This window comes from Onychomys torridus, chromosome 15, assembly GCF_903995425.1.
Source record: "Onychomys torridus chromosome 15, mOncTor1.1, whole genome shotgun sequence".
Taxonomy (NCBI): domain Eukaryota; kingdom Metazoa; phylum Chordata; class Mammalia; order Rodentia; family Cricetidae; genus Onychomys; species Onychomys torridus.
In genome coordinates, this window is record NC_050457.1 from 17200481 (window position 1) to 17314510 (window position 114030).

Genomic DNA, 114030 nt, shown 5'->3' on the forward strand with positions numbered 1-114030 from the left:
CTTTTTGGTCCAGCTTCCTGGGCGGCCCGGGGGCATCGCAGTTCAGATTTTCACCTGGCATTGTGGATCATCAGACTGCCTCAGGCGCAGTGCAGCGGTCAGCCTGTGATCCATATGCATGGTACCCCAGTGAGAAAGTGCGGGGAGCCGGCAACCATTTTAAACCTGTCTCTGTTACTTGATAGAAATTCGTTCCCCTAATATTCACTCTTTTGACACAAATTATTTCCAACAATCGATTTTATAGAGAACGCACCCTCTTTTGTGCAGGAGTATCACTTCTCTATAAATATAACCTCAATACAACCATCTACTAGGCAAACATCACAAGACAACCAAGTGTGATGGCCCCGCTTCCTTGCTCTTGGCACACCAGTGTTTAAGTCCCTCCAACCATGTCATCACAGCACAGCAGGAAAACTCTCCAACCTGTGGAACAATGGCGAACATTATCTTTGGTGCTATATTTAGGAAACTCTCTATAGTAGCAGATAAAAAACTGATAAAAGTTTAACATAGCGGTATACCTTGTATCCATTCATACCCCTTCAGTTTCCGCCACCCACTGCATCCACAAGCACTTTTTAAAAACGCTGCTATACTTCTTTCTTCTACACTTGAATACCCTGACGCGCATCATTTCCAGACCACTTCAGAAAATGCGCACCACGAAAAGGCGAACGCTAGAGAGTGATGTAGTCCAGGGGACATAGCGAGAGCCTTCATCGCTGATATTTTCTCTAGAATATAAACACTGCTCCCACCTAACCTACAACCCCATACAATATCAGGAGCTAGAAGAATGAGACATACATTAATGTCGTCTTTTGCCGTGCCCAGATCTTCCACCGATAATGTCCTGGAGACTCTAGGTAGGTAATCACAGTTAATGCCCTCACTGGCTTTAGCGGTAACAGCCAGTATTGGTGAAGAGCTCTGTGGCCTCAGGGAAACTGCTGGGCTTTTTTGCATCAGGCACTAGAGGGCTCTATCAGGATTCTGCCTGTCAATAAAGTCAACATTCTCACCTTTACAGCTCATCCAGACTCAGCAAAACTGTGTGGGTTTTAAAACTAGTAGCTTTGCACTGGAGAGATGGCCCAATGGTTAAGAGCACTGGCTGCTCTTTCATAGGACTCGGATTCAATTCCCAGAACCCACATGGCAGCTCACAACTGTAACTCCAGTTCCAGGGGATCTGATACCCTCAAACAGACATACATGCAGGCAAAACATGGATGCACAAAAAATAAAAAACTAGTAGCTTTAAATTGAAAAGAAACCTTGAAGTTTTAATAAATAATATAGATACACAACATCTTTTTTTTAAAGATTGTCCTAGCTGCTGCTGTAAATTCAAGTCCTTGCTCTGGAGATAACCATCTTTAAAAAAATAGATTTATTTTTATTATCCTAAATTATGCATATGTGGTTGTGTCTGTGTGTGCACACAAGTGCAGGTGACCGTGAAGACTCGAGGTATCAGATCCCCTGGAGCTAAAGCTCCAAGTAGGCAGTTTGTGCATCTGGATGCGGGATGCTGAGGACCAAACTCAGGTCCCCTGGAAGAGCAGGAAGTGCTCTGATCTGCTGAGCCACCTTTCCCAGCCTAGGAAGTCCACTATCTTCCTAGGGGAATGCTATGCTCATTTCAGTATAAGCATGCATATTAAAAATCATGGGGTTGGGGATTTAGCTCAGTGGTAGACCGCTTGCCTAAGAAGCGCAAGGCCCTGGGTTCGATCCTCAGCTGCAAAAAAAAAAAAAAAAATCGTATCTGGAGACTTTTAGCTTTTTGAATGCTAACTAACTCCTACTTCCCACACGTGATTTATAGGCAGGTTTTGCAATATTTTTATCTTTCCCTGGCCTATCAGTTTAGTGTCCTAACTTTCCCTCTACTCCTAAACTGGATGTATTAAAATACCACCCACTTGTTATTTCCATGTTAGATACTAAAGCCCACACTGAGTGCTACTGTGCCCAAGCATCAGTTGTACCATCTCCAGGTGGTTATTTACACCTCACAGCTCGATGCAGTGACAGAGCTACTACTCGGTGCTCAGGCATCCTGAGACAGGCAGGCAGGGAATACCCTTAAAACTCAGCAGATCTCTAATTCCTGTGCCCGGATACCACAGGGCTAAGTCTGCTGGAAGACCTACAGCCAAAGTCCTGACCTAGTGCAAAGTGTTCAAGGTTAAAAATAAATCCCAAAGGGCAAGAGGAGGGTTAGAGCAGGAAATCCACCCCCAGAGTTTCATAACCTCAAAAGAGAGGTTACTGTTCTGCCTTCGGAGTATGCATTGCCTCACGCAGAACCACACACACCTCCTCCTCCGTGTTCCTCCAATGAGGACAGACAATAGCTCTCCTAAGTGATAATGTCCTTTTTATCGATATGTAGATGGGAAATGTCAGGGCTTTTCATCTTTTATTCAGTTGGGACTTCCTTTGAAATGGAGTCGGGCTGAGGTGTAGCTCAGTGCTACAGTGCTAGTCTTGCATGCACAGAGCCATGGCTTTGACCCCCTGGCACCTCTCGGACAAATAAAGGAATGATTGAATAAATAAAACAATTAAAGATGAAACTGACTTTCCTCAGTTTTTTTTAATTATCATTAAAGAAAATGAACCACTGAATTTTAAAGGACTGAAAAGTCTTTGCATTTTAACCCCAGGTTTAACAATGTTTTGACACCTGTATAGAGAGAGCTCTTTGCAAACTGGTGACATGGAAGTGTAGCCAATATCCATTTTTCCTTTGGCAAAGCCAGTGTTTATTAAACAGGGAAATGTAAATTCCTTTGTGCAGGGCATTTGCCCCTTCCTGTGTGTTCTCCACACCATGCCCAGTGTGTGCATACTTCTCAGCCTCTGCTGAAGGTGTGTGTGTGTGTGTGTGTGTGTGTGTGTGTGTGTGTGTGTGTGGAGATGAGAGACAGAGACAGAGACAGAGACTGAGAGAGACACAGAAAGACACAGAGACAGAGAGAGACTCACTGTGTAGCCTAGCCTGGCTTAGAACTCCTTACATAGCCCAGGCTAGCCTTTAACTCGTGATTTTTCTACCTCAGCCGCTCCCCAGGGCTGGTATCACAGCTGTGAGCACCACACACACTCAGAAGATAGATTTAGATCATTAAACGCCTGTTTCCCCAAGTAGTCCCCCAATGGCTGTTGCACTTGTCTTCAGTGTTCGCAGATCGCTAGCCTCAGCCAGCTTTTGTCACCCTCCCAGGTTCATCAAGAAATGATGTTTGGACCTGGGGCATCTGCGGGGACACTTTGCTCAGCCTGGAAGGAGGGGACTGGACCTGCCTGGACTGAATCCACCAGGCTGAGCTGAATCCCCAGGGGAGTCTTTGCCCTGGAGGAGATGGGAATGGAGGGGAGGGGATGGGGGAAAGGAGGGGAGGGGGGAGGACAGGGGAACCCATGGCTGATATGTAAAATTAAAACACAATATAATAATTTTTTTTAAAAAAAAGAAGAAATGATGGAGGAGGCTGTTTCTTTGGAACCTCTCTCCACTAGACTTGTATGCTTTCCTCACCCCATCTCTCTGGTAGCCACACTCCACACTAGTGATGCCAACCCACCAGGCATCTCAAACCCTATCACACAAGGACTCCTTGGGCAAAGGCCTTCATTTCTTTCGCAAGGAAGATGGGAAGCTGGAAGTGGTGAGTTCTCAGATTTGCTTGCAATCAGCTTGGCACAGACTCAGAGCCCAGAACAGCTCTTCCCCTGGGTGCCTCTGTCTGTGTGTCCTGTTTGGGATGGAAAGACCTCTCTTATCTGTCCTTCCTCTTCAAGCCAGGGCCTTGCTGTAGTGCCCTGCCTCAACCCATCCAGTAGCTGGGACAGACACTGTCTCTGTACCTGACCGTGAACTCGTCCTTAGCCTGGCTCTAAGAGTGTGTCGGGCTCCTGTACTGCCTCCAACGTCTTCCCTTGGTTGAGCCAAGACTTTTGATTCCCCAGTTCCTGGAGAAACAACTGAGGTTTCTGTATTTGCTGGACTTTGGCGGGGGTGAGACAGGAGGTCTTTCTGCCACAGGTGAAAATGTGCATGTGCCCATTGGCCAGCTGTCCTGTTCTCCCATAGAGGAAGCCGCCAGCCTCTGTTCTTATTCCGTTTGCACACCCCTCGCTTTCTAGAATGATTCTTCCAGTATGGTAGATGCATTCCAAATTCTCCTTCCAGCTGGTTCCCACTCCTGCAGCATTTCCTTTGTTGATGTCTAGCTCACAGGATTTCAGCTTGTCACATGACATGTTGCTGCTTTTCTTTTCAAAGTCATGGGACTAGAATGTCACAAGCACTTGCTCATGCTGGGTGCCTCTTAGACACCACATAACCCTCAGGCTAACCCCACAAAGGAGCGGCCTTGCCATCCCCACTAGGTGGATGACAATACTAAGGCATACAAGGCTTGAGAGGAAATTCTCCCAAGATCTCATCAAGAAGACAGAGCTGAGGCAAGGCTGTGCGTGTGTGTGTGTGTGTGTGTGTGTGTGTGTGTGTGTATGTGTGTGGTGTGTTGAGTGTAGTTTGTTTTTGTTCTTTTGGGGGGCCTACCACCCAGCCCCCAAATAAATCACACACAGAGGCTTATTCTTAATTATGAATGCCCCACCTTAGCTTGGCTTGTTTCTTGCCAGTTTTTCTTAAATTATCCCATCTACCTTTTGCCTGTGGGCTTTCCTGTTCTCTTACTTCTATACATCTTTCTCCTACTCTATGGCTGGCTGTGTAGCTGGTTCCTGATGTCCTCCTTCTTCCTCTCTCATTCCTTGATCTTTCTCTCCCATATTTCTCCTTCTATTTATTCTTTCTGCCTGCCAGCCCCATCTATCCTTTCTCCTGCCTCACTATTGGCCGTTCAGCTCCTTATTAGATCATGAGATGCTTTAGACAGGCACAGTAACACAGCTTCACAGAGTTAAACAAATGCAACATAAACAAAAGTAACACACCTTAAAATAATATTCCCCAGCAGGTGTATGTGTGTGTCCATGTGTGCACAGGTTCACATGCTGCACAGAGAGGTGTGAAGGCCGGAGATCAGCCTTGGGCGCCATTCCTCAGGAACTGTCCACCTTGGTTTCTGGGACAAGATCTCTCACTGGGATATGGGGTTTGGTGATTGGACTAGGCTGGTTTGTAAGAAACATACAGGGACCCACCTGTCTCCACCTCCCATCCCTGTGCTGGGATTATAAGCTCATGTGGTCTTGCTTGGCTTTTTACCTGGTTGCTGGGGACCAAGCAAAGTCTTCATGTTTGTACAGCAAGTGTTTTACCAACTGGACTCTCACACGGGCCCCCACATATAGGGATGATTTTTTTGAGGCCAAAGATTATACTCTTAGAGCTCTCTATTTTCTTTCAGCAATTTGGTTTTCTGAAAAACTTCCCAGACTCTTTATAACCCATCCAACTCACCTGGCCCCACAGAGAAGCCCATTCTCTCCAATTGGCAGAGGTTCAGAGTCATGCACACACCATCAGTTACTAGCAGACGGCAGTATGGATGAGGGCTATCACTCACCAAATGCACCATGATTCTTGGATAGTGTGCAGCCCCGTGTTACCCACAGCCACTGAAATGTGATTGTTTATGACAGGCATCAGAAAAGAAAAGTGCCTAGTTCCCAGAACTGTTGTATAAGTCTGTGTCTCCATCTTCATGTTGAAGATGAACTAGACCTCTCTCTCTTTTTCTCTCCTCCTCTAGCCCTCCTCTTTGCTATGTTGCCTGGGCTAGTCCTGAGCTACTGAGCTCAACCTTTCTGCCTTAGTCTATTATCTTGGGGGGGGGGTGTAAGGAGGTGGGCAGGTTGTAATGGAGTCTAAAGTCCTCCTGTTTCACAAGATTGGCACTGAAGTCTATGAGGTCCAGCAGCCTGCATGTTCAGCTCCAGATTTAGAAACTCCAGGGAAAAGCCCACAACTTGCTCTCAACCTCACAGGGAAGTTTGAAATCAGTGCTTCCCCTCCCTTTCACACACGTGCTCACACACATGTGCACACACACGTGTACACACACACACACACACACACACAGACCGCTCTCTAATTTCTATTTCCTAGTCCACTGCATCTATAGAGGAATGGGGAGGGCTTCTAAATGAGTGCCGACAAGAGAAAGTAGTGTCTAGGTAAAGAATTGCTCTTGGGTAGAGTGGTATATACCTTTAGTCAGCTTTAAGATCATTGCTAGGAATGCAGCCCTCTGCTGAGTTACAAAAGTAGTGATATGTTCTCAAGTGTCAATACCTCAAAACTACAGGAAGGAAAACACACACTTGTAATCTCAGCACTTGGGAGACTGAGGCAGGAGAGTTGCAAATTTGAGACCAAGCTAGACTACAGAGTGGGTTCTCCCTTCCAACAAACAAACAAGCTAAATCAACCAACCTAAAAAGAACATAGGTGTTGCTGGATTCTAACAGCTCCCTCAGGGGAAGGAGTGAGAAGGCATGACGTCACAGTAGATATGGGAGTCAGTTGAAGGCAAACTACAAATTTGTTTATTCAATAATGGGGAAGGCCTTATATAACCTCCTTCCAGCACCCAGTCTGTGTCCCAGTCTGGTGGCATTGCATGGTCATCCCTCATTGGCTGGGCATGTGCAGGAACTCTGACAGCTCCTATTGATAAGCCCTCAGGCAGACTCCAGATTGGCTCATAGAAAGTATGTTACATGCATGCCTTGGCAACTGGTCTGGGCCAATTTCCTCCACCCTATGGGCCTGTCCTACTACACATAGGGAAATATATTAGTTAGGACAAGTGTATGAGAGTCCTGACTAGTAAAAAAAAGGAGGACTAAAAACTAAACTTATACTTTCCTAGTTTCACCCTTTCCATGTTTATAACCTGCCCAACATAAGACAGGGTCTTGGTCTCACTATGTAGACTTGGCTGTCCTGGAACTCACTATGTAGAGCTGGCTGGCCTCAGACTCATAGAGATTCACCTGCCTCTGCCTCTTGAGTGTTGAGATTACAAGTATGTGCCAGCCACCACACTTATCTAGAAGTTAGTACTTCCATTATAGACATACTGAGCCATATTACTAGGCCCTAGCCATTCTGGTTTTGATGGATGTTTGGGTAGTTAATGGATTGATCCATTTATCAGTGAGCTACTGTAGGCATCCTATAAACATTCTTATATGTGTCTTGTGAGGGAATTCTTATACATTTCTCCACAAAGGAGTGGAACTGCTTGGTGTACCTATAGCCACTGTGTTCTTGACTCTTGGGGCTTGGTTTAGGGTTTTATTTGTCTCGATTTGCACCTGCTGTGGGATGTTCTGTATGTCAAATGTGTTGCTCTGGTTGGTTAGTAAATAAAACACTGATTGGCCAGTAGCCAGGCAGGAAGTATAGGCGGGACAAGCAGAGAAGAGAATTGGGGGAAGTGGAAGGCTGAGCGGAGAGACCCGCCTGCCGCCACCATAACGAGCGAGATGTAAGGTACTGGTAGACCACGAGCCACATGGCAACTCATAAATTAATAGAAATGGGTTAATTGAAGATAGAAAAAGTAGACAACAAGAAGCCTGCCGCAGCCATACAGTTTATAAGTAATATAAGTGTCTGAATGATTATTTTATAAATGGACTGTGGGACTTCAGGGGCTTGGTGGGAGCTGGAGAGAAAAACTCCAGCTACATGCACCTACTTCAGAAAGTTTCCAGACGCCGATGAGGGGAGAAACTGGTTTACCCACTAAATAAGATATTAATATTAAAGAACCAAGGATATGGAATTTCTAATACATTTATTTTTGTGCTTATTTTCCATTTATTGATTATTAATCTAGCCTAGCACCATTCTCTAGATATAAGCAAATAATAGAAAACACAGCCCCATGTCTGGCCATCAATAAGGCATACTGAATGATTCAAATGCAATTAGGCAGGAAGTGCTTGGCACAGGATTGGGCACTCACTGAGGGCGCAGGGGCACTTCTCCACACCTCACATAATGCCATTTCCACTCTTCTCCTTCAAGAACCTCCTTTCCTCCTTCCCCTGCCCTGACACCCATCACTGTGTTCTAGAAAAGCTCCAGAGAGCTTTTCTAGTTAAATGTCCATCTAGAAGATTTCACCCAGCCAGCCTTATTTCCTCCTGATATAATACAAAGACTATACATCTTGCTTTCTGTATTGAGTTTCCCATACCTGCCTTTACACCTCAGGATGTGACAGGAGAGCTAAAGACCCCACCCTGCTCTTAAAAGTCCCCAGTGTTGGGTTATAATAGTAGCTGTGTGCTCACATCACACTCTACAATGTTGGGCGAGAAGCTGAAACTATTCTGTAGGTGGAAGTTTCTGTCCCACAAACTGCTCCCAAGTAACCACACAGAGGCTTAGTATTAACTATAAATGCTCGTCAGTAGCTCAGGCTTGTTACTAAATCTTACATTTTCCATTAACCCATATGTTTATCTATGCTTTGCCATGTGGCTTGGTGCCTTTTCTCAGTATGGCATGTCCATCTTGCTTCTTTCTGTGTCTGCTTGCCATTTTTGTCTCTGTCTTTCTGTCTCTGACTCTGCCATTTTCCTCAGCATTCTCTGCTTGGATCTCCACCTAACCTTATCCTGTCCAGCTATTCGCCAGTCAGCTTCTTTATTAAACTAATCACAGTGACATATACTCACACAGTGTAAAGGGACATTCCACACTATTCTGCTCTGTACTTCTTCCTCACGGACCCAGCCCTTGTCCTGCTTTCTTGTTCACCCCTTAAAAATCAGTCCAGTGATTTCCCCTATACACGCTGATCCATCCACCCTGTCTTACTTCACCACGTAGGAACTCTCTGCTGGGTTAGGGATTTGGCCATCTTCCATTGTGGTCTTGTGTGCCCCCTAATCTTACAGGTTGAAATCTTAGTCTCCAAGGTGGTGATGTTAGAAGGTGAGACTTTGTGGGGGAGACTGGGGACCCAGGTTGGGGCCCTGGTGAATGAGATTAATACCTGCTGTGATTTGGGTCCATTGTGTGAAAGTCTTGGTCACTTGCTGAGAGGCAGTGGTCTAGTATGCCTCTTTAGATCATGAACGGGTGCCCCTGGAGGGATTATGGGAGGCCAGACTTCCTGTTTGGCGAAGTGATCTTTTCCACATACACAGGAAAAAGAGGTAAATTTTTACATTATGGCCTCTGTGGCAATTGGTCTTATTTTACTCCTTTTTCATGTCCAAGGCTTCAACATACCCAGAGGGAGCAGAAATAAATCTTTCCAGAACATAGCAAGCCAAAGTAGCCTTTCTAGATGGATGCTGAAGAGAGAAAGGCTTGGACTCATTTGAGCCAAGCATCCTGCCTGCTGGCTACATTGGGGAGGCTTGGGAAAAGGATTCTTGGACAAACAGGGAATGACTAGGTCTTCCAACAGTGACCTTGTGTAGAGAGCTGCGCACAGCTGCACCCATAAGATGGCGCCGGCTTCCGCCCCCACCTTCCCGATGGTGAGTGCTCTCGGGAGTAAACAACTCCATATTTGGCTTAGTCCTAGGATCTGGCCTGCTTCCGTGAACCTGGACCTATCCGCAGTGCCCACGTGGCAGGCTGGGGTTGGCCACCCAGGGGGTATTTAGGTCGTGGGCAGCTTTCCCCCCCGGGGTCAGATTGTTCAAGGTTCCTGAGTAAACTGCTGAAAGAAGAGCTTGGTGTTGCGTCTTCCTTGCTGGTCGAGGCGGTCGTGACAACCTTGGGTGAATCAGTGAAAACTGTTTTCTCATATCAACATTAATAGAGTTGAACCAGCAAAGAGATCCCCACTGGGTTTTTGTTTTGTTTTGTTTTGTTTTGTTTTGTTTTCAAGACAGGGTTTCTCTGTGTTGTTTTTGGTGCCTGTCCTAGAACTCACTCTGTAGACCAGGCTGGCCTCGAACTCACAGAGATCTGCCTGACTCTGCCTCCTGAGTGCCAGGAATAAAGGGGTACACAGCACTGCCGCCCAGCTGCCCATTGGGCTGTATATCTATATTAGTATTCAATCTGAAAGAAAATCTAGAAAAAAATTGAGCAGGTCTAATAATTGGATGTATATACTCTATTTTAAATCAGGGTCTATAGTCCTGGACATTTCTGAGAAACTTCATGGATTTTTCTCCTGTTTTTGTTTGTTTGTTTGTTTTATTTTGTTTTTTAAATTGTAGTCATTAGCTCTAAATTGTATCTTAGCTTGTAATCTTAACTCTGTATTAAATATGATATATCTCATGACTGATAAGAGGCTAATGTAATAATATCATGGAGATGTTTTCAGTTAATTGAAAAGAAAAATTTGAGACCGTTTCTCTAATCTGAAACCCACATTGGCCTGATATTTGCGAGTCTCCTGCCTCAGCTTCCAACTTGCTGAGATTACAAAAATGTACCACCATTTCTGGCTTGAACTTTTTTGGTGGGTAGGGGATAGAGTCTCATAGATCCCAGAATGGCCTCAAACTCCTTGACTCCTTGTATAGCTGAATTCCTGAGCCTGCAGCTTCTGCCTCCTAAGAGCTATTCGTGTGTGTCACACATTCGGCTTTAGCTTGAATATTTTATTTCTGTATTTTCATGTGGTCATGATGTCTGTCAGATTTTGTCTCTGGGGGCAGTTGTAGGAGCTCTACCTTTCTGAGGCCACAAACACACTTTCACAGATTTGCTAACATCTGGGCCATGTCAGGCCTTTGACTTAGGAACCAGTAACCAGAGGCACAAATTTGAGACCAAGTGAGAAGCAAGCCATGGGATGAAGAGAAGGTGGAGGACCCTGGTTGGATGGGAGTTGATGAAGACATGGGGATGGACTCACGTACAGTGTTTGAGGAAGTGATGACACGCAGCATCAGCAGCTATATGCTTCCAAATAACTTCAATAAATGCTTTTCTGGCCTAAACCAGTTATGGTGAATTCTGTTGCCAGCAACGGAGAGCACTGAGATAGAGTGTGTTTCCCAAGAAACCTTCTTTTCATCCAGACTCTCAATCGTTACTTTCTAAGGCAAAAACAAACAAACAAAAAAATCTTCTGGTTGTTTGTCTTTAACTGAAAACCTTTTCTACTCCATAAAATACTAGGGAGAATGCTTTCGCAAACAGTCACTTATTCACTCAACGAACCTTATGCTCAGATCTGAAAATGACCCTATACTTCATAAGGCACAACTGTGTCTCCAAGAGTCCAAACTGCTTTAACTCTGGACAGTGGCTCTGGGAAGATGTCTTGAGTAGTTATGCCTATATAAATAAGGACTCCCCCTGTCCTAGGCAAATGTTTTACCCCATGGAATCCCTATGTCCCCAGGAGTCAGTGCGGTTTTTATTCCTAAAGATGAGAGATAAGCAGCTTGCCAAAACTAGGGCCCTTGTCTGGAGCACCTTGTTGGAGGTTGTAGAGCTGGGGGCAGAGGTGGTCTGGCCCCTGCAGAGGCACCCACTTGGAATCCTTAGCTCCTTCATGGCAGGCCTTCCTAGTCACTGAGAACCTCATTTCTGTTCTTCATGCTCTTCGCTCTGGTTGTGAAGCTGGATGCCAGTGACACCTGTAAGGATGCCAGGGCCCTCTTGCTCTTTAAAGACACAAAACTGAGACCACAGTTTTCCCTCCATTTCTTTGGTGAGGTTTGAAGGGGGCCAGAACTTTCAGAAGGATTGCTTGGGATGCTTAGCAACAGCCCCCCCACCACACCCCTACCCCCACTCACAACTGTCACACAACTGTGTGTGGTGGGGGAGACATTGTCAAGCTCAGAGCTTGGCTAGATGGCAGTACAAGGGGCTGATCCTCAGACTGAAAAAGAGGAGGAGAGGGAGAAGGGGAAGGGGGAAGAGGGGAGGGAAGGAGACAGAGAGAGAGAGAGAGAACGAGAACAAGGTCTTTTAAATTGGTCTTATAATAATTTTAAATGGTCTTATAATAAAAACCCAGAGCCAGATATTGGGGTAAATGCTGAAAGATCAGAGAGACAAAGGAACAAGCCACTTCTCGCCTCAGCAACTCCACGATTCTCTGACTGAATGCCTGCCTCTGAGTCCTCAGCCAAAAATCCTGTTCCTGTCTCCTCCTGCCTTACATGCCTTTCTCTGCCCAGCAATATCACTTCCTGTCTCCACCTTCTTAGTACTGGGATTAATGGCCTGCGTGCTTCCTAAATACTGGTATTAAAGGTGTGTGCCACCACTGCCTGGCTCTGTTTTTCTTTCAGACTGGATTAATCTTGTGTAGTCCAGTGTGGCCTTGAACTCACAGAGATCCAGATCTGCCTCTGCCTCCTGAGTGCTAGGATTAAAGGTGTGTGCCACCACTGCCTGGCCCCTATGTTTAATCTAGTGGCTGGCTCTGTCCTCTGATCTTCAGGCAAATTTTATTAGAGTACAACAAATTATCGCCACACCACTGTTCTATTATGGTCCAGAAAAGGATCCAAAAAGAAGCAAAGAAAAGAAAGTCACAGTGCTTTGGCTCCAGGGTGAGCACTCTGGCCCAAGTGGAGGGTATAAAGCAGGACTGTGAGAGACCTGGGGCCATCAGCAGCAGGCCCACATGTCTCCTAATAGCCTTAAATGTGTGTTAACTAGGAAGAACAATAGGCAGAAAGGAAGAAACACACTAGAGAGGAGTGCCGGTGGTTGCTTTCTGCCCCTAAAATCATGGTAGCTGCATGGACGGCTTCCTAGGCACGGAAAACACCCGGCTGTCATGGCTGGAGATCAACTTTCCTTCATCTCCCACTCAGCACGTTATGGTCTACCAGTCTTGCTGTTACTGTACTTGTTTGGTGGCCCACATTCATCTTTTAGGAGAAGGGTTAGAAAGGCCATGTTGGCTTTTCTTTTTAAAGACTTAAAAATAGTTCCTGGTGGTGAGGGGGCCAGATTGGAGAAGGGCTGGGCTATGACTAAAGCTCATTATCTACATGTATGAAAATATCATGGTATGTACTCACTCATAAGTGGTTACTAGATACAAAGCAAAGAACAATCAGACTGCAACCCACAGAACCATGGAGGCTACATAGAAGGGGGGACCCTAGGATGACTGTGGCTTATAATAAGCTTTGGTTTTACTCAATCACTGGGTAAGCCTCAGTGAAACATTTCACTATTAGGTTAAGAATTTGTACTGTAACAAGCTGATAATAGAAAAATAAATAAACAAACAAATAACTAAATAAATGAATGAATAAAAATAAATAAACAAATAAATAAATAGATAGATAGATAGATAGATAGATAGATAAAAATGGGGAAAAAATATACATTCCTATCCCACTGCCCCAACTAAAATCTTTACACTACAACCTATAAATTCACACTTCTAAAAATATTCCCCAAGTCTTCAAATATTTTTTTTCTCACTAATTCTCACTTTAAGCCTTGGGAAGAACCATAAGCTAATGTTTATGTTCTTACACACTGCTAAGGACTTCTTTTGAGAAAGGGCTGCTAAAAGTCAACTTACTCTGAACTAGGCCTTCACCTACACAACACCCGAGACAAGACAACAGTTGGCTTCTACAGTTCCTAACCACCTAGAAGTTCCAAGTTGTCCTTGACTTGAGACTTATCACGTAGTATCAGGATCTCCAGCCTAATTGTAGTTTACCTCCAGGTGCTCTCTGAAGCGAAGTATTCAGGAATTCTCAGTGCAATTATAAAATTGTTGTTGTGCTTTGTTTGAAAAAAACATTTAAAAAAATAAAAATTAAAAAAAGAAAATATCACAGTGAGACTCACTACTTTGTACAATTAACACTCTCTAATCAAATGTTATCAACAGTACAAATGGCATGTTAGAAAAATACACCACAAGTTTATGTCTTCTTATTTACTTTATGTTTTGTTAAAGATACCTTACATACTTGTTCAGTTGGAACCTCCAGCTCGCCCTTGCATGATCCAGAAAGCCCCATTGCTGTCTCTCCAAACCCCACCCACTCAGAGATTATCCAAACAAAGGGAATGTTTTTTAAAACTCTTTACTCTTTTGGGGAGGCCTGCTACCCAGCTCCCAAATAAATCACATGGAATCTTATTCTTACTTATAAATGCCCGGCCTTAGCTTGGCTTGTTTCTAGTCAGCTTTTCTTAAATTATCCCATCTACCTTTTGCCTTTGGGCTTTCATCCTTCTCTGTTATATACACCTTCCTATACTTCCTACTCCATGGCCTGCTGTGTAGCTGGGCGGCTGACCCTTATGTCCTTTCTTCTTCTCTTCTTACTCCTCCATCCATTTTCTTTCCCAGACTTCTCCTCCTGTTTATTCCCTCTGCCTGCCAGCCCTGCCTATTTCTCTCTCCTACCCAGCTATTGACAGATGTAGGCCCTCCCTGGGTGATCAGCTTATGGCTTTTCCTGGGTCTGGGAGTTGCCTGCCAATAAGCCTGTCACAGAAGCTGTGTCTGGGCCTCTAAGCCTGTCGTGGCAGCTGTGTGGTCAAGCTGTTTTGGGGCTCCTCCACAATTACACGCCTGTAATCCCAGCACTTGGGAAACAGAGGCAGAAGTATTGACACAAGCAAGTTGGGGCTAGCATGCTCTACATATGGAGAGCTATTGGAACAAAAACAAATGAACAAAAACACCAAGGGGCTGATGATATGGCTCCAATCAGGAAAGAACATATCACATAAGTATGAGGACCTGATTTTGGATCCCAGCACACATGTCAAAGCATGGTACAATGGCATGTGTCTGTAACTCCAGTGCTGGAGGGGTGGGCATGTGACAGTGTGTGTGTGTGTGTGTGTGTGTGTGTGTGTGTGTGTGTGTGTGTGAAGTGTGGAGACAGATCTATCCCTGGTGCCTTATTGGCCAGCCATTTTTATTGAATTATCAAGGCCCTGTCTTCTAGTAGAGGAAGACATCTCTGCCTTGCACACATGCATTTCCACAAACCCACAGGAACACATGCATGGACCACATGTGGGTGCCTGCACACACATGCACAAAACCAGCCAACCAAACACGCAAACAAACAAAAATAGTCGTCCCTACATTTTAGGCCATATTTTAAATATTAATGTTGCATCTTTAAGGGGCCTGTTTTCCATTGCTCATCTTAAGTCCTAGCTCTTCCCTCTAACACTTTCCCATCTGCTCTGGTCTGGGCCGTCTTTCCACCTGATCCATCCACTTGTCCAGCCTGCCATTCCTGATGCCCTCCACCCTGTCAACTATCACTTGAGGAACTTGCCTGGCTCCATTTGAAGACAGGAGCTATTATGCTCTACTGTTAAATATAAGTTTGTGTTCACTGTAAGATCTGAGTTGCTGGTTTTAAATTTGTTTCCTGGAGCCTGACCTGTCCCAACTCATGACCTTGATTTGTTTTTGAGAATGCCCTGACCCTCCCTAGCCGGCCCCCTCAATCACCCTCCCTAGTCACATGGCAACCACAAGGTATTTTGTGAGATTTTTCTAAACTTCCTTAATTGCTCCATTGTCTCGATTTTGCAAACCTACTTTGCAACCACTTGTGATTTTTACTCCTTAAAAGGGGTCCAAGAAATGCATTCTGGGCTGCTCTCTTTAACCCCACTTAGGAGGCAGCTGCTGGCCAGGTCTTGGGTGTCCCCCAAAACAAATCAAGCTTGCTTCAACTTTGCTCAAAATGTGGTAGTGGTCTTACTCTTGAACTGTGGGATTAACACTGTATTCTCAATGCCAGTGTCACTTAAGCCACCCAGTATGGTGCTGGTCTGTCATGTGTCCCAAGCTACCCATCCCTCTGTAGTACCCAAATGGCAGAGCCAGGAGGCCTAAACCGTGATGGCCAGAATTCTGCAGTCAGCCATCCCTGACCTCTCTAAGCCACTAGTAAAAAGCCCAAGGTCAGGCAGACGTGTGTTCTTCTAAAACTCTTCCCTGCCTTTTCATTATTGATTAGACAAAGCATGTGCCTGTCTTCAAGGTCGCTGACTGTACAGCCAAAACTGGGTTGCCTAACCTTTCCTGTGATTTTGCATAAGGTGTCAGACCATGGCTGTGGCCACTGAAAAGCAGGAATTGTTTTTCCAGCTGACCTTCACCTCTAGCTCCCGGCTTCCACCCCTCCCAGCTTCCACCCCTAGCTTCCCCTCATCTCTTCGATCCTTGGTTTCTACACCAGCTATTTGCTGGCTTGCATTTGTGATTCTCCCCACAGCAGGGTTTATCAGAGGGCCATCTGCTCTTCTTGATAACTCCAGGACAGCAAATATCTACCGTGGAACTGGGAAGAGCTGGTTCAAACCAGTTTTTCTTAGTTCACTGATCATCAGTCTTGTGGGGGGTTGCAGTTAACAATTACCTCCCTGTTGATTTTGTCCTACCAAACCAGAGTCTGTGGAAATCTTGCCTTTGAAAAAAAATCCCCTCACTTTTTGTACTAAAATATTTAAGGTAAATTATAAAGAATAATTTAACATTTAGTGTTCATTTTTAATTTTTTTCTCCAAAAAGTTAAGAACATGTTTCTGCATTACTAGAATGAATTCTGAGTCCTTATTATCTGGGTCATGTGCTAATTCCTCCTCCTGTTCCCACAGGACCGTTTCATAGACATCATTTCCCAAGCAGATACCCGTCTGCAACCAGACGGTGCATCAGTTAGTTATGAGTTGTCTCTTGGGGATGCTCAACTCCTTCTTATGAGATGTCGTAGGACCATCACATGACCTACAGATTTCCTCCCATGACCATCAAATTCCTCTAATAACAAACACAGCACAGTGTGTGCCCCTAACTACTACACCGCACTGTTAACAATGGAATTGCTGCACATGTTAAGTACAGGTGCAATCCCTGCCCCAGTCTGTGAATCTGCACTGCTTGCATCTACAGGTATGAAAACTCACAAGAACGTAGGACTGACTCTCTAGATGAACACCATGACATTGACACATAAAAGAAACTAGCTTCCTAGAAAACACGATTTACCTGATTACTTCCTTTGGTGGTATTTATCTTGTTCCTATGCCTCTATACTTCCCTTTGAATGTCTTCTTTAAAACTCATGTTGAGACAGTCTCCAAAGTCACATGTAATGCATTCAGAGAGAAGTCCTTTGTGATCCAGAATGTAGGAGGTCATAAAGGTGAGCCCCTCAAAATAGCATTAGTGGATTTAATAGAAGACAACTCCCAACTAACACCCTAGCTCTACCTCACATCTAATGCCCTCCACTATGCTCAGACACAACAAGACAGCCCTCACCATGTGTGGCCACCATGCCCTGGGACTTCCCAACCCCTGGAACCATTATTCTTTAGAAACACTCTCAGTCATAGTATTCATAGTATCCAGTTACAGCAAAGGAAAGTGGATAGGAACTTCCTATGTATTTTAAGTTGGCTTGAAAAGATTTCACTCTGGCATTCTTGGTTGCTATACATCATTGGCGGTGTGGACTTCCTGTTCTGTGCTATTACAGGAACTCATGCTATCTTGTTACCCCCCTCACATTCAGAAATTTTTATTTAACTTGTCAAACTAATTTATTTCCTGGAGAAGGTAATGCCTATCCATATAAACACATCCAGACTAAAATAGGGTGTGGGCGAAAAGGAACTCCTTGTCTGTCATTAGACTTTCAATCACCAATCTTTCTTCTAAGGAAGGGAAACGTTCCTTCCAGACATGTTCGATACTCACAGAGGGGTGCAGGCTTTCACATAACACATTTGGAATGTCCTTCTATTTCACAGCGTGCTGATCTAACATGTTCCCATCTGTGTCGGTGTGTGTGTGTGTGTGTGTGTGTGTGTGTGTGTGTGTGTATGTGAGTGTGTGTATGTGTGTGTTTACATGCATTCTTCTATCATCTTGAGGGCCCTAGGGATATCAAACTCAGGTCATCAGGCATGGTGACAAGTACCTTTACCTGCTGCTGAGCCATCTATCCAGCCTTAATGTATCCTTTTCAGTGACTCTATACTTTAATGTATGTAAATGTCTGAGAACTCACTAACTTACTGTTAGGTATTTAGGTGGTTTTCAGACATGCACCTTTGGACACACATGAAAATACATGCTACACCCTAGTAAGGAAATAACTCATACAAGGATGTGTAACTTGAAACTTTGGTAGATACAGGCAAACTGTTTTCCAAATAGTTTGCAGTATTTTTACATTCCTACATAATGTGTGTGTGTAGGGGTGCCAGTCACCTGCATCCTCATCAATATAAAGCATCATTAACTTCTTGGTCTTGTCAACACTGGTGGGAAAAAGGCACCTCACTGCTTTGCTGTGCGTTTCCCTCATCTCGAATGTGTTGCTTATCTTTTCTTGTGTTTAGTGGATTAAGGTAATCTGTTCTTTAATTTGTAAATCCAGGAAAGTCTCCAGTAGTCTAGTAAACATATGCAAATATTTGCAGCAGGAGTGTTAGCGCTTGGATTCTTCTGCCTATACACACACTATTCGCCATCTGCTGTCTCTCTGGCACCAGAAAGACATAAAGTAAGCCCTTGTTCACTCCTCCAATGAGGGCATGTCTGAGGGAGAGATGATTTCATCATTGCTTTTGATGGAATAGCCATTGAAATAATGCATCAAGAGGCATTGGTTTTGTTTTGTTTGAAAACCTTTAATGGTTCTGACCATTGAGTCTCAGGTCATGTGGGATACAAGTGGAGAAGCTGATCGAAGGGAGAGAGCCTGCTACCTGGGAAGGGAAGTCATGTTGGGCTTCCCAGGCTCTGTTAGGGACTGTGTGTGACTCCTCAGAAACGGCCCTGTGTGCTGGGCCAACGATTGCCAATCAAGCTCCCAGCCTGGAGCACCATCTCTTCCCTGTGTGCTGTGCTCCCCAAGCATCGGGTGACAGTGTCCTCTGCTGTACCTGGAGCAGTGGCCATCAAGCAGGCCCAGTGACACTATGGGTGCTGACCTAAGAGCTTTGTCTGGGTCCCAGCTGCGTATAGCTCCCTCTAATATCACCTTATTAAGACAAATAAAACAGAGTGGGGGGGGTCCTGAATATTGCTGCACCTCTCTTGTAATGTGTATATGAGCGGGTGGAGGGGGGGGGGGGAGGTTGGGCTAAAGTACTTCAGGATACCCTTCCTGGAGGAGTGCTTACTGATGCCCAATGCATTCCTCTCTACCCACTTACCTTTACCACCCCTAACCAGGGGATTTGTGTGTGTACACACAGTTAAACATTTTATGTAACAGTCTGGTTTTTTTCTTTTGTGGCTTTTTGTTCATGGAATTTTGGTCAAAACTTTGGTCAGCTTTAAATTGAGAGGGGGAGGGGAGAGAGAGAGAGAGAGAGAGAGAGAGAGAGAGCACTGGATGGTTGGTCAGTGGTCCCCACTTTTAACTATCGCTGATTTGAAATGCCCCTCTATGGTGCACTGCCCTCCACCATGCTTTTTTTTTTTTTTTTAAGATTTATTTATTATGTATACATAAGAGGGCACCAGATCTCATTACAGATGGTTATGAGCCACCAAGTGGGTGCTGGGGATTGAACTCAGGTCCTCTGGAAGAGCAGCCAGTGCTCCTAACCTCTGAGCCATCTCTCCAGCCTGTGCTGCTTTTTAATACAGATAGCCTGTGTATTTTTAATTTGATTTTATTCTTTTTATTTTACATGTATGCATGTTTTATGTGCACGCAAGTCTATGCCTGGCGCTCAAAGAGGCCAGAAGAGGGCATCAGATCCCCTGGAAATGGACTTACAGATGATTGTGGACCTCCATGTGGGTGCCAGGAATTGAACCCAAGGTCCTCTGGAAGAGTGACAGGTGCTCTTAACTACTGAGCCATCTCCTCAGGCCCACAGCCCCTGGCTTTCATTTTTCTGTTATTATTATTAGTGTTATTATTAGGCAGTGGTTGTTTGGCAATGCCACTATGCCTAGCCACCTTTCTTTTCTCTAATTTTACCTTGAGCTCTATAGCTTTGTCCCACACACCCACAAGAGTTTGCATGCCTCTTTCTCCTCAGTTCTGGTGGTATTTTTCCCTGAGGTCCTATGCCAGTGGTTCATCAGTTCAGAGCAACTGGACACCTTCCTTTGAGCAGGTGCATGCATTAATGGAAGCCTTCCTCTGCATCACACAGCAGCATCCCCCTTCAATAGTTTTGCATAGTTCATGTCAATTTTGTTCCTAGATAGTTCATTGTTTTGCTTAAATTTGAAATAAATAAACAAAAGAGTTCTCAAGTATATATAGAAAAGCAATGACCTTTGTGTATAGAAATTTAATAGTCATTGCTGGATTCTCTTATGGCCTGTAGTAGCCTTTTAGATAGTCACAAAGACTATCCAAAAGGATCAGGAAGTGCAGCCATTTCTTCTACCTGAACAACGTTTTCAGCTTTGCTTTTCTGATAGTTTAAATGATCAAATGTGTTGTCTAGTGCTGCCAGAACACAGCGAATAAGACAGGAAGTGCTGTGGTAAGTTCCAGGCTGTGTTTAGGGGGATAGTTTTTGGGTTTGTTTTTAATGGGGTTGAAATTCTGTCTCTTAATATGTCCTATTGTTATTTAAACTGTGATCCAATCACTATATATGCTTTTCAGTCTTTCCACATAGGAAATCAATCCTTTAGAAATGTTTGCAGCCAGGTGTGCTCCCATATATTTGGAATCTCAGTATTTATAAAGTTGAAGCAGAAGAATCAGTAATTCAAAGCTGGCCTGGACCACACAATGAGGCTCTGTCTCAAAACATTTTTTTTTAATCACTTTAATTTGTGGCTTGGAGGTGTAGCTCAGTGGTAGGGTGCCTGGTTAGCATGTGCAAAGCCGTGTGTTCAATCTGGAGCACATGGGTCCTAATGGTGTACCTGTTTGTCTCCTGGGAGCTTTATGAACGTTAGTGACACCAACATCTTAGGCAAGGCCACTGAACCTCTACACCCGAAGTGAGACCTTCCTGTTTAATGACACGAGATGACTTTTGTCCCATCAATAATGTTCCAACTACACATCACCAAAGCAAAACAACACACACAACCAGGTTATCCAACAGTCTTCTTGACCCAATTTCTACTGGCTGTGTACTGTTTCGTTAAGGGAGCACACAGCATGGGTTGCTCAGATCAGTCTCTGGGCCTCCCTCCTCATGTCTTGTCACTTCTGAACATCTTCAACTCCTGGTCCTCAGGACTGTTCCTATTCACGTCCTTCAAGCTGTGGCATTCCTGCGCTCACATTCTGGACAATACACTTCACTTCCATTTTTGCAACTGTCAATCTGCAAAGCTGATCCACAGCTTACGCTTTCTTCAGGTCTAAATGAGCTAGTCTTTGTTAATTTGAGTCTCTGCTGATTTTCCTTTTTTACAGGTTGATGGATCTAGATTTAAAAATGCGTCTTTACCATCTACCCTATGTTACTTGTTTTTGTAAATTTGTTATGTTATTTCTGTACTGAATGCCACAGAACTAGATGAAAGGGCTGTGGAGACCCAGAAGGGACAGCCCCGCCCCCCCATACCCCCCCCCCCAGTGTGGCCTCTCCACTCTCCACTCTCGCTCTTCTGGAAGTACCACACACTTCCCTCTTCACATGACTTCAGTATAACCAGGGAGGGGCTACAGGGTGGGAAGTCCATGCTGGAGTGTAGGTTCAATCTCAGTCGCCAACACAGGAGAAGCTTTGGTCCAGGGTGAGCCAGCAGGAGGATGAGGAGACTGCAAACCTGCTCACGCGGCCACTGTATAATGGGCAATGCGTGCCTAGCACATGGCAGTCACTGTTTTAAGTACCGTATTATCTCATTTAGTCCTCATAGCACCTCAGTGAAGATGCTTCCATTGTCCCCTTCATGTCACAGAAGAGGATATTGACAGAAAAGTTAAGTGACTATCACACAGACGGGACAGGACAAATGATGTCTTGAAAGCTCTTGGTTTAAAGAATCTGAGGAAAAGGAGGCCCAGGGAAACCTAACAGCTATCTTTAAAAAATTATTGAGAAAGGGGATCTATCTATCTATCTATCTATCTATCTATCTATCTATCTATCTATCATCTATCCATCTATCAATCATCTATCTATCTATCTACCATCTTTCTATCCATCATCTATTTAGCGCATGTGTGTGAGCCTGAGTGAGTTTTTGTATACCATTTGTGTGCAAGAGCCTGCAGAATCAAGAAGAGAGCATAAGATCCCCTGAAACTGGATCAACAGGCAATTGTGAGCCTCCACATGGGCACTGGGAACCGAACTTAGGTCTTCTGTAAAGGTAGTGCCTACTTTCAACCCCTGAGCCATCTTTTCAGGCCTCCTGAAGCTATCTTTACCTTGGAAGAATTAGCAAGTGAAAAAAGACAGTTGTTCTAGGGAAACTCAAAGCCTGGTGTTTGGACCAAGTGAAGGTCGTAGTGAGCAGACTTCTTGTTATGGTGGAGGCTCTTCCTAAGAATGAGACCTATCCTAAGAAGTAGGTGACCTTGAGAAGTGTCGAGGCTCCAGTGAACGGGTGCTGGCTGGAGAGGTTTGCAAAGAGAGTTGGTTGGGCATTTCATCACTTAGATGGGTCACCCTCAAAGACTCCAAAGGCCTGGATGGGATTAGAGATAAATCACTCTCTAACTGCATCAGATGGCATTCTGCTAAGTGATAATGGTGAATGAATCCCAGGTTGTTAGCATCACAGAAACAACCACATCTGGGCTGAAGGGTTGATTCAGTTGTAAGAAAGTGGATAAAAATGACCTTAAACTCCAGGCTTTACCTTTTGTGAGGCACTGAAAGAGAGAGATTTGAAGACTTCAAACACAAAGACATGTTAAAGATATAAGGAAGTGGAAGCCTCAATTCAAGCATTACAAAAAATAAAAGCAACAGCTGTGTGCATGCAGAGGTAGTTGAGGGTTCCATATCTACAGCACGTGGGCTCAAATGTCACGTCACTCCCACATGTGTGACCTTGGCAAGTACAGTGGCCTCACAGGACTGTTTCCTTGCCTGTAAACTGCTGAGCTAACAATGAGACTTACCCCAGTTTTAACCCTGAGACTGTGTAGCCACAAGAGTAGCGGACAAAGCTAGAAGGTGTAACGGATACTTGATATCTTCATTCCAAAGAGGGCCTATGAAGTTTAAGACACTCAAATTCTAGCCAAGGAAAATAATTTGTGATTTTACTAATTGTCACACATTGCTACATTGTTGTGGAAAAAGAGAAAAGTGGACACACTGTCAGTGTACAACACAACTGTGAATCAAGAAAGTATTACAACAAGATGGACTTGAACTCTGACTTCTGAAAAGGTTTTGCGGGGTTCAGCTGTTTGACTTTAATCAACAAGCATTTCATTGAGCATTGGTGATGATGTTATGCACGATGCTAAATAAAGAGGAATGTAAGCAGCATGTGATATGGTTCTGAGCTCCAGTAGCTTATAAGCTGGCTGTGTTTCCTCTTTGAAAGCAAAGCACCAAGATTTTAATAATCTTGCCGTCACTCACAACAGTTTTGACATGTCTTCTACTGAGACGTGTTTGTAGTTACAATAGAAATCACTTGAGAAAAGCATGCCAATTGCTAGTTCAGAGCCCTGCTTCCTCTTCCTCAAGCATCTAGCCCAGACATCTGAATTATTCACTAAGATAGCTTCTTGCTGGCTTCTGATGATTTAAGAATGTCAGATCCACCCCGAGAGCCAACTCTGGCCATGCCTGATGACCTTCACATGGATGCACTGCGGCATTACTAGTCAGAGTGTACTTGAGGAGGGGGGACAGGTCCCGGTGCCTCCACATCCCCACAGCATCTGGAGAGCATGCTCAGGAGGGACGTGTTGCTTGAACTGAAGGGACAGTAGCTCACCGATGCTCAGCAGCTGGAAGAACAGGTCAGGCTGAGGACAGCAGCAGGAAGACAGGGCTTGAGGCCATTTTTTTCTGTTCTGCCATTTAAGAGTTTTCTTTCCTTGCTTCTTATGCATCTGGCTTTGACAGCGAAGGACAGAAAGGTCTGCCTGAAGCTGGCAGCAGATTCTCCCAGTATTCCCGTCTAGCCCTGGGTTTGGAAGATATGCACCGTTAAGGAAAAGATCCATACTCACTTTATAAATTCTGTATGGTGTGTGTGTGTGTGTGTGTGTGTGTGTGTGTGTGTGTGTGTTAGAGAGGGGGATGAAGAGGGGGAGGAAGGGAGGGAAGAAGAGAGAGAGACAGAGAGAGAGCTAAAACAAAACTTTTGTTTTAACATACAGTCAGAAGAATTCTCTATATTCACACCAGTGGCTTTCTCACAATTTTTAAGTGTAGTATATATGTGTGTGGTAATATTTTATTTGTGCTGAAATGTGGTGATATTTTATTTGTGGGTTAATAAATAAAGCTTGCCTGGAGATCAGGGGGGAAAGGCCAACCATTTTAAGTAAACAAAGAAGTCAGGTAGGACATGCCCTTAATCCCTTAGAAGGCAGGATCTGTGAGTGTTCAAGGCCACACTAGGGAACAAGAGCCAAGCATGGTGACACACGCCTTTATCCCAGTACCAGCCATAGAGACCTGGAGGTCTATATAGACAGACAGTGACAGAGCTGTGTAGGAAGAGGAAGTGAGGTAGCTGTGCTAAGAGCCAATGGAGAGGGCAGAAAAGCCTGTGTAGACAGGAAGTCGCTCTCCTTGGAAGCTGTGAGTTAGTTAGGTGAGGTTAGCTGGTGACTTTCCATATTTCCCTGCTCTCTCTAAAGATTTAGTCCAAATTTCTGGCTCTGTGTTTTTTATTTAACAAAACCATTTAGAAATTCATCTACACATGTGTGTATTTGTGCTCACATGCACATGTGTGTGTGTACACACAGAGGTCAGCTGTCTCCCTCAGTTGCCCTGTGCCTTATCTTTGGAGACGAGTCTCTGGTTAAATGTGAAGCTTAGGAGTTTGACTAATTTAGCTGGCCATGAGCTTCAGGGATCCACCTTTCTCCCCAGCACTGGGACTGCAGATGTGCACTGCTGTGCTTGCCTTTACATTTGTGTTCTGGGGATGCGAACTCAGGCCCTCACCACTTTCATGGCTCAGTTACTGACTGAGCCATCTCTCCAGGCTGGTTTCCACACTAATCCTCTTACTCATCACTAGGCTTCAAGGCCTCCTTCCAGAACAACGTATTTCAGTTACAGGACTTTTTGTTACTACTTACATTTCATCCTGAAACGTCCCGTAGAATCCTCCTAACTCAACTCAGTATTTTAGTGAACTGAGGAGGTTGTGGAAATAGTTTTAAATGTAACAAGAATAAAGAATAATTCTTCAACAAAAGTAACCAAGAACAGAGTACAAATGACCTTGTGAGGCTTTGTTCCTTGTTTTTGTGTATAGGATTCCTGGTCACAGACTTCAGTGTTAAATATATTCTTACAGCTTCCCTCACTTGACTTAAAACATGAAAAGGGTTAATATTTTTAGATGATATAACGTCAGAACACTTGGTTTATAATGACCTGTGAATCACAACTTTCTACAAACATTAGTAGGTTTGGAAGTTCAGGGTGCAAAGGGTACTTTAGTCTCTAGACTGATGTTTCAATCTTGTTGGCTTACTACTTTGAAGGATGCACAGGGGATGGCAGCTAAAATAAACTATTTTCACTTATTTAACCTTGCAATCATCACCACACTGTCCTTCCTTTGTCTTTGAATTACATTTAGTCCGTTTTTATGAATTACACCTGTGGAAACCATCTTCTCTGACAGACACCCACAGAAAGGTCTGGCAATGATTCCCTGCCTTCAGATCTCACCAAGTTGGACAAAGAAGATGTATTCACTACATAACATCAGTGAGTAAACAGGACACCAGGAGAAGGTGACTCAAGTCATGACCAGCCTCTAGGAAATGTAAAGGAGATGGCATTGCATTGATACAGCAAGAAAGAATATACAGACACGTAGGAAGACAGAACAAGGTTCATGGGGCCCTGAGTGAAATTGTAACATATAGTATAATTTAGAATCAGGAAGAACTCAGAGAAGATGGAGGCCTGTGATTTTTCTTTCAACAATGAAAGAGGAAGTTAATTAGAAATTGACTAGAAACCAGATGTTACACAAAGAATGCCAGTCCAATCATGAAGCCAATTTACATCTGGTGAGAATCTGGATGATTGATGAAATGTAAGAGGGGAGAATCCACCAGACCCTGATGCGTGGAGCATTCCCCTTCAAGTGGTTCAAAGTTTGCAAAGTGGGACCATTGCTTTTCCCTGTGGTTCCAGCAGAGCACTGTGTTCTGAGGAGACTGTCGCACAGTTGAACATTGAAATGGAAGTGTGAAGGCACCAAGAGATGAGACATGACAGGTGTCAAAGGGGAGCCTTCCCATGGTCACTCCCCGGAAGTCTCAAAGGATGGCTAAGAACTTGTCACACCCACAAGACACCACACTGGAAAATGAGTCACCAAAGAACAAAGGGTCAACATCTGCTCAGGAGCTAAGAAGGTCAGGCCACCACACACTGTGCATGAGAGCCAGAGCATGGGCCTGGCCCCAGAACCACCAGAAGGACAATGGGACCCCAAACAGGGCATCTCCAGGGTGACCTGCTGGGAAAGCAGGAAGCTGGGTGGAGGAAGTAGCAGTCCAAGAGAATGCCAGACCAGAGTTTGCAAGGAAGACTGAAGAATCTGTCCCATGCTTGTGGAGATCTGCCAGGCTCAAGAGGGCTGCCTCTAGGGGAATAATCCAGTAATGAGAAGATTTCCTTTCCGTCCTCTGTCTGTTTTCTTTTTACTCCATATATAATACATGTATATGAGTGCTCTGTTTTTAATGTACACCAGAAGAGGGCATCAGATCCCATTGCAGATGGTTGTAAACCACCATGTGGGTGCTGGGAATTGAACTCGGGACCTTTGAAAGAGCAGCCAGTGCCCTTAACCGCTGAGCCATCTCTCTGTCCGCTCCCTCCTTTAGAAGGCTTTGGCAGACAAAAGAAGTTTTAAGTTTGAAACGTGTTTTGAGTCTTGATTCTGTGTGGGGCTGAACTCTTAATTGCTAAATTGAGACTGTTCCCTAAGAACGCAGTCTTGGGGCATGTCAGTGTGTTCACTTTGTACCTTCAAAGAAAGGAATTTACTCACCGAGTAGGTTTAAGAGATAGGACAGAAAACATGTGATGATATGTCATGAGTCCTGCTGCTTGAACGACAACTGTAACAATATTGTAAATGCCATTCTCTGGCTTCATATTTTAGAAGCAACCCGTAGATAAAGCCTGGAAGACTTAATTATGATTACAGAATAGGACACAGTGGTTAAAAATGTTAATAGTGTAACTTGAAGCAGCTGAAGGATGGGGCCAGGGAAATCACTCAGTCAGAAAAGTGTTTGCCAGGCAAGGATAAGGACAGACCCGAGTTCAAGTCTTAGCACCCACACAAAAAGCCAGGTCTAGTGGTGTGCATTTGTAATCTTGGTGCTGGGAGGCAGAGACAGGTGGGGCCCATGAACCAGCCAGCCTAATCTAATTGGCAAACTCCAGGCGCTAGTGAGAAACACTGTCAAAAACCAAGGTGGATAGCACCTGAGGTTGTTCAGAATAATTCTTACACCACACACACACACACACACACACACACACACACACACACACACACACGATGCAGGGAGATAGACCAAAAAGTAGAAGAGAGAAGGACAGTAGAGAGAAATAGGAGAGAATCAATTCTTACTTTATAGAGTTACTTCATACTGATGGATTAAGACATAGATAACTACATAGTAGGGAGAATACAGAGAACACTACTGTAATACATATATATATATATCCCAAAGGAGCTAGAAGGAAGGGGTTTGAATGTTTTTACCACAAAGAAATGGTAACTACTGGAGGAGATAAGCATTTTTTTTTTACCCTCACTTGGACATTATCCAGTGTGTACATGTGAAGAAACATCATGTGGCACCCATAAATATGTGTAATTTTTGTATCCATTAAAAATGTATTTTGAAACCTAATCCATATAATCACAAGAGTTGGGTCTTTGTGGGGTGTATAACTGAGTTACAAGGGTGGAGCCCTAGTTAATTCAATTAGTGGCCTTATCAAAGATAGTCCAGAGAGCTTGCCTTGACCCTTGTATTATGAAAGCCCTGTTGTGGGATATTTGTACGCTATATGAAAATGTGTGTTGGTTTAATAAAGAGCTGAATGGCCAATAGCTAGGTAAGAGGTACAGGTGAGACTTCCAGGCAGAGAAAGGAAGTAGAAGATGAATCTAAGCATGCAGGGAGATGTCAACGAGAGGGACATGGAAGAAATCTGACATACAGAATGAAAGAAAGGTAAAAAGCCACAAGGCAAAACATAGATTAATATAAATGGGTTAATTTAAGCCATAAGAGCTAGTGGGACAAGCCTAAGCTAAGGCCGAGCTTTCACAATTTATTGTAACTCTCTGTGTCATTATTTGGGAGCTGGCCGGCAGGACAGAGAAAGACTCATTACAGAGCCCCCAGCAAAATGCCACTATCCTTGAGAAAGTGGACCTTCACCAAACACTGCATCTACCGGCAGCTTGATTCTGGACTTCTGAACTGGATGAGAAACACATTTCTGTTTTGTTTGTTTGTTTGTTTGTTTGTTTGTTTGAGATAGGGTCTCATTCTGTAGCTGTGGCTGGCCTGGATCTTGCTATGTAAAGGCCAGGCTGGCCTTGCACTCACAGGAAATCTGCATGCCTTTGTGTTGTGAGTGCTTTGGTTGAGCTACAGGACACCACTCCTACATTTCTGTTGTTTATAAGCCAGGCAGTTGATGCTGTTTTGTTACAGCAGCCTGAGTAGAGCAGGAGTCCCTGGGAATGGGGCAGGGGCGGCTTGCACTGTGTGAGTTCCTTTGGCTTGTACACGCATCATGTTTACAGCAATACATAGAAGAGGTTAGGGGAATTAAGAGTGCCATTAAAGGCAACCCCACCTTGCTCTGATCCAGGGTTTGGTGTGCATGTCCAAACCACTGCCCCAGCTGCCATGTTTCTCTGAAGCCAGAGGCAAAAACCCCCTTTCCGGGGCCAGCTCCTCAGCAATCGCCCTGATGTGGTAGGGCTCAAATCCGCAGCAGCCGCCAATGTACCTGACCCCCAGGTTGTAGGCCTCTCTGGCATATTTTTGAATATCCCATCGGGTCGCAACTCTGGGTTCCAGGCCTGTAATACAATAGTTTCTGTTATCACTCTGCTGTGGGTAAACTGAGAAATGTGCCCCACGGGCGCATCTGTTTGAATACTTGATCCCCAGCTGTGGACTATTTGGAAATGTGCAGCTTTCATTGGAGGCAGGCCTTGAGGTTTGATTGGCACCTTGGCGTCCTGTCTTCATTCAGTTTCTTGACTGTGGAGGTCACGTGATCATCTACCGCATGCTCCTGCGGCCATGCCTTCCCACCTCGCTGGACTGCCTGCCCTGGACTCTGAGCTTCCCCGAAATTCCTTCTCAACAGGTATTTGGTGAAAAACAACCCGACAAGTGACCAATGCAGCTCATTTTCAAATGACAGATTCCCGGCTGGTTGGCCTTATTCTGCCAGCACCCCACCCGCACCCCAGTTTAAAAAAATATAGTGCTAGAAAGATTGTGCATCCTTTAGGTGACTTCTGTTTAGTTAGCACTAAAGGATTTTCTTTTTCTTATATGGCCTTATATTATAAAACTGTATCAATTTAGTCACAGTAAGAAACATAAGGTGGTGGTGACACACGACTTTAATCCCAGCGTTCGAGAGGCAGAGGCAGGCAGTTCTCTATGAGTTCAAGGCCAGCCTGAGCTACAGAGCGAGTTCCAGGACAGCCAAGGCTACACAGAGAAACCCTGTCTTTTTAAAAACCAAACCAAACCATAGGGACTTTACATGCACCTGAACTTACCAAAGGGATATTCTGGGAGGTCCACAAACCCTCCCTTGCCACAGTCAGGTGTGTGGAAGCCCAGGCATTGCACCATTAAATGAGCTTGCTGCCCAGAATCCCTGAGGCCCTCCTTCATGAGCTTCATGGTCTGCAGGCTGGTCCAGGGTCCGAATCGGCAGTTGACCCCAAGGATGTCTGCCCCTGTGCAAGGCAATAAAGAATAATTACAATTCATTTGTCTGTTCATTCTTTTTATAACAGAAGCTGAGCTGGCTGGGGTGCATGCCTGTCATTACAGCGTCTGAGAGAGCAGGAGGGTCACAAATTCAACACTGGCCTGGGCCACATTGATTAGAAATGGTTCGATCTCATTTCAAATCTGCCAACCAATCAACCAATCAACCAACCAATCAACCTTAGAAGCTAGTTTAGAGATTAGCTACCCTAGGATTTGTAGACAAGACCATTTCCTTCTTGTTCTGTTATTTCTCTGACAATATTAAGCAAATGCATTTCACAAGCAGCCAGTGCACCGCCCACCCATCTCATCATGGGCCACTTTACCTGCCTGTGCCAGCTTGACTGCACATTCTCCAGGGGTTACGTCATGCATGTCCCCCTCCGGCCCGATGCACATGGTCACAGCCACAGGTTTGCCCACTTCCCTCATGACTTCCACAGCCCACACAGCTTCTTCCACATGCTCAAAATACTAGGAGACAGCACTTTTTAAAGTTGGCCTCAAATAACAGTAGACTTTTGAATGGAAAAGCCCAAGTGTTGGGGAACTGTTATAAAAATGACCAGATCTATAATATGTGATACAGCCTGCTGAGGAATGAGTCTCTGACAGATTATGTGAAGAGCAGCTTTCTGAGTAAACATTTGAGTTCTGTACATGTTTTATTTAGGGATCAGTATATAGTGACATTGTGACTGTTAGTAAAACAAAAATCAAACAATTTAAAGGTTGTTTAAATATGTATATATGTGTTGAAACAGGCAATAGTGGCACATGCCTTTAATCCCAGCATTCAGGAAGCAGAGGCAGGAGGATCTCTGTGAGTTCGAGACCAGCCTGGTCTACAGAGCAAGTACCAGGACAGCCAGCGCTACACAGAGAAACCCTGTCTCTAAAAACAAAACAAAACAACAAAACAAAAACAAAACTTATCTATATATTTAACATAAAAATCTTGAAGGAACACACATTTTTTTGTCACCATTAGTCCAGTGTGCTATCCTTGTACCACCAAGCCACCTAGGAACAAACATTTTACTTATTGATTTGAGGATCATATTTTATGGAACTGGGGTTAGCTCTGAAAAATAATATTTTGTCATGCATTATTCTTCACAATGATGCCGTATCATTTCTGGTTAGGTATCCCAGTCGCTCCATGAAGCTGGAAGGGGAAAGTAGGAAGGTGTTCCTAGAAGCTTAGAGTGAGGCACAGAACAAGAGATGGAGCTACTGGGTGTCCTTGCTGATGGTGGCCAGGGTGTCCTTGCAGGGATGCTTCCCAGAATTCCCCTTTGGTACCACAATTAAAAGGGTGACCTAAACTAACTTGACAGGAGCCAATAGCAATCTCCCTGTTTCTTGTTTCCTTGCTCTTTTTCATTTTTTAAAAAAGATTTATTTATTTATTATGTATACAATATTCTGTCTGCATATATCCCTGCCAACCAGAAGAGAGCACCAGATCTCATTTCAGGTGGTTGTCAGCCACCACATGGTTGCTGGGAATTGAACTCAGGACCTTTGGAAGAATAGACGGTGCTCTTAACCACTGAGCCATCTCTCCAGCCCCCTTTTAAATTTTCAAGACAGGGTTTTTCTATGTAGCCTTGGCTGTCCTGGAACTCGCTGGCCTCGAACTCGGAGACGTGTCTGCCTCTGCCTCCTGAGTGCTGGGAATAAAGGTGTCTGCCACCAGGCATGGTTTCTTTCTTCACTATTGAAGGAAATTCTACAGAAGTCCGTTGAGGAATGAAAAGATAATGAAGGGAAGCTCGGAAAACAATAGCTTGTGTTCCTGCTCAGCTGGAGAACACTTAGGACAGTATTCCTGCAATCTGCATAGAGGAGTAGACTGCCCTGGGCCTTGAGCTGGTTTGTACCAGCAGACATAGTGATGAGGAGAAGACCTGGGTTGAGGGCTTGATCCCAGGCAGGAACAATGGGGAAGGGAAGGGAGAGAGTGTCCCTCATTGTCAGGGACCAATTGTTTGGCTTAGATATGAAATGTCCCTCAATAGGGTCATGTGGCTTGGCACTTAGCTGGTGGAGCCAGGCATTGAGCAGGCTTGGACTATGAGGGCTCTGACTTCATCAGTCAGATGTGGATGGATTCATAGCATCTTTGGAAATAGAACAAGGTGGGGTCTGGTAAGAGGAAGTAGGTCCTGGAGGTGTCCCTTTGAAGGCCATCTTGTCTCTGGCTCCTTCCTGCTGCCTCCTTCTTTTCCTGGTTGTCATGTCCCTCTCTGCCATGCCCTGTCCATCATGACTCCTGACCTAGAACAGAACCAGGTGACCAGAGCCTGCTGGCCAAGGCCCCCCAAAACTGTGAGCCCAAATGGTTTCTTCTTGAGTTGATCTTCTCAGGTATATGGCCCAGCAACAACAATAACAAAAATCTGACTCAATATATCAATCCTTTCTTTAAATGCCATGTACATGTGATAAGCTGAGGAGTAACAGAGAGGCAGTGAGAAAGGCCAGGATGGAGAAGACAGTTTCTCAGTGCTGAGTCTTGGTAGCAAGGTCCAGGTGAATCGGGGAAGCCATCTGCCTGCTAGGCTTTGCTCTCCCACTGGCTCCAATCTCCCCCTGCCCCCAGCACTTTGCAGCCTGGCCTCTCCTTTGGGAGGGGACGTGTCCCAAGCCACTGCCTCTTTTTCTTTTCTCACTGTCCTCCAAGTCAGCTACTATCATCACGTAAACCTCAGAAAGCAAAACCCGTACTGAGGCATGCCATGGGAAAACCCAGCGTGAAGATGGCAGAGTCTTGCCTGGAGTGCAGTGTATCAACCTAAACCTCCGACCATCCGTCCACAGGGAAGAAATGAGGACATAAAGCAGCCCTGTCCAGTCCCTCTCAGGCCAGCCTTACCTCTGCAATCAAGAAGTCCACCTTTTTCCTGACAAAAACGTCTAGCTGTAGTCGAAAAAGGTTTTTAATTCTGGTTTCATCCTTGTGGTATTTGTACAGCGATGTCTGGCAGAGGCAGCCTGCCACCAAAGCGTCCCCTCCGTCAGCCACTTCCCTGGCGAGGTCACAGGCAGCTGCATTTACGTCTTCCCACTGAGAGCAAGAGCAGAAACATGGGCCTGGTGTTTGAAACGCAAAATAAAGCAAGTCATGGAAGGAGCAACGAGCAAATCAGCCCTGCAAACTGTAGTTCAAGAAGACTTGACCATAATCTCCGTTGTTACCAGTGACTCCTGTGTGAGCCAGAGGCACGTGGGTAGGGGTGGGTGGGGGTGGGTGGGGGTGGGTGGGGGTGGGTGGGGTTACATGTTATTTTTTGACACGGGGTCTTTCACTGAGTCTGATTCTCACGGATTTAGCTAGATTGTCTGGCCAAAGAGCTCCGGGGAATTTGCCTGCCTCTGCCCCGTCCACCCCCAAACCTGGTGATGGGGTTACAAATATGCACCAATGTACCTGGCTTTTACGCGGGTTCTGGGAATCCAAGAACTCAGGTTTTGTGCTTTGACAGCAAGTGCTTTATTAACAGAGCCTTCTTCCCAGCCCCACCAGTGACGTTATACTTCCATTATTGTTACTATGCACACTGAATCTTTCAAACATAAATTTAGACTAATTGTGAAGTATAGTGCATTCCTTTATGATGATGATGATGATGTGTATAGGTATTTTACCTGCATGTATGTCTGTGTACCATGTGTGTCTCTGCCCTTGGAGGCCAGAAGAGAGCATCAGATCTCCACGGGTTAGAGCTACAAACAGTTGTGAGTTGCCATATGGGTACTGGGAATTGAACCCAGGTCCTCTGGAAGAACAAGTGCTCTTACCTGCTGAGCCATTTTTCAGTTCAACCACATTGGATTTTAATAACTTCATTTGTTCCCCTCTCATAAAGACCATTAGCTTCTTCAGAAGAGGGTCTAAGCCTCTTGTAGCAGTTTGAATATAAGTGGCTCCCATAAGCTCATAGGCAGTGGCACTATTGGGAGGTGTGGCCTTGTTGAAGTGGGTGTGGCCTTGTTGGAGGAAGTGTGTCACTGTGGGGGCGGGCTTTGAGGTCTTTTTTTACTTAAGCTTTTGCTCAGTGAGACAGTTGACTTCCTGTTGCCTTCTGATCAAGATGTAGCAAGCATCATGTCTGCCTGCACACTGCCATGATGTCCACCATGATGATAACAGACTAAACCTCTGAAACTGTAAGCCACCACCTCAGTTAAATGTTTGCTTTATAAAAGTTGCTGGGATCATGGTGTCTCTTCACAGCAATAGAAACCCTAACTAAGACACCTCTTTCTTACACCACCTTTCTATTGAGCAAAGAGAACACCATAATGAGAGTCCATGGATGTAACCATAAACATAGCACATATTGGTTCTCATTAAATGTGGGTTTCTCCAATGAACATGACCATCCATAACTGTCATTAACAGTTGGCTTTGCAAATGTTCCCCCGTTCTCCATCTCATCTGCTCCTCCTGGCAGATCTGAGCACAGCACTGATTATCATGTTTTTCCAGAGCTAAAGCCAATGTGCCATGCAGGAATTGTCTTACATGAGGTCGTAGGCAGTAGACAGAAAAGTTGAGGAGCAAGCCTGATTTTTGTCATCGGTAAGGCAGACAGTTCTAAGTTCCTCAGGTTGGTTAAGCGGCGGCACTCATGGCTGGCCACCACCCGAGGCAGCCATGCAGATGGATGTTGTGGTGGCGGGAGAATCCCGAGCCATGGTTACCTTTCTAGAGCTTTATTGGGAGAGAGAGGGAGAGAGGGAGAGAGGGAGAGAGGGAGAGAGACAGAGAGACAGAGAGACAGAGACAGAGAGAGAGACAGAGACAGAGAGAGAGAGAGACAGAGAGACAGAATACGGAAAGAGAGGACACAGAGAGAGCACACCTGCTTTTCAGGCTGGGATGCCGTTGCAGGCTGGTGATGAAATTAAGGACATAATCCTCACACCAGGGCCTCCCTGTCTCCAGGGATAAAAGAATACAGAATGAGGGGATAAAAAATGATCCAGCCACATGTTCTTTCTCCACCAAACACCTCTGAAGGGATGCCTCACCCTTCCCAAAGCCTGTTCTGTCTGGTCTTATCAGCTTCCACCTAAACTGACATTGTTCTGTGTGGTGGTTTGAAAGAAAATGGCCCCCAAAGGGGTGCTATTAGGAGGTGAGGGCTTGCCTGGAGGAAGTGTGTCACTGTGGGGGCGGGCTCTGAGGTCTCTTTGGCTCAAGCTTCCCTTGGTGTGACTGTTGATTGACTTCCTGTTGCCTCCAAGATAGAACACTCTCAGCTCCAGCACCACATCTGCCTACACACCACCATGTTCTCCATCATGATGATAATGGACTGAACCCCTGAAACCGTAAGAGAGCCGCCCCAAATAAATGTTTACTTTATGAGTTGCCAAGGTGTCTCTTCACAGCAATGAAAACCCTGACTAAGACATTCTGTTTCACACATGTGTGTGTGGAGTAGTGAGTTCACGTCTGGCAGCAAAGTGCAGAAACACAGGAGCCCAGTTCCACCCCCTCCCACGGGAAGGCTCTGTCCTTTGTAGCTGCTCCCTACCTGCACCCCAGTTACCTTGCTTTCCATGTTGTCCTCAGAGGCAGAAAAGGTGAACGTCTGCAAGACATCAGCTCCTGCTCTCAAGAATTCTGTGTGGAGCTGACGAACTGCCGAGCAATTGAAATTGCAATGATAAAATCAAACTCCAGATGCCTACATTCTCAGTAGCAGCCCCCCCCCCCCCCCCGGCGCTTTCTCCCCTCCCCACCAGACCCAATTTCAAACCCAGAACTGATAAAGCTACAGATTAAAGTCAGTAGTGTGACAAGACAACATGCACCATGGATCACCGCACAGAGTCCTGCTGACTGGCCTCCAGAGGGTTGCCCGCAGAGAATGAAGTCCGGCTAGCTCTGTGTCCCCTCAACCCTTGTCTAGAGTTTATCCACACAGCAATGTGTGAAGGGTGCCACTGGCCTTTTATCGCCAACATGGGAAGGGTAAAGCAGCTCACACACAGGGCTCTGCAGGCCTGTGTATGACACCCACAGCAGGCTGATTCAAGGGCGGCAAGTGTGAAGGACCCATGTGATAAGCAGCCCCAGCTGCCCCTAGCCTCTCAGAAAGTCAGCTCCCTGGGGATGGGCATGTAGCTTAGTTGGCAGAATGCTTCCTTAGCGAGAAAAAAGTCCTGGGTTTGATCTCCAGCATCCTGCAAGGCAGGTGTGATAGCTCACACCTGTAATCTCAGCACTCAGGTGGAGGCAGGGGGATCAGACCTTTGAGGTGATCCTTAGCTACAGAGCTAGCTTGAGGCCAGCCTAGGATGTCTGAGACCCTGTCTAGAAAAATAAAAAAGGAAGAAAAGAAACTCCTCCTCCACTACTTCTCTTCCCCCACCATCCCCCCCCCCACAGCTAATTTAATACATTCAGTTTAGCTGAAAGATCTTCCAAAAGTAAGAAAAAAATAAACAATTCCCAAGAGGCACCAGAGAAGCAAAGCTATTCTGTCCTCCAAAGAAAGCAGGTGTATGGGCAACCTGGGGAAATAACACTAATGGCCTCAGGGCTCTAAGGATGCCTGGGCAGCTCATGGGGGTAAACTGTCCTCACAGCTGGCCTATGTCCTGCCCCATGTGACAAACAAAGAAACAGATTCTCAAGAAGGTCAAGGGACTTGTCTAAGGTCACACAGCTGGTCTGGGGAAGAACCACTTAAGGACCCCAACTTTGTCTCGTACATTATATAAGCCTGAATGAAATCAGGTAGATTCAAGCCACACTTCCAGCGTGGGCCTGATCTCCCTTTTTATCTTTGGCCTTACGCCTCCCTTCCCAACACACACACACACACACACACACACACACACACACACACACACTCTAGGAAAGCAAGGGAAATCAATAAAGCCAAGCAGGTATAGTTAAAGCACCATTGTGATGTCACCAACCAATTGCAATGGTTTCTACTTCCAACTCTTTTATTTATATCTCCCCCCCAAGTCAGGAAGATGAAGGGGTGTTATTCCTTTCTCTGCACTCTGGTCCCCACAGTCTGGCTGTCTGCTCCATTAAGCTGGTGATGGCCATCAGCCATTATCACCATGGCCATGGGTGTTATCTACGTGCACAAGCTTCAGCAGGATGAATCCAAAGCAATTAACGGTTTTTGCTAACTTAAGAAAACTCTTGAATAGCCATAAGGAAAATTTCCAAGGAATAAACAGTGAAAAAAATATATTAACAATGCTTGTTCAAGAAAATATGAGTGCAGAGAGCAAGAGAGGAAGGGAGGGGTGGAGGGAGAGAGGGAGAAAGAGACAGAGACAGAGACAGACAGAAAGGAGGAGGAAAGAGAGGGAGACAGAAAGATAATTATCTCTGTGCTTCAGTCCACACACTGCCATGGCCTCCACCTCTTGGTAATTTTGCAAGGGAAACAGTTCTTAGGAAATGCTTGTTGTTACTCCTTGATTTTCTCTCGACGGTGTTGAAGCTAACTGTTACCTGCATACAGACTTCTGGATGATGTGGGCACTCACCTGCACTTGGATGCTCCACCACTGCTTCTGGAGTCCACAGCCCTGCCTTCACAAACCCTCTCTTCTCCAGAGCGAAGAGAAAGCCGCCGTCCCCAACCACAAGCTCCCCGCTGTCCAGACGGTCCAAAATGCCCTGGGGAAGAGACCAGAGACACTGGACTCTCTACACACCCGCTTTGCCTTTTAAAGCCATTTCCAATTTTAGGAATGTTGGTCTTGTGTTCTTCAGGCAGCAAATTCTGCTAAAATTATGTCTAAGAGTGTTTCAGAAGACATTGCAGCATGATTCCTGGCCAACCCAAGTACCTATTTTGTGCAGTTAAGGAGCTATGGATAGGTAGGTACTTTTTTTTTTCTCAATTGACACTTTCTGGGTCTAACTATACATGGTGCTGGAACTGAGTTCAGGTCCTCTGGAAGAGCAGCAAGGGCTCTTGACTTCTGGACCACCTCCCTGCCCAACATTTTAAATTCTCTATTTTTCTTCATCATCATTATAAAATGACTAGTTTATGGAACTCTGAACCTGGAGCAGCCTGTAGCCCATCCCTCCTTGTTGTCTCCACCACCTCACTTAATTCTAGTGCCAGCTTAGATGCAAAGGACCGGGAGAGTCAAACGCAGGGGACATGAACTCAGCAGGGGACATGAACTCAGCAATCCTGCCTGCTCGTTCACGCTCCTTTATTGGCAGTGCCCCTGCTGATCTGATGGTGAGGGCCTGGGGTGCCTTTACATTCCTTTTTTGAAGATATCAGCCCTGAAGCCTCTGGATTTACCCTCGGGGCTCAGGATGAGACTGTAGATCCTCAGAGGAGGCCATTTGCCCCATTGCAAGTGGGACACAGCTGTTAATGTCTGACTAACAACTTAGCAAGCGATTGAACCTGGACTGTGAACCTGGCACCGGTCACCGCTGTTCCCAGTTTCTTAGCATTTCCTACGACTACTGCCCCCAAGACTCTGAACTGCGTCTAGGTGGGCTGTTGGGGGTGGGTGGGTCCTGGGAGGCCCCTCCTCCAAGTTCATCATGCCTTTCTGGTTGGTTGGGATCCCCCAATGCTGTGGGAATGAAGCCAGTATCTGGTCGCCATGGGAGAAGGGCTAGCTATGGAACTGCCTTCTGAAGGCAGCAGAGGGGACTCCCACACCCACCCCTGTGACCTGCAAGGTGTCCTTGCTTCACCCAGGACTGGTTGATGCGCTTACAAAACATAAGAGAAACTGATAGGAACTCGTGTGTGAACCTCAGGAGCTATTGGTGCGCTCCCTTGAGCAAGAACAATGAGAGCCCCTGAGTCCAAAATCTTGACCTCAGGTCCCTCCTCTGCCCTGAACACGATCACGGACTCTGGGTACAGTCGCCTGACTTTGGGGCCTCAGTCCCTCCCGCCGCGCCGCCGTCCATACTGGGAATACCAGTAAATGCAGATACTCTGGGCTGGGTAAGGGCTCCATGAATGCTAATCCACTCGCGATCCGGTAAACTGAGGCTCTGGGCCGCCCAGCCGCGGTGGCGTAGGGGTTTGGCTGAAGCGGGATTCGAACTCCCCAGGAAAGGAAGAAGGCCTGGGCGACACTCACCTTCTTGGCCCGCGGGCCTCCGGCTGGTGCCATGTCTCCGCGACTGTGCAGGCGCGGGTCCTGGTGGCACCGGTCCCGGAGGAGCCGCGGTGCCCGAGCCCGCCCCTGGGTGGGAAGACCTCTCCCGCCCTCTGCCTCCTCCCCCTCTCCTCCCGCCCTCCCGCCTTAGGCCGCCGTCTGTGCTCGTCCATCCGTGCTCGGCCTCCCCTCCACCATGCTCCGCCCGGGCGCGCTGCGGCTGCGGGGTCTCCTGAAGTGGGGCTCCCCAGGGCGCCCGAGCTCCACCGGCTGCCGGGAAGGGTGAGTGCCCGCCGCCTGCAGGTGGGGAAGAGGGGCCTCCCAGGAACGGGCTGGGGTCCTCCTGGGATTCCCTACAACTACCAGGGGAAACTATCAGTCTCTCTGGCCCCAACCCCTGACCGGTCAGCAGTGGGCAGTTGTGAGGATGTCTGCATGAGCCTGTCTCCTGTGCTCAAACAGCTGGATGCTGTTTCTGCAATGTGGTGGTTGTTATCATCACTGTTTTGTTTTCAATGATTAATATGTCTTCAAGCTTATTCTATTCCAGGGCGTATTGGTTTGCCTTATTCTTTTTAATGGCTGCATAGTTTTTCATTTGATCAATATTCTATAACATATTTAAGCAGCAGCGTACTCATGAACAATTAGACTGCTTCGGGTTTGTAGAGCAGAGAACGTGAACCTGACTCTTTTTTGTTTGTTTGTTTTGTTTGTTTTGTTTTGTTTTTCTTTTCTTTTGTTTTTCGAGACAGGGTTTCTCTGTAGCTTTGGAGTCTGTCCTGGAATTCACTCTGTAGCCAGGGCTGGTCTCGAACTCACAGAGACCCACCTGCCTCTGCCTCCCGAGTGCTGGGATTAAAGGCGTGCGCCACCGCCTAGCAAACCTGACATTTTTAATGCACTTGTGGTTTTGGCAAATACGACGGTCTGTTTTGTTTTTTTAAAATCATTTTTTTTTAAGGAAAAAAAAAAGTTAGGTCATTGAAAGCTCGAAAGACAGCATCAAACTTGCCCAAAGACAGCTATTCGGATAAGAACCGGATGCTCCTCGGGTGGTGGCTTGTTTCCCGTGTCTTCCTTGGCTCCCAGAGTAGGGTTGTGAAACTGCAGAAGTGAGATGGCGTTTTCCTGTAGTATCTGTGTGCATGTACAAGAGCAGGACAGCATCTTTGACTTTCCTGTCCTGACGTCATTCCTGACGTCACCCACGGTGGCAAGGTGAGGTCTCTACCCACAGAGTCACTCAACAAACATTATTAGGAACTGACTCCGCTCGTATTTTACCCCCATGGTGTGCTAGGGCTGCTTTTGAGTCGCATCTAGCCTTCCTTTATTGGCAGATTTTGACATGGCGCCTGTGGTGTGCAGGCTTGCTCCCGGTTCTGGGAATACAAGGCCCACAGAATGGCAGTTCGGGCAGACACAGCAGCTGCTGGCTGAGCACAGGTTCCTCATCAGCAAAGACAGGATGCTAATCCTGCTCTGCCTGGCTTACAAGGGCGCTGCAAACCCCAAGGGAAGGAACGCACAAGAGAGACTGGTGAGCTGCAAAGGCATCACAATTGGGAGACTGCGCCCAACACGGAAGGAGATAGAATGTTGTTGACCTTGGGTTAAGTTGTTTAAAACTGATTAGACAAATACAGTGTAACATTAAAGGCTTTTTAAAATGTGTGTGGGAGTGCTTATATTCATATGGCATATGCATCTATTCTGAAAGGTTGAGTTATCACAATTGACATTCCTCTTCTAAGAACTGTAAGGCAGACTGACTGGCAGTGGTGGCAAAAGCCGGAAGTCCCAGCACTCAGGAGGCTGAGGCAGGATGTCAACCTCAAAGCCATCGCAGGCTGTAGAAGTGAGACCTTGTCTCAAAAACCAACCCGGAACAACAACCGCAAAAGAGAGTTCTATGAATTCCTTCTACAAGCTTAACAACTTTTCTGTCAGTCTGAAATTGTGTGTCTGAATACAAAGTCACACCCCATGTCGTCAAACCTGTGTGGAAAATGTGAGTTTTATCTGACAAACTCTGAGGGCAGATTAGAATTTAGACAAGATGCTCAACAATTTAATATTCATCAGATAAGCATATCATCTTTTCCCAAATAAGGTGTGATTAGACAAGCACAGCAGTTACTATCATGTCGGTCCGAGGGAAGGTTCCAGACTGCTTTTTTCTCACTTTGAAACTTATCCTTACACTGGTGGTGGTGGCACACCCCTTTATTCCCAGCACTCAGGCAGCAGAGGCAGGCAGATCTTTAAATTCGAGGCTAGCCTGGTCTACAGAGCAAGTTCCAGGACAGCTGAGGGCTACACAGAGAAACCCTGCTTGAAACAAAACAAAACAACAACAAAACCTTATCCTTAAAATGACAACTTTTGGTTTGGTATCACCAAATATACCATGGAGAATCTTCCCAGAGTTCTTATTAATTCATTGTGACTTCTATGTTAGACTCTAATGTAATAAAGAGACTGGTGACCAGGAAAGAATTAAGGAATTAGTACATCACATTCTTTGGTCCTGCTTCTCAGGACCGACTGAGTGTATCTTGTGTTAGGGGAGCCAGATGCATCCTTGAGGCCCCTCCATGTGCAGCCTCAGTGGCCTTTCAGTGCCCAGCCCTTCCCTGTGCTGACTGCCCACAGCTGCCTCTGCAGCCTGGGAGCTTTCATGCCCCGCCCCTTTATCCTTCCTCATCCAGCCCCATCATGCCTTCCTGTTGATGGCTGCTCCTGCAACCCGTACCTTCCCTCAAAGAGTGCTTCGTAGCTCTAATGTCCACAGTTCTAGTTCACTTGCTTGACCTCCTGGCTCTGCTGTGAGCGTCAGAGCTCAGAGGCTCTGTGTGTCCAGTCCGAGAAATGCAGGAAGCATGTGATAAATAAAAGAGGAAATTTACTGAAGGAAATGAGGTGATGACCAACAAGCCCCTCTACCCTAAGAGCAATGGCAATGCCAGAACGCCATCCTTTAGGGACCTGTGTAGGAAAGTCATGCCAGGAGAGGGCTGGGAATAAGTCATGGAAGTTATCAGATGTGTTCACTGGACATACATATGGGATGTGGGCACTGGGAGGGAGCTGAGACCAGTGACGAATATGATACTGTCCCTGCCTTCAAAAAGCTCACAGGGCAGCCAGGAAAAACATTCTGCAAACCGATGACTAGAGAAGCCAGAAGAGGAGGATACTTCTCCATCCATCTCCCTTCAGCTTGGGGAGCCCTAGAGAGAAGAGGAGGAAGACTAGGGATTTTATAAGACTAACATCAATAGGCATGTGTGGGGGTGCGGGCATGTGCAGCCCAGAGGTTGGGTGCCTTCATCAGCTGCTCTCCAAACTGTTTTTTTGAGACAGAGTCTCTCACTGATTAGACCAGGAAGACTGGCCAGCAAGACACAGGGATCCTCTTGTCTTTGCTTCACCAGAGCTGAGATTTCAGGTGGGGGCCACATGCCCAACTTGGTTTGCATGGATCCTGAGGATTGAACTTGGGCCCTCATGCTTGAAAAGCAAGCACTTTACCAGCTGAGCCCCAGCCCCAGAATGTGGGTGGTATTTTTTTTTTTGGTGGGTGGGTGGGGCCTTTTTGTTTGTTGAGACAGGGTTTCTCTGTTTAATCCTGGCTGTCCTGGAACTCACTCTGTAGACCAGGCTGGCCTCGAACTCACAGAGATCCACCTGCCTCTGCCTCCCGAGTGTCGGGATTAAAGGCGTGCACCACCACCCCCCTGCCAGAATGTGTTTTTTAATGAGAAAAAAGATACCTAGATTGAGAATGGAGCATCCACTGCCACCGGCTACTGCTCATTTCCTGAGCCACATTCAGTGCAGGTTGCCTAGTCAGGGTTCAGATGCCCCAGGTTTCTTCGTGCGATTTGCAGCCTGTAGGTGTGAAGTTCTCGAGACAGGCAAGCAAGGGAATCGGACAGACGCAAACAGGACCTGCTATCTGCTAGCGAGTCACCACTGTTAAAAACACTGTCTTCCAGACAGGAAGTCCCACCCTCCCCCCAAGAATGGAAGGACACGGCAGAGACGGTGATCATTGGAGGCGGCTGTGTGGGCGTGAGTCTGGCTTATCATCTGGCCAAGGCAGGGATGAAAGATGTGGTCCTGCTGGAGAAATCGGAGCTCACAGCCGGCTCTACCTGGCACGCAGTAAGGAACACCCCCAACTGTACACCAGTTCCGCCCATTCACAACTCTCTTCAGAGTATGGGATCCCCTCACCTCACCAGAAAGTGTCTTGTTACCTGACTGGTGCACTTCCAGGAAGTGGGAAATGGTTATTTAGATATCCTTTATGTTGGACATGTGGATTCTGGATTCTGATCCCGGCTTTGCCATTTTCCACCCTGGTAACTTCCAGAAAGTTCCTCCAGTTCCCATTTTCTGATGCATTCTATTTTCTGAGTTGGTTTTGTTTTGTATTTTTGTGACAGAGTCTCACCCTGTAGTCAGCATAAGTCATTGTTCTAGTGAAGCAGGATGCCTGGGCTGAACTGGAGAATGACCTAGGTAAAGGCCCTGGATTGACATGGTTTTCATATCACCAGGAGCTACTCCTGAGTCAGTGAGGGATAGGAAAGGAAGATTCTAAGATATGATTGTCAATGTGCTATCTATCTATCTATCTATCTATCTATCTATCTATCTATCCATCCATCCATCCCCCTCCCTCCCTCCCTTCTTTCCTTCCTTCCTTCCTTCCTTCCTTCCTTCTTTCTTTCTTTTTTCTTTCTTTTTTTCTTTCTTTCTTTCTTTCTTTCTTTCTTTCTTTCTTTCTTTCTTTCCATCCATATTTGGAGAACTTGGTCTCATTGGCCATCTTTTTCTGTAATCAGTTTTCCTGTGTTGAGGAGAGGAAAGAGGAACTCTCTCCTAAGGCCTCTTCATGCTCAGCACACACTCAAAGCTCGGGCCAGGTGTCTAGATAAGAATGGTTGTCAAAGCTGCGTGCTGGTGGACAGTGCCACCCAGATTCAAGCTCAGTTGGCTACAGTCTCTAATTCCACTGGTCAGCCAGTGCTCCCAGAAAAATAGCATCAAGTCTAGCTCCTCTTCCTCCAACCCCTCATCCTCAGTGTATATGCAGGGGGATGGGCATTCCATCACTTCCCTATAGCAGTCTTCCCAGCACAGGCGTCTCCTTTCACTGGTTCCCACTGCCGTCCTCACGCCTGCAGAAGCTCTGGCACTCTAGGCTTGTCTCACATCTCTAAACTAGATTTTCTGTGTAGACGTCATGTTGTCCTTCTAAAAGCAAGTCTACCACCTCTAATTTTTCCTTAGTGTGAGCCTTAGGGTCACTATTGATGTGATGAGACACCATGTTTAAAAGCAACTTGGGGAGGAAAGAGTTTATTTCACTCACAGTTTCATGTAACAGTTCATCATCAAATGCAGTTGGGCAGGAACTCAAGCAGAGCAGGAACCTCAAGGCAGGAGCTGATGCAGCGGCCTTGGAGGGATGCTGCTTATTGGCTTGCTCCTCATGGCTTGCTCAGCCTGCTTTCTTATAGAACCCAAGGCCAAGGATGGCACCATCCACAAGGGGCTGGGCCCTCTCCTGTCAATCACTAGCTAAGAAATTGCCCTATAGTCTTGCCTACAGCCCTGTCTTGTGGAGACATTTTCTCAATCGATGTTCCCTCCTCTATAGCCTGTGTCAAATTGAAAGAAAACTAGCCAGCACAGTATACATTTTGTCATCACTCAAGACAGAAGGATTATGTTAGGGCACCATGGTCAGTCCAAGAAGTGAGGACACAAGAGTCCTTTCCTCCTGGATCTAGTCTCGGGTACAGAGAACACTCAGAGAGGGACCTGAGACTTAAAGAAAAGAGAAGCTAGAAGTCCAGAATGCAGAAGGAGCAGCTAGGCAGACAGCTACAGAAGAGACACCAAACAGCGTAGAAAACAGGGCACAGGGGGCTTAGAGGTCAACCAGGCAAGAATCTTTAGACAGAGGCAAATGGTACTTCCACTGCCTCACACTCCTGACTGCTAAGTGCAGCAGGCAGACACACACTGAAGTGGAATGGCTTATTTGTTCCCTGACAGCGATTTGGTATGGCTTACATTTCAGAGTAGAGTATAGGATTGCCCGAGATTTCACTAGCTGTCCCACTAAATACAAGGTCCACACTTTGGCCTGAAGTCTGTAAGACAAGCAGGTGAAGATTTGAAGATGAAGATGATAGTCCCTTATGTGAAGTTAACTGTGTGAAATATTTTTTCCCTAAGAGATAGCAAAATAGTGGGGAAAGTACCCCCCTACCTGGTCCCCTAGACAAGGCAGTGAGCAGAGCCAAACAGGGAATGATTGTGTACTCGGGGTGGAGTCAGACAGCAGCAGCTAGGTGATTTGTGCCCCTTGGAATAAGGGACAGGGCAGGACCTGTCCTAGGATCTGGTTCTGGGAGCTTTTACAAGTCCACGAGCCTTCTCTGTAAGGAATGACATCAGGAAGTTCCACATGCCAAGAATGTTCAGCCCAGACATATCTGGGAACAGATTGGGAGTGTGCAAAGTTGGAGCACCAGCTAAATGGACTTCTGAGAATGAAGGCGGCATCCCTGGAGATCCCTGGGATCCATATGTTTTCAGTGATGTAAGTGTCCGTAAGGAACAGGAAGTGAGGGCTGGAGGTCAGCACAGCCTGAGACCGAATGTTCAAAGTGCAGTCAAGTCTGCAGATCCTGAGGTCTTGCTCACTCACTTTCATCAGTATACAAGAAGTAGCATCAGAGGTGGTTTTGGAGAGTAGGGTCCTCCACTTCCCCAAGAATGATATCACAGCACAATCTTTAAGAGATCCCAGGCTGGAAGACCTAAGATAGAAGATAATCTAGAACTTTCCACTTATTTACATACATAAGAAAGAAATTACACTTTACTAATACAAGTAGCATCTGATGTGATTGACATATTGTTTTTTGGTTTTTTTTTTTTACCCCGAGAGAGAATTTTTCTCTGTGTAGTTTTGGTGCCTGTCCTGGATCTTGCTCTGTAGACCGGTCTGGCCTTGAACTCACAGAGATCCGCCTGGCTCTGCCTCCCGAGTGCTGAGATCAAAGGCATGTGCCATCTCTGCACAGCATGACATATTGCTTAAGACCTCAAGATTCTCTGGGGGCAGGTTGGCCTGCATGATGGGCTCACCTTGGCTCTTTCTTTGATTGCTATGTGAGGCCATCACTGTGACTAGCTTTGCTGAGACTTTAGTATAGTTTGTGAGGAGGAGAAGAGGACTTGTTTGAGGTCGAGAGCATCACACTCTGGAAAGATTTGTTACCTGGCAATGATGAAAAGAGGTGGTGAATTTTAAACACGTATTTCTTTTACAAATAGGCAAGTGTTCTGAATATGTTGATCTTTAGGAATCCAGCGGATGTGGGTGGTTTCTCTGTAGCAGTTACATGGGTTTTAAAAGCTATGTCTGGGGGTGTGGATTAGGTAGAGGGCTTGCCTAGGAGTAAGTGCAAAGCTCCAGACTTGATCCCTAGCACTAGAAAAAAATAGGTGAGCTTTAAAAAAGGTGATGCTTTAAAGAGGGCGGTAGCTGGCTTGCAAGGCAGCCCTGTTGGGAAGAGAGCATGCTCAAAAGGGATAGTTAGAAATGTAGATATTATTGTTAGATTTTCTAGACTAAATGATATCCCTGGGGGTGGGGTGGTGTCTCTCCTCTGTGAGAAATACAGTTTTTAACCTGTTAAAAAAAATTTTTTTTTGATAAAGAATTCCAGTAGGATTTGTTCCCATGCATTTAAAATACAAAGAGCATGATACTTTCCAGGTTGTAGCAAGAACAGAGAGACAAGAACATGGTAGTCAGCAGTCACCAGCAACCTTTGTATAGGTGGGTGCAGTCACAGGTGCTTGAAATGGAAGAGGAGATTTAAAACACAGAGAACACTGCTTCCATTTGGGTCCGTGCAGGACTGAGAGGCATCTGTTGCTGTCTTAGCCTCTGAAGTCAGTCTCAAGCACAGGAGGCCTAGGAAGAATGCTAATCCTATGTGTCAAGTTGACAGACTGGAGAATCACCTGGAAGACAAACATCTGGGCACATCTGTGAGGGCGTGGCTAGATTGTGTTAATCGAGGTGGGAAGCCCCACCTGACTGTGGGGAGCATCATGCCATGGGCCAGGGTCCCCAGCTGAAAGGAAAGGAGAAGGAGCACTCAGACCCAGCATTCACCCCTCAGAGAGCTGCTTCCTGAGGGCAGATGCAGCTGCTGCCTTCACTCCCCTCCCCCCTTCCCCCACCCCTGCTTCTGTGCCTTCCACACCATGATGGACTGTAATCCTCATACTGGAAGGCAAAATAGACCTTTTCTTCCTCAAGTGGCTTCCCGTTTGGTATTTGCTCCCAACAACAAGAAACTAATGCACAGGGAGATTGAGAGTCTAATGCCAACCTGGGCTACCCAAGAAGACTGCTTCAAACAAAAAGGAATTAAAACAAGCAAACAAATAAACCATTCTGGATGCAAAGCAAGCCTAGAATCTGGCTGTACTTAATCCAGTGTGTACAGAGCTCAATAATGAAGTGTGTTAATCACAACACTCTATCAAAAAACGTGATTCATGATCTTAATATCCAAAACCTTTCTAGCACAATAAGTAAGACAAAATTTATTTAAAATACTCCACTCACCCCAAGCTTATTTAGTGTGCTTTACGATCTCTATTAATACAGTAACCTATATTTACATGTTATGTGTAAATAAAAGCATAAGGATATTTTTAGTGGTTATGTGCAAACATTCTGAGCATAAGTGTATGAATAAAAGATTTGGGCCACTGGGATTATGGTTTAGGCCAATGGCTGAGTTTCTGAGGCAGCAGAGGTCCCTGATAGACAGGAAAACACCACAAGTTAGCCTCCGACACATTCCCCACTACGTAGCACCCTTCCATGATTCTCTTACTTGGTAATTGTCATTGCACTCTAGGGAAGAGTGTTCCTTTCTTGTTATTTTAAATTTATGTCAACAAGAATTTGCAAATTCTAAATTTACTCAAAGATGTGTGTGTGCGCGCGCGCATGCGCACATACAGAGTCAGTCTCATGTAGCCCAGGCTGGCCTTGAACTCACTATGTAGCCAAGGATGACCTTGAACTCCTGATCCTCCTGCTTTCTGCTTCCCTAGTAGTGGGACTGCAGCCTGTGCCACACCCTGCTTCAAAGGGCTATGCTTCCTCAGGAAGGATTCTGTCCTGCCTTTCCCTTTACCTTATCTACCAACTGGTATTGTTTTCTTTTTCTTCAAGTCATTCAAGTCCAAGGGTCTCTTGCTGTGAAGACTTCTCTGGCCTTACCCATGTCTGGGAGTCTTAACTAATGAGCCATCTCTTCATCCCCTTTACTTCTGATGTCCCCTGCTCTGTGGCCTGGCATTTAACCATGTGCCTGGAGGCTAAGACGAGTATTTTTTCCTTTTTCAAACTTTTCATTTACTATATCCAGGTTGAAGTCACAGAAGAGAAAAACACTGTGTACTCCACATGTCCAAATGTCACAAAGCAGGTGTTTAATTAACAGTAGACAGTATGCAAGAATATTCAAATGATCTGAATGCAGTAGAAGCATAGATTTTCAACACAGATGAAAAAAACAAAAGCCAACATAAGAAACTGCTAACTAGTTATTACAGCTAAGAAAATCCCACTCCTTACTCCTGACTGTCCCAGCAAATAGAGAGATGCATGGACTGCTCCTAGACGGATATTCTCTTTCAGTAAGGGATTTAACTTCTTCTTGACTAAGCATTTCCAAAAGAATTTGTTCCCTAAACAAACTACACAGGGCTAAATGTCTTTAATGAATCCATGTAGTTCTTTCAAATCAAAATTCATTAGCCCCTGGTTTCTGGGGTAGGGGAACAGAGGATACAGTATAGATGGATGCAGATAATGGAACTTTCTGGTGGTCTGGTGTGGTGGTTTGAATAGGAATTGCCACCTATTCAAGCTCATATATTTGAATACTTGGTCATTAAGGAGGGGTGCTACTTGAGAGGGATTAGGAGGTGTGGCCTTGTTGGAGGAAGTGTGTCACTAGGGGTGAGCTTTGGGTTTCAAAAGCTCAAGTCAGGCCCAGTCTCTGTCTCTGTCTCTGTCTCTGTGTCTCTCTGTGTCTCTCTGTCTATCTCTCTGTCTCTGTCTCTGTCTCTCTCTCTCTCTCTCTCTCTCTCTCTCTCTCTCTCTCTTTCTCTCTCTCCTGCCTGTGGACCCAGATGTAAAACTCTCAGCTACCATGTCTGCCCGTGTGCCACCATGCTCCCTGCCATGATGACAATGGACTAAATCTCTGAAGCTGTAAGCAAATGACAATTGCATGTTTTCCTTTATAAGAGATGCAGTGGTCATGGTGCCTCTTCACAGCAACAGAACACTGACTAAGACCCTTGGATTTCACCCAGGGATGTGGCTTACAGGATCTCCAGGATCAGCACTTTAACCAGTACTCACGAACATTCATTTTCTCAATTGATGGGTAGCAGATGCACTGAAGACAGAATTATGGTCAGTGGCAGATACCTGAAAGCGAATGAGGGAAGTTCATATACACACTGAATTGAAGCATGATCTTAATTAGTCTTATCAAACCATAAAAACCAAGAGTTAAATAATGGGGTAATAGCCTGAAAGATTGGAGACGCAGAACAGCAGTTACTAGAGACTTCTTACCTCTACGAGTCCTCAGATGGAAAAGAGGGCCAAGATCTTGTCTCCCTCCACCTGCCTTATATTCCTGTTTCCACCTCCCGGTTGTGATGGGATTAAAGGCGTGAACCTTCCAAGTGCTGGGATAAAAGGCAGGTACCACCACCACCTGACCTTTAGGGTTAACTAATGGCTAGCTCCACTCTCTGATCTCCAGGCAAGCTTTATTTGTCGGAACACAAACAAAATATCACACAACACCAAATATCAAATGTGTGAAAAGAAAAGAGTTGTTTGGCCATGTTACCAGTAGTGAAACATTTTTCTGCTCTTACCAGAACCACGTTACCAGATCCTGGCTTAGGAACTGGGGTGGAAGTCTTGTCAGAAGCATCACTTGTGTATGTGTACGTTAGATGCTTCAACAAGTTTAGACAGAATCATTGAACGTCTTGGTTTCTAAACGGTGGTTGACCAACTTTAATGGGAATAGTTTTAGTTTCAGAGAACCAGATTCCCATAGGAGAAAGTTATAAATATTTCTAAATGGATTTGAGTTTGAACAGATGTGTTCTGATGAGCTCCCCAAGATACATTAGCTGAAAAATGAGACCCCAGATACTTAATTAAGAAAACTCTTGCTTCGTGTAATTGCCTGGAATTCTTGGTCTGGATGCTACATTGCATCTCTCAGAGTTGATGGAAGGAGCTACAACATTTCTAATATTAATCAATCTTTCCCAAAGAATAATTAATCCGTACTTATTCAACAAGAGTTATTAGGAACACTGTATAATATAAAGTGTATATAAAGTATCTAGAAAACAGATTTCTTTTTTATATCGACCTGGGTCCTCATAACAAGGCATTATTGTGTATATGCAAGTACCCAAAATTTAAAAACTCAAAAATCTATAATTTTGTTTTTAATTACATTTAATTAATTAATTAATTAATTAATTAATGGTTTTAGTCTTTCTAGACAGAATTTCTCTGTGTAGTCTCAGCTTTCCTAGAACTCCTTTCATAGACCAGACTGACCTTAAACTCAGAGATCTACTTGCCTGTGCCTCCCAAGCACTGGAATGAAAGGTGTGCGCCACCACTGCCCAGGAATTATTAATTAATTTGTGTGTGTGTGTGTGTGTGTGTGTGTGTGTGTGTGTGTATGCACTTGTTCACTCACACGTGCCATGAATATTCTAGAACAATGTGCAGGAGTTGGTCCTCTCTTATTACTCAGTGGTCTCTGAGGATCCTGCAGATGGAGCTCCTCAGGTTTGCTGGCAGGTACCTTTACCCATGGAGCCATCTTGATGGGCCCCAAATTCAAAGTCAAAACCTTCTGGTCCCATACATTTCAGATAAAAACAAAAAAACAACAGCATATATTCTAAACCTCCCACCTACCCTTTCCCTAGTAGTTTTTAGGCTCTTTGTGGACACGTTTGTGGGCTGGCTCTCAGTCCACTTGAATAGTTGAAGTTGCTTCATATACCCTGTGATGAGCCATCTGCTCTGGGGTCTCCAACCAATGTGTTCTTTCTTGCATCTCCGCTATATGCCTACATGTCTCAGCAGCATTACATGGCTGCTTAGCAGAGAAGTTATCAGCATTTTGACTTATTCCAGCCTTTTCTCCCCTCTCTCTGTTTAAGGCAGGTTTAACGACTTACTTTCACCCCGGGATAAACTTGAAGAAGATACACTATGACAGCATCAAACTTTACGAGAAGCTAGAAGAAGAAACTGGGCAGGTAAACACACTTAGTTTGAAGCTGTCTGTGCGGTTGGCCACTTAGACGCAGATGCATGTGCCGTGCTTGCTGTGGTAGAGAGGAAGGTCCAGAGAAGAACAGGGCTCAATGTTCACATCACTTCATTTTCTTCAAGTGTATTATCCATGTAATTAACTAGTCTTCATTTGTTTGAGAGGGAAGAGACAATAAATAGTGACTTTTCAAACTTTGTTTAGCCGGTTCCCATATCTAGAAAATACGAAGTCAGAGCACCTCAGCAAGGGGATTGCGCACGGTCTGACTGTGCTGACTGTCATGTGACTTTAGAAACAGCGCACTAAGCCCCCTCCTTGTCTTATTTTTGTCCCTTCTCATATTGACTGTACTCACAAACTAAAAAGTTTCCATGAGCTAAGACCAAGGCTTCTTAGTGTTTCCATGCATTTATTCTTGCTGACGGCCACTAAAAGCTCCCAGAGTCTTCAGGATCAAGACCAAAGGCTTTGCAGGGTCTGGGACTCCCAGCCTTTGTCACCTGACTTTCTAACATCCTCTCTTGTCTCTATTTCCTTTGTTCCTGTGCTTTAATTGTTCTCAACAGCGTATACTTCTGGAATATTCTAAGTGCTCTCACACCTCCGCTTTCTAAATTTGTGTTGTTTTCTTCTTTCCTGTTCTGACTGGAACCACTTTCCCCGGACCCTACATAGACAACCAACCCCTCATGCTTCTAAGACACATTTGTGCACATTGTTCTAACACACAGTGTGTGTACACTGTTCTAACACACAGCATGTATGTACACTGTTCTAACCCATGGAGTGTTTGCACACTTCTTATACACAGCGTGTGTGAACACTCTTCTAACACACTGTCCCACTGTCTTCGTTACTTACTATTGATCTTCCCTGCAGAGTGTGAGCAACTTGAAGAGCAGGACTGCCTTCGTGTTCTGTCACCCAGGGCTTCACCGAGACTTTTCTAATGGAAAGACTAAGAAATGCCAAATGAGCGTGAACTTACAATGGCTCTCACTGTAGCAGCGGGTCGGCTCTCTAGAGTCCTTCCTTAAACCCTCTGGCTTTCTCCTTCTCATGGACTGCTCCTTCACTCTGCATTTGAACCCTCAGTCCATGCATCTGTATGCTCTTAACCACCCTGCCTTTACCCAGCACCTCAGGCTTACAGTACTGCCTGGCGTAAATCACTGCTGAATGAATATCTTTTCATAAGCTACAAATACCCTACGTAATTAATACGTTTGCCCCATAGTGAATTGCTCTTTTACTCACTTGAGTTTTCGTTGTGTTGGAGAACTGTGTTGGAGTGCCAGAGGATAGTTTATTGACATGCTTTTATTGGAATTATCGTCATAGGTGGTGGGATTCCATCAGCCAGGTAGTATCAGACTTGCCACAACACCTGTAAGGGTAGATGAATTTAAATATCAAATGACGCGGACCAACTGGCATGCCACAGAACAGTATATTATTGAGCCTGAAAAAATCCAAGAGATGTTCCCTCTGCTCAACATGAACAAGGTATTTTATTTGTTTGGTTGGTTGTTTTTTGGTTTTTTTGTTGTTGTTGTTTTGTTTTTGTTTTTGTTTTTTGTTTTTTGTTATTGAGACAGGTTTTCTCTATGTAACAGCCCTGGCTGTTCTAGAACTCTCTATGTGGATCAGGCTGGCCTTGAACTCACAGAGATCTACTTGCCTCTGCCTCCCAAGTGCTGGGATTAAAGATGTGCACCACCACTGCCCTGCTTGAACAAGATGTTTATTTGAAGGGCAATTTCACTTTGTCAACTTGAACTAAAATTATTTTAAAACTGTATTTTAACGAGTTCAATGAATTTATGAGTTTAATAAGTTAAATGTAGAAATAATTCATGCATACATTTAGAAAGGCGATGATTGATCCTGGAATGTGGGCAAATCACAAGGTGAGCTGTTACTAAGTAATGTATGCAAGGGTGACAAAACCCTTCTGTGATAACTAAAGAAACATTTCAAAGCCTTTCTAGGACCGGATCCCTCAGAATGAAGTCCTTCCACACATCAGCTGTCTGTTGGGGACTTCAAAGAGAATGACATCCTGCTATCAGGAGTCTAGAAAGGGGTTACTGAATTTTTAAAACCCAGCAATGCCCTGTGCCGTCCTCATACACTTCCCGGCTCCTGGCTGCTCTTCCCTTTCAGACTGTGCCAGGCACAGATTTAGAACAACTCTGAATTTCCTTAAGAGAATCCACTTGAAAGGAAATGTAATGTGTTTCCCTCCTGGGTGACCATCCCTTTAGCATAATGATCACAGCATTACCATCTACTAGAGTAGTATTTATGCAACGGAGACCATGGTAAGCCCCTCCTATGAAAAATCTGGCTATTATGGCCCAGAAAGCAGAGTCTTAAGTAGTTTACACAGTGGGATGAGTTTGTTCAGTTCAGAATCGCTGGAGGAAAGATTTGAACCCAGGCCCTCTGACTTGTGCTGTGCAGACGTCCTGGGTATGGGTAGCCAGCGGGTTGTTTAGGGAAGCAGACAGCTATTACCCTGATAGTGGCTGTGTCGTAGTTCCTGTCTCTGAGTGTTTGTGTAAGGGTGCTGTGCCCCTGTGAGTCTGTACAGGCCATGGGAACTCCTTGTCGATGGGGTGGTGTGAGAGCAGGGTCTTTGTTGAAATCCACCTCCACTACACTACTAAGAATCCATTTATGTCTCTTTATATGTCAACCCTGCAACACTTCCCTAGAAGCTCTCATCATTGCAGCTTTTTCTCAAAGGTATTAGGCAATGGAAACACATAGGCCAGGGGCAGAGTGCCAAACCAAACAGACATGGGATCACTACAAGGACATGGTCGTTACAAAACACCAGTGTGACATTTGCAAGTTGTCAGGAGTGTGAATTCCATTACAACCCTAAGTCTTTTGCACTGGACCCATAAGTACAAAGACTAAATTATAGTAAGAAAAAAACTCAGACAAAGGTGAGCCTTGGCCAGGTGGTATTAATACCAATCCTTCACAAAGTCTCCTAAAATTAGAATCTAATACTTCCCAATACAACCTATAAAGCTAGTATGTCTCTGACATAAAAACAAGACAAAAAACATCAGAAGAAAAGACAGACTATAGTCCTATATGAATATAGATGTGAAAGTCTTTTTTTTTTTTTAAGTTTATTTATTATGTATAGAGTGTTTTGCCTGCATGTGTTCCTGCATGCCAGAAGAGGGCACCAGATCTCATTATAGATGGTTGGAAGCCACCATGTGGTTGCTAGGAACTGAACTCATGACCTCTGGAAGAGCAGCCAATGTTCTTAAACTCTGAGCCATCTCTCCAGCCCAATATGAAAGTCTTTTAAAAAAGTACAGTAAATTGTATCAAGGATGCTACAAAATGGTCAAATAGAGTGTGTCCCATGAATGCAAGATTGATTTAAAAACTAAATGTCAGTCAGTGTAATGTAGTAACATCACATTAACAAAGGGCAAAGAGCACAATATAGTTTAAACAGATGCAGGAAAAACTATTTGTCAAGACTCCATTTTCATAGTTGATGGCAAATTCTTGTGCAGTAGATGAGATCTCATTATAACATGTCTCTGCCAATTCATTTCCCCTTGCTCATCCTTATATTAGTTCTCTCACAAGACCTAAGCTGAAGTCTTTACACAGAGCAGGTATGCAAGAAGTCCTTGTTGATTTATGAACAGAGTATGCATTTTTGTGAAGCATATATGTGTGTGTGTGTGTGTGTGTGTGTGTGTGTGTGTGTGTGCACATGGACACAGAGGAGATGGAAAACTAGTGCTTTCCTTTGCTAGGCTACCACTCTAGTACTGAACTACCCTCCTAGCCCATTGATTGCTTTTTATTTTGACACAAGGTCTCCTCAAACTGCCCAAGCTGGCATTGAACTCACTCTATTCCCGGAGGGTATTGAACTTGGATTGCTTGCCTTAGCCTTCCTAGTAGCTAGGATTACAGACCAGCATAACCAGATCCAGTTGATATCAGATATGCATTAACATGCAAATTTATTTATAGTATTGAATAATTAAATATGATATAACTGATATGTCAACTAGAATTAGATCTGGCTTTAAACATGAGAAACTGAAAAAAACGATGCTTAAGCAAGTCTATTTCCCTTTCATTCAAGCATTTGTCCTGGCCACTTTTAGGTCAACTTGAGGCAAACTAAAGTCATCTGAGAGGAGGGACCTTAATGAGGAAAATGCCTCCACAAGACCAGGCTATAGGCAAGCTTGTAGGACATTTTCTTAATTAGTGGTTGATGGGGAGGGCCCAGCCCATTGTGGGTGGTGCCATCCCTGGGCTGGTGGTCCTGGGTTCTATAAGAAGGCAGACTGAGCAAGCCATGAGGAGCAAGCCAGTAAGCAGCTCCCCTCCACGGCCTCTGCATCAGCTCCTGCCTCCAGGTTCCTGCCCTGCTTTAGTTCCTGTCCTGACTTCCTTTGATGATGATCTGTTATTTAGAAGTCTAAGCTGAATAAGTCCTTTCTTCCCCAAGTTGATTCTGGTCACGGTGTTTCATCACAGCAATAGGAACCCCAACTAAGAACATATTGAATAGTTAGTTATGAAGTCATCAAGATCTCAAGGATCAGGTCACCTTCTGGATCACTGCTTTGTCATTCCTGGGGTGTGACTCTTGTGTTATTATTCTACAATGGCAGTTAGAGCCCAGCCATCACATCTGAATTCCAGACCCCAGGGCAGAGAAAGGAACAAAGACAGACATACACTAGTTGTCCTTTTGGAGTGGCTCACGGAAGCTGCCATGTAACTCTTCCCTTTGCATTTCCATTGACTAGAACCTAATGTTAGCTTCAGCCACTGCTGGAGAGACTAGCTGCCGGAAGATTGGAAACTATACTCTTTGTTGTTACGAGCATGTGTCCAGCTATTGGAGACCACTGCAAGGTGTTATCATGTGGCTTGTCATTGTGACCAGTCACTCAACTCTCATTGTGAATCTTGTTCAAGTCTGAGTAGGACTTAAAATTAAAAAAAAAAAAAAAAAGCATGCCACTGCTTTCAAGATGCTTTCCTCCATGCTGGAATCAAAACTCAGGGGCTTGTGCATGTCCGGCCAGCCCTCTGCCACACAGCTGTGTACACCTCTAGCCACCGGTGCACTTTTAAAGTCTAGTCTTATTAAACATCTGTCCAGCAGGCTATATTTGCATTGAGTAATAAATTTCTTTGAATACTGACTTTCTTATGTTTGGTTTAGATTTTAGCTGGACTGTATAATCCAGGAGATGGTCACATTGATCCTTATTCAATGACAATGGCCCTGGCTGCTGGGGCTAGGAAATATGGGGCCCTTCTAAAGTATCCTGCACCGGTGACATCTCTGAAGCCCAGGCCAGATGGGACATGGGATGTGGAAACTCCACAAGGGTCTGTGAGAGCAAATAGAATTGTGAATGCTGCCGGTAAGCCACCAGCCCTCTCTCTGCCACTCTGCCTCAGTTTACCCTCCATCCTCACCTATGTAGTCCCTTCTAGCCTAGATTATGTCTCACCAACTTAGGCTTCTTCTTTCAGATTTTACCTTTATCCTTTACTGGTTACGCTCATGATCAAATTCCAGGGACTAAGGATGTAGCTCAGTCTGTAGAGTGCTTGCCTAGCATGCATGAAGCCCTTGGACCAGAAGTTCAAGGCCTTTCTTGGCTACATAGGGAGTTTGAGTCTAGCCTGGGATACTTGAGACCCTGCCTCAAAACAAATAACCAAGCAAGCAAACAAACCTAAATTCCACTGTTCCAGTTTCTTACCAAGTAACTTGTTCTTAGTTTACCTTTAGAGGCAGATTTGATCATTTGTGCTCTCATTCTCTCTTAGCCAAAGATTACTTTGACTAGTGAAAAACTTTTAACCCCTTACCTTTCAAAACATTGTTAAACACATTATAAAACTTGTCTAAAAAGTAGAAGCAATTGAATCTGGCCTTAAACTTCCCTTGATTCTCCGTCTGTCACTCCTCTGCACCATGGTCCTTGGGAACCTCTAGTCCAAGTCAGCTTAGAAGGTGGTGGCGCATGCCTTTAATCCCAGCACTCAGCAGGCAGAGCCAGGTGGATCTCTGTGAGTTCCAGCCAGCCTGGTCTACAAAGCTAGTTCCTGGACAGGTACCAAAACTACCCAGAGAAACCCTGTCTTCTCCAAAACAAAACAAAACAAAACAAAAACGAAGACTAGACTTCGAAATCATTCATCCCATCAACACCACCAAATAACAAAGGTTCTTTGTAAGTTTGTAACATTTTATGGTCTCCTAAATTTACTCCTAAAACATTTGGCTACTTTCACAGTAATAGCAAGTACTGAGACCTCCACATCCAGTTCCTGTGGCAGACATTACTAATCAACACTTGCACTTACTTTAGGCAAGCTTGCACAGAGGCCCACTGTGTTTTATTTCAACACAATGCTTCAGGAACTCATGAAGGCATAATGCATATTTTGAGAAATCACTCTCAATTTAACACCTTTACCCATTGCTTTTCTAAAACGGATAAAACTACTTACGTAATAGGGCACCATGGCAACATTTCCTTTTAACTGCATGATATGACATCCAAGGCATTTCTGAAGAGCTAAGTGAGAATTGTTCCAAAGAGATCTGACCTAAGCCCAGGAACTGGGCATCAGGTGGCATTTCTAGGCAGCAGTGAAATTCTGAGGGCTTGGGAAAGCAGTGCAGATAGCCCTGGGAAAAGGCTGTCTGAGCCGCCGGCGAAGACATGTCCAAGGGTGCTGATTCTAATGATGGCCCTGCGTGGGGTGGCTGACCTTCCCTTCATGCCTTGCTCCTCACAGCTGCCCAACTATCTGTACTCCTTCTCCATGGTGCTCTAGGAAGCTCCTTGCTGAAAGCTGTGTGAGCTTTCCTGTCTCAGCTCTATCCATTCACACCAAATCTTCAACTATCCATAATTTATCTTTCCCATTTTCTCTTCCTTTTCTTCCATGGGGCAGAAGTCATGGATTACATATTAGTAGGCCCTGGGAAGTAAGGTGTGTGTGTGTGTGTGTGTGTGTGTGTGTGTGTGTCTGTGTCTGTGTGTCTGTGTGTGTATTTCTATCTGTGTTTTCTGAAGGCTGGAGGCATTCTATAAGGTAAGCTTTGGCCTTGGTAATTGGCAGAGATCCAGATATGCCCCTTTTGCAGCACGGATGCTGTTTTAATAAGATCAATTTTCTGGAAAAAAAAAAAAAGCAAGCATCATGTTAATGGTTTTGGAGTGTGGCAGCTGGAACATTTCCCAGAGTTACTCAGTGAGACCAAGATGCCACACACCTTCGGGGCAAAGTCCTGAGGGTAGCTCTGGAATCCAATTAAAGGAGCCAAGATGCAGACTCAGAGACACAGTCACACTGTGAGAAACTTGAAGGCTGCTGAGTCTTTGGGATACCCATAAGGAGTGGGTGAGAACAAAGATTTGGGCATTTGTTGCTGTGTTTCTAGTTTTGTCCACAGCACTGAGGCACTCTGGTCAGAAACACAAGCTTTGCTAAGCCTGTGCTTGAGGCAAGCCAGCAATTTATAAAAGATAATAATACATTCTCAAAAAGTTATTGTTGACAGCAAAATGTAAAATACCCAGGACAGGGTCTATGTGGAAAACAGTAAAAACATTAGTGATAACGATAATAATTAGGACTGTAATGCCTATGTCCTTGAGAGTTTTCGCCTTTGTCTGGGGGAACATTAGCATCATGTTATCGTGGCTTCTTGGTGCTAATCATTAGATTATTCCTTTCTTTTGCCCAAAACCATCTAGTAAACATTCACTAGGAAATGACTTCCCAAGGAACGTGCTGATCAAGTAAGTAGGGTACCTGGGAATCACCTTGGAATGTTTCCCAGGCTTCAGAACGATTTTAATTTAGGCAGCCTAGCTGGGGGCTTTGCAAGGTGTGTTTATTGTGTGTGTTTTGTTTTCATATGCTGGGGATTGGGCCCAGGACCTTGCATAAGCTTGGCCAGTTATCTTAGTGAGGGTCTCTCTTGCTGTAAAAAAACACCATGACCAAAAGCAAATTGGGGAGCAAAGGGTTTATTTTATTTTGTACTTCCCCCTCATAGTCCATCACCATGGGAAGTTGGGGCAGGAACCCAGAGGCAGGAACTGAAGCAGAAGCCACAGAAGAGCGCAGCTTACTTACAAGGCTTGCTCAGTTTGTTTTCTTATACACCCCAGGCAGGACTGCTAGCTTAGGGACAGCACCACCCACGTGGATGGGTCCTCCCACATCCGCCACTCATTTAAAAATGCTCCACAGGCTTGTCTCCAGCCAATCTTACAGAAACATTTCCCCAGTTGTGGTTCCCTCTTCCAAATGGCTCTGGCTTAGGTCAAGTTGACCTAAACCTAGCCAGGATGCTGGTGTCCTAGCTCTGAGCTACATCTCTGGTGGAGACGCTGCGTTTTAAACTGTACCACCAGTACTGTTTAAAACAGCATTTCAAAACAAAACACAGGACACAGGACATCTAGTACAAGATAATTTTTCAAGACCTTTTCTTTGGCTGTGGTAGGGGCGGGGTTGAGGGCTGTTGCTGAGGACTGAACCCAGGGCCTCATTCACGCTAAGTACCATGCCACTGAGCTACAGCCTGAACATTCAATCATCTATTTTTAATCCCTCCCCTGCCCTTCCCTTCTCTTCCTTTCCTCCCACTCCCTTCCCCTCTTTTCTTGTTTTCTTTCTCGTGTGACCATAGTTGTGAGCACGCAGGCCTGAGGAAGGACTCTCAGTGTCCTACATCTTAGTGTGCAGCAGGTTAGCTGCTGTTTTCTAACCACAGCTTTATAAATGAGCTGGATTCTACTTTATTCCACACCTTGCTTGGGCACAGGGACACAGGACACAGGACACAGGACACAGGGACACAGGGACACAGGACACAGGACATAGGGTACAGGGCACAGGACACAGGACATAGGGACACAGGACACAGGGACACAGGGCACAGGGCACAGGACACTGGGACAGAGGGACACAGGGACACAGGGACAGAGGACACAGGACACAGAGCATAGGACACAGGACACAGGGACACAGGACACTGGGACACAGGGACACAGGACACAGGACACAGGGACACAGGGCACAGGGACACAGGGACACAGGACACAGGGCACAGGGACACAGGACACAGGACACAGGACACAGGGACACAGGGACACAGGACACAGGACATAGGGTACAGGGCACAGGACACAGGACATAGGGACACAGGACACAGGGACACAGGGCACAGGGCACAGGACACAGGGACACAGGGACACAGGGACACAGGGACATAGGACACAGGACACAGGGCACAGGACACAGGACACAGGGACACAGGACACTGGGACACAGGGACACAGGACACAGGACACAGGGACACAGGGACACAGGGACACAGGGACATAGGACACAGGACACAGGGCATAGGACACAGGGACACAGGACACAGGGCACAGAGACACAGGACACAGGGACACAGGGACACAGGACACAGGGCACAGGGACACAGGACACAGGGCACAGGGACACAGGACACAGGGACACAGGACACAGGGACACAGGGACACAGGGACATAGGACACAGGACACAGGGCATAGGACACAGGGACACAGGACACAGGACACAGGGACACAGGACACAGGACCCAGGGCACAGGGACACAGGACACAGGACACAGGGACACAGGGACACAGGGACACAGGGACATAGGACACAGGACACAGGGCATAGGACACAGGGACACAGGACACAGGGCACAGGGACACAGGACACAGGGACACAGGGACACAGGACACAGGGCACAGGGACACAGGACACAGGACACAGGGCACAGGGACACAGGACACAGGGACACAGGGACACAGGACACAGGACACGGACACAGGGACATAGGGACATAGGACACAGGACAGAGGGACACAGGGACACAGGACACAGGGCACAGGGACACAGGACACAGGACACAGGGACACAGGACACAGGGCATAGGACACAGGACACAGGGACACAGGGACACAGGGACACAGGGACACAGGGACACAGGGACACAGGACACAGGGACACAGGGACACAGGGACATAGGACACAGGACACAGGGCATAGGACACAGGGACACAGGACACAGGGCACAGGGACACAGGACACAGGACACAGGGCACAGGGACACAGGACACAGGACACAGGGACACAGGGACACAGGGACACAGGGACATAGGACACAGGACACAGGGCATAGGACACAGGGACACAGGACACAGGGCACAGGGACACAGGACACAGGGACACAGGGACATAGGACACAGGGCACAGGGACACAGGACACAGGACACAGGACACAGGGACACAGGACACAGGGACACAGGGACACAGGACACAGGACACGGACACAGGGACATAGGGACATAGGACACAGGACAGAGGGACACAGGGACACAGGACACAGGGCACAGGGACACAGGACACAGGACACAGGGACACAGGACACAGGGCATAGGACACAGGGACACCGGACACAGGGACACAGGACACAGGGACACAGGGACACAGGGACACAGGGACACAGGACAACAGGGGCACGGACAACAGGACACAGGGACACGAGGACACAGGCCCAGGGACACAGGACATAGGGCACAGGACACAGGGACACCAGGGACACAGGACACAGGGACACAGGACACAGGGACACAGGGACACAGGACACAGGGACACAGGGACACAGGACACAGGGACACAGGACACAGGGACACAGGGACACAGGGACATAGGACACAGGACACAGGCATAGGACACAGGGACACAGGACACAGGGCACAGGGACACAGGACACAGGACACAGGGCACAGGACACAGGACACAGGACACAGGTACACAGGGACACAGGGACACAGGGACATAGGACACAGGACACAGGGCATAGGACACAGGGACACAGGACACAGGGCACAGGGACACAGGACACAGGGACACAGGGACACAGGACACAGGGCACAGGGACACAGGACACAGGACACAGGACACAGGGACACAGGACACAGGGACACAGGACACAGGGCATAGGACACAGGGACACAGGACACAGGGACACAGGACACAGGGACACAGGGACACAGGACACAGGGACACAGGACACAGGGCACGGACACAGGACACAGGGACACAGGACACAGGGCACAGGGACACAGGACATAGGGCACAGGACACTGGGACACAGGGACACAGGACACAGGGACACAGGACACAGGGACACAGGGACACAGGACACAGGGACACAGGACACAGGGAACAGGGACACAGGACACAGGGACACAGGACACAGGGACACAGGGACACAGGACACAGGGCACAGGGACACAGGACATAGGGCACAGGACACTGGGACACAGGGACACAGGACACAGGGACACAGGACACAGGACACAGGGACACAGGACACAGGGAACAGGGACACAGGACACAGGGACACAGGACACAGGGCACAGGGACACAGGGCACAGGGCACAGGGACACAGGACATAGGGCACAGGGACACTGGGACACAGGGACACAGGACACAGGGTACGGGGACACAGGACACAGGGACACAGGACACAGGGACACAGGGACACAGGGACATAGGACACAGGACACAGGGACACAGGACACAGGGCACAGGACACAGGGCACAGGGACACAGGACACAGGGACACAGGACACAGGGAACAGGGACACGGGACACAGGGACACAGGACACAGGGAACAGGGACACAGGACACAGGGACACAGGGCACAGGACACTGGGACACAGGACATAGGGCACAGGACACTGGGACACAGGGACACAGGACACAGGGACACAGGACACAGGGACACAGGGACACAGGACACAGGGACACAGGACACAGGGAACAGGGACACAGGACACAGGGACACAGGACACAGGGACACAGGGACACAGGACACAGGGCACAGGGACACAGGACATAGGGCACAGGACACTGGGACACAGGGACACAGGGACACAGGACACAGGGACACAGGATACAGGACACAGGGACACAGGACACAGGGCACAGGGACACAGGACATAGGGCACAGGACACTGGGACAAAGGGACACAGGACACAGGGACACAGGACACAGGGAACAGGGACACAGGACACAGGGACACAGGACACAGGGCACAGGGACACAGGGCACAGGGCACAGGGACACAGGACATAGGGCACAGGACACTGGGACACAGGGACACAGGACACAGGGCACGGGGACACAGGACACAGGGACACAGGACACAGGGACACAGGGACACAGGGACATAGGACACAGGACACAGGGACACAGGACACAGGGCACAGGACACAGGGCACAGGGACACAGGACACAGGGACACAGGACACAGGGAACAGGGACACAGGACACAGGGACACAGGACACAGGGAACAGGGACACAGGACACAGGGACACAGGGCACAGGACACTGGGACACAGGGACACAGGATACAGGGACACAGGACACAGGGACACAGGACACAGGGCACAGGGACACAGGACATAGGGCACAGGACACTGGAACACAGGGACACAGGGACACAGGACACAGGGACACAGGACACAGGGCACAGGGACACAGGACATAGGGCACAGGACACTGGGACACAGGGACACAGGACACAGGGAACAGGACACAGGACACAGGACACAGGACACAGGGCACAGGGACACAGGGAACAGGGACACAGGGACACAGGGACACAGGGACATAGGGACACAGGACACAGGGACACAGGGACACAGGACACAAGGACACAGGGACACAGGACACCGCATGGAGACATGGCCTAGCCCACACAGAGGTCACTTACTGTGAAGTGAAGCTTTCTTGTCCATAGTAAGAAAAGTGCCTCTTGACATTGTATCTGGCTGACTCATTAAACCTGAGAAAACTTTGTAAGTTTTATTAAGAATTTCCCTAGAATGACAAATCAGAAGTGACAGAATGACCCTCACATGGAGCCTCGTGTTTATCCAAAAGGAGTCGCTGTGTTCTGCCTGTCAGCATATCAGACAAGATACGCACAGGGACATGGTGACGTAAATTTGGTCCTGAGTCAACCTCCCTCCATTCTAATCTCATTCCTTTCCATCACTGTATTTTTGCTAAATTAGCACGTACGCATGTGCATTCATTCATGCACGGGTGCATGTGTGTGTGTGCGTGTGCATGTGCGTGCGTGCGTGCGTGCGTGCGTGCGTGTGTGTGTGTGTGTGTGTGTGTGTGTGCATCACACATAGGGCCTCATACATGCTGGGTAAAGGCTCTGCACTCTTTTGCTCCCCTTTATGGGCCCTTCAGTGACTTCCTTTTAGGATGGATTTTTCGACGCTTGGCTCTCTTCTTTGACCCTGGTTGCTGGGCTCTGGCAGGAGTTCAAGTATAATCCTGGTTGGACTTAGATATATTCAGTACAGAAAAGGAGGCGTCTCACACACCAAAGGGTGACTGGTGTGGAGCCTGTGGGATTTAAAGCAATACAGTAAAGATGAGCTGCGGGTAAGCATGGATAGTTTATTTGAATGATAAAATGCATTAATAAGCAAGGCATCGAACTCAGAAATTTGTAATTATGTTTGAATAGGACAGAATTTATTTTCTTCAATTTATGTTTTTTAATGGAAACAACTAGATTGGGGACATGCATTACTTTGGATTACTTGGCTAAATGTTTGACTTTAGATTTAAAAACTGTCCTAGTGTGTATAACGACAATATATAGCTTTACTATATTTTCCTACAAAGTCCTGACGTTGGTTGGTAATTCATACCTTTCTACAGGAAACAGTACATTAAGTCTCTAAATTATTGAAGACCAGCACGCCTCTGAGGCCCACAGGTTGGATTCCAAGTTTACAAAGGGCAGCCTGTGGTGGGTGATTACTCAAGCGTAAATAACCTGACAGGCCAAAACCGAGCAACAGAGCATATAGATGGTGTTTGCTCAAATGGAGACAAAGGCTGTCTGCTCTGCGGACCTGCTCTGGGGACCTGCTCTGGGTTCCCAGGCTGACTCATGGGTACTTCCGTCCCTAGCCTTGAGCTGTGTAAGGATGAAGATCTCAGAACCCTCTGCCAGATTCTTTTAAAAAGTGGAAAAAGAAACTGTTGAAATTTTAGAATACAACTTAAAAAACAGCAGTATTTGAGAGGGTTTGCTGGTCCTTTGATAATTACTCAAAACTACTATGTAACAAGCCAGTCAACAGAAGCCCCTCCCTACAAATAATTAATTGATGGGTGAAGCAACACCACTCCTTTGTCCAAAAAAAAAAAAAAAAAATCACATTGATCATTTTAGATGCTGAAATACCATCTTATTAGTAAAGATGTGTGGTGGTTATTTAAAATAATGTCTTGCTAACTGGGTGCTGTGCCTCAAGTCTAGAGTCCTGGACTAGGGAGATGGAGGCTGGAAGTTCAGAAGTTCAGTGCCAGCCTGGGCTACATTAAGTGTTTGAGGCCAACTCTGCCTACATGTAACCCCATGTTAAAAAAAAAGACACACACACACACACACACACACACACACACACACACACACACACACACACACACTCCATCCTGCTGTTTCCCTTTCTGCTGTGCTAGGGATGAACCCAGGGCCTCATATAGACCTCAAAGTCTCACCACTGAGCTTCCCTACCAGTTTCTCTTGCTTTTTGACTACAGTGCTTTCCAAGAAGGGACTTCGTGAGCTCACTGTTACTCTTGAAGTAGCAGAACTTATGTGCTTGTTCTTGCTTCCAAAGTACATAAACTCTAAATTTTAAGTCAACAAAAGAGCCTTGGCTCAGCAATTTGAGGTGAGCAGGTTTGGAGGAGCAGGAGCTGACTTGGAGAGCTGCCTCAGGAGATGATGTTCTGAATTGTGCTGATCACATCCACACAAGGACTTGCCCTTTGCCTAACTGTTTCTGTCCACGGGCAGGGCTTGGACCACTTTTCGTGTATGTGTATGTTTATATATATATTTGGGTTACTTTTTTTCCCTCTCATTTTTTTCTGATCTCCTTAGCTTGTGAATAATGAGTTTTTCCATGGAAGGAGTGCCTTTGATTTTCAGATAATCATCAGAACTCTGGACAATGCCCACTATTGTCTCGTCTTCCCTCCCGTTCAATTTTTCAATGCTCAAAGATACTTAAGAGGTTGGGGATACCGCTCAGTGGTAGAGCATCACCTGGCAGGCATGTACCAGGGCTTTGGTTTGATCTCCAGCACCTGAACCAAATAAACAATGAAGATGTTTCTAAATACAAATTGCTCTATCAATGCTCTAGGTATTTGTATACACGTGGTGATGTATTTTTAAACGATTTTCTCACTTAAGGATTTTGGGCTCGCGAAGTAGGCAAAATGATTGGACTAGAGCATCCTCTCATCCCTGTACAACACCAGTACGTGGTCACATCGACAATACCGGAAGTGAAAGCTTTGAAACGAGAGCTCCCGGTACTCCGCGACCTGGAAGGATCCTACTACCTCCGACAAGAAAGGGACGGGCTTTTGTTTGGCCCCTACGAAAGTCAGGAGAAGATGAAACTCCAGGCCTCCTGGGTCACTCACGGGGTCCCTCCAGGTGGGTTCGGCAAACGAAAGGGGCAAAGAGCAGGGAAGATGGGTCAACTCCCCATGGCTGGGAGCCAGGTAGACAGCAAGACAGAACCCCAGCGCTGGCCTTCAGGTGTCGGGATGGCGTGAGCGAGGGCCTGGAGGTGACTCTGTCTTCATACCCTTGTGGAGGGTAGGCAGAGCCCAGGAAAGGGGAGAGAGAGGCGCAGTTGGGTGAGGAGAGAAGCTGACGCCAGTGCCGGCGCCGCTGGGAAAGGCTCCAGGTACATTTTCATCTGCCCATGCCAACCTTCTGCCGGCCGCTTCCCCTCGATCTGCCTGCTTGGTCTAGTTTCAAGATCTGAATACAGATGCACGTGCTCTAACAGTTGTCCACACTGCAAGTACCCAAGACAGGACATCCAGCCTACAAAGAATGCAGTCCTCTGCAGGGCTGGAACTATGGGCGGAGCCCTCCTGCACCTCACAAGCAGGGAAGGAAGGCTTGGAGCTCTGGGCGGAGGGATCGCCTGTTCCAGTGCCTAGGGGAGAAGGGCCCAGGTTTTTTGTTTTGTTTTTCTTTTTTTTTCTCCCCAAAACATTTCCATGAAGCCAAATCAAGAATTGGGTTATCTAGGCAGACGCCCCTAGTTTTAGTCATGTGTATGTATGTGTGTGTCCATGTATGTGGGTGCATGTATGTACAGATGTGTGTACATGTGAAGCCCCGAGAACATCCTGGGGAGCATTATCCCCCAGGCAGTGTCTGAACTTTATTTTACTTTTTGGGATGAGATGCTCACTGGCCAAAAACCCAACAGAAGCTAGGATGGATGGCCAGTGAGCCCCAGGATCCACTGTGCCTCCACCTCCCTAGTGTTGGGATTACAAGTGCATGCAGCCACACCCAGCTTTCATTTATTTATTTGTTTGTTTGTTTAAAACATGGGCTCTGGGCTTGAACTTAGGTCCTTCTGCTTGCAAAGCCAGTTCTTTTCGAGACAGAGCCATCTTCCAAACCTTGTAGTGTTAGTCTGTAAAAGGAGCTAAAATATGGTTTGGGCACTGAAATATTTCAGGGAACGTGAAGAAACATAAAAGTGTGTTTTTCTGGAGTTGTATGTTGATATGTAGTTTGGGGCAGGGAACATACCCCTCCGGCCCATGTAACAGGAAAGGGTTTCTGACCCACCTCACCTCCTGCAGAGGCTGGTCCTGGAGCAGGAGGACTTTGCTTTTGCTGAGTGGGCCCTGTACATCTGGGTCTGAGCAGACTCGCTCCTGACTGCAGAGTGAGGGCTGAGCTGCTAGGGGAGGCTGGTGTGAGGAGGGGCTCTGTCTCCACCCTGCCCATGCCGCAGCTCTTCTTCCCAATAAATGCAGAACAAATATTTAACTGCTCCTAGCTGGAGGGTTGCTCCTGGCACAGTGCTCTAGTGTAACTGAGCCAGCTTGGAGGCTCCATGACCCTGCCCTGTCCTGCAGTCCTCAAGAAGGGCTCAGAGAACCCGGGAGGAAGCTATGTGGACGAGCGTCCGTGAAGTTTATCTGTGGCCCTGCCTTTAGTCACAGTGACTTCCAGGACAAGAAGAAGATAGTTGTTGCATAAGACTCACTCTGTGCACAGAACACTGGCCTGTGGATGCCCGTGGGAGCAAGCTTCCGGAAGGAGGCAGCCTGGAGAAGGGAGAGTTCAAAGGGTTCTTAAGTCCGCCATCTTGGATCCTGGAGCAGGGGTCCTAATTCTCCAGGGTCCTGGAATAACTCTACACTCCATTTGCTCTCCCTTTTACGTTAATTGAAAGATTGAAAGAAGAAAAAAAAGACTTCTGACAAACCAAATTATTGTTCTTTTTAAAATAATGATTGGGTCAAATTGATTGGGGGGAAACCCCCAAGCATAAATTTCCATTTCTATTTACTAAAAAGGTGACTTTTGTCTTAGGAAGAAATAGCATTATTGTTCCCAAGAATGTTATGGGTACTGGTGTGGGCATAGTAAGTGTCAAGTTTAGGATTAATGTCTTTTTCCTTGATTGACTGAGATGTGTATGTGGACATTTAAATGCCATGGTGCATGTGCGGGGGTGGGGGGGAGGTGGGGGGAGGGGGGGGGGGGGGGGAGGAGTCAAAGGATGACTTCCAGGGCTCAGTTCTTGCCTAGGGAATGAACTCAGGTTGTCAGGCTTGGTGGCAAGTGCCTTTACCCTGAACCATGTCACTGGCTCCAAGTTTAGCATCTTTATAGAGACAAAGGAATGTTTTCCTTACAGGCACCCATTTTGGAGAGTGCATTGCTTTGAGACTTGCTTGCACACAGGGACATTCTGACCACAGAGGTCTGTCTCTCTAGGCTTTGGGAAGGAGCTTTTTGAGTCTGACCTGGACCGGATCACAGACCACTTGGAAGCTGCCATGGAAATGGTTCCCGTTTTGAAAAAGGCAGACATCATCAACATCGTCAATGGCCCTATCACCTACTCTCCAGACATCCTGCCTATGGTGGGGCCCCATCAGGGGGTCAGAAACTACTGGGTGGCTGTAGGCTTCGGGTGAGTAGAACCCTGACATCTCTCATAGAAGCACTTACTTTAGTTAAATCCAGTCTCAAAATATCAGGCCCCAAGATGGAAAATGAAGAGGTGATGGAGGATGGGGATGCAGTGGGGTGGGGGGTGGGTCAGGTGAGGGTGGGGTTGTCTCCTTTTGATGACCAAGGAATGAGGGCAGGAACTAATCGTATAATGGGAGGAACTAATCGTATAATGGGATAGCACTTAGATGATAAAGGTTAGCACACAGAGGACAATCGTCTTCTGGAACTGTCTTCACATATTTCCTGTCACCTCCATTCTTTATGTCTCTTTTTATGCCGTTGCCTCCCAATGGGTCAATTTGTCCCGATTGGACAAGAATGTTTTCATAACAGAAGGTGACATATTCAAACTATCAAATGGATAACATGTCTTATGTATTTTCTCCATAATTCCTGTTTGTCTAACGTGATTTCCCTCTGCATAACTCCCTGGGCTGCTTCCTGTTTAAGATTCTGCTCCTTGCCCATGTTTCATTTCTAATATCTGTCCCATTAATATGCTGACTATTGATGTCAAACTCGCTTTGCTACCATATCACAGTTTCTAATACTCTAGTTTTCTTCTTTATTCTATTGGCTGTTTGTTCAAATAATCTTTAATGACCGCAGCTCTGCACCAGGCTTCATGATGTAAGTACCAAGCAGTGCCTTTGCATTCTCCTTGGGAAGTAACTTGGTAACAGTCAAGGGACATCCATTTTCTAAAGAAGTGCAGTTGTGGAGAAAGCTTTTGCCTTCTTCCAAATTCCTCTCACACTTCTTAGAAGTAAAGTGCTGGCTTGTTAAGCCACTATAGTTTGGGGGATGCTGGGGTTCTTTTGTTAGGATTTTTAAAATATGTGGTAATGGGGATCAAACCCAGGGATCGAATGGGGTTCTCACAACTTAATACCAACTTCCCTTGATTCTCTGTCCATGAATCTCACCCCATTCAGTTTCTCAAAAGCTCCTTTTCATGGTACCACAGATAGATCTATGTTGAAAGGCTTTGATGGATAAGAACGGGCAGGTAGACCTTCATAAAGCCTACTAGAAACTGTGATTCTGACATCACATGCAATCATATGTGTTGTTTAAAGCATCCTTGGGGGCTGGGGAATGTAGCTCAGTTGCTAGAATGCCAGCTTGACATGCAAAAGCCCCCGGGTTTGATCCCCAGTGCCCTATAAGCCAGGCATAGTGCTATATCCCTGTGGTACCAGAGCTAGGGAGGGGGAGACACAGGAAGATCAGAAGTTCAAGGCCACCCTCAGCTAGGAATTCAGTCTGAGGCAAGCCTGGGTTACGTGAGACCCCAATGCATCTTCTTGTGGAAATAGGGAACAAGCAGACCTTCCCTTCCAAGGGACCTATTAGTTGCAAATTACAGAGGTCATATTCCTTTCTGCCCTCACCCACAAATCCTCACTGAGCACCTGCCTCTGTCTGAGTGCCTCTAAGTTAAAGGTTCTTAGCATAGAGGCCATCATTACCCAAGAGAATCCTCACTACACTGAGTCTGGAAGAGATGGAGGGGCACCTCCCAGAGTTTCCTATCAGTCAGGGAAATCCCAGCTTAAGAAGACAGGTGAGTGCTAACCATATACATCATCCCTAAAGCCAGCATTTTTACTAGGCAGCAGCCACAGGCTATCTGAGGGTCTGGTGTCCCACATGGTGGAACTGTGAAAACAAACCAGTAATCAGTTAGGCACCTTTTATTTGCATTCCAGAACATGCATTGATCTGTTTTTGGTGAAAAAAAAAGTACAGCATAAAAATTATACTACTTGTATGTTTTAATGGGCACAGATGACTCCAACTGTGACACCCTGTAAGATATTTGAACATGTCTTACCATTTGAATGCACCACATTTGTAACACTGCACCAATCTCTGTATCCAAAAGCTACGGCATAATCCATGCTGGTGGGGTAGGGAAGTACCTCAGTGACTGGATCCTGCATGGAGAACCCCCTTTTGACCTGATAGAACTGGACCCCAACCGCTATGGCAAATGGACCACAGCACAGTACACCGAGGCCAAAGCCAGAGAATCGTACGGGTTCAACAACATTGGTGAAGTACTAACTTGCTGACATCTTGAAAGACCTCTCAGTTTAGATGCTCTGCTCTGTCCAGGGGTGGTGAGGAACTGTAAACAACACTTAAGTCATAGCAAGGGATGTATGTGGCTGTATAGAGTTATTGTATTGCGTATATCACACACATACACACACACATATATGTGTGTGTGTGTGTGTGTGTGTGTGTGTATTTATATGTGTGTGTATATGTATATGTATATATGCTCTTGGATTGTAAATTCTATCATTTCCATTTTAAAATCCCCTCAGTATATTGTGCCATTTTGGTGATAAGCTATTAGAACACCGATGTTCCCTCCCCAGTTGGTTATCCTAAAGAAGAGAGGTTTGCCGGGAGACCAACCCAGAGGGTCAGTGGGCTCTACAAGACCCTGGCGTCCAAGTGTTCCATGGGCTTCCATGCAGGCTGGGAACAGCCACACTGGTTCTACAAACCTGGCCAGGACACTCAGTACAGGTAAGTGAGTGTCTTCACCTGCCTGTGGTTCTGAGCAAGGGCCTCCACCACAAGGGCAGAGAAGGAGAGCAGGGCACGGATTCCTCTCCCATCATAACTGTGCATCACTTTCAGAGAAGCAGTGAGTCTTCTCGGGTATCATGTACCTGCTTGTGGTGGAGGCATTCACTAGGCCAGCCCAGGGGACACCGGCCAGCCCAGGGGACACCGGCCAGTCTCCGTGAAGCCTTTTTTACTGGCAGTTGCCAGAACCTCAGAGGACTTTTCCTTGTCCCCATACAAGTCCTGACATGGCTTAGATTGACTACAATAGGTTTGCCGTGGCTTAAGTTCAAATACTGTATAGAAAGGAACCACAGCTCTGGGCCACGAAACAGCCGAGAGCACCCGCATTTGGGGTTAAACTAAAATATCAGGCATGCCTCCCCAACCGGCCCCTGAGTTCCTGGCAAGTGCTGTGTGTCACTGTTGGACCTGGGCTTGATGGTGATTATTTTCTCATAAGAACCTATGAACTAAGGAATAGTGAATAGCAAGTCTAGAAGATGATTTACAGTTTCTGTCAAGTGCACATTTTGCTGTTTTAAACAGGCTTTGGGGCTAGAAAGATAGTCCAGATGATAAAGCACTTGCTGTGCAGAACATTAGGGCTTGAGTCTGATCCCCAGCACACACGATTAAAAGTTGGGTATAGAAGTGCATGCTTGTAATCTCAGTGCTGGGGAGGTGGAGATGGGTGGATCCCTGAATCTTGCTGGCCAGCCAGCCTAGCCTATTGGCTAACTCCAGGCCAGTGAGAGATCCTGTCTTGGTAATGGCTCTTGGGGTCTGGCACCTGAGATTGCCCTGTGGCCTCAGCTCCCACACATGAGCATGCATGCACAGGAAACACAGGTTTTGATGTCTACTTTAAATTCAGATCAGTGGTGTAAACTGCAGAACTGGAGCATCTGTGATTGAACGAGTGTTTCACTCTAGAAGCAGCTGACTCAGCATGTTCGCCCCCCCCCCCCCCCTCCCGCCCCAATACTTGGCTTGATTTTCCAGGAATGACTCAGATAAACCCTAGCTTTGTTTTTCATTTTGTGAGGTTGAGATCTGGCTTAATTTGTTTTTAGATTTTAATAGTTAAGCTACTGGAAAATCCTGCAGACTTAGCTCCCTGCTTTGAAGCTAAAAACAGCACTTTAGAAGCCATTTGCTTAAGGGGAAAGGACTTTTTGAAATGAGTCAGGAGACCTTTGTTCTACACCCAACTCTGTCATTAGCTGCTTCAAAAGACCCAGAAGCCACTCTGTGCCTTTTCTCTGAAAAGTGAAGGTGCTAGGCTAGACCATTGCTTGTTTCGGACGTAGGCACTCCCTGCAACCCGCCATGGTGCCCAACCCCTTTTTAACAAGTGAAAGTGACTTGTATTCACAGTTCTGGAGAAGTGCTGGCCATATACTCATGTGTGAGTGTGTACACACATACACACATGGCATATGCATACGCATGTACACACAGAGACATAGATACATGTGCACACATGTGCACAGACACATGCAGGACATCCATATACACACGTGTGTATACACACACACACTCCATTCTGATTTAATGAGGCTTAACAACAGGTATTTGAAAAATGCTGTTGATATGTGAAATGAATAGAAAAATCTCTTAATAAAAAAAATTAAAAATAAATAAAAATGAGCACCCAAAGAAAGAAAGAAAGGAAAGAAAAGAAAAGAAGTGCTCCCTAGATGATTCTAGTACGCAACCAGGGTTCAAAACTCCTGGACGGTTTGTTGCCTTATACACTGCCCTTCAGATCAGTGTACCCGAGAGTTCTATCCTTTTTTCCCTTGCTAATTAACACTCATTCAGTATAAAATGGATGAAATGGATAGATAAGTAAACTATAAAAGGTCAGATTCCAACATGTATATATGATTTACAGAACAGATTGAGGGTACCCCTCTTCCAGCCCAGCAGGCTTTTCTAGATGGAGGGGGAGTAATTGAAATATTCTTTGGGTGACAATTGTCTTGAACAGTAAATATCATGTTTCAGGCCAAGTTTCCGCCGCACAAACTGGTTTGAGCCAGTAGGTTCTGAGTACAAACAGGTTATGCAAAGAGTTGGTGTAATTGACCTGTCTCCATTTGGCAAGTTCAACATCAAAGGCCAAGATTCCATCAGATTTCTGGACCATCTCTTTGCAAATGTCATTCCAAAGGTAAATAGACAAGGTCCAGGAATCTGACCTGGTCCTTTCAAAAAGAACACCTCAAATCCATCCTCCTTTGATTCCATGTACTCTGAGTTGGATGCTTGAACATTTCCACCGCCCGAGAGCGTGCAAGCTAATTCTCAACTGCAATTTCTGTTGCCTAGGGAACTAATGACTTCATTTAATGCACCAACGAGATCCTAAAAGTTGACTGCAGTTAAATGGATGTGGTGTTTTTTAATTATTACATTAATTTATCTATGTATGTCATGCGTGTAGAGGACAAGTGTCTTTTCACCCTGTGAGTTCCAGGGGTTGAATTTAGGGTGTCAGCTTTGGCCAAAACTACCCTTACCTGGGTACCATCTTCCCAGCCCTGAAGTGCAATTCTTCTTAGAACAAACAATTTTGTATGATTGTTTAAATGGAAAATTTAAATTAATCTCTGGTTTGGTTCATATATATGATATAAATGGTAAGAGGTAGAGGTTTTTCATGGTCCTCACACTTTACATATGTTAAGATGTTTAATTCATCCTAAAATGATTTTAAATTCTTTTGAGCAGGTGGGTTTTACAAACATAAGTCACATGTTGACACCCAAAGGTCGAGTGTATGCTGAGCTGACTGTTTCACACCAGTCTCCGGGGGAGTTCCTGTTGATTACTGGCTCTGGATCAGAACTTCACGATCTTAGGTAACTATGCATCCAGTAAAATCATTTTGAACAAGTGACACACTGATCCAATCTTACAAGAGTTTCTCTTGTGCCAGCACATTCTGGTTTCGTTTCTCTTGCTGTGGTAAAATACCTTGACAAAAAGCAATTTAGAGAAGGAAAGCACTGAATTCAGTTTGCAGTTTCAGGCTGTAGTCCATCATTGTGGGGAAGTCAAGGCAGGAATGGGAGCTTCAAGCAGCTACTCATATTCCATGTGCAATCAAGAGCAGGGAGAAGAGAATGCATGAACAGTCACTTGTAGGTGGAAGTTTCTGTGTCCAGCCAGCACCTCCCAAATACCTGGCAGCTGCTTCCCAAATAATTGACTTGGAAGCTTAATATTACTTATAAATGCTTAGCCAGTAGCTCGGGCTTATTACTAACTAGATCTTACACTTAAATTCTTCCTTCCTATATTTATTTATTTATTTTTATTTTATCCTGGCATGATTAGATACCTGACGGCCTGGGAATTGAACCTGGTTCCTCTGGCACATCAGTCAGTGCTCTTGATTGCTGAGCCACCTTTCTCTCCTCTTTCTTACACTTAAATTAACCCATAATTCTTATTATGTTTAGCCATGTGACTTGGCACCTCTTCTCAGTACAGCATTCTCATCTTGCTTCCTCTGCATCTGGCGGGTGACTCCTGACTCTGTCCTTCCTCTTCCCAGAATTCTCCTCATCTGGTCACCCCACCTATACTTCCTGCCTGTCTACCAGCCAATCAACATTTTATTAAACCAATTTGAGTGACAAATCCTTACAGTGTACAAGAGCATTATCCCACAGCAATCACTCTCTTGTACTCAGCTCCATTTTTTACTCTCACACAGGCCTGCCTGGGGTTACCACAATAGGATGAGTCTTCCTACATCATTTAACTTAAGACAATGCCCCACAGACATGTCCACAGGTCACCATTCTCCATTGAGACTCTTTTCCCAGATGGCTTTAGGTTGCATCAATTTGACAATTAAAGATACTCATCATGGTGCCTGGAGAGGTGGTTTAGCCATTGGCAGCACTGGTATCTCTTCCAGAGGACCAGACTTTGATTCTTAGCACCCACGTGGCAGCTTATAACCATTTTAACTCCAGGGGATCTGATGTCATTTTCTGACCTCTGGGAGTACCAGGCACATACATGATGTACAAACATACATGTAGGAAAAATATATCAACACATAAATAAAACAGAGATAATCATCACACAGTACTTAAAGAACTTTAGTTCTTTTTAAAAGTGTGTGTATTTGAGTGAGTGTGTGTGTGAATATATGTGTGTGTGTGTGTGTGTGTGTGTGTGTGAATGTATGTGTGTGTGTGTGTGTGTGTGTGTGTGTGTGTGCGCAAGTGCCTCAAGAGGCCAGAATAGGGTGTCAGATTCCCTGGAGCTGTAGTTACAGGTAGCTGTCAATTATATCTGAGTGCTGAGAACCATACTCTGGTTCTCTACATGATCCTCGACTCTTTTAATCATGAGCCATCCTTGCAGCCCCCAGCTTTGATTCTTAAACCTCATCAATGTGACTAACCCTTGTGTGTTTTATAGGAATAGTTGAAGCAAAAGCCCCTGCCTACTCCACGAGGTTACCCATCCAGCGGGCATATTGGCTCTGATAATATTGACTCTTATTTAGTAAAAATCATCAGTGAGCCAGGTGGTGGTGGCGCACACCTTTAATCCCAGCATTCGGGAGGCAGAGGCAGGCAGATCTTTGTGAGTTCGAGGCCAGCCTGGTCTACAGAGTGAGTTCCAGGAAAGGCACAAAGCTACACAGAGAAACCCTGTCTTGAAAAAGAAAAAAAAAATTATCAGTGAGCCAGAACTCCTTTCAGACATGACCTCAATGAATTCTCGTAGATTTTGCAGGTGCTGGGGAGATGGCCCTGTAGGTAGCTGCGTTCTTCACAAACACGAGAGCTGGAGTTTAGACTCCTCAGCAACCATATAATGGCAGACAGGCACTGTGGCTTGCAGGTAATCCCAGCACTTAGGAGGCAGAGACGGGGCATCTCCAGAGTAAGCTAGCTAGCTACGCTATCTGAGTAGACAAGCTTTGGGTTCAGGTGAGAGACCCTGCCTCAAACTATAAGGTGGAGTGCCATTAAGGAAGACACTCAATGTGAAATTCTGGCCTCTACACACACATGCACATGCATGTGCACACACATACACTATGTGTGCATGCACATGCATGTGCCAAATAAAAAGATTTTGCAAAGTTTGCATTATCCACATTTTCAGATGAGGAAACAGGTGTGGGTTAAAGTCACCTGCTCAAGTCTGCATGACTGATTCAGGTACCCCATTGGGTTCACTCCAGCCAGCCTACTCCCTTACTTATTAGCTCCCTCTGTGAAACCTGTGCACACTGCTCACAGCTAAATTGTTGACCTGCCTTTGCCAGGACCTCCAGTCCGCTGTGAAGTTTCCATCCTCAGTTTAGTATTCTGCTAGTACACGGGACGTTCTTATTAAGTCAGGGTCTGACTTAAAATCTCCTCACTTTAGCTGTAGAGTTATGGAAATCTGATGGGCGAGTGTAAGGGGTGTGGAGGTCACCTTAGCCACTAAAGCCTCTCCTAGTCTAGACGAACACTGTGATAGACTCCCAGGGCTCCAGGGATGGCTCAATAAATTACAGACAGGCCAGAGAGCTGCCTTCCAAAAACTCATCAAGGCTTAGAAATTGAGACCGGAGTTTTTCTCTTTTCTTTGTGATTGTCAGAGCAATTATGTGTCTGGTGGCAGGCACATTATTAATGGCTAGCAGCACAAGTGTGCATCTTGTATACAGGTATTGAAGCAAATTCGGGTTTAAATTAATTTTTGGAGATGGAACCATTAGTTTAAATGCAAAAGAACCATCACTATTTATAACTGTGGCAAAGCTCATTTAAACCAGAAAATTCTTGTTACCTGGAAAATTCCCTCCCGAGTCGTAAGTGGGCAATTTAAAGAGAATCTCTTTACCTCTCAGGGACTTGGTTTCGTCAGCTTTCAAAGTGATGTGGCTGCATGCCATGACCCTCTAGGGACTTTCTGATAATTCCTAACTTGAAGCAAGTCTTCAGAAACATAATACGTTAGAAGCATGCATTATTCAAGCAACGTTTACACGGTGCTTATGACCCCAATGCAGATGGATTGAAGAAGCAGCTGTCAGAGGTGGATATAATGTTGAAATTCGAAACATAACTGATGAGCTTGGGGTCCTGGGAGTGGCAGGGCCATATGCAAGGCGCGTCCTTCAGAAGCTGACCTCAGAAGATCTCCGCGATGATGTTTTCAAGTTTCTTCAAACCAAGACTTTAAAGATGTCTGACATTCCTGTCACTGCTATAAGGATCTCTTATACTGGTAAGAATTTGAAAACAACCCATGGTAAGGAAAGGCTACCGGAAATGGGACACACACAGTCACACATGCACACTCACACAGTCGTACCCTCACAATGCATGCTCGTACACACACACACACACACACACACACACACACACACACACACACACACTCATACATACCCACACACAATCTTAGCCTCACAAGGCATGCTCATACACACACACTCACACATATCCACACACACACACAGTCATACCCTCACAATGCATGCTCTCTCTCTCTCACACACACACACACACACACACTCATACATGCCCACACACAATCTTAGCCTCACAATGCATGCTCATACACACACACTCACACATATCCACACACACACATAGTCATACCCTCACAATGCATGCACACACACACACACACACACACACTCATATATACCCACACACAATCTTACCCTCACAATGCATGCTCATACACACACACTCACACATATCCACACACACACAGTCATACCCTCACAATGCATGCTCACACATACTCCCATGCTCACCCATTACCCCCCTCACAGTCACACCCTTCAATGCACACACTCACCTGCACACACACTCCTACTCACCTTCCCACACACTCATGCTCACCTTTCCACACTCTCACACTCACATGCTCACTCACACATACACTCATACTTACACATGAGCGCTTATGCACACTCCGCTCCCCGACTTTCTCTGATTTCGAAGGAAGATTTCTTCTGCCCAGCTCTAAGGAAAGAAGTCTGTCTGGCCGCTCCTTCTCCCTGCAGTGTTCCCACCCATTTCTAGTTGCTCCTCTTTGGAAGGGCAGACGAGCAAGGAGCAAAGGATGGCCATTGGAGTACCTGGAAGACCCCAGTCAGTAGACTGTATGGGAACACTCACAGGCTTCCAGCCTGATGTGCCCATGCCAAGCTTTCCACTAGGACAGCGTTTCTCAACCTTCCTAACGCTGCGACCCTTTCATGCAGTTCTTCATGTTGGGGTGACCCCCCCCATCAAATTATTTTCATTACTACTTCATAACTAATTCCGCTACTGTTATGAGTCGTAATGTAAATGTCTGTGTTCCCTGATGGTCTGAAGCAACCCTTGTGAAAGGGTTGTTTGACCCCCAAAGGGGTCGAGGCCCACAGGTTGAGAACCATTGCACTAGACCATGGTTCCCTGGCGATCTTTCCCCCCCCCACCACCACCACTGTTGTGTGTTCACTGGGGGACCTCCGCCCAGCTTTGCACAGAGTATGTGTCATGACCCAGTGACACTCAGGCTCACCTCTAGCTCCTGTAACTCCCGTGTCCCCTTACTGAAGGAGCACTGTGTGCCCAGGCATTCCCCTAGCTCCATGTTGCTCCTGCTCTGGTGGTGTCCTGGCGGAGCCCTTCACTCTCGACCCGTGATGATGGAGAACAAGGAGTGTGCTCACTGTTAACATCACAAATCCCTGGCTTTCCATTCTAACTTCTCCCAACCTTGGCAAAAAGGAAGACTGGGATAAAAATAAATAAATAAGGAGTCTTTGGATTATAATGTTCTTTTCTTTGGTTTTCTAGCATCTAGCTCTAGTGATGAATGAAAGGATCATGTTGGGGGGTCGATGAGAAGCTGTAGCTGGCTATCCATGAGAAAGAAATACGAATCATTTCACATCTTTAAAAAAGATTTATTTATTGTGTATACAGCATGTATGACTGCAGGCCAGAAGAGGGCACCAGATCTCATTACAGATGGTTGTGAGCCACCATGTGGTTGCTGGGAATTGAACTCAGGACCTCTGGAAGAGCAATCAGTGCTCTTATCCCCTGAGCCATCTCTCCAGCCCTCCACATTCTTTATATGTTTAAAGGCTTGTGGTTCTTGGCTTGAAAACTGAAGTGTCTAAACCTTGAACTCCATTATCATCTGTTTTTGTATGTGAGCATATGTGTGTGCACGTTTGTGGGGGTCCACATGTGTATGTGTGAGGGCCAGAGACCAACCCTGGATGTTACCTTGTTGGCTGGTCAGACAGAGTGCCTACTTCCCCAGCGTACAGGGTGACAGATCATCAGGCTTGGCAGCAGTCACCTTTACTCACTGAGCCATTGCATACCCCCTACCCCACCCCCATGCTTTTTTTAAAATGTGTGTTCTCAGGATCAAACTCACGCCTTCATGCTTAAGTACATGGTAAGTTTATTACTGTCTGAACTGGCTCTTTAAGGCTTTTATTTTGTTTTGTTTTTAGACAGTGTTTCAGTAGCCCAGGTTAGCCCTGCATTCACAATCCTCCTTCCTCAGCTTTCTGAGTATAGGCATCATAGCTGTCCTTCCCATAGCCAGCTGAACCCCTTGGAAATACACGCTAGCTGTTTACCTACTACCACTGTCCTGAAAACGGTCAAGGCTCAGGATGAAGCCAAGGTGCAGGGTGGGAGGTAAGTCCTGACCAGAGTCTGTCTGTCTCTGGAGATGACGGATCATCCAGCAACCGCCCTCTGTGTAGGAGTCAGGACTACATGCAAATGACCAGTGAGATGAGATGGCTAGCTCCTTGTGAGCTGTTCTGTTAAAAACTGGCAAGGACTGCATTGTGTGAGTGGTGTCTCCCCTGCGTGTGTTAGCTAATGTACGGGAGTGCTCACCCTGCCAGGACTGCATTGTGTGAGTAGTGGTGTCTCCCCTGCATGTGTTAGCTAATGCATGGGAGTGCTCTCCATGCCAGGACCGCTCTCACTCCTGTGTGGGCTCTGCCCGTGCTTTTCAGGTGAGCTGGGATGGGAGCTGTACCACAGACGAGAAGATTCCGCAGCGCTATATGAACTCATCATGAACGCAGGCCAGGAGGAGGGGATCGACAATTTTGGAACATATGCCCTGAATGCCTTAAGACTGGAGAAAGCCTTCCGAGCCTGGGGATCAGAGGTTTGAATACTAGTGTCCTCATTAAAACCTTATGCTGATTGTATCTAATTTTTGTTGGAGGGCAAGTTTTGATAGTATCACTACCAATTCTGGCCGTAAGAGAAATCAATCATACACTCTTAGATGACTTTGATGAGGGAAAGAGGCCGCAACCCTTTACCAATGAACATTGACTGGGGTCTGGGATAATGTTTATTATGCCTTAATTCCCCCACACTCCCCTGCTTGGTGGTGAACCCCAGACATTTTTCTGACATCCTCTGAGGATTCGACTATCGCCTCTCAAATCCCTGCCTTCCCCTCTGTTATGTTACGCCTCACTTTCTTCACATAATACATCCTTGGGTGAACTAATGTTCTTTTTTCTGGGGGGCGGGCACCATGGTCCTGTATGTGTTGTTCTAACCCCACCAGTAACAGCGGTAACCAAGGGTTTCTCTTTGGATAATGCTTACCATTTATACAACATTTTTATACCCATTGATTCTACTTAGCTTCTGCCTTAGGTTTTTTTCCCCTAGGCTGTGGTAAAATGGCCAGCCCAAAGCACCTTCAGGGAGAAGGGATTGAATTCAGCTCTCAGCTCCAGTTCCAGTCCTTCATAGTGGGGACGTCACAGTCGCAGGAGCTTGAGGGAACTGGTCATATCACATCCATAATTGGACATGGCTACATGCCTGTGTTCAGCTGCTGGGCTGGCTTTGTGCATTCTAACCCTTCCAGGATCCCTGTCCAGGGAATGCTGTGTCCACAGTCACGATAGGTCTTCCCACATTAATTGTTGTAATCAAGGCACACTACAGGCACACCTAGAAGCCTTTGTCCCGCAAGTCTGACATTTAATCATCAATCTTCTCAGCTGTCCATGAACGTACTGTTACCACGACTCTTATTTTGCATCTAACCACAACGATCCAGATTCCCGATTCAGGTCCTCTTCACCTATTTTTATTTCCTTGCGAGAGAACCGAACCCCTAGCTTTTCAGAGAACTGTTTCTTTGGAAGACACTGAGGTTTTAGGGGCCATGGAAAAGATGAGCTTCGGAGTTGGGACTCCCGGGTTTAAAATCTATCCTCTACAGCCTGCATGTCCAAATGCTCGTTCTGTGGCTTATCTCTTGGAAATTCTGCCTTCTGTAAAATAGAGCATTTATCCTACAGAATTAACATAGGCATGGAGATGGTTTATTATAAGCCAAACAAACACACCATACAATTAATTTCTAGCTCAGGTAGGGAGTCTTGGGCCTTATCATAGACGCGAGCTTGGAGGAAACCAGTTCCTGCCTACTTCAGAGCACAGTCTACAGCCTGGACTTAGGTGAGGCCAGCGCCCTCAGAAAAACTCAACAGCTTTGTCTCCAAGGTCTCCCCAAAAGAGTGCAGAGAGGCAGCCCCCAGAGAGTTAAGCATTGCTGTATTCTGGTGGGGTTTTTTCCCTGCTTCCTCCCAACTTAGGACCCTGTTTCTCAACAGTGCCAGAGCGCCCTCTAGTGTTGAAACAGAGACAAAGCCGCTCTGTTTTTCCTGAACAAAAAATCAAACCAAACCAACCAAACAAACAAAAACCATTCTCCAAGTCTGAGCATACTGAAAACTAATTTCAAACTGATAACTCAAACTGATTTAAGAAATACGAGAACAATTTTACGTGATGTAAAGTAGCCTTATGTTTATCTGGTTTATGTAAGTCCTGTGTTGACTCTGTGGGAGGTTAGAGCAAGCAGTTCCCATTGCCATAAAGAGCACAAAACAGGCTGACGTCTAGAAAGTTCTTAACAATGGTAAGTGAATGTGGCGTGGCATCCTGTTTGTCCCTGTTTCTATACGTTTAATGGTTTCCACTAAGCTTATCTCAAGCCCTTTCATCTTTCCTTGGTTCTCATCATATAAATTCGAATCTTTTAATAAAATTTTGAGGAGGAAAAAGAAATAAGAACAAAACAGAGACAAAACCTCGTAACTTTATTCAGGTTTAGTACTAAATATTGGCTTTCCCCTGAATCGATGTATCATCCTATCATGATTCAACCACATTTGAGCTCCAGCCCTGCCTTCCCGTCTTCCTTCCTGAACGCTGTAAAAGCCAGTACCCTACCTTTAACATTTTCTCTTCACTCCTATTCATGGCTAATTGCAGGATAAGCAAAGTCACTTAAGAACTTTAAAAAGCGTAATTATGTAAAATTATTACATAATACACACGAGATTCTTGTTTGTGGAACAGCATGTGCTAGCCTTCAAATATTTATTAAGATAAAAGAGGCCAGAGAGACAGCTTGGTGGTTGAGAGCAGTTACAGTGTGTTCTGCTCTTGCAGAGGGCTCAAGGTCAAGTCCCAGCATCCTCCTTGGGCAGCCCACAGCCTCCTGTTATTCCAGTTCTGGGATTGGGAATCCAATGCCTCGGTTCTCCAAGGACACCTGCACCTAGCCACACACAGACGTGGACACATACATGTGCACATAATAAAAATTAATTAATTAAATCTTTAAAATAAAGGAGCAGTGGCAGCAAACCCCAACTCTGTTTCTGTGTTTGCTATATTTAAATCTCAGCATTTGCCAATGACTTCATTTGAATTTTGAATTAAAAATACTGTTCTGGAGACTTAGTCCATAATTAGTCTTTTTGAGAATCTTACTCAAAAACCATGAAGTGCCCTTTCTAGAAAGAATAATATAAGAAGGCAATGTTACTGTTGGAATCAGTTTTATATATCAGTTCAGGGTGAAGCCAGTATTTGCTGAATGGAGGCAATAGGTTTGTTTTCTCCATTTTACTGTCCTCTTTGTGGTATGGGGAACTTGTCTACCCCTTCCCCCTACCCAAGATGTACTAAGACTTTCTGAGGGGGGAGGGGTGGCACACTCTTTTAATCCCAGACTCTGGAGGCAGAGGCAGGCAGATCTTGGTGAAGTGCTAAACCTTTTAAAGGCAACACAGTTCTGATATGAACCAGATGAACATGCTCATCTGAGATTCGAACCGTGTTTTCCTTTCAGATGAACTGTGATACAAACCCCTTGGAAGCTGGACTGGAGTATTTTGTCAAGCTGAATAAGGTATGTTTACGTTCTCAAGTGTGTATGAAATGAATGTTAAGAGGATGGCAGTGTTTTGCGCCAGAAACATGCTTTAAAATTTAACCAAGTATGGGTATAGAAGAAATCAGTTGAACATAAATACCAAACACTGCTTAATTTATCCATATCAACTATCTGTCATAATTTGATCAGCTCAATCTATGGGAGTGTGCTTAGAGCAGTGGTTCCCAACCTGTGGGTCGTGACCCCTTTGTGGGGGTCACATATCAGATGTCCTGCCTATCAGATAGTTACATTATGATTCATAACAGCAGTGATATTACAGTTATGAAATAGCAATGAAATAATTTGATGGTTGGGGGGTCACCACAGCATGATGAGCTGTATTGAAGGGTTGAAGCATTAGGAAGCTTGAGAACCCTTGGGCTAGAGATTTAAGGTAGCAGAATCCAGCTTCTTTAAGGGTTAAGACTAAAACCCAAGATGAAAGGTAATAAAGATCACTGGGTGGTGGTGGCGAACACTTTTAATCCTAGCACTTGGGAGGCAGAGGCAGGCAGTCTCCATGAGTTTGAGGCCAGCCTGGTCTACAGAGCGAGTTCCAGGACAGCCAAGGCGACACAGAGAAACTCTGTCTCGAAAAACCAAAGAAAGGTAACTAAAATCGTAAGGTGCTTATGAGTTGGATTTCATCAGACGTCTTTATAGAAATTGTGCTACATTGTGTATGTATCGGCCACTTGTGGTGGCTGGGGAGGCTGCACATCAGCTAACCAAACCAAGCAGATCAGACAGTGACGTCCTGCACACTCAAAGGCTAAAGATGTCTGGCCACATCGGATTAAGCAGGTGCTTACGAAGCAGGCTGTATCTAATGACAGCATCTAATAGAAACAAAGGATGTCTTTCCGTTGTGCCCAGTACAAAGTGGGTATTTCCTGAGGAGCCGACACAGGCCCAAAGAATCATTATTGGCATCAATGTGTCAAAGGGATGCTCTACACCAGTGGTCTTCAGGCTACCAGCGTTGACCTCATCTGGGAACTTGTTAGAAATGCTAATTCCCAGGTCCAATCCTAGACTTACTAAAAGCAGAGTATCTGGGAGCCAGGCCAACAAAGCTGTTTTTAATAAGCCCTACAGGGGTTCCTAGGAATTGAGAAACACTATACTACATAATTACTGTGGAGACTTATATCATAGGAGGCCAATTTATGATGGCCCCGCTCATCGGTGCCAGCCCTACACGTCTAAATGAGCTTATGCCATTGAGGCATGCTTGAGAGTTGTACAAAAGAACTGAACAGGACTTGCCGTAGTCAACGGTGTTCAAGGTTAGGAACCACAGCTGCTCTGAGGGTGTTTGTAGGAGTCCCCAAATACGCAATCATTTTTAATCCCTAGGTCGGCTTTCCCTCCTGTGGGAATATGTAAACATGTGTCTATAAACCAGGCTATGGGAACTTTTTAAAAATGTTTTGCATCAGTTCCCAAATTCCCAGCTAAAGTATTAACAGGAAATGTGTGTGTTTGTAGTGCTGGATTTTAGGAACAAGGACCCCTGAACGAGTTCTTAAAGGAATCCGTCTTCTCTGTGCGTTTTCTCTGGCTTTTATTTTTATGATGCGCCATCTGTCTCTAGACTAGAGAAAGCAGGTGCTGGGAATTTGGGCAGCTCCTAGCAGCAGATTGTTCCTTGTGGTGACAGAAGTCTGCGTTTGGCTGTTTAAAATAAAGATTAAAAGGCCCAACTCCTTAAAGTGCCCAGCTCTCTGCTGCTAGCCCTAAGTGGAGGGAGAACCAATTCTGTTTCCGTGGTTTGGGATATTATTGTGAGAAGAAGGCCTAGATGAATGATGTCTTCATATTAAAAATGGATGCTTGAAGTCCTTCTTTATGACCATCAGCAGGTGAACGTAGGAATTTATTAGCTCTTTTAAATGATACAATCAAGTAAGCAAAGCTGAGCTCCAAAGCAAATTGTTTAATAGATACTAATTTGGATGGATGATGTGGGTTTTGGTGTTGAATTGTTGGCTCTTGTTCAGGTGTCAAAGAGTTAGTTCTTAATGACTGTGTTGGGTGGGCATTCATGAAGCCTGAGGACTCGGCCCTGACTGAGCTGGGTCTTTTCCACCATGGGATGGATTCAGATGGTTGGCTGCCCTCAACTTCATGGTAGAGACATAGACTGGGTTCTCGGGCAAGTGACTAGGTCTGATCAGCTGCCCTGAGAACGTCTCTGGGGGATTCACAGCTTTGCAGCCATTTACAGTGAGAGGTCACTTTCTGGAAATCAACTATGGTAACTTGATAAGTCATGTCCTGTGCCTAAGGATCAAAAAAATTATGCAGACATTTAATGTACAGAAAGATGTTCCCCTACAAAGCCCTTCAGAAGACATTCTATAACATTTTAAAGGATAATAATATCCAAATCCACATTGCTTTGGAAAACTGAGGCCAGGCAGAGGCTGGAGTGAATACAGGGGGATATTTGTTTTTGATAATGAAGCAAAGCTAACAAAACAAAACAAAACAAACAAACAAAAAAAAACTTGAGAATTTTATTGAAATCATTTCTTCCCTTTATTTACCCCCAAAGCAAATAATTAGAATTCTCTGCTAAATATTTAAATATTTATCACAGGACATTGACCACAGTGAGATGACATGGGAAGGCAGCCGTCTGAGCTAGGGGTGGGGCTGGGAACTGCCTGGCATTTTCTCTGCCTGAGAAGAGTGTCCGTTAGCCCAGGTCTGAAGTCGGTGTGGCGCAGCCTTGCCTCTTGCTCTCCATGCCGTCCTCTCTCATGTGGGCTTAGTGGACCTGAAGTGGTCTGGGTTTCCCCCTCACAACGTATGTTACAGAACTTACACAGACTCTCTTATAAATGAGACCGTCCTCAGGCATGTTTTTGTTATAACAACTTTTTCATTTTAGTGTCAGGTGAGCATGGCTACAAGTCCGATTTAAGGGGCAATGTGGGGGAGGGGACCAGTAATCAGGCTTTGTTAAGTGAACCACGTCCTTGTCAGAACCACTGAGGAAGTGGAGAAAGAGAAAATGGAAAATAGGAATCTCCCATTACCAGCTCAGCTCCTTCCCTGGCACTGGTTTATGAGAAAGACAACACACACACACACACACACACACACACACACACACACACACACACACACTCAAAAACACACATTCACACACATGTGCACACATACTCAAACACACACATGAACACACTCATACTCCCTCACACCCTGACACACACATTCACACAGTCTCACAAAATGCACATTCAAAAACACATGCATAATTCTCAAACACACTCATATATGCATACATACACATATACTCAGACACACACACACATCACACATATACATATGTGCACACTCACACACAGACACTCACACATGCACATTCACATGTACACACCTGCATACTCACGTGTGCACACACACACACACACACACACACACACACACACATGCATACACATCCATTTAGCATACATTTATTAAATACTATGTGTGCTTCTTGCTAAGCCCCAGGTTAAAGATTCACTTCTGGTGCCTCCCAGGAAGTCAGGCTTTGGGTTCAGTTCTTTTTGTTTTTGTTTTTGTTTTTGTTTAAATTTTTATTATTAAGAGATATTCTATTCATTTCCATAGATCCCCCCTCCCCCCTCCTCCCACCCCCAAGCCTTTCCCCCCAACCCTAACATTCCCTCCTCTAACAAGGCAAGGTCTCCCATGGGGAGTCAGCAGAGCCTGGTACATTCAGTTAGGCAGGTCCAAGCCCCTCCCCCTGCACCAAGGCCGTGCAGTCTCCTACCATAGGCACTGGGGCTCCCAAAAGCCGGTTCATGCACCAGTGATGGGTCCCGATTCCATTGCCTGGGGGTGGGGGCCTTAAACAGTTCAAGCTAAACAACTGTCTCATCCAGAGGGCCTAGTCCAGTCCCATGGGGGCTCCTCGACTATTGGTCCACAGTTCATGAGTTCCCACTAGTTTGGCTAGTTGTCTCTGTACATTTTCCCACCATGGTCTCAATGACCCTTGCTCATAGAATCCCTCTTCTTTCTCACTGATTGGACTCCTGGAGCTCAGCCTGGCACCTGGCCGTGGATCTCTGCATCTGCTTCCATCAGTTACTGGATAAGGGTTCTATGATGACAGTTTTAGGGTATTCACTAATCTAATCACCAGAGTATGCCAGTTCAGGCACCCTCTCCACTATTGCCAGTAGTCTAAGGTGGGGTCATCCTTGTAGGTTCCTGGGAACTTCTCTAGCACTCTGTTTCTCCCTATTCCCATGATGTCTTCGTTTATCATGGTATCTCTTTCCTTGCTCTCTCACTCTGTCCCTGTTCCAGCTCAAACCTCCTGTTCCCCTATGTCCTCATCCCCATCCCCTGCCCTCCATCACCCCATCTCACCCCCTGTTTGGTCATGTAGATCTCATCTATTTCTCCTTCACTGGGTGATCCATGCGTCCCTCTTAGGGTTCTCCTTGTTACCTGGCTTCTCTGGAGCTGTGGGTTGTAGTCTGGTTATCCTTTGCTTTACATTTATTATCCACCCATGAGTGAGTGCATACTCTGTTTGTCCTTCTGAGTCTGGGTTCTGAAAACACTGCTCTCTGCCGTAGGGTGCAGCACTGCCATCTTGTGGACATGAGAAGTAGCACCGCAAAGGAAGAATTTCAAACCAGAGAAACTGGTCAACCCAATCAAAAATTTACTTTTTAAAATCTAACCAAACCTCCTCTAGCAAAATAGTCTTACCATTGTTCTCATGGTATTTTGATTCATTCCAAAAGAAGTTTATGTGGGGAGGAAATAGGCAGTGTTTGGTTAGCTTTGGGAATGGAGCGATACATTATTCTAATCACTAAAGCAACTGCTTCTGGACACCATAGGCATTCGTGGGAGTTCTCTCCTGCGATTACCAAACCTCCATTCATGTCTAGAGCCAGAGAGTTAAGTACCCAGAGGGATGTGCTTAGGTAGAGCAGGTTTTTTCTTATACATTTATCCCCAACCCCAGGTCCGTTCTCCACCCTACTTGAATTGAAATGAATTTTAGCCATGCCTGGTGACACATCTCAGTCATTTGTAATCCCAGCTACTTCTAGGTTTGAGACCAGAGGGTCTCGAGTTCAAGCCCCGCCTGAGCTACAGATGACGGCAATGCCACCTTGGCAATGCAGTGAGACCTAGAATCAAAATAAAAAGTGAAAAGAGGGCTGAGGCAGAAGGATTGCTGTGAGTTGAAGACCACTCTGGGCTGCATAAGACCAGGCCAAAAGTACCCATAGTGCAAACATAGGGATCTGCGTTTGGAACCCCAGCATCCAAGTAAAGAGCCAGGCATGGTGGTGTGCACCTGTAACCCAGGCACTGGGCAGAAAGGGAGGATCCAGGTTCACTGAGACGCCGAGTCACAAAACATAAGATGGGAGTGTCATAGTTGGGGGCCACTATTGCTGAGATGAAACACCATGACCAAAGCAACTTGGGGAGGAAAGGATTTATTTGGCTCACACTTCCATATCTCTGTTCATCACTGAAGGAAGTCAGGACAGGAACCTGGAGGCAGGAGCTGACGCACAGACTGTGGAGGGGTGCTGCTTACTGGCTTGCTCCTCATGGTTCGCACGGCCTGCTTTCGTATAGAACCCAGGACCACCAGCCCTGGGATGGCCCCACCCACCATGGGCTGGGCCATCCCCCATCAGTCACTGATTTAGAAAATGCCCATACAGCCAGGGCTTACAGAAGCATTTTTCTCAATTGAGGTTCTCTCCTTTCAGATAACTCCAGCTCAGCCGTTCTCAACCTATGGGTCATGACCATTGGAAGACACATACTTAGGAACCCCCAACCATAAATGTACTTTCATTGCCACTTCATAACTGTAATGCTGCGACTGAGCAGTGCCTCAGTTCCTATGGCCATTGGAGACAGGTGTTTTCCGATTGTTGTGACCCACAGGTTGAGAACCGCCGCTCTACCTTGTATCAAGTTGACATGAAACTAAGCCAGCACAGACTGATGGAGGAAGATGCCCGACATCAACCTATGACCTCTATGTGCACACATGTTCACCTGGACCTGAACACATACAAACTCATACACATGTATACAGTAACCACACACACACACACACACACACACAGAGAGAGAGAGAGAGAGAGAGAGAGAGAGAGAGAGAGAGAGAGAGAGAGGACAGAGTTAAGAGGAGAACTGGAGATGCAGGGTAATGTAGAATGCTTGCCCTGCGTTCACAAGACTCTTGCTATGTAGCCCAGGCTAGCCTCAAATCTGTGGCAATCCTGCCTCTCCTTCTGCATGCTGGTCCTACAAGTGTGCGCTGCCACAGTTGACTTTCAATGGTTTGTTTGAATGTAGCTGTTCTGATGTGGTGAATTTGAAAACACCCGACCTGTCCCAAGCCCATGTTATTCTTTTCAAGTTTTTGCTGTGTGGATTTGTTCTGGGGAGGGAGAGGGCATGTGTCCTTGCCACATCGTGTGTGGAGCTCAGAGGTCAACTTGTAGGAATCGTTTTTTCCCCTTTTGGGTGCTAGAGATCCAACTCAGGTTAGTAGTCTTGGCATCAAGTGTCCTTACCTCTGAGCCACCTTATCAGCCCCGGCCACACCCAATGTTCTAAAAGTAGGATCCAGATGGCTTCACAGCGTCCCCTGGTGAGCTGTTTTGAGTTGTTTCATTTTCTTTTTTAATGCATGAAGATGATGATACTGTCTTAGTTCTTTTAACCCCATACCAAGGGTAGTCTTAAGACTAGACAGCAGAACAGTAGGACTGAGCAGAGCATGGTGCTGTGGGGCCTGCAGTGTCAGAAGGATGTTAGCAGGTGTATGGCCTGTCCTGGTCACAGTGTGTCACTAATATTGTGTCCCACATCTTCGTTCTTGTAAAAATACAGCAAGTGGCTATTTTCCCTTGAGAAGGTAGGGATTGAGATGAGGGTCTCACATCTCACATCTGCAAGACAAGCATTCTGTCACTGAATCACAGCGCAAATCCCGGATGGTTTTTTTTTTTAAAATGTGTGTGTGTGTGTGTGTGTGTGTGTGTGTGTGTGTGTGTGTGTAGGGGGCGGGGTTCACCCATGCTGTGGTACTGGTGTGGAGGTTAGAGAACAATTTGGGGTGCTGGTCCTCATCTTCACCTTGTTTGAAGTGGGGTCTCTTTTGTGCACTACTGTGTAGACTGGGTCAGTTGGCCAAGGGGTGTCCTGGGATTCTCCTGCCTCTACCTCCCATGTTGTCATAGGAGTGCTAGGTTTGCATTGCATATTCCTGTGTCTGGCTTTATGCAAGTACAGGGCATCCGAACTCAGGTCCTCATATTGCAAGGCAAACCCTGTACCCACTGAGTCATGTCTCCAGACCCTGGATTTAAGAAATATTTATTATTTGTATTTACATTACAAGTAACACACACACACACACACACACACACACACACACACACACATATATATATATGTGCACCATGTGCATACCTACTACCTATGGAGGTCAGAAGAGAGAGTGTCAGATCTCCTTGAACTGAGTTACAGACAGCTGAGCTGCCATGTGGGTGCTGGACACAGAACCAGAGGTTCTCTGCAAGAGCAGCAAGTGCTTCTAACTGCTGGGCCCCTGGATGTTTTTCAAAGTCACACTACCCTATCGATGAAGCCTGAGAGAACAATTTAATTGCATTTTGTACCTGAGACTCCTAATCTGTAAAACGAAGCCTCCTTCTGCAAGTCTCAAAGTCTACAAAATGCCACTTTACATAGTGGGTGGAGCCATTCTGTTTCTTTATGAGCCATATAATTGTGCCATTTTAATTATGCCATCCTTACTCTCTTACCTATCATCATTGCTAAGTGATAAGGGAAAAAGAAGGGAAAAGGGGAGTTAAGCCCAGGTTGAAGTATATTTTACCATCCTCAGAACACCTGTCAGAATATATTAGACTAACGGCTATTGAATTATCATCCTCATATATATCCAATTTCAGCTATGAAACAATATTTCTACTCTAAAAGCTCAAGTGCGCTCTTTACTAACTGCTTTAAAACTTTTAAATCTGTGGAAACCCTGGTCTCTGAATAAATTTTAAGTAATTTTAGACTATTTTTCTTTTATGTATATTAATTTTATTTGAACAGCATATTGAACACAGAATCATTGGCATTTGAAGTAAACAGTTTGAAAGGTTTGATATGCATACCCAGATGAAATTATAGCTGCAATAAAGCTAGCATATACCTTACCCCAGAGGCAAAAGGAATAATCACAGCCCTTGGTAATCCCTACCTCCCAACCCTCCCCACAGCTCCACCCTATCCCAGGCACCCATTCATCTGTTTTCTGTCACTATAATTTATTTTGGCATCTTTTGGAATAAATGGGGCATCTATATAAATGGAATTAAACAGGGCTCTAGTTCATTTATGTTGCTGTGACAAAATACCCTGACGAGAAGCGATTTAGGGAAGAAAGAAATTATTTTAGCCCCCAATTCCAGGTTACAGTCCATCATGTGGGGTAGTCACGGCAGCAGGAACTGGAGTGAGCTGGTCGTGTGCACAGCAGAGGGAGACTAGATGTGTTCAGTTTGATTTCTCCACATAGTTCAGAAAGTCCTGCCCAGGGAATGGTGCCACCCACAGTGGGCTGGGTCTTCCCACGTCAATTAAGATAAGTCCCGCCCCTAGAAATGCCCACAGACCAACTCATTGTAGACAATCCCCCATCAAGACTCTCTCCTGGTGATGATAGGCTATGTCAAGTTGACAAAGATAACTATCATATATGCCATATACACTTTTGGATCCATATCAGCATAAGTCAAGAGTCATTTATGTTGTTACATGTTAGCTGCAAGATGCAGCAGGCATCTTTGGTGGCAAACCCCTATGTTGTCGTAACTTCAAAATATCCTTTCCTTTATTTCCGGCCAGAACTTGAAAACTGAGCATGCTCAGAGGCTCCTCTGTCCACCATTTTAACATTTAAATATACGACCCATATCCTTGAGCTAAGAAATCAAAAAAAATGTGTCTACTATCTTTCTTAAATTAAGACCTTCAACCAAGCATGCCCAGCCATGGGCCAACCTCTACATCAGTATGCACGGACTTCCTTTGTTTGATAAGGGTATTGTTTTGGAAATAACTCAGTTCTTGTCTACTGTAGGTAGCAAAGCTCTCTCTGTTTCTTCATGCTTTGGCTTTGCATGCATCGGGCTGCACACCCCTGGCATTTGCTGACACAGCAACAGCTCACTGCTTTTGATGTTGCGCCGTGGCCCATCTTCTAGATTGCCATTTGCTGAAACACAGACTTGTTGCTGAACATTTGTGTTGCTTCAGTTTAGGGCTATTACAAACACAGCTGTTATAAACGTTCTCTTAAAAAAAATGTATTCATTTTGAAATGGCGTTTCATATTGCCCAGGGTGGCTCTTCACCCACTCGCTGGGGATGACTTTGACTGCTCTCCCATTCTGCTTTTACTTCCCAAGTGCTAGGGTTACAGGTGTGTGTCACAGTGCCTAGCAGCATTTCTGTACAACTGTTTCTATGAACATATGCTTTATTTTCACTCAGATAAATACCTGGGAGGATAATTATTGAGTCAAATGGCAAGGATATATTGTATCTATTTTACTTTTTTTTAAAGTATCCTTTTTAAAAAGATTTATTTGTTAATTATGTGTACAATGTTCTGCCTGCATGTATCCCTGCGGGCCAGAAGAGGGCACCAGATCTCATGATAGATGGTTGTGAGCCACCATGTGGTTGCTGGGAATTGAACTCAGGACCTTTGGAAGAGCAGCCAGTGCTCTTAACCTCTGAGATTTATTTTTATATGTATGTTTGCCTCTGTGTGTGTGTGTGTGTGTGTGTGTGTGTGTGTGTGTGTATACTTATGTATATGCACCGTGTGCATGCAGTACCCATGGAGGCCAGAAGAGGGTGTCAGATCCCCTGTAACTGGTTTTTTAGCTGCCACGTGGGTGCTGGAAATTGAACCCATGCCCTCTAGAAGAGCAGCAAGTACTCTTAACCACTGAGCCATCTCACCAGCCCCTATGCTAATGTTTTAAGATGCTGATTTTTACAAAGTGCATTATTTTTGTTTTAGATTTTTACAAACTGCCTGTAGGAATTTCACTCTCTCTACAGCCTTATCAGATGATCCTGGTTGGTCTCTCTTTTAATTTTCTTTTTTTTTTCTCTCTCTCTTTTTTTTTTTTTTTTTTTTTTTAGACAGGGTTTCTCTATAGCCTTGACTGTGCTGCAACTTGCTCTGTAGACCAGGCTGACCTCAAACTCATAGAGATTGCTTGCTTCTGCCTCCTGATTGCTGGGGTTAAAGGCTCTGGTCAGTCTCTTTAACTGGAGCTATTGTATGAAGTGTGGAGTGGAGGTAAATTGTTTTCTTCATGGCTAATGATGTTGAACCTCTTTTTATTTCTCTGTGTACTACTTCTGTTTCTTCTTTGGTAAGCATCTGGTGAGATCTCTTACCCATTTTCAATGGAGTTTACTTTCTTATTACTGAGTTGTTCAAGTTCCTTATATTCTACATGTAAATCAGGTACATGCTTTGTAAATATTTTTGCAATCTGCATCTTTAATATTTCGTTTGTTGAACTGTGTCTTTCAGAGTTTTTAATTTATAAAATTTAAAGCCTTTATCAATTGATCTTTAATACGGTTCACATTAATTGATTGATTGATTGTGGGGTGGGCATACATGTGACTCAGAAGCCAGAGGACAACCTGTTGATTTTCTTCTTCCACTATGTGGGTCCTGGGGATCAATTTCAGGTCCTCAGGCTTGGCAGCAAGTACCTTTACACACTGAGCCATCTCACTGGCCCTCAACAGATCATTTATGGATGACGTTTTTAGTTCATGTCTAAGAAACTGTTGCTTAACCCAAAGTTTTTGGCAATAGCCATCTGTGTTTTCTTCTAGAAATTGTTAACATTTTAAAAAATTGTTTATTTTGAAGCAAAGTTTGAAACCACCTTCTCATTTTTAGGTTATGATCCACTTTTAGTTGATTTTTCTAGCTCTGAGATGTGGATTAAGTTTATTTGCACGAGGCTCTTCAGTCTCCAGCACCATTTGTTGAAAAGGTTGCACTGTCTGCACCCACTGACTTCACAGATCTGGAGGACTCGGCTCTTGTATATTCATAGGTCCTATTTCTGGGCTCTGCCATGTGCCATTGAACTACGAGTGTTCCTGATACTAATATCACACTGCCTCAATTACTATAGGTTGTGTAAGATTAATTTTGGCTAGTCTAGGTGCTTTCAATTTTCCATAAATTATAGAATCAGTGTGTCAATTGATTTGTAAAACCCCTTGGGATTGTGATTGGAAATACACTTTATCTACAGGTTAATTCAAGTCTTTCAACACTTAAACAATGTATATTTCTGTGTTCATCTAGAGCATCATTCATTTTTCTCAAAAATATTTTGTAGATTCCAATATATGTCTGTACATTTTCATACCTAAGTATTTCATAATGTAATACTATCATAAATGGTATTTTAAATTCAATTTTCAATTGCTTATTGTTAATCTATAGAAATGCAACTGGGAGCTTGGGAGATAGCTCAGTCAGAAAAGTGCTCGCTGCCCATGTTATAAGGACCTGAGTTTCAAGTCTCGGCTCCTGAAAAGCCAGGCATGGCTGTGTATACATGCAATCCCAGTTCTGGGTAGGCAGAAACAAGAGGATCTTGGGGGCTTGCTGGCCAAAGTTCTAGTCCAGTCAGTGGGCTCCAGGGTCTGTGCCAAACCTTGTCTTAGAAAATAAGATGGAGGGAAATAGAGGAAGACACCCACCATCAATCTCTAGTTTCCGTGGGTGCACACACACACATGTGCACCCTCTACAAGAATGCACACACCCGCAGACCTGTACACATACGTATACATACACTCAACACATACGTGTGTGCTCCCTACAAGAATACACACACATACACATGTACACACACACACACACACACACACATACACATGTACACACACACACACACACACAAATACAGTAGGCTTCTGTACCTTTCAGTCTTACTCAGTAGTTCTAATAGACCTTTTTTGCAGGTTCCATGAGATCTTCTACACAGACAGCCATGTTGTATAAAAATACAGCTTTTTGTTGTTTCTTGAAAGTCTTCTATTTCTTTTTCTTGCCTTCCTGCACCACTTAGAAGCCCCCCTGGCTTAACCTTCACCAAAGCCACTCAAAAGTGGTGACAACAAGTACCTTTGCCTTGATCCTGACCTCGTGAGGAAAGTGTCCGACCCCATCACCAGGGACGGTGTTCACTAGGTTCACTATAGATTTTCACAGCTGCTTTGTATCAGGTTGAGGTGATTCTGTCTGTTCCTAGTGCTAAATGTTTTCTTTTAGTTGGCAGTAAATATTAGTTTTACTAAAGGGTTTTTCTACATCTAATCAGCTAATTTTTCTTTTTCATTTGTTATCTGTTGAATTATATTTATTTTCTAATCTTAAGCCTTTCACTTTAGGCATAAAATTAACTTGGTGATTACAATTGATCTTTTAAAGATATTTTCAGGTTTTATTAGATCATTTCTAAAGTGAAGTATGGAATCCAACATAAATTCCACAGATATGATCTCCTTGTAGGTCTTGAGCATTTGAAATTATTTTACTTGTTCAAAAAGTAAACTTATCCTATTTATTTATTTTGAATAGAATGATACAGTTCAATTCAGGTGCTAGCAATACAAAATACAGTTTGCCATTTTATCTTCTACACCTAACTCGGAACTGGCACATGAAGAATTTTCAGTCCATGTATTCTGTTGAAAGCAGTGTCCAGAAATTCTATCAGGAATGCAGCGGTGCCCATCAGAAACGGGGGCTAAGGAGTGATTTAAGGCTTTGGAGCAAGAAGTGACATTCTGGTGATGGAAAACTGATTAAAAGAAAGTTGTTGGTGCGACAGGAAGATCTTTTCCCCAATTACTAAAGGAGGCCGGTGGAGAAAGGGCAGAGGCTTCAGTTAAGCAGAGGCTGTAGGGTGGAGAAGGAAATAATGTGAGCACTATTAGGAGGTAGCATGGCGCTCACCCGAGGTGCTGCAGGGTGGAGAAAAAGACAGGGATATTGTCAGCATTGGAAGAAGGACAGATGTGGCTGGCAAACTGGAAGGGTTTGTGGGTGTGGAATAACTGAGTGGAAAGATCTGGAACGCAGCTGTGCCGTGGGTTTGAAGCTCTGTTCGGGAAGCATGGATTTGACTCTTCAGATGTTCGTGGAAATTAAAAGCAAGGGTGTCGGGAACGCCTGTGGGCCGGCCCTGGGGTAGTATTCATCATGCTCAGAGCACTGGCTGCCTCTTCAGCTTGACCTTGCACTCTAAGTGGCAGCTAAATCCAGGCTGCCGACGGACTTCAGTGGTTTCTGTTCCACTTGCCCGTCTAAGTCCAAGTATTTCATCTCCAAGCACTCTGACTTAGATAATGACGAAAACATAAACCTCCCAAGCAGGCTATGAGCCTGAGAAGAGGTGTAAGTAGCAGAGCTTTGCTCTGTTCTTCATGCTAATTTCCTTGAGAGCTGTCTGTTTTGCATATACTCAAAACACCAAACGGATACTCGGTTATCTCTCTGCCCTAGAGATATGAAAATTCCAGTTGTTCCTGTGATAGGTGGGTAGTGAAGACGCAGCCCCTTCAGCATACAGAAGTCTCCATGTGCTCAAATACATCTAGAAGACAGTGTAGGAGCCCAGTTCTGAGCCCTCCGCATCCTCTTGTATACTTCAAATCACACAACACATAATACAACCCAAATGCTATGCAAATGGGGCCAATAGTGTCATGTTTAGGAAATGCTAAGAAAATGCTCATAGAAGTTCAACGCAAGCATTTTTTTTCCCCTGACCATTTTTTTTGGTGTGTAGTTGATTGAACTTGCATAATTTGCAAATAATCAATTATACTGTGAGAATATTAAAACTTTAGCTGCTGCTGAAGTTAAGCATAAAAGTGTACCTGGTAAAGTCACATGTCCAGCCCACAGCTTCCTTTTGAGTCATAAGCTTCAAAGCCTAATATTTTCCTTAAAATTGAATGGAATCAAAGTCACAGAATATATCCAATAGGGACTATTTTAGTTTTCAAAAATTTCAGATTTGGTTTAAAAGGTAATTACCCTGGTTATTGGTCTACCTTAGGCATGTTTCTAATGTTTTCCTCAGTTTACAGATTGTTTTGTTGGGATTTTAGACAGGGTTTCACTACTTAGTCCAGACTGGCTCTACACCCGTGATCCTCAACCTCCCAAGTGCTGGGATTCCAGGTGTGTAACACTACATGTGTTCCTTGGGTTTTCCTTTTATCCCCTCCTTCCCTGTACCTGCCAGAGTCCCTTTTCTTGCTCCCTTAAAGACTGTTTTTGTTTTTTGAGAAGGAATTCTCTTCTGGCTAGTACTTCAGCTAGGAAAATGCTAGCTGAGTGTTCCTTGGCCACCTGTGCCAAGGGCCGATATAGCACGAATCTTAAAGAGTCTTATTAATAAAATCAAACCTGAGGCCAGTTATTGGGGTGATTGCTGGAAGATCAGAGACACAGAACAAGCCACAGCTATCTCACCTTGCTAGTTCCTCAGGTGATCCTGTTTCCTCAGGCTGGAAGCTTCTGAGTCCTCCTCCACATGAATCTCAGCTGAACTGTGTTTCTCCAAAGCCTGAATGCTTAACCAACCAAATGCTTAACTAACTACATGCTTTACTCCTTAGTTCCTGGTCCTCACGCCTTATATACCTTTCTCTTTCTGCCCCCACTCCCTGGGATTAAAGGCTGGGTTTCTGGGATTAAAGGCGTGGGTCACCATGCTTAGCTGTTTCTAAAGTGGCCTCGAACTCACAGAGATCCACCTGGCTCTGCCTCCCAAGTGCTGGGATTAAAGGCGTGCACACCACCGCCCAACTTCTGTTATAGCTTACTCTTCCCATTTTCTAGCCACCATTTTTGACTGTGTTCTAGTGGCTGTCTGTTGTCTGACCCCAGATATGTTTATTTCGGGGGAACACAATATTTCAGGGAACACAATAGCCACCACAGGCCGAGAGTGAAAACTTGGTGTATGTGGGAGATTTCATTTCCCAGCCACCAACAGCAGCTAAACTCGTTATTGAACACTTTGCTACAAAGGATCTATTGATGACGTGCTTGGCTGTGTGGCAGAAAAAGCACACAGGGCTGCCCGGGCTTGAACTTTCCTGCTCAGTCTCCTTCCAGCCCTCACCAGCCTTGCAGTTCTTGTAATACAGTGAGACTGGCCTAAGTCACAAGCTGCTCAAAGGCTCCTGTGGTCTAACTCTGAATAGGAAGCAAGCGAGGCTGTGGTTTGTCTTGATGGGATGCAGACCAAGTCAACCCTTTCCCCAAATGAGTGAGCCCAGGATGCAGCTTTCTCAGCATCTCTGAGTCACACCCAGATGCACAGAGCACCAAACAGCTGACCAAAGGATGTGGCAGTTAACACAGTCTCAGGCTGGCAATGGCCACGAACTTCACAAGGAGACCTCCTCCGGGCTGCCTTCAGTGATTTCTCTGAGCCCATTTTAAACAAGAAGCCTTCCAGTGTGCATGAGGGACAGTGACAGGAACTGCCACCTGAATTCCCATCTTCATTCTGCCCTTTGGAGGAGCTGGTAACCAGCAGCTGAAAAACACAGAATAGGATTGGGTGCCCATGCCTGCTTCCTGGGGATTCGGTGATGCAAGATGTGAAACTTAGTCATTTCTGTCTTTGGAACTTTTAATATTTGAGTTTAAAGGATATGAGCCAAAAACAAGTTAAATTGATGACATTCTTAAATTTTTTTGATGGCGGTTTTACCCCATATAAATGGGAAAGAAAGGCCCACGCCTTCAACCTTATTTTTTCCCCTGGTCTATGACAGGCCCTTCTCCCAACTCTATGTCTAGATCTTGCCCCACTGCATGGGTCAGATTTGACTGTGTCTTCAAACACTTCATTTCCCTAAGAATCACTCCCCAGAATACATTGGTTTAATTTATTTAATTTACATCAGCATTCGGGTAATGTGCATGCCATTATCAGGGCTCACTTGCCTACTTTGTGTGTGTGTGTGTATGGATGTTATATTTAGTGTGTGTTACAGGTGGCTGCCTTAATAACTTTTATTGATATTTAAAAGTCGTACATACAAAAAAATAGTCCAGACTATTTGTAAGCTGAAGCCTTGATGCCTCAGAAATCTGTACATTTCTCAAAGACATCAATTGCTGTTTATATAGGTAATTCATCAATGACATTAAACAGATGTATTTCTGTTCTTGGGTCATTCCAAAAGCACCACTTCTAAATACAGCACTGCCTTCTGACTCATTTCTTCTCATTTATAATTAATTAGTAGGTAGTAGAGTCAAGTCTATAGTCTTGGGAGGTAAGCCAAATACAACAGGAATGAAACGTCATGACTGCACTTTAAGATTGGGAAGGGGCGGGGACTGACTCTGTTCTGTGACTGTCCTCATTGCTGTGACAAAATGCCTGTCAGAAACCACCCAAAAGAGGAAGAATTCATTCAGCTCACGGTTTCAGAGGGCTCAGTTCATATATTGGCGTATAAGATCAAGCTAGTGAGAGCCCATGGGGAGGAACTTCACCTCATGGCCACCAGGGAGCAGAGCAGAACTGGAGTTACGAAAGGGAACCAAGGCAAGACATGAGCCCCCCTGGTGACTTACCGCCTACAACCAGGCCCACCAACTCCCATAGGTCTAGGCAAATTCTGAATTCACCTTCAATTAAACCATTACGTCAGAGCTCTCATGATCTAACCTCTTTGCATGCCCTGGCAGACTCACAAAGGTGTGCTTTACAAACATCCTCAGCATCTCTCAGTCCCATCACGTTGAACCATCACAGGATGTGTGAGTAGTGAGGATTTGGTTGTCAGGGTATTCGTTTCAAACAAACCTGTTTAGAGAAGTAAAAACATATGGCTTGTTATTTCTCAAGAACGGCAACTCCCAACACTCTAGGAAGTGACCTTGTCCTTGGGCTTACAGGTTAATTTTGGCTCTTACAATTTGTTGATTTCATTTTGAGATAAGGTCTCACTATGTAGCTTAGGTTGGCCTTGAACTCAAAATCCTCTTGCCTTTATATCCCAAGTGCTAGGACAACAGACGTGAACCACCGTCTATAACTCAGCATTTTGAGTATTTGCCATTGTATGGTTTCGTTTCTGTATCTGGGAGATGCGTAGTTTAGCTGTAGTAACATTAGTTTCCTGTGATTTCAATTTCATAACCTAAGCAGATGGGCTGTAAAGTAACAGAAGAGAATGAACGTTTGAAAAAGTTTGAAATAATTTTTTTTTGTATCATTTATATAACCACTGTTCTTGTTAGAGGCAAATATATAAAAATGTTTACGGTACTCTTATCTGAAAAGTACAGACTATAACTATATAGAGCGTATTAGTTACTTTTCCTTCTGATATAATAAAGTCTCCTGGCAAAAGTGTCTTAAGGAAGGAAGGGTGTATTTAGGGTCACAGACTGAGGGAACAGACTGCCATGGCAGTAGGAGCCCAAGGCAGTTGCTCACATTGCGTTCACAGTACGGAAGCAGAGGAAGGGCCGGCAAGATGGCTCGCTGGATAAAGGTGCTTGGTGCCAATCCTGAGGACCTGAGTTCAATTCCTGAGAACCCACAAGTAGAAGGAAAAAACTGACTCCCTCAACTTGCTTTCTGACTTCCACAGTACACTGTGGCACACACAGCCACCCACTCACCTCTCCCCAACACACAATACATTAACAAATGTTTAGAAAAAACATATATATATATATATATATATATATATATATATATATATATACACATATGTGTGTGTGTGTGTGTGTATATATACATACATACATACATACACACACACACACACACACACACACACACACACACACACACACACATTCCAGAGCCTATGGAATGGTGTCACCCACAGTGGAAGTGGGCCCTCCCACCTCAGGGAACCTAATCCTGCACAGGTATATTCTGGGACTTGTCTAGGGGATTCTAAGCCCTGTCAAGTTGATAAGACTAACCATTGCACAGAGGATATTAAATAAATGTAACAAAATGCTCGCCACAATGGGTGGTGTGTAGGGGTGACCCCCGGGGACACCCCAGTTGCTTTGTGTCGTCTGTATTTTCCAGGTTCTACAGTAAGCATTGATCGTAGAGTATGTATTTTTTTTTTTTTTACATTTATTTTATTGTGTGTGTGGGCTCACACACAGAGGCTTTGCTATATTTATGGGTTCTGGGGAATCAAACACAGGTCACCAGGATTGGTGGCACATACCTCTGAGCCTTTTTTCTAGCCAACACTGTATACTTAATTTGCTTATAAAACTTGTTTTTCAATTTTTATTTTTAAAATTTATCTATGAATCCAAATAAGTCCAATTCCTCCTGTGGTTTGCCTTCCCAACTCCTCATGTAGCAACTATCTCACGTGCTGCTCTTTATGTTTTCATGATCTGAGTTTGTAATAAAGCTGGCTTTACCATCTGGGTCACACTGGGAAAGGAGAGAGAATTAGACTTTAGTTTTATATAGTATTTAAACCGTGGGTAATGGAAGCCTTCTTCAGCATCCTGTGCAGGTCAGCGGCTTATAGTTGCCATCCCGGCCGGACCTATACGGTGCTGTGGCTGCATCCTGGGAGTCCAGCACCAGGGAAGGCATGGTGAGGGGCATCGGGTGGAAGGGTGTGAGGACCTCCTGCTGATCCTCAGAGGTCATGGGGTTTACTGCACACAGTCCTAAATGTTTCCATCTTAAATGCTGGCCATGGAGGACATCTTTGGTACAAACGGTTGTTTCCTTTCGGGCCACTAGAGAAACAGAAGTTGGAGGTGGCTTCTTTGGGTTGTGGAGTTGTTTGTTTACTTTTGAGTGTACGTGACAGCTGATTTTGAGAATTTTTATTGCATCTCTAATGTCTTTTAGCAAGGTGTGCTTTGTGTGTGGAATTCCCTCTCCGCCCCTAAAGACATGCTTCTGTGGGCTTATTATCATCTCACCTGAAGGGCACGCCTCTCTCCTGGGCACTGTCCTTGCTCTTAGCCCCCTGTGAATTTGTCTCACTTTATCCAAGGTCCCCCGGCACTCTGGCTGGGCATCTTCCTTTCTCTGTTACCCAGCGTCCCCACTGATCAGAGACTGCTCACCTGTGTGTCCTGCTCAGTTGTGGGGTGACTAATAATGGAAAAGTCTTCCAGCTGGAGCATGAGTGTCAGCTGTCACGTGTTACTTGGAAGGAGGAAGAAGGGCTAAAGAGCGGGTTCAAGAATAAGGTCTTGGTTACAGACGTCCACATCTGACTCATTTTGTAACCCCACAGCCTACACGAGACCTCTCTTGGAGTCCAGCAAAACAAATATCTTCTGAATGAACTAGTGAGGATAGCCTGGTAGTTAATACATTCCAAGGAGTGTCACCCTGAAGGAGAGGGAAACGTTACATTTTGGGGGTTTTCTGGCATCACATACCAAAGAATGTTTGTTTCTTATAAAAGCCTCCAATGGGTAGAAATTGAGACATACTTTGTCCAGACAGCTGATGCCACCGTCCAGACCCATGAGATATGGGGTCGTTTTTGTAACCCACCAGCACAGGGCAGTACCTTATGCTTTTCTGCTGAGGTGGTTCTGGTAAAATTATCTGCCCAAGTTATTACATCAAGTCTAACCCATTCCACAGGAATGGGTGTCTGGTGCTGTCATCTGGGCACTAAGACGTATTTGTCTAGACGTTTGATCCAATCTGTATTTTTATTTAGTGTGTAATTGGTGAGAAAATAGCAAAGACAAATTTAAATCCTTGCATTGCTAACCTTGTCACGGTGTCAGAGCTCCCATTCATCATCATTACCTTGGGTTCCTGCAGCCAGCCGACTTCATTGGAAAGCAAGCGCTGAAGCGGATCAAAGCTGAGGGGCTGAAGCGGAGACTCGTCTGCCTCACCTTGGCAACGGAGGATGTGGATCCGGAGGGAAATGAAAGCATTTGGTACAAGGGCAAGGTGGGTGCCAGGGCCACCACATCACCCACGACCGAACGTCTCTGTGCACTACTAGGGTGTATTTTCCCCTAATTTATTCACTTATTGAAAGGATGGCACACTTTTAATTTCTGAGCTGACTTTAAGGAAACAGAAAGCAATTCCCTGACAAGAAACTGACATGCTGCTCATTTTTTTTTTTCAATCAGAAGAATCTATGTGCATTTAAAAATATTGGGTAACATCATATTTATATCTGTGAATGCAAAAGATGGATTTTGTAAGAATTTGGTGTTCTGATTTAATTTCTCAGGCATCTCTTTAAAAGATACAATTAGCATAACAAGCACAAATCCAAATGGACACATCAGGACAATGATGGTTGAAGGTGACTGGGGAAGTAGCCACCACTCCATTCTTCAGGAAGAATCGATGGCCGTCTTCCAACTTTGCGTTGTTCATGTCCTTCTTGAAGTCCAGTATTGCCAGGGTTAGTGCGATAGCCCATCAGCAGGCCTTCACTTCCTTCATTGTTTCTATTTGTAAAGTCCAGTGGGGCTCAGCATTAGGATGTGCTTTGGCTGGTGTGGGGTGCTCAGCGAGATGATGGGGAGAGACAGCACTGGCCCTGCCAAGCTCTTCTAAGAGCTGTTTGTTCTATGTGGAACAGGGTCAGCTTTGTTAATGCTCAAAGCTCAGAGATCCTGGGCTTGTGAATTTTCTCATCTGCTGTAGCATCTCGGACATTTTATTTCATTTTCTCCTCCTTTAGTGGTAGATGGCTGGAGTCAGGGAACCTCACTGACAAATACACGCACACACACAAGCCTTTTGACAGAACTGATGTGGCCGAGTGACCCCTACAGACCAGACTTTTTTCACGTTTGCTCACTTAGTGTTACAGCATCCCTGGTAGATCTGTGTGACCATTTCTGTTGTAAAGATGAGGCTCAGAGATTGGTTAAATCCTTTCAGTTTCTGTAGTTAGTGGTTGGTTGATGGAGCTGAGTTCCATCCACCTACATTGAGACTTTGATTCTTGTCCTCTTCCTCTAAAGACTGCTGACTATTCCAGTCTGCCCTCTTGCTGTCCTTGCTGGTGTACCCCTGAAGTCACTCTACAATCTAATTATAGGCCACAGTTCCGCATCTGATCATGTTATCACATGTGGTGGAGCTAACAGGCTTTCCTGGGATCTCCAGGCTGGTCTTCACTTCCCCTCTCAGCTAGGGCTGAGCTGGCCCTTCTGTTTGAATTGTTCCTTGTGACTTTCCTTTCCTCTTTCCTTTCTCTATTTTTGGATCCTGTGGAAATGGAGTGAGTTATGGATAGTTGTGAACCACCAAATGGACACGGAGAATCATATCCAGCAACAAGTTCGGTCAGCCACTGGGCCATCTCTCCAGCTCTAGACTTCATTCCTTGATACATGTTGGTAGCTAAGGATTCTGGTAATCCCTGCCTCCCAGAGACTGAAGCAGGGAGGCCCATCAGCTTAAGGCCAGCCTAAGCTGTGCAGTGAATCTGGGGCCTGCCTGGGTAACAGAGCCCCTGTTCTTCCCCTGTTTCTGATTTGCCCACAGTTGACATGACTTCTACCAAGCACCAGCTCTGCTATTAACCAGATTTTTGACCTGATTGCTCACCTTGGTTTCCTCATCTGTAGAATGAAACCCCTGGACAGGATAGTGATGGCTGTTTTAGTCAGGGTTTCTATGGCTGTGAGGAAACACCATGACTGAAAAGCAAGTAGGTGAGGAAAGGGCTGTTGTTGTTGTTGTTGTTGTTGTTGTTGTTGTTGTTGTTTTGACTTACACTTCCACAGCACTGTTCATCATCAAAGGAAGTCAGGACAGGAACTCAAACAGGACAGGAACCAGGAGGCAGGAGCTGATGCAGAGGCCATGGAGGCCATGCTTACTGGCTTGCTCCTCATGGCTTACTCAGCCTGCTTTCTTAGAGAACCCAGGACCACTTGCCCAAGGACAGAAGCACCGGCCATGGGCTGGGCTCTCCTCCCCCGTCAATCATCAATTGAGAAAATGGATCTTATGGAGGCATGAGAGTCCCTCCATTAAGATAGCTCCAGTTTGTGCGTCAAGTTGACGTTAGACTAGCCAGCACAATGGCTCTCTCTATCTCTAAATTTTTTCTGGTCATGAACCCCCCAACTTTATCTTTCCTTTGTTTTATGTCTTTTTCCCTTTACCCCCATCAACTCCTTCAGCATTTCCTAAAGTGTCTGTGTTAATTAGTTTGTGTGGCTGTGACCAAACTACCCAAGAGAACGAACAACCTACCTACAGATGGGAGGGAAGAAGTCTTTTGGCTCAAGGTTTCAGAGAGCCCAGTCCTCCGTTGCCTGGCCCCATGTTCATGATCAGAACATCATAGTGGTGGGAGCGGCACGAGGCAGGTTTCTCACTTCACGGTGGACGGGCAGAAGATGGAGGAGGAAATCAGCAGGAAATGGCCAAAGCAAGACAGAGGCTCACAGACACAGTGCCAGGGACCTACTTCCTCCGGTTAGGCTCGTCCTCCTAGCTCTGACCACCTCCCATAGTGACATCATATTATGGATCCATTAAGGCACCACTCTGCTGATGAGAGAACAGTCCCCAGGATGCAGCTGTAACTGGAAACGTTCTCACAGACATAGGCAGAGCCAGGCTTTGCTAATCTCATAGGTGTGTCATAATTCAAGCAAGCTGTCGATCAACATTAATCATCGCAGTGGTCCTCAGTTACCCTCCCGCCAACATGCTGCTTTACTTAGCCATGAATGCTGGAGATGCCATGCTCACACAGCCTCTAGGCAGCTCCAGGCCAATCACAACCACTGACAGACTTCTGGTCATAGTCAATACGATCATACTCAAACTAAAGTTAGCAAACCTGAAAATCCAAGTTCTACTTTAACATTTTTTTTTTTTTTACAAACTTATACACTGAGTTTATATTATATATTTTTTCTTTTCTTGTAACTTAGAGACAGGGTCTCATACTACGCAGGTTGGCCTTGAACTCTCTGTAGCTAAGGATGACTGTGAACTTCTGATTCTCCTTCTTTCCAAGTGCTGGCTGGTATTTCAGGAGCATGCCACTATACCCAGCTTTATACTGACCTTGGGATGGAGCCCAGGACTCTGTGTATGCTAGGCAGGTGCCCTCCTGACTGAACCACATCCCCTGCTCAATTTATCTTTCATCTTTCTTACTAAATGCCAGCTGTTAATAGAGTTCTAACCCAATTATAGGACCCTTCCTCTCAAATTTACTAACAGAAGCCTGCCTGCTCCTGATGCTCAGTGGGGTCATCATGTCTACCATGCTAAAAGCCTTCATTTTTAAATCCTTGTACCAGGCTACTTCTTTTGGTCCATCAACTGCCCCCAAATCACAACACAGAGACTTACTATTAGTTTTCAATGCTCAATCTAGCTTAGGCATGTTTCTGGCTAGTTCTTTTAACTTAAATTAACCTGTTTCTCTTTATCTACCTTTTACCTCAGGGCTTTTTACCTTTTCTTACTTTCTTGTTGACTCTATATCTGGCAGGCTTCTGGCCCTAGGCATCTCCCTAAGTCTCTCCTTCTTCTTTCTTTTTGAGCCTAGATTTCTCCTCCTATTTATTCTCTCTGCCTGCTAACCCCACATACCCTTTCTCTGCCTAGCTATTGGCTCTTCAGCTCTTTATTAAACCAATCAGGTGTCTTAGGCAGGCAAGGTGAAACAGATGTAATATATCTTTACATAACTAAACACCCATACTTCCATTGGTAAACAAATGCAGCCATAAACAAAAGGAACACAACTTTACATAGTTAAAATTAATACTCCACAGCAAAAACAATGTAACTAGCGAAAATAACATATAATATAATATAAAATAATATTCCTAGTTAGGATAATATTCCACGACAAATCCTCATTTCCAGAGATCACTCTTTAAAAATGTTTTGTAAATGTTTGAATTGACACACTAATTATGCATATTTATGAGGGGCTGTGTGACACTTTCAAGCATGACAGGATGTGTGGTGATCAACTCACGGTGATTGACATCTCCATTATCATAGACATCATTTCTTTGTGTTGAGAGTGCTTATTTTTGTTTGCTTGGTTTGTTTTGTGTGTGTGTGTGTGTGTGTGTGTGTGTGTGTGTGTGTGTGTGAGAGAGAGAGAGAGAGAGAGAGAGAGAGAGAGAGAGAGAGAGAGAGAGAGAGTCTCTAGGTAGCCCTGGCTCTTCTGGAATTTGCTATGTAGGCCAGGCTGGCCTCACCTGCCTCTGCTCCCCAGTGCTGGGATTAAAGACATGTGTCACCATGTGAGGCACTTGGGAGCATTTTGAACCCTTTCTACTAACACCCACAGTTATCCATCCAAACATGAGGCTACCCCTCGGGTCAGGTACTGTTTAGGCTCTGAAATGACATATATTTTTGCTTCTTGTTTCCTGACCTGGCTTATTTCCCGTGCTTTTGGTATTTGATATTTTATTCCCACAAACAGTCCCAGTGCTGGAGACAGAGAATAGGCTTATGTGCTTCTTCAACACATTTTTTATTATTGTGGTTTACTCTGTTCCAGCAACATTGTAGGCACAACAGCAAATTAAACAGAAGAGAACCGTTGTCTTTGTGGGGTTTCCACACGAGGGAAGACGGGGTGGACAAAGAGGGAAGTCCATAGGTATATGCACTTCAAATGGAGAGGAGGAGGCCTTTGGAAAAGCAGAGTGCCAGTGGGGGCTGGGCGATGTCTGTCCTCAAACATGGTTTCAGTTGAAAAATCAAGACAGAAGGACTTTAGTTCTGAAAGACCCTTTGGGCAAAGGAGGTTTTCAGGAAGAGGCCCTTGGGAAAGTCTAGAGAGCTCAGGAGGTGGTGGCCATTGTCGTTATCTCTGTCTTTTTCTTCCCCTTCTGTTTAAAAGTTGCCATACACAGGGACAGCAGAAGCACAAGTGACCGCCAGCTTCGAAGGGTGTCACCTTGGGAAAGGTCATTTCCCGTGCAGTCATCAGTTAGGGACTGAACTTCAGAGACGAACAAAAAGGCTAAAAATAAAGGAGAATGATGCGCATTGGTTAAAACTCCAAACAAACAAAAACCCAAGGTCAATGTTCCAATAAACAGAGTGAAGGTCTACTACGTGAGGGTGGGACAAGTGTCCTTAATGGTGTCCTCGTCGAGAAGGGATGGATCTAATGGAACCCAAAAGAGTTGGAATAGAACTATTCAGAATTTGTGCTGGAAGAAAAACCACAACTCTCTGTGGATTTTATCCTTGGCTAAAGCAGAAATGAAAGTCAACGCCAGCACAAAACAAGCACATTTAAAAATTAGCACTCAAGTTTTCCTTAGGTGACCAAGGAAGAAATGACTGAAGGCATTTCCTGTGGGGACGTTGGGAGAGGCAGGAGGGCCGAGGAATCTCTGAAGTGACTGAGGGCTTGTGACCAGTGACTCGGAGCTGCTCCCAGAGTCACCCAGAGCTCTTCCTGGCTCTTAAGTTACTGAGGCAAACCGGCTCAACTCTCCCACCTCCCAACACAAATCCCTGGTTTACAGACTCAGAAATGCAACCAAAGCCACCAAGACAGCCTTCAAAGCCCATCCTCCTGGACCCCAGTCCTTATTTTCTGCTACTGAACTCCGACCCAGAGGAGCAGAAGCAACTTCAAAGCACGTGCTGAATTTTAGCTGTCAACCACATGACAGGTGAAAACATTCAACTCCGTTGTTTGTGCTTTTAATAACTGGTTCTCATCATAGGCAGAGAATCTCACAAGAGCAGCTCATTTGGGGTTTCAAAGAGATAGTTAGAAGCCCAGACCTCAGAGATAAGGGTCTATGTTAAGTTCATGAGTGTGTTAACATCTGAAAGACTGGAAGTGGTGTGTGCTAGACAGCTCTTGTCTGAGGGACCAGGTGGACTCATGCTGTCAGTGTTGACAGCAGCCACATGCAGTTCACAGTGCTGGACAGTGGGGCCAGAAGGACCAGCAGAATGTTATGAGACCCTGTGTGTGTGTGTGTGTGTATGTGTGTGTATGTGTGTGTGTGTGTGTGTGTGTGTGTGTATGTATGTATGTATGTGTGTATGTATGTATGTTTGTGTGTATGTGTATATATGTGTGTATGTGTATGTATGTACGTGTGTGTATATATGTATGTATGTGTGTATGTATGAGTATATTTGTATGTATGTGTGTATGTGTATGTAGTATGTATGTGTGTCTATGTGTATGTATGTATGTGTGTATGTGTATGTATGTATGTGTGTATGTATGTATATGTGTATGTGTATGTATGTATGTGTGTGTATGTATGTGTATGTATGTGTGTGTCTATGTGTATGTATGTATGTATGTGTGTATGTATGTATATGTGTGTAATGTGTATGTATGTGTGTATGTATGTATGTGTGTGTCTATGTGTATGTATGTATGTGTGTGTATGTATATGTATGTGTGTATGTATATGTATATGTGTATGTATATGTGTGTATGTGTGTGAATGTATGTATGTGTGTCTATGTGTATGTATGTATGTATGTGTGTATGTATGTATATGTGTGTATGTGTATGTATGTGTGTATGCATGTATTTGTGTGTATGTGTATGTATGTATGTGTGTGTATGTATGTGTGTGTCTATGTGTATGTATGTATGTGTGTATGTATGTATATGTGTGTATGTGTGTCTATGTGTATGTATGTATGTGTGTATGTATGTGTGTGTCTATGTGTATGCATGTATGTGTGTATGTATGTATATGCGTGTATGTGTATGTATGTATGTGTGTGTGTACATTCCTTTACAGATCACATTTACTTTTGTTGTCTTCTTTTTTCCAAGCAGTGTTTTGACTTAACAATTTGTTTTGAATTCTGATTTCTATAAACAAAGGTCTTTATTTTATGTGCATGCCTGTTTGCCTGCACGTCTGTATGTGCACCATGTGTGTGCAGTTGCCTAAGGACCTGGAGAGGTGCCAGTTACAGGAGCTGGAGTTACAGGTAGTTGGGAGTCACAGGACATGTGTGCTGACACTGCGTTCTGCTGGCATTTCTCTGTCATCTTCCTTATAGATCTGCCTTGCACTCACCCTCTGATTCTCTAATGGGACTCAGTGCACAGATTTCATTGGTTTTTGTTGCATAAAGCCCATTTTCGTCTCCTGGGTTTTGATTGTTTGATTGGTATTGTCACACCCCAGTTTCCCTGAAGCACCCCTGGTTTTGATAGCTCATTTCTTTGCCCATTGCTAAGTGAGGTAGGTCCAAATTTGCCCAACCCATTTTTATTGATTTGTCTATCATGCGCTGGTTGTAGCCTTCCCTCCTTCTGGAAGCTTTCATCCTCTATTTCTGTCCACCTGATCCCACCGCTTTCAAAGTAAGTCTTTCATGTTTTAAACCATGGCCGTTTGGTTCTATTTTCTTGTAGCTCTGTTAATTCCCCCAACTAAGCTGGAAGCTCTTGAAGGTGGGTACCAGGACCCCTACTTATTTCTTCAGAGTCTAGAACATGTGATAAAACTAACTATTAACATCACACCTTATAATTGGCAAGGTTGAAAACGCACTCTCCCAGACAGTCCTTCTTCAGACAATAATAGTGCTGGTGAGAATGTGAACGGCAAAGACACCCTCAAACACTGTTGGTGGGGAGTTTAAGTAGTCCAGCCACTATGGACATCAGTGCAGAGGTTCCTCAAAAACCGAAATCAGCATTATAGCCATACCACACCTGAGAATATACAAAGGAATCTGAGCCAACACACCACAGAGATACCACACCCACGATGAGCAGTATTCACAATAACAAACATGGGACCAGCTTAGGTGCCCATCAAAAGAGGTAGGAAAGAAAACAGTACAAATATCCAATGAAGTTTTACTTAGCCACAAAGAAGATTGTGTGGAATGGGAGATCGGGGCATTAAGTGACAGAAACCAGACTCGGAAAGACAATGGCACGTGTTTGCTTTCATCTGTGGAATACAGATAGAAAAACATCTGTAGATAAGACATAAAGTAGAGAGGAGACAATTTGAGAAGACAGGGACCAGCAGGAAGGAGGAGAAAGGATGGAGTGAAGGACATGCTGTGCATGTGTAACTATTCCAGGATGAGTTATATAATGTACAATGAATTGATGCTAACAGCCCCCTCCCCATTGTGAACTGACTCTGTAGCTCAGAAAACATCTGGAGACGAGCAGCACAACGCTCTGACCACTATGCTAATATGCTGAGACAGCTGTTCTTCTTTTTCAGGTGGTGGGCAACACAACTTCAGGAAGCTATAGTTACAGCATCCAGAAGAGCCTGGCTTTTGCTTACGTCCCTGTAGAGCTCAGTGACGTGGGGCAGCAGGTGGAGGTTGAACTGCTGGGGAAGAATTACACAGCAACCATCATCCAAGAGCCCCTGGTGCTCACAGAACCTGCCAGAACCAGGCTTCAGAAGGACGGTAGAAAGTGAAAACTTGAGCAGGACCCATGCCCACCAACTGGGCCGTAGCTGACAGGACTGGTCTCGAGTCCCGCTCCAACCAGGATGAAGGTCGCCAAGACTTCATTTCAAAAACCATCAAAATCTAGGTCAACATCTTAGTAAAACACTTTTTTCTTAGTTGTTTTCTAAAGGCAGTGGTTTGATGAATCAGCAATATGGGTTGTCCATTCAAATGAGGAATTTAAGATGCACATGTTTTATTTACCACACTGATGTACATGAAACCAATCAGAGGAAAATTAGGTGTTTGCTAATATGAAATCATGATTCTAAGGGAGTTAAAGGACTTGGTGACTTTAGAAACGCAGTATGCGGCTGATAGCTGAAAACAAGTGAATAAATTATCTCTTACATGAAAAGATGCATCGGCATGGATGGATTTGCTTTATTGAGAAAGTTTTCCTCAGGTGGATAAGTGATAGTTTTCAATTTTCTTAGTATGTCTGTGGTGAAAACAGCCACACCGCTTATCAGTTGGTCACACACATTCTTAGGCAGCTCTCTCAAATATTTCCCAGTTTCTTAACGGTTCCCGGGGAAAGCGGCTTTGGGGACATTGTGATTGCCCTTCCTAAGGCCTGCTTTTGCACAAGGCTTGCCGAGGGAAGAGGCTTCCCAAGGAAGCGTGCTTGTAAATTGTCA

The 114030-nt window shown here is 45.3% G+C and overlaps 2 protein-coding genes across 2 annotated transcripts; one reads left to right on the top strand and one right to left on the bottom strand.

Moving 5' to 3' along the window:
• Positions 1-23923: 23923 nt before the first annotated feature.
• On the bottom strand, positions 23924-39234 carry Bhmt2 (betaine--homocysteine S-methyltransferase 2). The gene is made up of 8 exons (XM_036207492.1): positions 39202-39234; positions 37618-37750; positions 35649-35740; positions 32963-33154; positions 30408-30555; positions 29862-30044; positions 28916-29144; positions 23924-24005 (listed from the first exon to the last, which is right to left on the bottom strand). Exons 1-8 carry the CDS (start codon positions 39232-39234, stop codon positions 23924-23926), a joined length of 1092 nt encoding a protein of 363 aa, XP_036063385.1.
• A 181-nt stretch (positions 39235-39415) lies between these two features.
• Dmgdh (dimethylglycine dehydrogenase) lies at positions 39416-113441 on the top strand. Its single transcript, XM_036207389.1, has 16 exons — positions 39416-39501; positions 43224-43392; positions 51568-51666; positions 53025-53189; positions 56920-57124; positions 67083-67331; positions 69657-69855; positions 71788-71957; positions 72290-72443; positions 74499-74664; positions 75225-75355; positions 78529-78746; positions 81514-81671; positions 84678-84737; positions 104750-104884; positions 113149-113441. The coding sequence occupies exons 1-16, from the start codon at positions 39416-39418 to the stop codon at positions 113353-113355; spliced, it is 2571 nt and encodes an 856-aa protein (XP_036063282.1). The 3' UTR covers positions 113356-113441.
• The last annotated feature ends 589 nt before the right edge of the window (positions 113442-114030 follow it).

Coding starts and splice junctions, on each gene's coding strand:
- Dmgdh (XM_036207389.1), top strand. CDS start 39,416: ATGCTCCGCCCGGGCGCGCTGCGGCTGCGGGGTCTCCTGAAGTGGGGC. Junction 51,667..53,024: donor TAGAAGAAGAAACTGGGCAG/GTAAACACACTT, acceptor TTATCGTCATAG/GTGGTGGGATTCCATCAGCC. Junction 72,444..74,498: donor GGCCAGGACACTCAGTACAG/GTAAGTGAGTGT, acceptor ATCATGTTTCAG/GCCAAGTTTCCGCCGCACAA.
- Bhmt2 (XM_036207492.1), bottom strand. CDS start 39,234: ATGGCACCAGCCGGAGGCCCGCGGGCCAAGAAG. Junction 35,741..37,617: donor GGTGGAGCATCCAAGTGCAG/GTGAGTGCCCAC, acceptor ATTGCTCGGCAG/TTCGTCAGCTCCACACAGAA. Junction 33,155..35,648: donor AGGACAACATGGAAAGCAAG/GTAACTGGGGTG, acceptor TCTTGCTCTCAG/TGGGAAGACGTAAATGCAGC.